This window comes from Macaca fascicularis, chromosome 6, assembly GCF_037993035.2.
Source record: "Macaca fascicularis isolate 582-1 chromosome 6, T2T-MFA8v1.1".
NCBI classification, from domain to species: Eukaryota; Metazoa; Chordata; class Mammalia; order Primates; family Cercopithecidae; genus Macaca; species Macaca fascicularis.
Genome location: NC_088380.1, coordinates 11040905 through 11185083, shown reverse-complemented (window position 1 = coordinate 11185083; position 144179 = coordinate 11040905). Strand labels below are relative to the sequence as shown.

Here is a 144179-nt window from a genome sequence, read left to right as displayed (position 1 = left end):
ACAAATCCTGTCTTCTCTTTATAGCTAGTCTATACATTTCTTGGGAGAAGGGATCTTGTCCACCTTTTTATTCTTTGTAGCACGATTTATGATGCCATGCACACAGCAGGAAATGAATGCATAGTTTTGGAAAGAATGAAGAAATACAGACCTAACACCACTCAACTCTCCATCAAGCAGAAATGTACAGGCCCAAAAAGGAGGCATAAAATCAATATATAAATTTATAAATGAATAAAAAGTTTGCAGCCAATATATTAGAAAGGAAATGCCCCTACTAGATAGTGCAAGGACTTTAGAGTAAGAGGACCTGGGTTCAAATCCTGACTCTACTACCTCTCTCTGTGATCATCAGGAAATTATTTCAATTCTTAAGCCTGAATTATTAACTTTTCAGGGTTATCATGATCCTCTGAAAGCAGGGGTCAGATCATGTCACTCCTCTGCTCCAACACCTCCCTTCAATGGCTTCCCAGTTCATGTAAAGTAAAAAGCAATGTCCTTGCAAGAACTTAGAAGGTTCCACAGGAGCTGTCCACTCCCCACCCTCCTTACCCCTCTGACTTCATCTGTTGTGTCTCTCCCTCCTGAGGACTGTGTCAGCCACATTGGGGCACAAGCCAGCACATTTTGTTCACCTCGACTTTACCCTTCTTCCTTTCTCCTGGTCAGTACCCTACTTCTGCTGGGTCACCCATCTACCAATAGACTTGGGTTGGGTGTGGCTTTCTGGTAGACCACCAGAGGTTGAGAAGGTACAATCTGGCAATGTGAGGAAGTTAATTCCACATAAGGTGGCCTTTCACCAATGCAAAAGAGAATATGGGAGGGAGCCAGGCTGATAAACCCCTGCCTTTTGTGAATATACCAAGATGCAGTTCCTCCTTGCCATCCTTCCCTAGGACTCTGACAAGCCAAAGAAGATGCAACCTGCTGTGCCTATTGGCAGCTCATGATGCTGCAGCCAACTCAATATACATCACATTGCTTTACATCTCTCTCTCTCTCTCTTTTTTTTTTTTTTTTTTTTTTACATGGAATCTTGCTCCGTCACCCAGGCTGGAGTGCAGTGGTGCGATCTCAGCTCACTGCAACCTCCACCTCCTGGGTTCAAGCAATTCTGCCTCAGTCTCCCAGCCTCAGATCTCTTATCTCTCTCCTCTTCTTTCTATATTCTCCAAGTCCAGCCTTGCACCTCCCAAATCCTTGCTTCAACCTCTTCCTCCTAGAAGAGTAGAGCTAGCATTGATCGTATCTTATTGATTTGTAATATTTCATTATTTTATGTCTTCTTCCTAGAATGTAAGTTCAATGGGGGCAGAGATTTCATCTATTTTATTCACAGCAGAATGAATAGTACCTGGAACTTAATCAATATTTATAGAATGAATAGATGAGTTTTTAGTACGATATCCAGCACTGTACCTGGCACTTAGGAATTGCCCACTAAATGGAGATTTTAACTGTTATTCTTATTATCTACAATCTTTAGGATAAGCTGTACTATGTACTATGTATTTTACACAAAAATAAGTTTTTCTAGGAACAATATTAAAGACATGTATAGTGTAATATTTTATAATAACATTTCAAGACATTTTCTGGATTTGACTTTTTTTTTTTTTTTTTTTTGCTTAATACTAATTATACTCCAATGTCCTTACCAATGGGAAATAAACAAATACATATGACCAAAAAAATAGAGGAATAAAAGGAATAGAGGATGTAGGCAAAACAGCAAAGAGGAGCAAAAAGAAGAAGCTAAGAAGGTAGAAAGATGTAGGATCTGTGAGGGAAGAACATTTCTGGATGCTGCAGCAATATATAAAACAAAGGAGTAAAGGACATAGAGAAGGAAGGGCTGTCAGAGAAAGAGGAGAGAGACAAAGACAATTAATAATTAATTACATATTTTTGCAATGTTGTCTCCAACCTTATAGCTTTGAGACTGTAATTAGAGTACTTAAAAAGCTATCTTTCCTTTCCTTGCATATATTTTTTTCCTAGCATGTTGCCAACAAGTTGTGGCAACTGCCTTGACTTCATTCCCATGGGTCATAAGAGACCTACTTTCTCAGAGATTCATATTTCAAACATTCCCTTGGAGTTTCTAACAAAAAAAAACTTTTCTCTTTATGATTATATATCTGGAAAATTCAAAAGAATCAAAGGAAAAGATACTATAATACTGAGAGAATTTAGTAAGGGAGCAATTTTTAGAATTAACAGAAAAATAAATGCTCATCATATACTGTAAACAAAAACCAGTAAGAAGATAGAAGACCACATCTGTGGTAGCAAAAATGAGAAGGAAATACTTAGGTATGAATCTTACAAAGAAGTACCCAAAACCTACATGAAGAAAACCAAAAAACACTCATGAGAGTGGCAGAAAAGTAGACTTAACAAATGGAAAGACACTCCATGTCCTTGGATAGGAAGACTTAGCATAAAAAAAAAATCAGCATTCACTAAGCTAATAAATAAATGTAATAGTAATACAAAGTTGAAATATTCCCAGATTTTTACCTGAGCCAGACAGGCTAATTATATAGAATTTATTTGGATTAACATACAAGTATAGCAGCTTAAGAAAGGAGAGGAATGGCAGGGAGAGTGGTGGAAAGACCTCTTAGATGTTAAAACATCCTACAAAGCTGCCATCATTTCAAAAGCTTTATATTAGTGCTTAAATAGGTACACATGATTCAGAATATAAAATCTAGAAACAGACTTACGTGATTGTTAAAATGTAGTATACAATAAAGTCAACATCTTAAGTCAGCAGGGAAAAGATGGACTCTTTCACAGGTGATGTTAGGATAACTGGATAGCCATATGGAAGAAAATAAAATGGAATCTTTACTCGTGCTGTATGATAGGATAAATTTCAAATGGTATGTATTTAAATGTAAAAACAAAACCAAACCATAAGGCACTAGAAGGAAATGTGGCTGAATTCCTCTTTATCCTGTGAATGAGGAAAACTTTCCTAATTATGACTTGAAATCTGAAGCATTAAGTATAACACTTGATTAATTTGATCACCAAAAAACCTTTTGTATGAAAAAGAAACAGCATAAGTGAAGTAGAAAAGGAAAATAATAAACAAAGAAAAAATACATGTATCAAAAGTCAATAAACAACATAAAAGAGATTCTAAAAAGACAAAAAAAAGGTTCACAACTTGACCAACAGTAGTCTAGAAATATGAGCAGATAGTTTATTATAAGAATTAATGTCACTGATTTTAGACAAATGAAATGGTGCTCAACCTCACTTATAATAAAGGAAATTAATATTATACTAAGATGCCACTGGATTTAAACACATCAAATATGATTGAATTTATATGTTCACAATGATACATACTGGCAAAAAAATCTTCACTGATCAACTTTGGAGGTTGCTTGAGAACCAATTCATTATTGTGAAAATCGTAAGTAAAAAGAATCAAGCACTTGTCATGCTTTTCCTAAACGGACTGTCCCTCAGTGTAGTCAAAGAGGTGGTAAGGGGAGCTTTCTTTTTATAGAGCTGTTCCAGCTAATAAATAAAGAATGATAAAATTTAAATACCTATCACCATTTTGCAGCCCCTAACGGAATTCATGCCTTAGAAAAACCCAAATTACACAATGTATGCTGCTTTAGCTTGGCTATCCCACTTCTATGCTCTTATCCAATGATACACTGCTAAAAATCTGGAAATATATAGGTGATTCATTGCAGCACTATTTGTGAGACTGCATAAAACTTGGAACAATCCAAATGTCTGTCAATCAGGTACAAGGTGAATTAACTGGGGTGCATATACAAAGTATTAGGGTAGTATGCAGCTGTTAAAGACTAAGAAAGATTTCCATTATGAAGTGATCTCCAAGATTTATGATCAAATGAGAAAAGCAAGATGGAGAATAGTAAATACAGTAGTCTAAGACAGAAGAGGGATTGAACATTTATATAGAATTTGCTTAAAATTTAAAAGAAGATAATTTTTTTTAGTGGTTGCCTTATCGAAAGAAAAGGGAATAAAATAGAAGGGACAGGAATAGAAGCCGGACTTCTTTGAATAAATCTTATCTTGTAGTTTTAACTTTAGAACATAATTAGAAAACAAAATTAATTTCTAAAAAATCAATCTCTCAAAATCAAAGTGAACTAAATGAACTTAAGTGGCATCCAGTTGATAACAAAACCACAAAGAGGAACTATTCCAAATGCCGTTAAAACACATTTCCAACTGTACATCTCCAGCGACAAATCTGTAAGGCAAAAATAACTTTGAACACATTTTAAACTGTTTTCAGTAAACATATTGCTCCCACAAGTTTTGATATTGCGACATGAAACTTATGTCTGTGTGTCTTATGGGATAATGCGAATGAGTCATTACTTTGGTGTCACCGAGAACCTAAAATTTTAGCATAGAAAAAAATACAATTGTAAGACTGATGAAGCTAAGTAAAAACTCTGTGGTCCTAACTTTGAACTGTAAGCTTCAGGACATACACCAGATAAAGTTTATCTTAAACAGCAAATAAACAAACAACCAACCAAAAAAATGTTTTGTCTCTCTCTGTTGGAAGTCCTAGAATCAATGACCAGCCCAGTAGCAATAGACATCTCTAACATCTAGGTTTTGTCTTGACATTGCATTTCCCATTAAAACAAATATGTGCTCCTTGGAGAATGAGCTCTTCCAGGCCTGGGGTAGACATGTATAAGAAGAGTCTGGAACTTCGTGTTATGCCGGAAAGGAAGGAAGCCGTTAAAGACTGCTAGGGAGCTATCAAAAAGACGCAGGAGCCAAGAGGAAACAACTAAATGTCCATCAACCAATGGATGGATAAATAAAAAGTGGTACATCCACAGAATGGAATATTAATTGGCAATGAAAAGAAATGAAATATTGATACATGCTACAATGTAGAGGACCCTTGAAAACATTTTACTAAATGAAAGCAGCCAGGCACAAAAGACCACATATTATATTATTCAATGTATATGAATTATCCAAAACAGGCTCGTCTGTGGAGCTAGAAAGTGGATTAGTGGTTGCCTAGGTCTGGGGGTGGGGTGCAGGGACGGAAGAGGTAGGTGGAGGGAAATGGGGAATGAATGCTGGTGGGTACAAGGTTTCTTTTGGGGATGACAAAAATGTTCTAAAATTAATTGAGGTGATGGCTGTATAACTCTGTGAATATACTAAAAATCACTGAATTGTGCCCTTTAAATGAGTATTTGTACTGTATGTTAATTATATATCTCAATAAAACTGTTGAAAAATATTCAGGGGCCAACCTGCCCAAAGATGGCAAATTTGATCCTGAATATGTCAAATATGTTTACATCCCTAAGTTCACAATTATACTAAAAGAAAAAAATCCTGATTATCTTTAGAGAATGTCTAGAAACAAACTCATTATTAAAATCAGTACATGCTATGATTTGAACATAGGTATCCCCCAAAATGCATACATGGGAACCTAAGACCTAGTGTGATAACAGTATTAAGAAGTTGGCCTTTGGGAGGTGATTAGATCGTGAGGGCTCTGCCCTCATGAATGGGATTAGAACCCTTATGAAAGGGCTTTGGGGAACTAGCCAGGCCTTTGGCCCTTCCGTCTCTCCTGCCACATGAAAATATAGTATCGGTCACCTCTAGCAACAAGGCTCTATCTTAGAAGCAGAAAACAGGCCCTCATCAAACATCAAAACTGCAGGTGCCTTGATCCTGGACTTCCAGCATCCAAAACGGTGAGAAATGAGTGTCTGTTCTTTATCAATCACCCAGTCTCACGTGTTTTGTTATAGCAGTCTGGAATGGGCTAAGATAGTAAGTAAACAGAAAAATCCAAGCGTTTATTGTGCCTTTCCTAAATGAACTGTCCTGGAGGGTATTAAATAGGTGACTGGTGGAAACTTTTTCTTTATGGAAATAATTCAGCTAGTGAATGAAGCGTGAAGAGTTAGGCCATCACCATTTTGCAGTCCCTTATAAATTAATGGATTTAGTCAATCAGGGATTGTTTCTCTGTGGCTCTCAGGCCAACAATGGAGTTTCTGTTTTTAAAGAGTGGTGAAATAAAACAAAAAAGAATACACAGCAGAGACCACAGGTGGTGTATTAGTTCATTCTCACACTGCTACAAGAACTGCCTGAGACTGGGTAATTCATAAAGAAAAGAGGTTTAATTGACTCACAGTTCTGCATGGCTGGGGAGGCCTCAGGAAACTTACAATCATGGTGGAAGGCAACAGGGACTCAAGGCACCCTCTTCACAAGGTGGCAGGAAGCAGAATGCTGAGAGCCCCTTATAAAACCATCAATTCTCGTGAGAGCTCACTCACTATCATGAGAAGAGCATGGGGGAACCACCCTCACTATTCAATTACCTCCGCCTGGTCTCTCCCTGAACACGTGGGCATTATGGGGATTGCAATTCCAGATGAGATTTGAGTGGGGACACAAAGCCTAACCATATCAGATGGCTTGAAAAACCAGAATATCTACCATCTGGCTCTGTACCAAAGCATCCTGCCATCTTCAGTGCTCACCCGCCAGGTCCAACCTCACAAGGAGCTGTGAGGCATCCTAATGACTTTCAGTGGAAGGACGCGCAGCCCAGCACAGAGCTACCTTGTCAGTCACCCAACACCATCACCATGGCCAGTGGTCAAAGACAAAACATAGAGATACAAAAGGACGATGTCCTCACCTCAAAAGGGACCCACAATGTGGCAGGATTCCTGCCATGGAGCTGCCATGGGATCCGACAGAAGCTGGTCTCCAGCAGAGGCCACATCCCCACCTAGCCCCGCACCCTCCACCGTGTGTCTTCCTGATCCCTCCTCCTCCTGAGAGTTCTGCCTTCATGGATCCCTCATGTCGTCTTCCCCAGCTCCAGTTCTGCTTCTGGGGAACTAAACTTAAGGCCCTGGCATCAGAGTGAGAGGGCGCAGGGGTTGGGAGATCTTTTGGTGCCCACGGCCCCTTCATAGCATGGAGGCATCTGCCAAATTCCACCAGTGCAGCAGGTTCTGATTTCACCCCTGTCTCAGGGTCTCCAGCTTGACTTCTCCCCTCCCAGAAGTCACTTCGTGGTTTTGACATCAGGGACACGGGGGCAGCCCCAGAAGTGAAGCAAGAGAACTTGCAACACTGTCAGGCAGGTTCCAGGGACATGACTCCACCCACCCTTCTCTACCAAGCAGTGGCAGCAACACAGATTCCAGAGGGACACCGACCCATCTTATTCCCAGCGGATTTCTTTCCTGCTGCACTCCTCCTTTCCTCCGCCATGCACAACTTCTCCATCTCAATGTGCACCGTGTCTGGGGATGCCTGGGGCTCATTATAGAACCTACTCAAGTCCTTGTCAGCAAGCCTCTCTGATGTGGCAGAGGGGAGAAAAAAGAAAGGAAAAGAAAGGGAAAAAATTATTACTGCTTTAAGACTCACAGAAAAAATAAATAAATAAAAACATGTTTCCCTACTAGATTTCACATGGCTAACAGTTTTAGCTCTCATTTCTCTCTTGGAGAAATGGAAAGAAAGGTGTTTTTTTTGTTTTTTGCTTTTTTCCTTATTTTGTAAGAGTCTGGAGAGAGAGGCAACGTTTTACTGGTGTTTTGTACGTTTTAGCTCTGTGTGGGTTCCTTGCTCAACTGATGGCCCAAAGAGTTATCAGTGAGGGGGAGAGTACGCAAACCACTTTGCCTTTGATCATTTGCGGCACGTCTGGGCAAAACCACACTTGCAATGTATTAATGATTTCTGCATGTTTGCAGAGCAGATGGTTTTTAAGGGTATATGTGCGCTCTTGGAGGCCTGCTCCCTGCTGAACACTGCTGCTCGGGCATCTCGGATTCCAGAGTAAAAAGACCTCACAAAACCTCTGTATCCAACCAGCTTTCCAAGGCAAAGCTTCAAGTTGTCTCTGGGGGTCAAATGTCTTCCATGTAAGAACACATTTCAGAATATTCAACCAGAACTCTATCTTAAGTAGACTTAGAATGTATTTTCCAATATAGCTGCAGTGTCGGGGAAGCAGCATTCTCTCTTCTATTTAGTACTTGTCCCACCCAGGGTTTCAACTTCCTGCAGGTCATCCTAGGGTTGACACAATTTGAGTCGTGTTTCCTATTTCTTATTTTCTATGGACACAGTTTTCATTTTTTGACCTATTTTTGATCCTATTTTCCAATCTGGCCTGTCATGTTCATTCCATTCGTGTTTGTGAAAATGTGCTGCTTGTCTAGTCTTCCTAGATGACACGCTGAAAGGTGAGCAAGTCAAATAGGAAGGCAACTGAGTGCACACCTGAATAGAACACAGGCAGGCCTGATTCTGACATGAGACTTTTCCAAAGGATGATGGTGTTACCCTGGTGGAAGATGTCTGAGTTACCAAGGAATCCATATGGGTCTGCAGCAACCTCAATTCTTGCCTCCTCAGAAGAAAGAATTTGGCCAAGTGCAGTGGCTCACACTTGTAATCCTAGCACTTTGGGAGGTCGAGGAGGGCAGATCATGAGGTCAGAAGATCGAGACTATCCTGGCCAACATGGTGAAATCCCATCTCTACTAAAAATACAAAAGTTAGCTGGACATGGTGGCACATGCCTGTAGTCCCAGGTACTTAGGAGGTTGAGGCAGGAGAATCGCTTAAATCTGGGAGGCAGAGGTTGCAGTGAGCTGAGATCGCACCACTGCACTCCAGCCTGGATGACAGAGCGAGACTCTGTCTCAAAAAAAAAAAAAGGAAACAAAGAAAAGAAAAGAAAGAAAGAATTTGACTGAGAGGCATAAGGTAGAAAAAGAAACCAAGGAAGTTTCAGAGCAGGAGTGGAAGTTTATTTAAAAAGGTTTTAGAACAGGAAAGACCGGAAAGTACCTTGGAAGAAACCCAAGCAGGTGACTTGAAGAACAAGTGCGGTGTTTAACCTTGATCCTAGGGCCTTATAGTCCGATCCCTTTCCCACAATTCTTCCCTTAGGGTGGGCTGCCCGCACATGCAGTGCCCACACCCCTTGCCCTTGGGAGGTGAGCACCCGCAGTGTGTTTAGGAAGCTGTGCACATGCCCGTCTGAGGTTTTCTTCCCTTTTCCTGTGGGGTGCCCTCGGAAGGTCATACTCTGACATTTTGTCTCTTAATGCACATGCCCAGGAGAAGTTGCTTCTCCCTGGTGTCTGCATTCAATGAATACTTTAGTGCAACAGGTGTGGGCCAGCAGGAAATGGCCTCTCCCTGGCACAGGCAACGAATTTGTCACTTTTAGAGAGGCAATGTGATCATTGCTGAACCATTACCCAACATTCCCAGTGGATGGGAGAGCCCTCTTCTGCCCTGCTCATGCCATCTGATGACCTGTAACAATGGGGGAGGTGAAAAAGAGTGACCCCACTAGATTGTAGCTTTGGGAAGGCATATGGCTTTATAAGGGAGATGGCACTGTGGCGGTTTTGAGTGATGGACGTGATTTCAACAGGTAGAAATGGGAAGGGCATGGTGGGAAATGTCTTTTGCAGAGGGAACAGCCTGTGCAAAGGTGAAAGGCAGGGAAGAATGGCCATATTCCCTGGATGAGAATCAGCCCAGTGTGAACTCAAGTCCAGAGCATGGATGGTAAGCAAGCGGGACAGTAGAAGCAGGTCCACACCAGATCAGAAGAGTCCTGAGAGGTGGGCCAGTGCTGTCACTGTTAAACATCCAGGAGCCACTACAGAGCATTCAGCCAGAGAGTGGCTGGACTAGAGGTAGTCCGTGTTTGGCTGTGAGGCCTTCCTTAACAAAGTGCCACAGACCATGTGGCTCAAACACAAATTTATTTTCTCACAGTTCTGGAGGCTGGAAGTCTAATATCGAAGCGTCACTAGGTCTTGTTTCTTCTGAGGCCTCTGTCCTCGGCCTGTAGATAGCCGTCTTCTCCCTGTGTCTTTCCATGGTCTATCCCTGTGTGTGTCTGTGTCCTAATCACCTCTTACTATTAAGGACACGGGTCAGATTGGATTAGGGCCCACCCCAAAGACCTCATTTAAATTTAACTACCTCTTTAAAGACCCTACCTGCAACTACAGTGACATTCTGAGTTACTGGGTTAGAAAGTCAGCGAATGCATTTGGAGGGACACAATTCCACCTATAACATAGTGTATGTTTTTTAAAAATGCACTTAAAGAAGATGCGGACAACAGAGAAAGAGGCAATGGCACCACGGAGTCCATTGGAGTCTGGCACGATGAGTCCAAGAAGAAGCAATAAACAACAGAGAATGAGGACTTCAGAGATTTTGTGAAGATGGATGTTTAGAACTTAGCACCTGATGGGTGCATCGGGTGTGGGAGGGAAGAACTAAAGATAACTCCATTGGAACTCCACAAGTCAGCTTGAACCTGGCACAGACTTTTGCAGAACAATAGTTTATCAATAAATAGGAAGGGAAGGATGAATGGATCCATGGGAGAGCTGACTTGGGCAGGGACTAGGTGGGAAGCATACTAGCTCTCAACAGTACTTTGGTATTGCTTGAATTTATTCAAAAAACCAAATTCAATTCAAAAAATCAAAACCAAAATAAAAAATAATAAATAATTGTGGAACTTCAAGGGGTTTGCCATTCTGGGCTAGTTTTTCATGTCACTAGACTCTCTCCCTAAACCCTAGGCATGTTTGTTGAGGACCCCATCTGAGAAATCATGCCAGAGTAGAAATTGCAGTTGTCTAAGGTGAGGTCAACTGCTAGAAAGAAAAGAAGTAGAAATTCATGGGAACCACAGCAAAACAGTTATTTATGGAGACCAATTTGATATAAAGAGGATTAACCCTGGGCTCTTCCAAGAAGATTCAGTTATTGAGGTCCATCTCACCTCCCAACAAAGCCCACTACAAGGGGCTTCGGGTTGTTAAACTGACTGAATGAGATGACTCCTACAAAGTGCTTAGCACCACACCTAGTGCAGAGAACGTGCCCAGCAAGTGTTAGCTACTGTTGTGGCACTAATAAAGTCCTGTCATGCATTACATTTTGGGGACCTCCTCGGTGAGTTACATGGAGCAGAGGGTGCAGCCATTCTTGGTCACTGCCCCACAGCTCTTCCCCGTATTACTTACCAGCAGAACCTCAGCTATGTCCAGGGACTGGAAGTCCTTGAGCTTCTGGGGTCTGAGCTCCCTGTCTAGCCCCAGGATGAATTGGGATTGGTCTCGCCAGTCATAGTCATTTTACTCCTCTTATTGGTGGCTAGTTTAAGATTGTGTGATGGTTACTGTTATGTGTCAACTTGACCGTGCCATGAGGCATCCGGATATTTGGGTAAACTTTATTTCTGGGTGTGTCTATGATGGTGTTTCCAGGTGAGATTAGCATGGAAATTGGTAGAGTGAAGCAGATTGCCCTCTCCAATGTGGATGGGCCTCATCCAATCTGTTGAAGGCCTGATTAGAACAAAAGACTGAGAAAGAGGGAATTTGCTCTCTCTGCCTGCCTGACTTTGGGCTGGGATGTCTGTCTTCTGCCTTTGGACTCATGCTAGAACTTAATATCATTAGCTCTCCTGAATCTCAGGCGTTTGCACTGCAGATCTGGGGAAATTTCGGCCTCTATAATCATGTAAGCCAATTCCTTATTTTACACACACACACACACACACACACACACACACACACACACACTCACATATATTTATATAAATATATCCATCTCCTATTGGTTTGGTTTCTTGGGAGAACCCAGACTAATACAGCTTGAAAAGAGGTCACAGTCATGGTCAAGGGCAGTGGAAGTGAGAATCTGCCAGGGAACCTCTGGGAAATTATCCCTTGCTCTTAAAAAGGGACAGAGATGTTGTCATCTACATGGCATGCCTGGAATTGTGGTAGCCATCTCTGCATCATGAGCGAAGCCAACCCTAAAAGGATAAATCAAGCCAACAAGGATCGCAGAGACAGGAGGGGGAGGAACTGAGGTTTAGAGGATTTTGTTGAACTGCTGAGTTAACCAAGCCTGGTACTGGCCGATCTCTGAACTTCTTGTTAAGGAAATAATGAATGACCTTAGCTTCTTTGTTACCTGGTCTATTACTTACATCCAAAAGCACCCTAACTGGCAAAACATTGTTTGGTTCTTGTGAAAAGTTTTGGCTCCTCATCTGGTGCACCTCTCACTGTTTTCTTCATCCAGACTTGGGGTACAGTTTTAGGGGAGTCCCTGCTCAGGGGCCTAAAAACCAGCATTCTTCCCACAAGAGCATGTTACATATCCCTGAAGCATCTTCCTCCAGGAAAAAACTTGGGCAAACAAGTAGAATTTCCTGGTGGCCAAAGCCCATGTGTTTCACACTGAATTCTTCCCAAGTTAAGCCTTCTGTTCTCTTGTAACTGCACTGCTTTTGCTTGGAGTCTTTTCAATGTTTTCAGCATCCTGGTGCTCATGTTTTCAGCATCCTGGTGTTCACGTTTCTAAACCCCAATACAGAATTCCAACTGTGGGCTCATCAGCTTTCTCCAGACTATTTTCTTTGTGCTTGCCAGGATTCTTTTCTGAGATGAGTCAGAATGTTTTTTCTACTGATAAAGAAACAAGTCAGCCTCACTGCCCCACAACCCTGGGCTGTCTGCCATTCTTCGATCCAATCTCCCCCAATGGACTTGAAATAGTAGCAATCACGACAATGCCTTACATTGCATTACATATTTCTCAATAGTTTACAAAGCATTTTCACACATGCCATCTAATTTACTCCTTGCAACAATGGATGAGATAAGTAGAGCAGACGTAATTATTCCTATTTTACAGAAGAAGAAGCACAGATAGAGAGAAGAGCTGGTTGGGCCAAGGTCAAACGGCAGATAGCTGGCCCAAGTAGAAATCAAGTTCAGAGTTAACCAGAGTTTCTCCCCATCTAATCCAATTCCACTCCACACATACTTAACCAGCCTTCCCCTTGTGCTCAGCACTTTGGGGCTTGGCTGAGACAATTGTGGAGGGTGAGGATTAATGTTCATTTCCCTGCTTAAAAGAAATAGAAGGAAGCCAAACTGACATCAAACAGCAGTGGCTGGAATCAAGGAGCCTCTCACCTTGCCTTGGTTGTGTGAATTTAATGTGATTCCGGGAATTTATATATTCTATGCTTTCTTCTATTCGGAAAAGCCACTTTGGGTTTGTTTTTCCTTGAACTGTGTGTCAGGAATGAAAAGCAGGATGCAGAGGATGTTCAGTGCCTATGAAGCTGGGCAATGCCTGTGCTTAGCACGGACAGCAGAGGCCAGCAGGGACCAGCGAGGACAGTCATGCCAGAAGGGGTGAAGGCTCACCACAGGGAAACCAGTACTTATGTGGGGAGCTGAACAAAAAACTAAAGATACTAGCTACATTTACCCAATGTTTATTGTGCTCCAGGTGTTCCAGTTAGTTACCAATGAGCAACACAATACCCCCAAATACAGTGCCTTAAAATCACAACCGGCCGGGCGCGGTGGCTCATGCCTGTAATCCAGCACTTTGAGAGGCCGAAGCGGGTGGATCACCTGAGGTCAAGAGTTCAAGACCAGCCTGGCCAACATGGTGAAACCCTGTCACTATTAAAAATACAAAAATTAGCCAGGCGTGGTAGCACAAGCCTGTAATCCTGGCTACTCAAGAGGCTGAGGCAGGAGAATTGCTTGAACCTGGGAGATGGAGGTTGCAGTGAGCTGAGATCATGCCACTGCATTCCAGCCTGGGCAACAGAGCGAGACTCTGAAAACACACATACACACACACACAACCATGTGTCAGTGTGTCATTTCTGAGCTGGCTGGGGAGGTTCTTCTGACCTAGGCCAGGCTCGGGGTTCTCAGCTTGGCTCGCTCATGTGTCTGCAGTCCACTAGCAGGATGGCTTCGCACAGGCATCCTTGTGAACCCAGAATGTGGCCAACCTCCTTCCAAGTCAGAGACCTCAACACAGCATTGCACAAGGAAAAAGGAAGGTCAAGGACAGCCCTGGCCCTGCCTGCTTCAGTGAGGCATGGAGGTAGCCAGGATTGGGGTACATAACAGAGTAAACACGTCATAGTGGAATAGTCCTTCCACTGCATGGAAGGGTGACACAAGGCCATCAAGCCCCAGAAAGAAGAAGAGGCTCTAAGCAGGTCCCTTGTTTTTCCCAGTGCTCAGAAAGACACAGATGATAGCCATGGTGAATGCTCCAGAGTCTTCCAGAGTCCTTATACTAAGCTAAAACTAGGTGAAAATTCTCACAGGCTGTGTTTTTTGTTTGTTTGTTTTGTTATTTTTTGTTTTTGTTTTTTATTTTTATTTTATTTTATTTTTTATTTATTTATTTTTTTTGAGACAGAGACTCACTCTCTCGCCCAGGCGAAAGTGCAATGGCACAATCTCTGCTCACTACAACCTCTGTCTCCTGGGTTCAAGTAATTCTCCTGCCTCAGCCTCCTCAGTAGCTGGGATTACAGACGTGTGCCACCAAGCCTGGCTAATTTTTGTATTTTTAGTGGAGATGTTTGTTTTATTTTTAACATTTTAGGTATTTACCTCATAATGGAGTAGAAGGCCTCTTTAAATGGTATTTCAAACATCAAACTAACCTGCCTGTCTCCTGGGCAATGGGGTGGGGTGGGAGTGCTGCTCTGAGCCTGGCCCCCTGAGTACTTCTGCCCATCTTCGGGACCAAGCCTCTGCCAGGGTTTCCCCCATCCACTCTGAGGCAAAAGCACTGTAGCCCAGGAACCCAGCATTTTTCCTCCCTCAGATGCTCAGTCAAAGCCGGAAGCAGGAAGTGAGAAGCCAGAAGCAGGAAGTGGGAAGTGGGAAACAGGAAGCAGCTTTTTGTGCTGCTTCAAGAGTCCTTCCTCTAAGGCCCAGGGCCTGGAGGATGGGTGAGGGCCCAGGGAACTTTCGTCTGGCCATGGCCCTTAAGATGATGGATATAAAGAACCCTTCCCTTGGGGTTCAACTGTAGAGAGTATTTCTGGAAACTGTTGATCAGGGTGTTGATTTCTGGTATTAAAGAAATAGTAATGTGGGAAAAGAAAAAATATTGGGGAGCCATTGTAGAAATGATGTTAATAAATGAAATGCTGCGATTGAATAACACTTAGGCACATTTTAAAAAGTCAACTTAACTTTGAGACAAGTTTTCTTCCATTATAGGAATTATAAATGGCTCATACCTGTCCTTTCCTTCTGGTGTTTTGGTTGGGTAGCATGGCCTAAAAAACAACTAGGCAGACATTAGCCTGTAATCAACATGGAGTGGACACCCCATGGTGACATTTTATCTAATATGATACTTGTATGCCTTCCTATCTGTAGTTGATGTGTTCTAAGAAAATTGAGTGCAAATAAAAATTTCCAAAGCTATATGGTATTTTAAATGTCCTTTAAGGTCTGTCTCTAATGTATGCATTCTAAAAGAGGAGATATTGTACTCAAGGGAGTGAAAATTTGAATGAGAGGGTGTGTGCAACAAATGGTACTCTTTTATATATCTTTTGTATATCATTTCATGTATTAGTAAAAAATATACAAACAATACATAAATAGGTACACAGTATGTCTTCAATATTAAAATTTCATTGGGAGAGTGATTAGGACAAAAATGTCTAAAAAGCCTTGCTATTGGGGAGGGAAGTAATGAGGAAAGAAATATTGAGAAATACTACTCCAAATGGACACTTTTGTGAAGCTCTTCTATTTTGAAGTGTCACCTTCTGATTAATTTTTAAAACAGAAATCTGGATTTTCACATATTGTGCTTGCTTAACGTAAGACAGATCTACAGAAAGTCCATTACTGCCAGAAGGCAATATTCATCCATCTTAGCCATGACATGGAGGCCCCCAGGAGAGTCTTCCAGCAGGAAATTTGTGCCATGCTATTATAAAATAATAAGGTGCTTATTGTCTACAGCTTGTGGAAACAGTCTCATTATTATTTTATGGCCAGATCTCTTTGGTAATAATAGTACTGATAATAACAAGACCACAATTCATCAAATCAAGACTCCACTGATTGTAAGATGCATCATTAAAATTTGACACAATGACACATTAAATTTGATACAGATGCCATAGGCGGTCAGATGCACTGAAGAAATGTTAAATTGTGGAAAAAAAATGCATCTTAGGATTGATGAATACAGAATGAATAGCTGAAAATCACAGCCTTCTCTATGTGCCAAGCAAGACCTAGTTTATCTAATCAAACACTTTAAACAGTGATGCCTATTACATGCAGCGATATCTATTATTAACTCCAGTTTACAAAGGAGGACAGCTGAGATTCAGAGAGGTTTACTAACTTGCTGAAGATTGCATAGCTCCAAAATGGTGGAGGAAGGTCTCAACTTCAAGGCCTCAGGATCCTAATGTCTCAGCCTTCTGGTGAACACAAGGTTGTGTCTTTCTCTACCCCTGTTCTGTTTCCCCTGCTACTTAGAAAATAAAATTCACCTCAGTGCTTCTAAGGTACAAGTTTCTAGAAAATGCACAAAATGAAATGCTTATAGCGTTTAAATTGATGAGGGGGAAGTTAGTTTTTTAAAAGGTTGTTACATAAATAATACTTTTGATAATGGGGCACCCTCCTGACATGGTGAAAAGTTAAGTAATCTTGAGCCAGGGAAACTTGGGTTTGATTCTTTTTTTATTCTATATATAAAAATTGTGCATCTTTATGGGATACAGAGAAATATTTCAATACATGTATACAGTGTGTAATGATCACATCAGTGTAATTAGCATATCCATTATCTCGAACATTTATCATTTCTTCATATCATGAACATTCAAAATCCTTGCTTCTACTAATTTGAAAATATACAATAAATTTTTGTTAACTATAGTCACCCTACAGCAATATAGAACACTAGAACTTATTCTATCTAGCTGTAATTTTGTATCCATTAACCAGACCCTCCCTATTTCCCTCTCCCCATTACCCTTCCCAACCTCTGATACTCACAATTCTACTCTCTACTTCCATGAACTCAAATTTTTTATTAACTCCACATATAAGTGAGAACATGTGGTACATATCTTCCTGTGCCTGACATTTCACTTAACATTATGGTCCCCAAGTTCATCCATTTACCATGAATTACAAGATTTTATTCTTTTTAAATGGCTGAATAATATTCCATTGTGTATATATACAGATTTTCTTTATCCAATTGTCTGTTGATGGACACTTAGGTTGATTCTATATCTTTGCTATTGCAAATAGTGCTGCAGTAAACATGGGGATGCAGTTAAGATACCTTTGATATGCTAATTTCCTTTAGAGTGTGTGTGTGTGTGTGTGTGTGTGTGTGTGTGTGTTTAAAGACCTGATCACTGTCACCCAGGCTGGAGTGCAGTGGCATAATATGGCTCACTGCAGCCTTGACCTCCTAGGCTAAAGCAATCCTCCCACCTCAGCCCCCCAAGTAGTTGGGACTACAGGCGCATGCCACCACACCTGCTTAATTTTTGTATTCTTTGTAGATACAGGGTTTCGCCATGTTGCCCAGGCTGATCTCGAACTCCTGAACTCAAGCAATCTGTGATTTTTTTCTTTTGGATAAACACCCAGTAGTAGGATTGCTAGATTGTATGGTAGTTCTGTTCTTGTTTTTTTGATATCCCCACACTGTTTTCTATAATGGCTATACTAATTTGCATTCCCACCAACAGTGTGTAAGAATTCCCTTTCCTCTGAATCCTCACCAGCATTTATTATTTTTTGGTTTTTTGATAACAGCTATTCTACCTGGGGAGAGATGATATGTCATTGTGGTTTTGATTTGCATTTTCCCCGTAATTAGTGATATTTAACATTTTTTCATATATTTGCTACCCATTTATATGTCGTCTTTTGAGAAATATCTATTCAGATCTTTGCCCACTTTTTAATCAGATTATTTGTTTTGTTTTTGTGTGTTGAGTTGTTTGAGTTCCTTGTAAATTCTGGATATTAGTCCTTTGTTGGATGAATAGTTTGCAAATATTTTCTCCCATTTTGCAGGATGTCATTTCACTCTTAGTGGTTTTCTTTGCTGTGCAGAAGCTTTTTAGTTTAATGTAGTCCTATTTGTTTATTTTGTTTTCGTTGCCTGTTCTTTTGAAGTCTCAGCCATAAGATCTTAACCTACATCAATGTCCTGAAACTCTGGACATTGTTTTCTTCTAGTAGTTTGGTAGTTTCAGGTCTTTCATTTAAGTTTTTAACCCATTTTGAGTTCATTTTTGTATATGACAATAGATAGGGGTCTAGTTTCATTTTTCTGCATATGGATATCCAGTTTTCCCAGCACCATTTATTGAAGAGGGTGCCCTTTCTTCAATGTATGCTCTTGGCACCTTTGTTGAAAATCAGTTGGTTGTAAAGATGTGGATTTGTTTCTGGATTTTGTTCCATTGGCCTATGTGTCTGTTTTTACACCAATACTGTGCTATTTTGGTTACTATAGTTTTATAGTATATTTTGAAGTCAGATAGTCTAATGCCTCTAGCTTTATTGTTTTTGATCAGTATTACTTTGGGTGCTTGGGGTCTTTTGTGGTTTCATACAAGTTTTAGGATTTTTTTTCTATTTCTATGAAGAATGTCATTAGTGTATTGATAAGGATTGCATTGAATCTGTAGATTGCTTTGGGTAGTATGGTCATTGTAACAATATTAATGTTTTCAATTCATGAGCATGGAGTGTATTTTCATTTGTGTGTGTCCTCTTCAATTTCTTTCATCAGTGTTTTGTAGTTTTCCTTGTAGAAGTCCTTCACATCCTTGGTTAAATTTATTAATAGGTATTTTATTTTATTTTTTGTAGCTATCATGAATAGGGTTGCTTTCTTGATTTCTCTTTCAGCTAGTTCATTACTCTCATATAAAAATGCTAATGATTTTTAATGTTGATTTTGTATCATGCAACTTTACTGAATGTATTTGTCAGTTCTGAATTTTCTGGTGCAGCCTTTTGGTTATATAAGATCATGTCATCTGCAAAAACGGACAATTTGGCTTCTTCTTTTCCAATTTGGAGGCCTTTTTTTTTTTAATTTCTCTTGCCTAACTGCTCTACTAAGGCTTCCAGTACTATATCAAATAAGAGTGGTGAAAAGAGTGGTGAAACTGGGCATCCTTGTCTTGTTCCAGTTCTTAAAGGAGGGGCTATCAGCTTTTTCCCACTCAGTGGGAAATGATGTTGCTGTGCGTTTGTTGTACATGACCTTTAGTGTGTTGAGGAACGTTCCTTTTATGCCTAAATTGTTCAGAGTTTTTAATAACAAAGGGATGTTGAATTTTATCAAATGTTCTCTCTGCATCTGTTATGATCATATGGTTTTTGTTTATTCTGTTGATGTGGTAGATCACCTTTATCGATTTACAAACGTTGAGCTATGATTGCATCCCTGGGATAAATCTCACTTGACCATGGCATATCATCTTTTGGATGTGGTGTTGGATTCAATTTGCTAGTGTTTTGTTCAGGATTTTTACATCTCTGTTTATTAAAGAGACTAGCTTATAGTTTTGAGTTTTTTGTTGTGTCCTTGTCTGGCTTTAGTATCAGAGCAATACTAGCTTTTATAGAAAGAATTATGGAGAATTCCCTGTTTTTCAGCTTTTTAGAATAGTTTGGAAATTGGTATTAATTCTTCTTTAAAAATTCGGTAGAATTCAGTAGTAAAACCATCCAGTCTTGGGGTTTTCTTTGTTGGGAGGCTTTTTGTTACCAATTCTATCTTGTTACTTGTTGTTGATCTATTCAGCTTTCTGTGTCTTCCTGGCTCAATCTTTGTAGGTTATGAGTTCAGGAATTTATCCATTTTTTCTAGGTTTTCCAGTTTGTAGATGTATAGTTGTTCATAGAAGTCCCTAGTAATTCTCTGTATTTCTGGGTATGTCTCTTTTTGTTTGAGAGCTGTAATGTCTCTTTTCTGTTTCTGATTTTCTTTATTTAGATCTTGCCTCTTTCTTCTTAGTTAGCCTGGCTAGCAGTTTATTGATTTTCTTTATCTTTTCAAGAAACCAACTTTTCATTTTGTTGAATTCTTTCTATTTTTAAAGTCCCTTTCATTTAGTTCTCCTCTGACATATATTATTTCTTTCTTTCTTTCTAATAATTTGGGGTTTGGTTGCTTCTTTTCTAGATCCTTTTGGGGCATCATTAGGTTGTTTATTTGAAATCTTTTTACTTTTTGATGCAGGCACTTATTGTTATAAACTTTCCTCTGGGCCCTGCTTTTGTTGTATCCATTAGGTTTTGGTATATTATGTTTTCATTTTCATTTGTTTCACAAAATTTTAAAATTTCCTTTTAAATTTCTTCAATGACCCAGTGGTCAATCAGAATCATGTCATTTAATTTTCATGTATTGTTCTGGTTTCCCAAGTTCACCTTGTTATTGAGCTCTAGTTTTATTCCATTGTGGTCAGGGAAAATGCTTTATATGACTTCAGATTTTACACATTTGTTGAGACTTGTTTTGTAGGCTAACATATGGTTTATTTTAGAGAATGTCTATGTGTTAAGGACACATAGACTATGTGTTGAGGAAGATTGTGTATTCTGCAGCTGTTGGATGAAATGTCTATGAATTTTTTTAGGTCCATTGGTCTATAGTGTAGATTAAGTCCAATGTTTTGTTGTTGATTTTTCTGTCTACATCAGGGGTGTCCAATATTTTGACTTCCCTGGGCCACACTAAAAGAAGAATTGTCTTGGGCCACACATAAAATTCACTAACACTAATGATTGCTGATAAGCTCAGAAAAAGAAAATGTCCATGCATAAATCTCATGTTTTAAGAAACTTTATGAATTTGTATTGGGCCACATTCAAAGCCATCCTGGGCTGGCTTCTGCCCATAGGCCACGTGTTGGACAATCTTGATCTAGATAATCTGTCCAATGCTGAAACCAGGGTGTTGAAATCCCCAACTATTATTGTATTGATTCTATCTCTTTCTTTAGCTTTAATAACATTTACTTCATAAATCTGGGTGCTCTGGTGTTGGGTGCATATATCCTTATAATTGTCATATCCTCTTCCTGAATTGATCCCTTTATCATTATATAATTACCTTCTTTGTCCTTTTTTATTATTTTTTATTTTTCTTTTGTGATAATGGTATGGTTTCATATATATATATATACACTTTAAGTTCTAGGGTACATGTGCACAATGTGATGTTTGCACATGTTTGTAGATGGTTGTAGAAGTGTGGTATTATTTCTGTGGGGCTCTGTTCTGTTCCATTGGTCTATATCTCTGTTTTGGTACCAGTATCATGCTGTTTTGGTTACTGTAGCCTTGTAGTACAGTTTGAAGTCAGGTAGCGTGATGCCTCCAGCTTTGTTCTTTTGGCTTAGGATTGTCTTGGCAATGCGGGCTCTTTTTTGGTTCCATATGAACTTTAAAGTAGTTTTTTTTCCAATTCTGTGAAGAAAGTCATTGGTAGCTTAATAGGGATGGCATTGAATCTATAAATTACCTTGGACAGTATGACCATTTTCACGATGTTGATTCTTCCTATCCATGAGCATGGAATGTTCTTCCATTTGTTTGTGTCCTCTTTTATTTCATTGAGCAGTGGTTTGTGGTTCTCCTTGAAGAGGTCCTTCACATCCCTTGTAAGTCAGATTCCTAGGTATTTTATTCTCTTTGAAGCAACTGTGAATGGGAGTTCACTCATGATTTGGCTCTCTGTTTGTTATGGGTATATAAGAATGCTTGTGATTTTTGCACATTAATTTTGTATCCCGAGACTTTGCTGAAGTTGCTTATCAGCCAAGGAGATTTTGGGCTGAGACAATGGAGTTTTCTAAATATTCAATCATGTCATCTGCAAACAGGGACAATTTGACTTTCTCTTTCCCTGATTGAATACTCTTTATTTCTTTCTTCTGCCTGATTGCCCTGGCCAGAACTTCCAACACTATGTTGAATAGGAGTGGTGAGAGAGGCCATCCCTGTCTTGTGCCAGTTTTCAAAGGGAATGCTTCCAGGTTTGCCCATTCAGTATGATATTGGCTGTGGGTGTATCATAAATAGCTCTTATTATTTTGAGATACATTCCATCAACACCGAACTTATTGAGAGTTTTTAGCATGAAGGGCTGTGGAATTTTGTCAAAGGTCTTTTCTGCATCTATTGAGATAATCGTGTGGTTTTTGTCTTTGGTTCTGTTTATATGCTGGATTATGTTTCTTGATTTGCATATGTTAAACCAGCCTTGCATCCCAGGGATGAAGCCCACTTGATCATGGTGGATAAACTTTTTGATGTGCTGCTGGATTCAGTTGGCCAGTATTTTATTGAGGATTTTTGCATCGATGTTCATCAGGGATATTGGTCTAAAATTCTCTTTTTTGTTGTTGTGTCTCTGCTAGGCTTTCATATCAGGATGATGTTTGCCTCATAAAATGAGTTAGGGAGGATTCCCTCTTTTTCTGTTGATTGGAATAGTTTCAGAAGGAATGGTACCAGCTCCTCCTTGTACCTCTGGTGGAATTCGACTGTGAATCCATCTGGTCCTGGACTCTTTTTTTTTGGTAGGCTATTAATTATTGCCTAAATTTCAGAGCCTGTTATTGGTCGATTCAGAGATTCATCTTCTTCCTGGTTTAGTCTTGGGGAGGTGTATGTGTCCAGGAATTCATCCACTTCTTCTAGATTTTCTAGTTTATTTGCGCAGAGGTGTTTATAGTATTCTCTGATGGTAGTTTGTATTTCTGTGGGGTCAGTGTTGATATCCCCTTTATCATTTTTTATTGCATCTATTTGATTCTTCTCTCTTTTCTTCTTTATTAGTCTTGCTAGCAGTCTATCACTTTTGTTGATCTTTTGAAAAAAAAAGCTCCTGGATTCATTGATTTTTTTGAATGGTTTTTTGTGTCTCTATCTCCTTCAGTTCTGCACTGATCTTAGTTATTTCTTGCCTTCTGCTAGCTTTTGAGTGTGTTTGCTCTTGCTTCTCTAGTTCTTTTAATTGCGATGTTAGGGCATCAATTTTAGATCTCTCCTGCTTTCTCTTGTGAGCATTTAGTGCTATACATTTCCGTCTACACACTGCTTTAAATGTGTCCCAGAGACTCTGGTATGTTGTGTCTTTGTTCTCATTGATTTCAAAGAACATCTTTATTTGTGCCTTCATTTTGTTATGTACTCAGTAGTCATTTAGGAGCAGGTTGTTCAGTCTCCATGTAGTTGAGCAGTTTTGAGTGAGTTTCTTAATCCTGAGTTATAGTTTGATTGCACTGTGGTCTGAGAGACAGTTTGTTGTAATTTCTGTTCTTTTACATTTGCTGAGGAGTGCTTTACTTCCAACTATGTAATGAATTTTGGAATAAGTGTGATGTGGTGCTGAGAAGAATGTATATTCTGTTGATTTGGAGTGAAGAGTTCTGTAGATGGCTATTAGGTCCACCTGTTGCAGAGCTGAGTTCAATTCCTGGATATCCTTGTTAACTTTCTGTCTCGTTGATCTGTCTAATGTTGACAGTGGGGTGTTAAAGTCTCCCACTATTATTGTGTGGGAGTCTAAGTCTCTTTGTAAGTCTCTAAGGACTTGCTTTATGAATCTGGGTGCTCCTATATTGAGTGCATGTATATTTAGGTTAGTTAGCTCTTCTTGTTGAATTGATCCCTTTACCATTATGTAATGGCCTTCATTGTCTCTTTTGATCTTTTTTGGTTTAAAGTCTGTTTTATCAGAGATTAGGATTGCAACCCCTGCCTTTTTTTGTTTTCCATTTGCTTGGTAGATCTTCCTCCATCCCTTTATTTTGAGCCTATGTGTGTCTCTGCACATGAGATGGGTCTCCTGAATACAGCACACTGATGGGTCTTGACTCTTTATCCAATTTGCCAGTCTGTGTCTTTTAATTGGAGTATTTAGCCGATTTACATTTAAGGTTAATATTGTTATGTGAGAATTTGATCTTGTCATTACAATGTTAGCTGGTTATTTTGCTCGTTAGTTGATGCATTTTCTTCCTAGCATCAATGGTCTTTACAATTTGACATGTTTTTGCAGTGGCTAGTACCAGTTGTTCCTTTCCATGTTTAGTGCTTCCTTCAGGAGCTCTTGTAGGGCAGGCCCGGTGGTGACAAAATCTCTCAGCATTTGGTTGTCTGTAAAGGATTTTATTTCTCCTTCACTTATGAAACTTAGTTTGGCTGGATATGAAATACTGGGTTGAAAATTCTTTTCTTTAAGAATGTTGAATATTGGTCCCCACTCTATTCTGGCTTGTAGAGTTTCTGCCGAGAGATCCACTGTTAGTCTGATGGGCTTCCCTTTGTGGGTAACTGACCCTTCTCTCTGGCTGCTCTTAACGTTTTTCCCTTCATTTCAACTTTGGTGAATCTGACAATTATATGTCATGGAGTTGCTCTTCTCGAGGAGTATCTCTGTGGTGTTCTCTGTATTTCCTGAATTTGAATGTTGTCCTGCCTTGCTAGGTTGGGGAAGTTCTCCTGGGTAATATCCTGTGGTGTTTTCCAACTTGGTTCCATTCTCCCCGTCACTTTCAGGTACACCAATCAGATGTAGATTTGGTCTTTTCACATAGTCCCATATTTCTTGGAGGCTTTGTTCATTTCTTTTTGCTCTTTTTTCTCTAAACTTCTCTTCTCACTTCATTTCATTCATTTGATCTTCAATCACTGATACCCTTTCTTCCAGTTTATCGAATCGGCTACTGAAGCTTGTTCATGCATCCTGTAGTTCTCATGTCATGGTTTTCAGCTCTATGAGGTCATTTAAGGACTTCTCTACGATGGTTATTCTAGTTAGCCATTTGTCTAATCTTTTTTTTTTTTTTTTTTTTTTTTTTTTTTTTTTTTTTGAGACGGAGTCTCACTCTGCCGCCCAGGCTGGAGTGCAGTGGCCAGATCTCAGCTCACTGCAAGCTCCGCCTCCCGGGTTCATGCCATTCTCCTGCCTCAGCCTCCCGAGTAGCTGGGACTACAGGCGCCCGCCACCTCGCCCGGCTAGTTTTTTGTATTTTTTAGTAGAGACGGGGTTTCACCGTGTCAGCCAGGATGGTCTCGATCTCCTGACCTCGTGATCCGCCCGTCTCGGCCTCCCAAAGTGCTGGGATTACAGGCTTGAGCCACCGCGCCCGGCCTGTCTAATCTTTTTTTAAGGTTTTTAGCTTCTTTGCAATGGGTTTGATCTTCTTTCTTTAGCTCAGAGAAGTTTGATCATCTAAAGCCTTCTTCTCTCAACTTGTCAAAGTCATTCTCCGTCCAGCTTTGTTCCATTGCTGGTGAGGAGCTGCATTCCTTTGGAATGGGAGAAGTGCTCTGATTTTTAGAATTTTCAGCTTTTCTGCTCTGTTTTTTCCCCATCTTTGTGGTTTTATCTACCTTTGGTCTTTGATGATGGTGATGTACAGATGGGTTTTTGGTGTGGATGTTCTTTCTGTTTGTTAGTTTTCCTTCTAACAGTCAGGACCCTCAGCGGCAGGTCTGTTAGAGTTTGTTGGAGGTCCACTCCAGACCCTGTTTGCCTGGGTATCAGCAGCAGGGGATGCAGAAGAGTGAATATTGCCGAACAGCAAATGTTGCTTCCTGATCATTCCTCTGGAAGCTTTGTCTCAGAGGGGTACCCAGCTGTGTGAGGTGTCAGTCTGCTCCCACTGGGGGGTGCTGCCCAGTTAGGCTACTCGGGGGTCAGGGACCCACTTGAAGAGGAAGTCTGTCCGTTCTTAGATCTCAAACTCCATGCTGGGAGAACCACTACTCTCTTTAAAACCTGTCAGACAGGGACATTTAAATCTGCAGAGGTTTCTGCTGTCTTTTGTTTGGCTATGCCCTGACCCCAGAGGTGGAGTCTACAAAGGCAGGCAGGCCTCCTTGAGCTACAGTGGGTTCCACCTAGTTCGAACTTCCTGGCCACTTTGTTTACCTACCTACTCAAGCCTCAGCAATGGTGGTGCCCCTCCCCCAGCCTCACTGCCACCTTGCAGTTAGATCTCAGACTGCTGTGCTAGCAATGAGAGGGGTCCCGTGGGCATGGGACCTTCCAAGCCAGGCACAGGATATAATCTCCTGGTGTGCTGTTTGCTAAGACCCTTGGAAAAGCACAGTATTAGGGTGGGAGCAACCCGATTTTCCAAGTGCTGTGTGTCATGGTTTCCCTTGGCTAGGAAAGGGAATTCCCTTACCCCTTGTGCTTCCCACGTGAGGCAAAACCTCACCCTGCTTTGGTTCTTGCTCAGTTGGCTGCACCCACTGTCCTGCACCCACTGTCAGACATGCCCCAGTGAGATGAACCTGGTACCTCAGTTGGAAATGCAGAAATCACCCGTCTTCTGTGTCACTCATGCTAGGAGCTGTAGTCTGGAGCTGTTCCTATTCGGCCATCTTGGAACCACTCTCCCTTCTTTGTCTTTTTTATGTTTTATGGCTTAAAATCTTTTTTGTCTGATATAAGTACAGTAGCTACTCCTGCAAACTTTTGGTTTTCATTTGCATGGAATATTTTTTTCTCATCCCTTTACTTTTGTCTATGTGTGCCTTTATGGGTGATATTTCTTTATTGTATGCTGCATACAGCTGAATCTTGTTTTTTTAAAACCCATTCAGGGAGGCAGTGGCAAGATGGTTGAACAGTAACAGCTCTGGTCTGCAGCTCCCAGCAAGACCAACGTAGAAGGCAGGTGATTTCTGTATTTCCAACTGAGGTACCCAGTTCATCTCATTGGGACTGGTAAGGCAGTGGGTGCAGACCACAGAGGGCAAGCAGAAGCATGGTGGGGTATCACCTCACCTGGGAAGTGCAAGGAGCCAGGGGACCTCCCTTCCCTAGTCAAGGGAAGCCTTGAGGGGCTGTGCCGTCTGGCCCAGATACTACATTTTTCCCATGGTTTTTGCAATCCGCAGATCAGGAGATTCCCTCATGTGCCCATACCACCAGGGCCCTCGGTTTCAAACACAAAACTGGGCAGCTATTTGGGCAGGCACAAAGCTAGCTGCAGGAGCTTTTTTTGTACCTCAGTGGTACCTGGAACCCCAGCAAGACAGAACCATTCACTCCCCTGGAAAGGGGGCTGAAGCCAGGAAGCCAAGTGGTCTCGCTCAGTGGGCCCCACTCCCACAGAGCCCAGCAAGCTAAGAACCACTGGCTTGAAATGTTCACTGCCAGCACAGCAGTCTGAAGTTGATCTGGGATGAACCAGCTTGGTGCGGGGAGGGGTATCTGCCATTACTGAAACTTCAGTAGACTGTTTTTCCCTGGCAGTGCTAAGGAGGTTGGGAGGTTTGGACTGGGTGGAATTCACCACAGCATAGCAAAGTGGCTGTGACCAGACTGCCTCTCTGGATTCCTCCTCACTGGGCATAGAATCTCTGAAAGAAAGACAGCAACCCCAGTCATGGGCTTATGGATAGAACTCCCAACTCTCTGAGACAGAGCACCTGGGGGAAGGGGGGGTTGTGGGTGCAGCTTCAGTGGACTTAAACATTCCTGCCTGATGGCTCTGAAAAAAATCACTTGATCCTGACAAGGAGGATTCTCCCAGCACAGTGCTCAAGCTCTGCTAAGGGACAGACTGCCTCCTCAAGTGGGTCCCTGACCTCCATGCCTCCTGACTGGGAGAGACCTCCCAACAGGGGTCTACAGACACCTCATACAGGAGAGCTCCAGATGGCATTAGACCAGTGCTCCTCTGGGACAAAGCTTCCAGAGGAATGAACAGGCAGCAATATTTGCTGTTCTACAGGCTCCACTGGTGATACCCAGGTGAACAGGGTCTAGAGTGGACCTCTAGCCAACTGCAGGAGATCTGCAGAAGAGGAGCCTGACTGTTAGAAGAAAAACTAACTAACAGAAAGCAACAACATCAACATCAACAGTAAGGACTCACACACAAAAACCCCATGCAAAAATCATCAGCCTCGAAAATCAAAGGTAGATAAATCTACAAAGATGAGGAAAAACCAGTGAAAAATGCCAAAAATTCTAAAAAACAGAATGCCTCTTCTCCTCCAAATGATCACAACTCCTCTCCAGCAAGGGCACAAAACTGGACAGAGAATGAGATTGACAAATTGACAGAAGTAGGCTTCAGAAGGTTGGTAATAACAAACTCCTCTGAGCTAAAGGAGCATGTTCTAACCCAATACAAGAAAGCTAAGAACCTTGAGAAAGGTCATTTAAGGTCTTCTATATGCTTGTTTATTCCAGTTAACCATTCATCTAATCTTTTTTCAAGGTTTTAACTTGTTTGCGGTGGGTTCGAACTTCCTCCTTTAGCTCGGAGAAGTTTGTTATTACTTATCATCTGAAGCCTTCTCTCATCTCGTCAAAGTCATTCTCTATCCAGCTTTGTTCCATTGCTGGCAAGGAGCTGCATTCCTTTGGAGGAGAAGAGGCACTCTGATTTTTTAAATTTTCAGCTTTTCTGCTCTGTTTTTTCTCCATCTTTGTGGTTTTATCTACCTTTGGTCTTTGATGATGGTGATGTACAGATGGGGTTTTGGTGTGGATGTCCTTTCTGTTTGTTAGTTTTCCTTCTAACAGTCAGGACCCTCAGCTGCAGGTCTGTTAGAGTTTGCTGGAGGTCCACTCCAGACCCTGTTTGCCTGGGTATCACCAGTGGAGGCTGCAGAACAGCAAACATTACAGAACGGCAAATGTTGCTGCCTGATCCTTCCTGGAAACTTCATCTCAGAGGGGCCCCCAGCTGTATGAGGTGTCAGTCTGCCCCTACTGGGAAGTGTCTCCCAGTTAGGCTACTCAGGGTTCAGGGACCCACTTGAGGAGGCAGAATGTCCATTCTCAGGTCTCAAACTTCATGCTGTGAGAATCACTACTCTCTTCAAAGCTGTCAGACAGGGACGTTTAAGTCTGCAGAAGTTTCTGCTGCCTTTTGTTCAGCTATGCCCTGCCCCCAGAGATGGAGTCTACAGAGGCAGGCAGGCCTCCTTCAGCTGCAGTGGGCTCCATCCACTTCAAGCTTCCCGGCCACTTTGTTTACTTACTCGAGCCTCAGCAATGGCATATGCCCCTCCCCCAGCCTCACTGCCGCCTTGCAGTTCGATCTCAGACTGCTGTGCTAGCAGTGAGCAAGGCTCCGTGGGTGTGGGACCCTCTGAACCAGGTGTGGGATATAATCTTCTGGTGTGCCGTTTGCTAAGACTATTGGAAAAGTGCAGTATTAGGGTGAGAGTGTCCCAGTTTTCCAAGTACCATCTGTCACAGCTTCCCTTGACTAGGAAAGGGAATTTCCAGACCCCTTGCGCTTCCCAGGTGAGGTGATGCCCTGCCCTGCTTTGATTCACACTCTGTGGGCTGCACCCGCTGTCCAACAAGCCCCAGTGAGATGAACCCAGTACCTCAGCTGGAAATGCAGAAATCACCTGTCTTCTGCATTGTTCATGCTGGGAGCTGTAGACTGGAGCTGGACAGCATGCAGGTGTGCAGTGGCCCGATTACTGGAGGGGTGGGATGCTGCTGGTGGCAGCAGCCCTGGGCAGGTGGCCCCCAGGCTCTGGAGAGCATGCACTTGGGCTCCCTCTGTTCTCACAGTAGCCTTCCTGGTGTGCTGCACTGCCTGTTGTCTGTGTGGCAACAGGACACTGCATGGGCTAGAGTGCTAAGGATCCAGCCAAACCACTGGATCCAGATGGTGTTGCGATGCTAAAGACCTCTGGGTGGACATGGGGTCAGCTCATCGGGGGCTCCATGGATGTGGAAATGCAGGGGATATTGAGCTCCAGGGCAGAATGTAGGCTGGTGGAGGCTGGACTCTCAAAATGATGCCATGGCGTAGCAGCTTGGGTCTTAGAGGGTGAGAAGGACCCAGCGTTTCCTCTCGAGGACAATGCAGTCATGCATACTCCAGGCAGCTCCCTGTACTAGTCTCAGGGCCTGTGAGGGCCAAGGGGCTCTCTCATGGCCAGTACTGCAGGAGTCTGTGGTGGGAATGTGGACTGTTGGGAATCTCTTGCTTATCTTTTCCCCACAATGGGGAGTTCCTTCTGGCTTTACACCAATCTTAAGTGGGCCGGCTGTTTTGCTTTCCCCACCTCCATGCCTCAAAGTGTCTCTGCCACTTCCCTGCTGAATTCCAGCGTATTATCCTAGATGTACTGTTTGATGTGTGGTTATCTATTTGCTGTTTTGGTCCTTCTTTGTGGAGGAGGCAAGTTCTGGGTGCCTCTATTCCTGCTCCAAGAATTTCTTATCTTCTTTGGACCCGTATGCTATTTTCATGGCAAAAGGCAGAAGAGCATTAGGTTTGATTCTATCTCTTCCACTGACCAGCTGTGAGAACGTGGGTGGAAGTTTACCTTTGTGAATCCTGGTTTCCTCCCTCAGGAGCCTCTTGCAGGTGGAGGTGTGTGAAGCTTGACCAGATTACATGTAAAGCAGCCTGCTGTTTGCTGCCCCTTTCCTATGTATTTGTTTGTTTGTTGAGTTGTCTGTTTTTGAGACTTTGGATACTACATTTACTTAAAGTGATTATACCCAGACTCATCAGCTCCTTTCCTCTTATAAGCTGGAGTTTAATGTTTATCTGGAGTTGGAAAGAAGGTGATGCCTCATAAATTCAAGCTCTGATCATCTTATAGCTTCATTAATACTTTCCTGAAGGATGAGATGATAAACCTACACTTCTGATAGGTTTACAGCTTTCTGCTTGGGGGCTAGTGTCAGGGGGGAGATGTTCTATTTTTTTTTTTAATTTATTTATTATTATTATACTTTAAGTTGTAGGGTACATGTGCATAACGTGCAGGTTTGTTACATATGTATACTTGTGCCATGTTGGTGTGCTGCACCCATCAACTCGTCATTTACATCAGGTATAACTCCCAATGCAATCCCTCCCCCCTCTCCCCTCCCCATGATAGGCCCCGGTGTGTGATGTTCCCCTTCCCGAGTCCAAGTGATCTCATTGTTCAGTTCCCACCTATGAGTGAGAACATGCGGTGTTTGGTTTTCTGTTCTTGTGATAGTTTGCTAAGAATGATGGATTCCAGCTGCATCCATGTCCCTACAAAGGACACAGACTCATCCTTTTTTATGTCTGCATAGTATTCCATGGTGTATATGTGCCACATTTTCTTAATCCAATCTGTCACTGATGGACATTTGGGTTGATTCCAAGTCTTTGCTATTGTGAATAGTGCTGCAATAAACATACGTGTGCATGTGTCTTTATAGCAGCATAATTTATAATCCTTTGGGTATATACCCAGTAATGGGATGGCTGGGTCATATGGTACATCTAGTTCTAGATCCTTGAGGAATCGCCATACTGTTTTCCATAATGGTTGAACTAGTTTACAATCCCACCAACAGTGTAAAAGTGTTCCTATTTCTCCACATCCTCTCCAGCACCTGTTGTTTCCTGACTTTTTAATGATCGCCATTCTAACTGGTGTGAGATGGTATCTCATTGTGGTTTTGATTTGCATTTCTCTGATGGCCAGTGATGATGAGCATTTTTTCATGTGTCTGTTGGCTGTATGAATGTCTTCTTTTGAGAAATGTCTGTTCATATCCTTTGCCCACTTTTTGATGGGGTTGTTTGTTTTTTTCTTGTAAATTTGTTTGAGTTCTTTGTAGGTTCTGGATATTAGCCCTTTGTCAGATGAGTAGATTGCAAAAATTTTCTCCCATTCTGTAGGTTGCCTGTTCACTCTGATGGTAGTTTCTTTTGCTGTGCAGAAGCTCTTTAGTTTAATGAGATCCCATTTGTCAATTTTGGCTTTTGCTGCCGTTGCTTTTGGTGTTTCAGACATGAAGTCTTTGCCCATGCCTATATCCTGAATGGTACTACCTAGGTTTTCCTCTAGGATTTTTATGGTATTAGGTCTAACATTTAAGTCTCTAATCCATCTTGAATTAATTTTCGTATAAGGAGTAAGGAAAGGATCCAGTTTCAGCTTTCTACTTATGGCTAGCCAATTTTCCCAGCACCATTTATTAAATAGGGAATCCTTTCCCCATTTCTTGTTTCTCTCAGGTTTGTCAAAGATCAGATGGCTGTAGATGTGTGGTATTATTTCTGAGGACTCTGTTCTGTTCCATTGGTCTATATCTCTGTTTTGGTACCAGTACCATGCTGTTTTGGTTACTGTAGCCTTGTAGTATAGTTTGAAGTCAGGTAGCGTGATGCCTCCAGTTTTGTTCTTTTGACTTAGGATTGTCTTGGAGATGCGGGCTCTTTTTTGGTTCCATATGAACTTTAAAGCAATTTTTTTCCAATTCTGTGAAGAAACTCATTGGTAGCTTGATGGGGATGGCATTGAATCTATAAATTACCTTGGGCAGTATGGCCATTTTCACGATATTGATTCTTCCTATCCATGAGCATGGTATGTTCTTCCATTTGTTTGTGTCCTCTTTTATTTCACTGAGCAGTGGTTTGTAGTTCTCCTTGAAGAGGTCCTTTACATCCCTTGTAAGTTGGATTCCTAGGTATTTGATTCTCTTTGAAGCAATTGTGAATGGAAGTTCATTCCTGATTTGGCTCTCTGTTTGTCTGTTACTGGTGTATAAGAATGCTTGTGATTTTTGCACATTAATTTTGTATCCTGAGACTTTGCTGAAGTTGCTTATCAGCTTAAGGAGATTTTGGGCTGAGACAATGGGGTTTTCTAAATATACAATCATGTCATCTGCAAACAGGGACAATTTGACTTCTTCTTTACCTAACTGAATACCCTTGATTTCTTTCTCTTGCCTGATTGCCCTAGCCAGAACTTCCAACACTATGTTGAATAGGAGTGGTGAGAGAGGGCATCCCTGTCTTGTGCCAGTTTTCAAAGGGAATTTTTCCAGTTTTTGCCCATTCGGTATGATATTGGCTGTGGGTTTGTCATAAATAGCTCTTATTATTTTGAGGTACGTTCCATCAATACCACATTTATTGAGCGTTTTTAGCATGAAGGGCTGTTGAATTTTGTCAAAAGCCTTTTCTGCATCTATTGAGATAATCATGTGGTTCTTGTCTTTGGTTCTGTTTATGTGCTGGATTATGTTTATTGATTTGCGAATGTTGAGCCAGCCTTGCATCCCAGGGATGAAGCCCACTTGATCATGGTGGATAAGCTTTTTGATGTGTTGCTGAATCCGGTTTGCCAGTATTTTATTGAGGATTTTTGCATCGATGTTCATCAGGGATATTGGTCTAAAATTCTCTTTTTTTGTTGTGTCTCTGCCAGGCTTTGGTATCAGGATGATGTTGGCCTCATAAAATGAGTTAGGGAGGATTCCCTCTTTTTCTATTGATTGGAATAGTTTCAGAAGGAATGGTACCAGCTCCTCCTTGTACCTCTGGTAGAATTCAGCTGTGAATCCATCTGGTCCTGGACTTTTTTTGGTTGGTAGGCTATTAATTGTTGCCTCAATTTCAGAGCCTGCTATTGGTCTATTCAGGGATTCAACTTCTTCCCGGTTTAGTCTTGGAAGAGTGTAAGTGTCCAGGAAATTATCCATTTCTTCTAGATTTTCCAGTTTATTTGCGTAGAGGTGTTTATAGTATTCTCTGATGGTAGTTTGTATTTCTGTGGGGTCGGTGGTGATATCCCCTTTATCATTTTTAATTGCGTCGATTTGATTCTTCTCTCTTTTCTTCTTTATTAGTCTTGCTAGTGGTCTGTCAATTTTGTTGATCTTTTCAAAAAACCAACTCCTGGATTCATTGATTTTTTGGAGGGTTTTTTGTGTCTCTATCTCCTTCAGTTCTGCTCTGATCTTAGTTATTTCTTGCCTTCTGCTAGCTTTCGAATGTGTTTGCTCTTGCTTCTCTAGTTCTTTTAATTGCGATGTTAGAGTGTCAATTTTAGATCTTTCCTGCTTTCTCTTGTGGGCATTTAGTGCTATACATTTCCCTCTACACACTGCTTTAAATGTGTCCCAGAGATTCTGGTATGTTGTATCTTTGTTCTCATTGGTTTCAAAGAACATCTTTATTTCTGCCTTCATTTCGTTATGTACCCAGTAGTCATTCAGGAGCAGGTTGTTCAGTTTCCGTGTAGTTGAGCGGTTTTGATTGAGTTTCTTAGTCCTGAGTTCTAGTTTGATTGCACTGTGGTCTGAGAGACAATTTGTTATAATTTCTGTTCTTGTACATTTGCTGAGGAGTGCTTTACTTCCAATTACGTGGTCAATTTTGGAGTAAGTACGATGTGGTGCTGAGAAGAATGTATATTCTGTTGATTTGGGGTGGAGAGTTCTATAGATGTCTATTAGGTCTGCTTGCTGCAGAGATGAGTTCAATTCCTGGATATCCTTGTTAACTTTCTGTCTCGTTGATCTGTCCAATGTTGACAGTGGAGTGTTGAAGTCTCCCATTATTATTGTATGGGAGTCTAAGTCTCTTTGTAAGTCTCTAAGGACTTGCTTTATGAATCTGGGTGCTCCTGTTTTGGGTGCGTATATGTTTAGGATAGTTAGCTCTTCCTGTTGAATTGATCCCTTTACCATTATGTAATGGCCTTCTTTGTCTCTTTTGATCTTTGATGGTTTAAAGTCTGTTTTATCAGAGACTAGTATTGCAACCCCCGCTTTTTTTTGTTCTCCATTTGCTTGGTAAATCTTCCTCCATCCCTTTATTTTGAGCCTATGTATGTCTCTGCGTGTGAGATGGGTCTCCTGAATACAGCAGACTGATGGGTCTTGACTCTTTATCCAGTTTGCCAGTCTGTGTCTTTTAATTGGAGCATTTAGTCCATTTACATTTAAGGTTAAGATTGTTATGTGTGAACTTGATCCTGCCATTATGATATTAACTGGTTATTTTGCTCGTTAGTTGATGCAGTTTCTTCCTAGCCTCGATGGTCTTTACATTTTGGCATGTTTTTGCAATGGCTGGTACCGGTTGTTCCTTTCCATGTTTAGTGCTTCCTTCAGGGTCTCTTGTAAGGCAGGCCTAGTGGTGACAAAATCTCTAAGCATTTGTTTATCTGTAAAGGATTTTATTTCTCCTTCACTTATGAAACTTAGTTTGGCTGGATATGAAATTTGGGTTTAAAATTCTTTTCTTTAAGAATGTTGAATATTGGTCCCCACTCTCTTCTGGCTTGTAGAGTTTCTGCCGAGAGATCTGCTGTTAGTCTGATGGGCTTCCCTTTGTGGGTAACCCGACCTTTCTCTCTGGCTGCCCTTAAGATTTTTTCCTTCATTTCAACTTTGGTGAATCTGGCAATTATGTGTCTTGGAGTTGCTCTTCTCGAGGAGTATCTTTGTGGCGTTCTCTGTATTTCCTGGATTTGAATGTTGGCCTGCCCTACTAGGTTGGGGAAGTTCTCCTGGATGATATCCTGAAGAGTGTTTTCCAACTTGGTTCCATTTTCCCCCTCACTTTCAGGCACCCCAATCAGACGTAGATTTGGTCTTTTTACATAATCCCATACTTCTTGCAGGCTTTGTTCATTTCTTTTTCTTCTTTTTTCTTTTGGTTTCTCTTCTCGCTTCATTTCATTCATTTGATCCTCAATTGCTGATACTCTTTCTTCCAGTTGATCGAGTCGGTTACTGAAGCTTGTGCATTTGTCCCGTATTTCTCGTGTCATGGTTTTCATCTCTTTCATTTCGTTTATGACCTTCTCTGCATTAATTACTCTAGCCATCAATTCTTCCACTTTTTTTTCAAGATTTTTAGTTTCTTTGCGCTGGGTACGTAATTCCTCCTTTAGCTCTGAGAAATTTGATGGACTGAAGCCTTCTTCTCTCATCTCGTCAAAGTCATTCTCCGTCCAGCTTTGATCCGTTGCTGGCGATGAGCTGCGCTCCTTTGCCGGGGGAGATGCGCTCTTATTTTTTGAATTTCCAGCTTTTCTGCCCTGCTTTTTCCCCATCTTTGTGGTTTTATCTGCCTCTGGTCTTTGATGATGGTGATGTACTGATGGGGTTTTGGTGTAGGTGTCCTTCCTGTTTGTTAGTTTTCCTTCTAACAGTCAGGACCCTCAGCTGTAGGTCTGTTGGAGATTGCTTGAGGTCCACTCCAGACCCTGTTTGCCTGGGTATCAGCAGCAGAGGCTGCAGAAGATAGAATATTTCTGAACAGCGAGTGTACCTGTCTGATTCTTGCTTTGGAAGCTTCCTCTCAGGGGTGTACTCCACCCTGTGAGGTGTGGGGTGTCAGACTGCCCCTAGTGGGCGATGTCTCCCAGTTAGGCTACTCAGGGGTCAGGGACCCACTTGAGCAGGGAGTCTGTCCCTTCTCGGATCTCAACCTCCGTGTTGGGAGATCCACTGCTCTCTTCAAAGCTGTCAGACAGAGTCGTTTGCATCTGCAGAGGTGTCTGCTGCGTTTGTTATTGTTTACTGTGCCCTGTCCCCAGAGGTGGAGTCTACAGAGACAGGCAGGTTTCCTTGAGCTGCTGTGAGCTCCACCCAGTTCGAGCTTCCCAGCAGCTTTGTTTACCTACTTAAGCCTCAGCAATGGCGGGCGCCCCTCCCCCAGCCTCGCTGCTGCCTTGCCGGTAGATCACAGACTGCTGTGCTAGCAATGAGGGAGGCTCCGTGGGTGTGGGACCCTCCCGGCCAGGTGTGGGATATGATCTCCTGGTGTGCCTGTTTGCTTAAAGTGCAGTATTGGGGTGAGAGTTACCCGATTTTCTAGGTGTTGTGTGTCTCAGTTCCCCTGGCTAGGAAAAGGGATTCCCTTCCCCCTTGTGCTTCCCAGGTGAGGCAATGCCTCGCCCTGCTTCAGCTCTCGCTGGTCGGGCTGCAGCAGCTGACCAGGACCAATCGTCCGGCACTCCCCAGTGAGATGAACCCAGTACCTCAGTAGAAAATGCAGAAATCACCGGTCTTCTGTGTCGCTCGCGCTGGGAGTTGGAGACTGGAGCTGCTCCTATTCGGCCATCTTGCTCCGCACCGAGATGTTCTATTTTTATCTCTTTTTTTTTTCCTTTGTTTTGATTGCTGTTCTGTAAAGGATCTTGGCTGTCCAGAGCGTATTTCACTCATTTGGCTGGGATACTTTCTGAATGGTATAGAGATAACCAATTGTAGAGTTTATATTGAAACTGAAGATTTTGCCTCCCTCAAGAATATTATAATCTTAACTTATTGTTTGAGGCTCCATTGCTTTTGAATAAATACAGAATGTATTTTCTCTTCCCCTATTCAAGTGGGCAGTGTTTTAAATGGACTGTAACAGGAGCTTTCTCTGTTTGCATTGAGAGCCATCTCAAGTCTACATCCAGAAAACCTAATAAAAATTTGAGCTGCAAACAACTCGGTGGAAGCAGAAGAATGAAAGAAGTTGTTTGATGAGGATTTTGCAGAATGATGGCACAAGGCTGTTGCTTGCAGAAGGACTTAGCAATTTCTCAGGAAAGAGGAGTTTGATCCTACCCACTCCAGTCAGTCATTTCTGAGGGTTCAGATGACCATTAATTCCTCTTGCAAAACTATCCCACACAGGTGAGGTGGCACATCCTTCTACACGGGCCTCACTTTGGGTGCATTTCTAGTAAATTTTCCTTTCCCCTAACTCAGTGTGATATAAAGCTGTTCAAAATTATTATAAACAAAACCAAAACAAAACAACTGAAAATCTCATCAGAGTAGATGTCTCCTGGAGCTTATACAGTAATATTTATCATTTTGCCAATTTCTGGACGGGAAAAAATTCTACATTTGTTAACTATACATTGTGTCATAAATCAAAAGCGGGTGTTTTCTTTATAAGATTTCTCCATTGTTTTAGTTGACTGGAGCACATATTATCAATTGAACCAGTAGATTTTGGCTAGTAGATGAGATGGTGTGTCAGTTCTGTTTCTTGTTGGTGTTTGGTATTATGGTGGTCTTTGATATGGAAAACCATTCCTTCACTTTACCCAACTTGTGATTCCTTAGTACCTACGCCAGCTGTATTGTTTACAAGAGCTGACTACTAGTGCCTCTTACCAACACTGTTTTCAGTGACATCATTTTGGTAGCCCAAAATCATTTATGAGTGGAGTGTTTACACCACAGAAATTGGCAAACTCTACAAATCAGGGCTCTCCCCCGTATCCCTGACCCCCAGAGAGCCAATTGCTAAACAATTACAGACCCCCAGCGCCCCTGGCAGTCAATTCTCAATGCCTCAAACCCTAGAAGACAAAGGACTAGTGTTGGACAGAAAGTCACCATCCAGGAAATTGATCTGGGTCTTTACCAGCAGATAAGTAAGCTGAGCATTCCTACTGTCACTGCCTCTGCCTGCCACCATGCAGCTGTAAGTAGCTCTGCCTGAGTGTGTGTATACCTGTGTGTGTATTTATGTGGAAGGCCTGTGTGTGTGCCTGTGTTTATGTGTGGATTCAGGCATGTGACTGTGTGCATGCATGTGTGCAGGTGTATGCCTCTGTGTGCCCATGTGTGTGCATGTGTGTACCTATATGTGTGCATGTATACCTACATGTGTGCATGTGTGTGTGCATGCATGCCCTGTAGCTCCTGCAAGCAATTGTCTGAAGCAGCCTCTGTCCTCTGCCACACATTTTTTCTTTCTGCCTAACACATCTTTCCCTTCCTCCTCAGCCCATCAGAACAGAGCTAGGCATTCACTAGCCTGGGCAATCAGCTGCTCAGAGCCTTGCATATAGTGGAAACCTGAGGAATGGTTCTTTCTAGAAGAACGTGAGAATCAGGGGCAACTCCTACCACATCTTTTCCCTTCTTTTGTCTGCCTCTCCTTCCTTACCTTTCAAATTCACATTTGGGAATCTTTAAAGAAAAAAAGATGCCTGGACTGGGAAGCTTGTGGGAATGAGGAAGGAGGGAGAGCCATTGCTGCCTGTTTGCCCAGCAGTGGTAGAGAGTTTGTAGACTGGCCATGGATGTCAGAGTCTGGGGGCTTCTCTAGGATCTTCTGAAGGGCCTCTCCCTTCTCACCAGTGAAAACCTAGACTGATCTCCAGGACCTGAGCCTTTGTGATAGCTCTTGGGTTTTGTCAGGCCTCTGCAGCTACTGTTGAGCCCATTAGGGGCAGCAGCCTGAGTTACCACTCAGAGTTAGAGATGAGGGCCAGAGCCCTGGCCTTCTCTCTGTGCCCTGACATGTGCTCACAGTTTGCCTGTATTGTTCTATAGTCTTTAAACATAATAGCTTCTTTAAACAAGCGCCCACTGAAGCAGGCCCCTCATATTCCCATTTCACTCTTGCAGAAACTGAGATATGAATAGGTGAAGTAACCCCAAATCTTACATCCAGCAAGTGGCAGAAGCAGAATTGGAAGCCAAAGTTCCAGGTTCTCAGCTAAATCTCTAATGTGCGACTCAAGGGCCAGAAGCAATGTTTCCGTTTATTGGCTAGTTTCTGTAATCTCTAATGTGAATGTCTCTTCAATCAGTTTTGTGTCTTAAATGTAACCACAGAAATCCAAACTTCCCAGGCTAAGCTGGGGATCTTGGTGTGGAGTCCACTCCTGCTGTGGGGCCTCTAACTCTTGCTCCACTCTATGTCCTGACTTGGTTGCAACCAGGGGATGGCTCCTTGTGCAGACTCAACAGGTTAAAGCTGGAGGAGCCATCCATCTCTGAACACAGCCCCTTGCTGTACCCGGGGGGAATCGAAAGCTGAGAGAGTAAGAGATTCATCAAGGTAGAATGCTGGATTCAGGCTCCGCCAACCCGGCCTAGGCCCATCTCCTGTTCATCCCTCCACGTGAGGGTGCAGACTAGGCTCTGCTGGCGAGTGGAGAGTGGGTGCATGGGAGCCCCTAGACGGGGACAGATCATTGCTGTTGGCCACTGGGAGGAGCTGCAGCAAGAAGCACAGAAGCATGTCTTAGAATCATTCCAGGGCATGGTGGAGCTGCAGATAGATACCCACGTAAGCGCGGGCATTGGCAAAGTGATGTGAACACTGGGGCTGGGGTCTCTCTGTCCTCCCCAAAGACCCGAGACCTCACAGAACTATGATAAGCCTAGAGGAAGACTTATTTTTATTTCATTTTTTTTCTTTTTTACCTCTAAGGTGATGCCTTGTGCAAAGCTGGTGCTCAAAATATATGATTATGGATGGATAGATCAACAAAGACACAAACAGCAACAATGCTGGTTGCTCGGCCCTTTTGCTCTCTTCATTGGCTTCTTTTTCCAGAGCGTGCATCTTCTGACAGGTCTAAAGTGATCAAATGGGACCTCCGTTCTATTCCTTTCTTCACTGTAATCACGTGTTTGGGCACGGCTGTCATTTTACTGCCTGCTAGGAAAAGGGAATATGCTTGAATTTTATACGTTTCTGAATTTCATAAATTTTTTATTTTTAGAGGTGCTCCAGGCTGACTCCACACCTCCCAGTGAATGACAGTTGTTCTAAAGGTGGACGTTCTTATTTAAGATTTTCATCAAGAAAAGTACTCTTTGTAGTGAACAAGGACACTCATGCAATTGGATTCACGGAGAAATGTTTGTTTTTCTCCCACTTGTTTAGTGTTGCTGGTGTTAGATCAAGTCTAGCCTTTACTGTTCCACTAAAAAGTGACCATTTGTGATTACATATTTACAAAACTATATTCAGAAGGATGTTTCAGATATTACATTTTTTCTAACAGTTCATTTCAGTTTTGAATAGAAGCCTTAAAATAGTTGGCCGGGCGCAGTGGCTCACACATGTAATCCCAGCACTTTGGGAAGCCGAGGTGGGCGGATCACGAGGTCAGGAGATTGAGACCATCCTGGCTAACATGGTGAAACCCCGTCTCTACTAAAAACACAAAAAAATTAGCCGGGCATAGTGGTGGGCATCTGTAGTCCCAGCTACTCAGGAGGCTGAGGCAGGAGAAGGGCGTGAACCCAGGAAGAGGAGGCTGCAGTGAACCGAGATCGCGCCACCGCACTCCAGCCTGGGTGTCAGAGTGAGACTCCATTTTAAAAATAAATAAATAAATAAATAAATAAATAAATAAATAAATAAATAATTGAAAAAGAAAGAGTTAAAAATAAATCATGGAAAATCATAAAGTGATTCATTATCTGAAATACTTTCTGAGTACAAAGCACTTTGTTTCCACTTCTTTGCTAGTACCTGCAAGTGAGCTAAAATGTGAAGGAAGGCATTTGTGATCTGATTTTGTGTCTACAAATGCTATGCCTAACCTTGAGCTGCTGCCTTTGTTGGTGTGTGAAGTGATGCAGCAAAGCAGGCGTTGGCAAACCTTCTGCAAAGGGCCAGTCCATTTATTTTACTTTGGGGGCCAAATGTGTCTGCCACGACTCCTCAACACCGCCATTGTAGCCGAAAAGCAGCCATGAATAATATGTAAAGAAATGGGCATGACTGTGTTCCAATAAAACTTTACACGAATAGGCTCCAGGTCAGACCTGCCTTGCAGGCTGCTGTTTACCAACCCTGTAGTAAACAATACCCAAATGTACTCTAGTTGAGAATAAAATGAAAATTAGTGATAATGGTACAGTACAGCTAGAACATTATTATTTCTGACACAGCAATAACGTGCCACATATATAAAATGCTTCAACATAAATATGGGCAGATTATATTAACAGGTTGTATTGGCAATCACCATCCAAGTAGTGACCCCTGACCTGTGACTTCTCCTGTCATCTACAATCATTTAAAAAGCTGTCGAACCACTGGGGTGAGAGTGGTAAGATGTGAAATCTTCCCTTTGTCACCCTAATGATGAATTTCTACCTAGTCAGTTGGAACAGTGATACCATACATTTATTTGAGTTGATAATATGGCAAAAAAAAAAAATAATCATGGGGCTGCCCATGAAAATCCTATCTGTTTAGGAGATACAGGCAATATAAATGAAAGAAAAAGCTCCTAATAATAATTACCAAACCTGAAATCAAGGTAGAGGAAGACGCTTGCCCATGAAGATGTTTTAAGTCTGAATGTCCAGAAACAAGAGTCAGCCAAGTTGAAAGGTTGAAGAAGTCTGACCAAGTCTTCTCATTCCTAATCCACTCACGGAAGCAGAGAAGTATGTTATTTCAGGCCTCGGGCTGACAGCTCCCAGGGCTTGCCCTTCCATTCTGTCCCTTACACCGCATCTTGGATATCCCAAAACTGAAACTCGACTTGGTGTGTGCCCTGCCTGCTGGCCTTTTCCTCCTTAAAGGAGAGTAACAGTGGGCAAGAGGCAGCAGCCTCCACTGGCAGCATCACAACTGACCCCAGCCAAGAAGGACACCATGACATTCATGCTCTTCTCGTGCCTTTCAGGGGAATCCATAAATCAGACCCATTCATGGCCACCTGGGAAAACACTGGGAGCTGTTTGTAATCACAGCACATGAACACAACACCATCAGTCAATGTCTTCTCCTCAACTGTGATCAAAATTAATTTAAAGAGATTTAACTTTAAAAAGGAACATTGATGCGATGTTCATAAATCAATGAGCTAAATATTAGTCCTCATAACTGTTATAAAATCAGTTAATGATCCTTTCTGCTGTAAGCACAATTCTTAATCATTAGCACCATTACACATAGCTTCTCTTGAAACGCATCACCCAATACATCACAACACACAGTACTCACTCTCTAAGCAATCACGTGAAAGAATAAGGAGATACCAGTAATTCAAAACTGAAGCAGGCTTCTGACTTCCTAGTAGGCAATAGTCCCCTAGAAACTATAGATTATGTGATGTTCAGCAGTTCTCAAGCTTTAGCATGTATTCGAAACACCAGGAGGGCTTATGAAAACACAGATTGCTGGGGCCCAGCCCAGAGTTTCAGATTTAGTAGATCTATGGTAGGGTAAGAACTTGGATCTCTTTACAACCTCTCAGTGGTGCAGATGCTACTGCTCCAGGACCACACGAAGAACCACTGTTCTAGAGAAGGGGCCTACACACTTTCTCTAGAGGGTCAAATTAATACTTCTGCTTTACAGCCCATGCCACCTCCATTGCAACTACTCAGTTCTGCTCTTGTAACACAAAAGCAGCCACAGATCATACTTAAGTGAGTGATGTGGCTGTGTTCCATTAGAACATTATTTACAAAAATAGGCGTGGACTGGACATGTCCTTTAGCCACAGTTTACTGACACCTGCGAGAGAGAATGAAGGACTATCTTCAGAAGACTTGCCACATCTCTCTGGCATGAATAACTGAAAGGGATAAAGTGTTGCAAGCCAGCCTCTCCCTACCCCAAATTTCTTCCTGAAAGATCTTGCCTGCACATAACATAAAGCATGAATGCCATGGCACCTGACTTTTATCTTTTAAAATGTGTTCCAAGGAACTGTCCAGAAACAACACATTATATTAATATCAGAAAGCTTTAGAAACTGGATCATTATTCAGCATTTCAGTCTGTTTTAGAGGAGAATACCAGAAGCCTACCTCTGTCACTTGTCACCATGTACTGTGTCGGCTTCCAATGGACTGGAGTATAAGCTCTGAGAGAGCTGAAACTTTATCTTCACTTTATAGAAAGGTGCCTGGAAAAAGGAAGGTGCTCAAAAGTATTTTGTTGAATAAAAGAAAGTATGAAATCAACAAATCCATTCCTGGCCTTTAGATTTCTAGATTTACCTTCAGAGCCTGGTAGCCAACTGTGCCTCCCTCCTCTCCATCACTACAGCCCTGGGACCGTAGGAACAGAAAAGAGACCAGGAGGGAGGCTCAGGGTCAGCGGATGTCTACCAAGACCACCACACTTGGGCTGATGATAAGGACAGACTTCCTTTGAGTCTCTCAGTTCCTGTACTTTGCTGTTTGGACCCTCAAGGACCACTCAGCTCTCCAGACACCTAAGTGAAAGTTGGAAGTGGAAACAAACACCAGGGAACTGAGATCAAACAAAGCAGAGAGCCTAGGGCTGTTGATGGAAAGAGCTGGCTCCATGAGACAGGCAGACTTTAGTATCAGAAAGGCCAGCAAGGTAGGTAGGAGTTGAGGGGGAAAGGAGATGGAAAGCAAAACTTCCTGTTTTAATGAATTTGTTAGAACAGAAGCAACCTAAGTGTCCATCGACAGATGAATAAAGAAAATGTGACATCTGTGCACAATGGAAAACTATTGGGCCAAACACTGCAAGACCCCACTTACATGAGCAAGCCAAAACAGTCAAACTCATAGAAACAGAGTAAAATGGTGGTGCCAAAGGCTGGGAGAGGGGAAGACGTATCTCTTGGTATATTTCACAGTTTGCAAGACGAATACATTCTAGAGATCTGCTACACAGAGCCGTGCCTGTAGTTAGCAATACAGTATTATTCACTTAAAGATTTGTTAACAGGGTAGATGTCTCATTAAGTGTTCTTACCACCATAATAGAGAAAAAGCCATTAGAGGCTCTGCTTTTTATGTGCAGTTTGCAAGTTAGAAAGGAGAAAAACTAGAACTGAGGTCTGAAAATCAGATTAGCAAGAGAATTTATATAAGATATAATCTGTGATGATGAACTAAATTAGTACGAGGTCATTTTGCAGCTGAAGTCTTTAACAATAGGCACAATTTATGAACACTATTCCCTACAAGGGGGAGGTTTAGGAACAGATGCAATTATCTTAAATGTGTTTTACAACTTGGAGTTACACAAGGTATGAGGTTAAGGGGTTATATTCCCAATGGGTAAAGATAGGCTCTGGGGTAAAACACTGGATAATAGGAGTGCCCTCATCTCTTGAAATCAAATTTCAGAAAAACTTGGCAGGAAGATCAGTAACTTATGATAGATAACAGAGGCTAGTCAAATGTGACAGGGCTACTTGGTTAGCTCACTAAGTCATAAAAGTTCTCTCCACTTCAGCTTACACCCAGGAAGGTCATGTACAGCATAGCACCTGAATCACAGTAGGTTCAGGCCCAAGAATGTTGCATGCTCTCTGCAGCAGGTCTGGAATGGAGATCCAGAAGAGAGGAAAGTCATAGCTGAGCATGTCAGTCAGGGTGCTCTAGAGAAACAGAACCAATAGTGTGTGTGTGTGTGTGTGTGTGTGTGTCTGTCTGTGTGTGTGTGTCTGTGTGTGTGTCTGTGTGTGTGTGTGTGTCTGTGTGTGTGTGTGTTTGTGTGTGTGTGTCTGTGTGTCTGTGTGTGTGTCTGTGTGTGTCCGTGTGTGTGTGTGTGTGTGTGTCGGTCCGTGTGTGTGTGTCTGTGTGCGTGTGTGTCTGTGTGTGTGTGTCTGTGTGTGTGTGTGTGTGTGTGAGAGAGAGAGAGAGAGAGAGAGACAAAGAGATTTATTTTAAGGAGTTGGTTCCTGAGATTGGGGCGCCTACATTCAGTCTTTTTTCTACTAAGTTCTTCACCTAATTGGACGAGGCTCACCCACACTATAGCGAGTGCTCTGCTTTACTCAAAGTTCACCAATTTCAGTGTCTATCTCATCTAAAAAAGAGCTTCACAGATACATCTAGAATAATGTTTGACCCAATACCTGTGCCCCATAGCCCATCCAAGCTGACACATGAAATGAACCATCACATTGAGTCATCCACTGGCAGCGTCCTAGGAGAGGTCGTTTATTGGTGTTTCCAGAGCTTCCCTAGTTTTCTTTCTTTCTGAGGCTGCCAGAGTCCTCTCCTTAATTCTGTGAGCCCCTCCAGTACCCTGTAAATATTCCAACAAGAACTTGTAGTTGGTTTCTCCTTCTGAAACAAAAAGAGAAGGGAAAAGAAAAGGAGAATAACAACATTCTTAAGGGACAGAGGAACAGTAAATAAGCCAAACCCAAACTAAGCCTGACCCAGCATGTTATTCCCCAATATTTGTGCTGAGGGATGTCATGTCAAGCTATACCTTTGCCACAACCTTGCCTGGAATGCTAAGTGTAGCTTTTCTTTACCCAAATGCCCTGCGGTTCTTTGTTAAGGCCATGAATAGTCATGTTGTAAGTCTCCAGTGAGCTACTGAAATTGTATGTTTTCTTTTATTTTTTCCATGGTCAAAGGCATTTTATTAATTTGTGTCAGAGAAAAGCTTGTGGATGGTGCCCCAGAGGGTCCCTCCAAACCTGAAGGATGGCTTTGGGATTTGTTCTTATCTGGATTAATAGCAATCGTATTTCCCAAGCTTGGACCTTTTCTAAAATTGAGCAAGAACAGAGCGGGCTTTTCTGCAAACATACTGAGGACTAGGATCCAACAGAAGTCATTATTTACAACCCTCTCAAGCCTGCAAAGTCACACACACACACTTCACCCTGAATGGAATAATTAATCGATTATAGGAAATCACTTGCTGAGAAGGAAGATGGTCTAAAAAGAAAATCAAGTAATTTCAGCAGGAAAAAAAAGGCTCTAAATTTTTTTAAGGAAATTAATTGCCATCTCTAGCCCTACAACAGTGAGATCCAATAAAGCTGAGATGGCAAGAGCCCAGGGGTATCTTCCAGACTCATGCCCAGGCATAGGTTTGTTAGTATAGACTCAGCAATTATTGGGGAACTTTAAGGTATGATACAAAGAATTTAGCCCATGTTCATATTTAGTCCTATTATAGAGCTGAACTCACCAATAAATTAACTTAAATCTAATAAAGTGGCCATGCTTAAAAACCCTTTCTATCATGAGGTGATCAGGTTGACATCTTCAGTGATTAGACATGTTAATAACATGTACCCTTAACATAATGTGATTAAAAAAAAAAAAAAAAAAAAGTCGCTATGGTCTTCCTTCCAAAATCCTGTAACTCCTGTTTTTAACTATGAGAAAAACACCAAACACAAATTAAGGGACAATTTACAAAACAAGATAGCTAAAAAGAATCCTTGTCTGTTTTTGTCTGGAAGCCTGGAGGAACGTACAACAGAATGTTACAAGTGGTCAACTTTACGTGCTGGTAGGATTGCTGATAAGTGGTGACTTGCTTTTTCCTTTGGACGTTAATCTGTTATTTAGATGTTCCAAAGTGTATTATTTTTGTATTTTTTAAAAAATGTATTCATAAAAATTAATTCTTTCTTGAATGTAGTCAAAACATCCACATGGCCAGTGACAGAAGATACAACATGCTCCTTTGGAGGAAAAAATAACGCAGGCCAGCAGCCTCTTCTTCGAGACCTTCTTCACTTCAAAGCCTGTGAAAACAGCCCTTCTAAAAAATGGTGTCACTAATGCTATCAAAACTCTTAAGATTGCCAAAACTACATTTAGGAGGCATATAGTACAGCACAAGGGCTGAGTGGTTCCCAGACAATGGGGGGGCTGCTGCTGTCCCTGGGGAGGACAAAACCCATGCATTCTTCCCGTCTGAAGGGGTTAGCCCTGCACCTGTGAGTGTGCCTAGAAGAGGGGAGCCGAGAGCCCACCCGCTGAGCAGGCCACTGCAGGGGTGACGCCCACTCACCTTGCAGCCCCTGCCTATTGCAGGGCTGACATCCCCACTGCCTACAGGGTGGAGGTTGTTTCCTTAGTACAAGTCCTTTTTTATTCTTCATCTTAAATTAATAAGTGTCCAAGGAATGAACTAGCACAGCAGTTTTCAAAGTGTGGTCTAGGACCCCTGGAAGTTCTCTAGATGCATTCAGGGTGTTTAGGAGGTCAAAACTGTTTATGATAATACTAAAATGTTCTTTGCTGTTTTTCACTCTCATTCTTTCTCCAGTCTATAGTGGGGTTTTTCAGGGCCTACACAAATGGCTATGGCAACAGACCGCAGAAGCAAAGGCTGCCTTCTGTCAGCCAGTCTTAAGGTGGCACTTCCAGACCTTCCATTGCCTTTCTACACACAGCCTGCCTGCAAGTCAGCCTGGAAGAATTGGGATTTAGAAACCGTGGGCCACCGTCCCTCTTGTCTTCTCTAGTCCTCCCTGTGAAGGCCCACCTCCTGCTGCCTGTCAGCTGGAAGGCTGCCGTCCACACTCCCTATCCATGAGACCTGCCCATTGTCTTCCACAAACAAGTGGGAATCTCTGATTGTTCTAGAACATTCACCATGTTCTGCTTTGTAATATATGTCTACTTTGCTGTTTCTCTAAAATCTCTAACAACAAGTTATGTGCTTTTAGATCTGTGTTTAGTTCTTTAAAGTTTACAAAGCATTCTCAACAGGCCATCACACGTACTTCTTATATGCCTTCCAGAGGGGTGCACTATTGTGCCTGTCTTAAGGGAAGGGTGCTGAGACTCTGAGAGGGTGCAGTTTTCCCAAAGTAACACATGCAATGTGTGGTCAGGCTAGGGCTCAAACCTAGGTCTCCAGACCTAGAAGCTCTGTCATTTATAGATTGTACTTCCTCAACTGATCCCACATGAAAAGTCTGAGCAGAGCCTCATGGTCCTGGTAGAGGTGACCCCCCTCACCACACTTCTGATATTTGTTGTCTCACTTAATATGACATTCTCACACCTGAAGAGCCTTTTGAAAGGTTTTTATGCATTTTTAAGAGTAACAGAGTAAATCAATGTCCTAGTACCACCAAATTCTGTATCGTTTCTTTTTTTTTTTTTTTTTTAAAGGTAAAAAAATGTTGTTCTTCAATTTCAAATTTCAAGCTCCTTTGAGATTATTTTATCTTGCTGAAAGCCTCTTTATTCTTGATGTTTGTCATGTTTATCTTTTAGACTTAGAGCAGTTTATATACCTTTCTAAAAAAATGTTATACAAGAAGATAAATGCTAAGACATAATATTGAATAACTATTTGAATCCTCAAGTAAGATAGGTGTTGTGGCCTCCAATATGGAAATGTAATTACAGAATGTGTAAGTAGCTTGCACAGGTCAAATAATGACTCAATGCAAGAGCTAGACATAAAATTATCCTTACCACTCCCCATTTCTCTGCTAAAACACATTTTTTTAAATAAATAACTTACGAAGCATTTGAAATTGCCTAGAAAGTCAATATTCATGGTTGTATTACTGTCATCTTTTTTTGCAGTTTCTATTTTCTAACTTTTAAATAAAGATAAGAGGAATATTTTGCCAAGGTTCAGACTGGTTTTTTTTTTTTTCTTCAAATACTGTTAACTAAAGTATAACCTCATATGTGACTAAAATTGATCTCCATGCTCTTTATTAGCTGTTGAATTACTTTTGAAAAATGCCTGAAAGTGTCACTGAGTGATAAGTTGAGGCCCAATGAAATCCCAAAGATCCCTCACTTGTGTGTGTGTGTATGCACGCACACGTGTGTATATGTGTGTGTAAAATATATTCTATCATTTTTATTTGATTTTAAGATATGAATATCCTCTTCAAGTATTTTATGTTTATGTGTGTATGCAAATAAATTATATTAAAATTAATTCAAAGCCTACACTACATAGTATAATAAGAAATATCCTGGATATTACAAAGCAAAGTCAAGAATGACTGATGCTCTTCCCTTATGAGCAAAATTAACAATGGAGGAGAAATCAGAGAAATCCTGGGTCATTGTCTTCGTCCATTTTATGCTACTACAACAGAATACTGGTGACTGCATAATTTATAAAAAACAAATATTTATTTATCACAGTTCTGGAGGCTGGGAAGTCCAAAGTCAAGGGTCCCGCATCTGGTGAAGGCCTTCTTGGTGTGTCATCCCATGGCGGAGGGTGGAAGGGCAAGAGAACACATGAAAGAAGAGGAAGGAGGGCTTAATTCATCCTCTTATCAGGAGCCCACTCCTGTGATAACAGCATAAATCCATTCATGAGAACAGAGCCCTCACGAGCCAGTCACTTATGAAACGCCCCGCTTCTCAACACCATTGCATTGGGGATTAAGTTTCGAACACAGGAATTCTGGGGGACACATTCAAGCCATGGAAGTAGTAAATAAGAATCCAAAATTCTCATCTATCAGACAACAGCACAAGAAGACAGGAAATAGAAACCAGCCTGGAATAAGAAAGCAATATTCATCGAAGTGATTGTTATGTGGGATTATTTTAACACACACTGGGACTATTCTTGTATTTCATGAATGCTGATAAAAAGGAACTCCCTTTGCAGTAATAACAGTACATTCTCTAGTATATTATAGCTTACAAAACACTTTTAAATGTACAACGGATAAGATAGCAAGAGCTGGTTCTCTTGGGTCTCACCACACTAGCTAACAATCCTTGCACCAAGCTTAGAAAATCCAGCTACAGATCCAGTTTCTCCACTAAAAGAGGGCAGAGAACTCCCTGTGTCTCAGGATCCTGTGGGGGGTAAATGGGGTGACACGGAGCTGTCCAAACATAATCAGATTTAGTCAAAGTCCTTCATTCTCACAACCTTCCTGGGAGAGGCATTAGCGTTCACATCTCTGACTTGCAGATAAGGAAACTGAGGCTCAGAAAGTTTTAGTGATGTAGCCACAGACTAAAAATACACACCTGGAGAAGAGAATCTGCATTTTCAGTTTCTTCAAATCCTTTTTCTAGTGCTTTCAGCATTCGCAGTAAGTGAATTCACCACCATTTGGGATTAGAAAACAGCCTATTTACAGGCGGATCATCTGAGCTCAAGAGTTCAAGACCAGCCTGGGTAATATGGCAAAAACCCATCTCTACCAGAAATACAAAAAATTAACTGGGCATGGTGGCACGGGCCTGTAGTTCCAGCTACTTGGGAGGCTGAGATGAGACATCACTTGAGCCTGGGAGGCAAAGATTGCAGTGAACCGAGATCATACCACTGCACTCCAGCCTGGGTGACAGAGTGAGACCCCGTCTAAAAAAGAGAGAGAGAGAGTGAGAGAGAGAGAGAGAGAGAGAGAGAGAGAGAGAGAGAGAACAGCCTATTGAGAGAAGAAAAGAAAATGTTCCCAAAACTCTATTTAGAAGTCAGTCCACAGCTGGAGGGAATGGAACTAGGGCTTAGAAAATCCAGCTTTGGGTCCCAGGTCACACTCACCAGAGTTGCATCCCACATAAGTCCAACAATCCTTCTCTTTTCCATTTTGTTTGTTTGTTTTTGTTTTCCTTGGTGCATGGGTTAACCTGCCTTACTCCTATTGTTACTGTGAGATTCAAATAAGATTATTCATTCAACAATTCTCATCCTATCTACCGAGTATGTACATCTACACAGAACATCTACATAGTACATCTACACCACCAGTGGGTGATGACTGACATTTATTCTCAGCATCTAGGACTGGAGGGGCTGGACACTCCCATGCATGCATGCACACACGTGTGCACACACATATGCACAAAGCATTTACAAGATAAAGCAAATGTCAGAAAAGATTAGTGGCCATGTGCCATCTACATGCTACATATATTTTTCATTCTCTGTTTAGTCATCATTGGCTACTCTTCATTTAGGTAGCAGTTGTGAGAAATTAAATGTATCTATGTTCTAGAATTACATGGAGAAAATATCTGTTGAATGCTTCTTCTGTTCCCACGATGGTTTTAGGTGCTGGGAATACCTAGTGGGCAAGATGGATTAGGTTTCTCCCCTCATGGAGCTGACATTCTAGTCAGTGGAGAAAAACAATAAGCCAGCAGACAGATAAATGAGGAATTTCAGATGAGGATGGAGTGCTATAAAGACAGGAAGACAGAGAGGTATGAGTTGAGTGCCCAGATTCTTCACATCTGATGGTCAAAGCAGGCCCCTTGAAAAGCTGATTCCAGAATGAGAAGGAGTTAACCACGCGAGGATCTGGAAGAGACGGTTCTCGGCAGTGGTGTTGTGGGACTTTCTCCTTAGCCTAGCTAAAAACAGGGTCCTTGTCACATAACCATGAAAGATTAGGCTCCTAGACACTTGGAAGGGTGAGGAAAATGGAGTTTATTAGGCAAAAAGGAAAAAAGGGAAACAGGGACTCTCAGCAAGAGTCGTGCTAGCCGGTTTCCCATCTCACAGATTGAATCCCAGGTTCCACCCGGGAACAGAAGACATCAGGCTCCTCTCCTCTGCAAAGGGTATAAATTTCTGTGACTCTACCCCATTCTTCCGGTGTGCAGGTAGTCAGAGTTTCTCTGGGGACCCCTTTATGCTTGGCTGTCTCAGTGGGAGTGGCTAATGCAAAGGCCCAAGGGGAAGAATTGGCTTGTCCTGCTAGAGGAACTTCAGAAAGGCCAGTGTGGCCAGAGGAGCCAAGAGGGATGAGCTCACAGTTGGGTAGGACCCCTGTCATGCAGGGTCTGGTAGGCCATGTGTGCTAGGGGTTGTATTTGGCTGCCCATGAAGACACCAACCACAAGGACTTCATTTAATAGAAATTTGTTTCCCACACAACAAAAGAGTCTAGAGGAGGAGTCCACAGCTCTGAAGAGCCTTCATGGACCCTCAGATTCCCACATGCCTTTGACCTTTCTGCTCTGTTACCTTTAGCATGTGATTTTCATGCCTTTGATGGCCTCACAGTTACAATATGATTGTTCTACCTTTGGCTCTCTGTCTGAATTCAAGGTGGTACAAACGATGAAGTCATCAGAAGGAAGGGGTGTCCCCATATTAAGAATGCAAATTTCCTCCAAAACCCCTCAGCAGATTTCCATGGTCAGAACGGTGTCACTTGGCCACCCCTAGCTACAAGGGAAGCTGAAAAATAAGTGTCTTTTTTTTTTTGTCTGTGAAGTTCACTACCTTCTTAACAGTATTTCCTTCATTAGAAATGCTGTTGAGTAGACAGATTATTCCACACTGTAATGAGTAGCTTGGATTGTATTCTAGAGAAGAAGCTATTTGCTGGTAGGTGGGAGAATCAGGAGTTCTTTGAACACGTGAAATTAACTTGACTGTCACACTGTCAGGAGCAGACTGTACCTGAATCACATAGCACCCAAATATAATACGTTAGTGGCAGTGAATCTGTATGGGTCTGCAGCAACCTCAATTCTTGCCTCTGCAGAAGAATTCAACTGAGGGGTATAAAGCAGAAAGAGAGACTGAAGCAAGCTTTGAAGAAGAAGTGAACGTTTATTAAAAAGCTTTATATCTGGAACAAAAGGAAAGTACACTTGGAAGACGGCCAAGCAGGTAACTTTAGAGATCAGGTGCATGGTTTGACCTTTGACTTAGGGTTTTATACGTTGGCATACTTCTGGGGTCTTGCATCCCTTGTCCCGATTCTTCCCTTGGGGTGGGCTGACCACATGCGTAGTGACTTGCCAGCGCTTGGAAAGTGAGCAAAGGCCGTGTGTTTATTGGAGGTGTACACACGCTCACTTGAGGAAATCTTCCCTTACCAGCCCAATGTTCCTAGAAGGTCATATACCAGTTAAACTCTGCCATTTTGCCTCTTGATGTGTGGCAAAGAGATCTTATCAGGAAGCTGTTGATCACCACTTTCAGGTTTTTTCTGTCTACTGGGCGACTGCCTTTCCCTGGCGCTGACTGCAACCAATTATTATTTTAGAGAAATGGTGTAACAACTTCTTGACCATCACCTGATGGTCACACAACATTTGTAGCGGTGTGGGTTGTGGGGAAGAGTCCTCTCCTGCCCTGCTCAGGCCGACTAGCTACCTACTGTAACACCACCAGAGTTTCCCAATCAGTACAACCCTGGAGAACAGGTCACAGCCAAAGATACACAACCTGTCAGACCTCAGGGCAGTCCAGGGGCCACCAGGGCCCCTCTGGAGCTCTGCTCCTTCCTGCGAAGGCTTCCCCACCCCCACCCCCCAGGGTTCCTTATCATTAGCATTTGAGTTTAAGATGCTGTCGCTCATAACATGCAACTTTGTTTTAGGTGCCACTAAGGGTAAAAACACTACCAATTCAAGGATACCACCATGTGCTCTTTCAACTTACAATTTTCATTTTATACTTCCAAGAAATGGTTCTTGAGGCTTAAAACGTAAGGCATGAGTTTTTAATTATATAGCACCTTTGCACATACATAAAAAGGAAACTACTCATGAAATTAATCGGTTAGGTACCCTTAAACGTTTAAGAATGTGAGTGACGCGGTATCTCTTTAAAGAGGACCCCAGTATTAACTTCAGGATTCTCTTCCAAACTGCTGGCACCCACTTGCAAGTTTGGATGTGAATACAAGACAATGAGAAGCATGTCATGACTGCAGCCTGGCCAACAATTATCCTATTAGTGGTGTTGAAATGTGTGTATGGAGTGGAGAATGCAAGACCAGTGTATGCTATGTGCATTTCCACGTGTGCCCTGATGCACAAAGAGTTGCGCAGCACTGAGTTAGACAACAAATAGAGAAGCCAAGGTGGTAGTGGTGAGTCTGGTGTTTAGTTGAGGGACAGAAAGAGAGAAATGAGGTTACAGTTTTGGCACCGGTAAGCATCTGCAGGTGGTGATGGTGGTGAGTCTGGAGCTCAGTGCAGGGGCAGAAATAAATGGGGTTGCAGACTTGTCACCCGTAAGCATCTATCTGCATGATAGTTGTCCACACGGGGCTCCATGTGACTATCTATGGGAAGTCTGGATACAGAAGAAGGCCAAGTAAGCCGTGGGATACTCAAATGTTTATAAATCTAGAAGAGGGCGAACCGCCAAGCTGACAGAGTGAGCAGCCAGGGTGGCCAGAGAACTGGAGGGTAAGGCAGTGATGTGGCACCTCTGGACGAGCAAAAGAGGAGGGCGATGGCCAGCTACATCAAGTGCCACTAAGAGCTCAAGTAGAATGAAAGTGGAAAATGACAGTTGGATCTGGCAGCACAGAAGTTGTAAGTGACTTCCACAAAAGGACCTCCCATGGTTGAGGACAGCGCTGCAGAGCTTGATGAAAACCAGACAAACTGGACTGGAGGGAGTGACAAGAGATGAGCTCCACCTCCTTGAACAGTTTTGTTGTCAAAGGGAAAAGTACAGTCAAGAGAGGGGTTGTGTTTCCTTCGCTAGAGAGATTAATCCTGTCTGAATGCGAATCCAGCAAGGGCAGCGTGGAAGTTAACAGCAGTTGCAAAGCACTGGGGCAGGCGGGAACAACACGATCCAAGACACAAGAGCCAGGCATCAGCCACGGCAACAGGAAGATGATGGTGAAAACCAAAAGTGTCTGAGACTGGTCTCAACTTAGGAAGTTTGTTTTGCCAAGGTTGAGGATGTGCAGTGACACACCCTCAGGAGGTTCTGATGACATGTGCCCAGGGTGGCCAGGTAACAGCTTGGTTTTATACATTTGAGGGAGACATGAGACATCAATCAATACATAAGATGTAGGTTGCCTCTTTAGGAGGTAAAATGTGAAGTGGGGACACCCGGGTCATAGGTACATTTAAAGGTTTTCTGATAGGCAATTGGTTGAGAGTTATCTAAACACCTGGACTCAATAGAGGGGAATGTCCGGATTGCATTACGGAGTTCTGGAGACCAAGGTGTTATCATGCAGATGAAGCCGGGAATACACTGCAAATGTTTCTTATCAGACCTAAAGAGTCGTCTATTATAGGGTCTCCGTGCGAATATTTGTGAGGCCATGTTTGACTTCCACTTCGCAGCAAGGGCTGAACTAGTTTTTCACGACAACTTAGAAGGCCACCAGCGGAGTTGAGGGTCCATCCGTTGGCTGCGGCGCTTAGAATTTTATTTTTGGTCCATACCGGGGGAGGGCAGCGCTGGCCCTCACTCGGAAAGCAGGCTCTCCCCTCGCATCCTCTTTTAACAAATTCCTGCTCTCTCGACCCCCGTCGCTGCCATCTGGGCTCGCCTTTCCGCGCTTCATTAGGTCCTGCCGCGGCGGGGGCTGAGGGCCTCAGGGGACGGTTGCCTCCCCGCCGGGACGCCCTGGCCCTAGCCCGCATGTTGGGCGCCGTCACCCCGCCATCGCCGCATAGCCAGGAGACTGGCTGAGCGCGTTCGCTGCAGGAGGCATCCTCAGCTAGATCCTGCTTAACTTCCCGCAGCCAGCCGAGGACCCCGCCTCCCTCTGCTTCTTTCTCCCTCTCACTCTCCCACCCCTCTCTCCCTTCCCTCCCCCGCCCCCCCCGCCCCCCCCGCCCCCCCCCGCCTCCCCCGCCCCCCCCGCCCCCCCCGCCCCCCCCGCCCCCCCCGCCCCCCCCCGCCTCCCCCGCCTCCCCCGCCTCCCCCGCCTCCGCCCTCGGCCACAGCGACCGACGTGGCACGGCCGGCTGCGCAAGCTCCGTATACGTAACTCGCGGCCCGGCGGGGCGGGCGGGCCGCGGTGACGTCAGTGCGCACGTCGTGGGTGGGCTTGGCTGCGCCACGTCGGCGCGCGGCGGCCGCGCCCCCTTAACGGCAGTGGCACTCGCTCGGTTCAGGCGGCTCCGGCGCCCCACGCGCGCGCACGTCGCTTTCCCGCCCACTCGCTTCCCGGAGCTCACACCCGCGCTCACTCGCGCACTCCCGCCTGGCCCGAGAACCGCGCCGCCGCTTCGGCCCCGCGGAAGCCCCGCCGCGCCATGTCTTCGCCTCCCGAAGGGAAACTAGAGACTAAAGCTGGACACCCGCCCGCCGGTACTGACTCGTTTCCCCTTTCTCTCCACGCGCGGGTGCCGGGGGCGGGCTCGAACCCGGGGGCGCCGGGCGGGGGCTCCGCGGGGAGGGCCCCGGCGGGCGCTGAGACTTGGTCCGGGCCCTGATGTCCGCCCGAGGGGCGCGGGCCGCGGAGAGCTCGGGCGCCCAGGCCCGGGACGAGCCCGCCTGAGCTTCGGCCCGGCTTGCCGGCGGCGGAGACGCGTTTCTTCCTAAGGCGCGCGGGCCGCCGCGTACCTGTGCGATTGCGCGCGGGCTCCGGTGCCTTGGGCGAACCCAGTTGCACAACTTGTAACAACGTTTTGGCGGATAATATTTACTTAGAAGGTACAAGTACAGATGTCTAGAAAGAAAATAACAGAAACAATGAAAAGTCAGTGGTGTTAATATCATGGTAATGATTAATTAGAGGCTGCCAGCGTTTCATACCGATTCAAGAACCAAGGAGCGGAAATAATTTTTATCATTAATCACTCAATATGACTTTCACCGCCAGTTTCTTCCACATCCAGATTTTTTTTTTCCCCAAAGGTGCTTTTTCTCTTTTTGAGCAAATCCTAAACTTCTGAGCCGAGGAAGTTAACGCCAGGAAAGAGCGGTCTGTCTTAGAACCTAGGGATCTAAGCAGCCTTCATGCTCCTGCGACCACCTCTTCTCTCTGGGCACGGTTCCTGTTTGCACTTTGGACTCTCTCCAGACGGGTCTGTTTCCGTTTCTACTCTCCTTTCCAGTGGCATTCGGCCCATATGGAGGGACACTGGTGAGAAGATCAAAGGCCTTGGGTCTCAGAAGCCAAGTCACCTCAATGTGTGGATGCGTGGGGTTCTTTTAGGGTCTTAATAGCACACCTTAGTGTCATAAACTCAGTCTTCTAGGAACAGAAGTCTTTGAGAAACATGGCTTCTTTTGGTGGCACATTTGTGCCATTTTCTTGTTACAATAAAGATTCCTGGCCGGGCGCGGTGGCTCACTCCTGTAATCCCAGCACTTTGGGAGGCCAAGGAGGGTGGATCACTTGAGGTCAGGAGTTCAAGACTAGCCTGGCTAACGTGGTGAAAGCCCGTCTCTACTAAAAGTACAAAAATTAGCTGGGCGTGGTGGCGGGCGCCTGTAATCCCAGCTATTCAGGAGGCCGAGGCGGGAGAATGACTTGAACCAGGGAGGCAGAGGTTGTAGTGAGCCAAGATTGAGCCAAAGCACTCCAGCCTTGGCGACAACGCCAGCGAGACTCCATCTCAAAAAAAAAAAAAAAAAAATTACCATTATCCTTCTCTGCTGTCCTCTACTGTAGGGCGGGAATTCCTTGCCCCAGCACAACGAATAGGAGCAGTTCTTTAAATATGTTGCAGTCCAGAGTAGGCAATATTTTTCGGTGGTGATGGAAGCTCTCTACGACAAAACTAACTGGCACTAGAAAAGAAAAATGTCTAACTGATGCCAGAGAACTTAAGAGGCATGGGGTTTTAGAAAATCATTCCACTGGGTGGAAAATGGGCTTTGGGGGAATTTGTGTTGCATTGGTTTTAAGGAAAAAAGAAAAAAAAGTACCTCAAAGGGAGATTTTTTTTTTTAATGGGATTTCCTTTAAGGATAACTGACTTCTATTCTACCACAGCGGGTCCCTGTCCTCCATGGGGAGGAGCGCCTTGATTTCCACCTGGGGCAGGGCTGCCTCCAGGAACTGCGCTGGCCCTCCGCTCTCCAGGACCTGGATTACATTAAAGCATATCTATTGGAATGATACAGAACCAAAGTACAGTAATTAAATTGCATACAGGGATATACCCATATGGAGGATTTGTTTTGTTTTTTGTTTTGTTTTATTACTTTTTTTTTGAAACAGAGTCTCACTCTGTCACCTAGGCTGGAGTGCAGTGGCATGATCTTGGCTCACTTCTACCTCCGCCTCCTGGGTTCAAGAGATTCTCCTGTGTCAGCCTCCCGAGTAGCTGGCATTACAGGCACCTGCCACCACGCCTGGCTAATTTTTGTATTTTTAGTAGAGACCGGGTTTTGCCATGTTGGCCAGGCTGGTCTCGAACTCCTGACCTCAGGTGATCCACCCGCCTCAGCCTTCCAAAGTGCCCATATGGAGATTTTTAAGGTCAGAGGTATAAACTGTACATGCTCACTCCCTGGGAAAAATTTCTTTCTGGACTCTGGTTTTCTTTTGATTACAGAGTAAACAGCTAGGCTTTGTGAATTACAGAGTAAGTAGCTTATTTATCCCTCAGGAGGGAAGAGGCAGCTTATTTGTGCTAGTGTAGCAGTGAGCTTGGGTTCTGAGTTTGAGGACATCACTTCACGCTTCACTGGGAGTCAGTTTTTCTCCTTTATGAAATGCGAGGTTTGGGCCTCGGGGCAAGTCGCAAGGAGGGGCTGCGTTTGCTGCCATGACTCTCCTGGCCCTCTTCAGCGTCAGGGTACCAGCACTGTTCATCCCACAGGTAAACTCCTCTAGTGACTTCAGGGCAGCTCCTTTAGACTTATGGGGTGAGCTCTTGGCTTGTGGCTGTCACTGTCTGTCATCTGTCTCCAAGACGATAGTTAAGAGGAGGGGCCTGACGGCAGCACCCCTCAAATGCCAGCAGCACCCCTCAAATGCACTTTCCCAGGTGTTACAGAGGACTGTGTGTGTTTTTTGGCAGGAAGCTCCGGTGTTCTTGTTTAGTCTGGCATTGCCAGACAGTAGGTAGCTCTGAAGGGTAGATAGTTAAAAAAAAAAAAAAAAAAAGGCGGTCCACTGCAATAAAGGATAATCATCAAGGATTGCCAAGAGCACAGTTCATAAACCAAAATCACTGCCTTAAAAATGTTGAGAATGCTTTCATTAAGTGCTTAAATTGAATAACAGACTTGTGCCTCAGTGCTCAATCAGAAATAATAAAATTCTCTTACAGTGACTATCTTAATGTTCTTTTGTGTCTTCTCTTTATTGCTGTCTGGCCCATATCTCCTCCTGTACATTCCTGCAATCCCCTTGTTTTCCTTCATGCTCTAACCTTTGCCTGTCGTCTTCTTGCTTCCGGGGTTGAGTCTTCTCCATCTCTTTATTCCCTGGGGCAGCACAAAATACTTAATAAGCGCTCCTGAGTTTCCCCAGGGCCTCTTCTCACCCCTCACTGCCCCCATAGCATACCCGGCCCACAAGTTCCTTGGCTCTGAGCGCTCTCTACTGTGCACAGGCATGCAGGTGGTCCTCTCAGCCGGTTCAGGCAGCAGACTAGTGGAAACACTAATGAAGTGTGTTCAGTGTCACAATGTGCTGACACACTTCTAAGCACTTGGCACGTTTAACTCATGAAATCAGCAGTCATCTTACTGTTGAGATACCGAGCACAGTGCCATTTAAAAACGTGACCCAGAGCCGAGTGCGGTGGCTCACGCCTGTAATCCCAGCACTTTGGGAGACGCGGGTGGGGAGAGCACCTGAGGTCAGGAGTTCAAGACTAGCCTGGCCAACATGGTGAAACCCCGTCTCTACCAAAAATACAAAATTAGGTGTGGTGATGGGTGCCTGTAATCCCAGCTACTCCGGAGACTGAGGCAGGAGAATCTCTTGAACCTGGGAGACAGAGGTTGTGGTGAGCCAGGATCACGCCACTGGACTCCAGCCTGGGCGAGAAGAGCGAAAACTTAGTCTGAAAAAAAAAAAACCTTACCCAACTGTTTGGACTATCTGTTGCCAACTCGCCTGAGCTAGTGACCTAGTGGGAGCAGCTAGAAAGGCTGTTGCCTTTTGGAACTTCAGCAACCCGTCGGACGACTCTATCACTGGCCAGGTGCCTCCTCCCAAGGTGGGAGACGAATGAGGCAGTTTGTAAAGGCTTCTGAAGAGTGTTAGAGAAAGGTGCCGTGCAAATACAGGTATTGTTATTTACAAGTGATGGATGGCACTGCATCACGTCCTGGCAAATGTGCTGTCGTCTGCAGTCCTCTGTAAAAGTAATCCAGCCGTAATGATTTGAGACCTCGCCACTGCTCCTGACTACAAAATCTTTGCAGAGAAATGGGGTGAGACTGCTTGTTTGATGAGTTATTGCAAATGCAGATTAGCAAAGTTAGAATTAGCGAGATTCTGTTTCATCTAACAGCAGTCATAGCATTCCATAGCAGAAAGGGGCACCTAATTATAAGCCTTGCTGTTACTCATTTCTGCCAGTCTTTGTGAGTCTGTGGCAGTGAGATGGGTAAAATTTCTTTGTTAAATACATTTTGCTGGCCCCGTTCCCCTCCATTTCCCAGTGGAGCCAAAACCATGTGTCAGTAGAGTTCTCATAAATCTGCTACATGATAGCTTTGAATGTTACTAATCTTACATATGGTTTTCTGTGAAAAGCAGACTCTACATCCCCTCTCAAAGTGAATTAAGTGGAAATATAAGCACAGTTGTATTTGTTTCAAGTAAAATGGAAAATAGACCATGTTACTTTTTTTAGTAACTTCAAAGTAACTTAGTTCTTATACTAATTGATCCTTCAGACATGAGTTAAGGATGCCTTTCAAAACTCGAGTGTAATTCCCCCTGAATTTTCTCCCTGAATTATCTCCCTGCAGAAAGACTTTCAGATTATCGATTGCTAGAAACGGAAGACTAATTTGTCTTCTATTAGCCCTGCGGTCACAGATTTGCTAAGCATAGTCCCAGTGTCAACCAGTCAGGACCATAGATTGAAGGGTCCAGATAAGAGGTCTGCTCTTGTTCCCAACATGCCAAGGAAAACAAGACCCCTTAGTTAGCACGGTTTTTTTTAAGAAGATTTCTGTCAAGACAGCCCCTGGCATTTCGCCACTTCCCTAGCCCTTTTTTTTTTTTTTTTTTTTTTTTCTCCTCCAGACAGGGTCTCACTCAGTCTTGAGTGCAGTGGCATGACCTTGGCTCACTGTCACCTTGGCCGCCTGGGCTCAAGAGATCTCACCTCAGTGTGGTGAGTAGCTGGGACTACAGGTGTGCACCATCATACCCAGCTAATTTGTGTACTTTATGTAGACACAAGGTTTTACTATGTTGCCCAGTCAGGTCTCAAACTCCTGGGCTCAAGCAATGTGCCTACCTTGGCCTCCCAAAGTGTTGGGACTCCAGGCATGAGCCACCACGCCCAACCTTGGCTAGCCATTTTTGGTTATCTGTGCCTTCTCATGTCTTTGGTGAGTGTCCTTTTCATTTCGGCCAGTGCCCTGTGCATTCTTACTTGGTTATGTGACTGCTTTCCCCTTCCCAGCTTCAGAAATCTTTTTTGTTTCTATAGAGAATATTCACTTTTGTATAAAGTACTAGATTAGGTATAGAAAATGGTACTTCGTCTTGTAACAAACAACCTAAATTCTCAGTGGCCGAACTAATCCAAGTTTATTTCTGTCCTGGGGGGCGGTCTTCTTAACAAAGAACAATTCAGAGGCCCAGACACCCCCTGCTGCATAACACTAGCTTTTCAATGTGTGGCTGCTGCAGAGGGGATGAGTGTAGGTCACCGTGCTGGGGTCTGTATGGTGTGGCCCACAAGTGGTGTGTGTCATCACATCAGTTTCCTATGGCTGCTGTACCAAATCACAATACACTTAGTGGTTTTAAATAACACAGTTTTATTATGTTACAGTTCTAGAGGTGAGACGTCCCAGATGGGTCTCACTGGGCTAAAATCAAGGTATCCACAGGGTGACTGGTTCCTTCTGGATGCTCAGGGGAGAATCCATTTTCTTGCCTTTTCCAGCTTCTAGAGGCCGCCTGCTTTCCTTGGTTCATGGCCCCTTCCTCCACAAGCCAAGGAAAGCTTCTTCAAAGGCAGCAATGACCAGTCACATCCTCACATTGCACACTCGGATCCCTGATTTTTCTGCCTCCCTCTTTCACATTTAGAGACCCTTGAGATTACATGGGCCCATCTGGGTAATCCAGAATAATCTCTTCACCTTCACAGTCTGTGATTCTAAGCACAGAATAGCAGTTTCCCTTCTTTCTTCCTCAGCTTAAGGTCAGCTGATTAGCAACTGTAATTCCATCTACAACCTTCATTTCCCCTGGCCATGTAGCCCAGCACACTTACAGGTTCCAGAGTAGGGGAACATGATGACATGATGCTGCCCACCAAAGTCACTTTTCCCCATATGGTTGGGCAGGACCCAGTTTGATGCCCCCAATCCAACTACGGGGAAGCCGGGAGTGGGACTGGCGAACACCTGACTAGTCCTTGCCTCAACCAACTCCCAATGCCAGCTTTTCCAAAGCACCTCCAGGCAGCAGATCCTACTTTCCCCTAAACTTTCTGAAATCATCCTCCCTATACTCAAGGATATACATGTAGCTGCTCCATGTACCTCCCAGCTTGAAAGGGGCCCAGTCAGCTGTCCGGCAGGGTGCCCATCCTGGCCCAGTCAGTACTGAATTTGTCCTTTGGGTCAAAAACCATGTCATGGATGGAACACACACTGCTGTGGAAGATAGAGTCAGGCATTACTACTTCAGAGTCAAAGCTCCATGGCCCAGGGGGGTCCCACTATGTCTCTGAACTTCATTCTTTAACGGGGTTGCTCCATGTAATTTAAGAGCCTTCTCACCTTCACAGTCTATGATTCTGAGCACAGAATAAATAGCAGTATGAAGCCAACAAGAGTGCAAATTCAGGAATGTATCTGGGGCTCCGGCTCATTTTTTACCACAAACCATTACTTCTAGCTTATATGTGCACACGTGAAAGCTCCTGTAAGGGCTCCACTTGGTCTGGGGGCAAGGTTCTCATTGGGGTCTTCAATAACTTGTATCTGTTACTGGGCCAGACTGTCAGCACTCACTCTCTGCGTACATTCTTAGCGCCTCTCACCTCTTTATCCTCTCCACTTTTTAGGGTTCCCACCTTCAGGTGCATGGGCTTCCATAAACGTGAGTCTCCACTTGCCAGTGATTTTCCTCTCTCCTGGTGGCATCATTCTTCTTAACTAAGATAAGCCATAGTCTCTTGCTCTGTTCACATTGGGAAGTTCTACCCACCTAATCTCACCAACCCCTTTGCTTACCTGCCAATACATTGCTCTACCTAAAATCCTGTGGTTTAATCATAACCTGCAGCAGTGGTGGTTTTCTGTTTTGTTTTGTTCTTTCCACAGGAACAGTCCTCAGAACCTTTCATCTCTTCTTTTAGGTAGAAGAGCTTCCCTTTGAATAATATTTCAATAACTCTTCTCAGGAAAGAACAAAGGTAGCATATACTTGCGCGTCATGCTCCAGTACCTGCAGTGAATGCTTTTGGGACATTTGTGTGAATTAACAGCCCTTCCTAGTCCCCTGCTGTAAACCGCTCCCTGGTTCATGGGACTCTTCCGGTATTTCCCCTTTCTTCTTCCCGCAGTAGCATTTTCTAGTGTGCTATTGAGCACTAGCAGATAGCAAGCCACCAGTGACTCCGTCTTACAGCCAGGCATCCTGACACCTGAGGATGGATGCTTGGCCCAGGATCCCATGTAGTCATTTGCTTCCCTGGTGTTTGCTTACCTCCCGGATGTGACCATGGGTAAAGCTTCCTCCACCCCCCTTCCCATTTGGGCGGGCAGCTGCTCTGTAGAGAGCTTTTCATTTCAAACTCACCTTCCCTTATCTAGGTAGGGTAATAACCTGGCCCTATCTGTAGGCCGTTCCTTTGAGTTACTCTCAGAAGCCATGGTGCCCTGTTGCCTGGAAGGAGTCTGAGCAAGGAAAGGCTTACCTATGATTAAGGGTGGAACCCAGTCTGCTGCTTGCCAGCTGTGCGATTTGGGGCCACTAGCTTCCGCTTCTCCCTGCCTCAGGATCTACTCCGTGGGGCTGCTGTACAGTGGAAAGATGCGTGGACTCCACGTGGTTAGAGCAGTGCTTGGCACAGAGTGGTGATGAAGAGAAGTTGGATCTGTAATTCTCCAGAAGCTTCCTCACTTAGGTGCTGATGTAGTGACAGAGGTCCTGGTGGTGATCAGCACCACGGTGGGCAGGTGCTTTACAGGGCATGGCCTTCATTCCCCAGCAACCCATAGGGCAGTGCTCTTTAAGGAACTGCTGTGAAGAGAGGGTGAAGAACTGGAAAAGCACCAACGATTTGAGGACCCTAGAGGCCTCTCTAAGTACTAAATGTTAAATTAAAAACCCGTTTAATAAGACTAGCTAACAGTCGAGCACATCCTGTGTGCCAGACCCTGTTGGAGGCATTTCATGTGTGCTAACTCATGTAATCCTCAGTTGGCCCTGAGAGAGGGGAACATTGTCACCCTTTCTTCATAGGTGGAAGACCCTGAGGCACAGAGAGCTTCAGCAACTTGCCCACACACAGCCACACACACACACAAGCACATACGTAGGCACACATGTGCACAGGCACATGCACACACAGGCAGAACTGGGATTTGAACCCAAGATTCTGGCTCCAGCATCTGTGTTCTTAGCCGCTGCACAGCATTTCTGCTAAGAGGAAGCTTATTCTTTACATTCAAAGCTCTCATTTGAATAACAACCACCACAACAAAAATCTAAGGTTTTTCTGTTTCTCCTAAAAATACTTATTTGCAAATCATTCTGCAAAGATTTCTGCAAAAGTAATTCTGCTTTTGTAGTTTTACAAATGAAGAGTTCTAGAGACAGTGATGCAACAATCATAATAAATATGTGCTGTCATATTTTTTGGCAGTACTGCAAGTTAAAATGAACCTGTCTCAGCTTTGAGTTATTATGATTATTGCCACTTTTTATTGCTACATTAATCACCAAACATACTGAGAGGGATTAATGAAGTTAATTGTTTTTAGAAACTAAATTAAATGCAAGTGCTAATGCTGGGTGACTGAGCCCTGACATTGTGTACTTATTTCAGTGGAGGAGTGGACAGGCTGCTCTGCAGGAGCTGCGGAAGACTTGATCATTTCAAATGTCACCTTGACATTCATCATTAGTTTTCTTTGTAGTTAGTTGCACAGCTCTTTTTATTTTTACTTTATGAACACATCTGTGAGTTATAGTTTAAAAGTTTTACGTGTGCCAAGTTGAAAAGATTCAGAGATCATTTTTAAATGGGCATCTGTATTATTGGTTCATCCTGCCTTAACAAAATACCACAGACTGGGTGGCTTAAACCACAGACATTTATTTCTCCCAGCTTGGGAGGCCGAAGTCCACGATCAAGGTGTCGGCAGCCCTGCTTTCTCCTGAGGCCTCTCTCCTGGTCTTGCAGACGGCACTTTCTTGCTGTTTCCTCACAGGCCATTTCTTTGTGTGTGCACATCCCCGGTGTCTCTTTCTCTTATAAAGACACCATTTCTATTATATTAGAGCCCTACCTCAATTCCTTATTTTAACTTGATTATCTTTTAAAGACCCTCTGTCCAAATACAATTGCAATTTAAGGGTATGTCAGGACTTCAACCTATGAATTTTGGGGGTATACTATTCAGCCCATAATAGTATCTTTCATCAATTTCTGATGAGTATGGGAAAGAGGTGGGATAGAGCGGGGAGGAAAATTAATTTTTAAAGAGCATTTAGTGGGACAGTTCTTCTAAGCTCTTCCTTGGGCCCAAAACATTCATAACTCTGAGATCCTATGCTTCAAGAGAGTGGAAAATGACCTTAAGGTGTAGATAATTGTATTTTCAGTCTCCATTTCTGATTGGGAGGCCAACTATGTAGGCTGGGAAATCTTAGATTAAAAAGCTGCCTGCAAATGGTAGTTCTCTTCTGTTTTGTCTTTGGCTTTTTGCTTTTTTTAAAAAAATTTGACCTTGAAGTGAAAGGAATTCCTAGAAACCCAAAACGAAGAAAGAACTGAAATTCAGACCTTTAGCATGAGAGGTGGGCCCACAGGAGGCAGGGAATAGCCAAGGCTGGATGCTCAGAGGCCACACCCCTGGGGAAAGGGTGGAAGAGGGAAACCTGCCCAGTGGCCCTGGGAGGGCCAGGAAGCCGGGCTGTGTCAGCCTGGGCTCTACATGGGGACAGAAGTCTCCTTGAGAATTTGTAAACAAAGGTTTGCGTTTACATGAGTTCTGTTCATATTTGCACTGTTTGGCAATTTGTCTTCTGAGAAATCTGCCTTGAAAAGGATTTTCAGACACCCATACTCCTGACTTGATAAAAACACATGTAGCATCTCCCCAGAGGGTTGCTGTCATCACAGGCCCCATAAGATCCTTACTGGTAAAGCCCAGTGAAGACAGATTCCTCCTCCACAGTCTCCCAGGACAAGAGCAAGAATCCACAGACAAAAACAGACAGCAGAATTAGACTCCAGAGGACTTTAGAAAATCAAATAATTGGATATATAACTAAAATGATTATATAAAGGAATTGAACGCACAAGAAAAGAATAAGACCCCATCAAATACAGACCTAGTGAATTTGAGACAAAAGCTCTAGATTTTTTAAAAATGATTAAAAATAGGCCGGGCGCGGTGGCTCACGCCTGTAATCCCAGCGCTTTGGGAGGCCGAGGCGGGCGGATCACAAGGTCAGGAGATCGAGACCACGGTGAAACCCCGTCTCTACTAAAAATACAAAAAATTAGCCGGGCGCAGTTGTGGGCGCCTGTAGTCCCAGCTACTCGGGAGGCTGAGGCAGGAGAATGGTGTGAACCCGGGAGGCGGAGCTTGCAGTGAGCCGAGATCGCGCCACTGCACTCTAGCCTGGGCGACAGAGCGAGACTCCGTCTCAAAAAAAAAAAAAAAAAATGATTAAAAATACAATGATTAAAAATCAATTGATGCGATATAGAGCATATTTTTGAGAGAATTACTGAACAGGATTCTGTTTCCTTCTGCCCTAAGTAGAATCTCCTCTCTGTTGATAAGAGGTGCAGGCAGCGGGGAGATGTTAGTTCTAAACCCAAGCCAGCAGAGGAATGGTTTAAACACAGTTCTTCATTTTCCTTGCTCTCTTTTGCCCTTTTCTAACAGCCAGCTGCTGGGGCAGTGCTGGTCCTGGGAGCAAATGTCACCATCTCCCTCCAGTCAGGGGCTGACAGAGTCTTCCAGGGAAATGGAAGACCAGTAAACCTGAAGCATGTAAGCCCCAGGCTGCCTCTCCCATTCTCCTTCCCGTTCATCAGCGGCATAAAGAAACTTGGCCTGGACTTTTGTGACTCAGCAGGGTCCACCCCAATTTAAAATGCCAGAGGACATGGTGTGGCAAGTTGACTGTATCATGATGTTAGCCATCTTGTGGCGGAGACTTGAAGGGTAAAGCTCTCAGTAAGGCCTGCACCCAGAGCCTCGGGGGCCAGTGACTGCAAGGAAAACAGCCCTGCTTTCTAGCCAGCACCCCACTCTCCCGAACACCTCTCTTTCAACAGTCTGAGGAGGTTTATCTCCTTTCTGCAGATGAAGCAGGGAATCTTTGAGAATCAGACTCTAGTCTGAGACCACATAGCTAAGGGCATGGAGGAACGTGCTGACCCCAAAACACATGCTGGTGGCTACCATGTGAGGCTGGCTTTTTGGATATAGGGGCAGCCAGCTTTTCCAAATTCCGTTCCATGGAACACTGTGGTCTTGATGGAGGATAACTGGTATTATACCAAAAAAAAAAAAAAAAAAAGTTGTGTGGTCAGATAGGCTGGGGAGAGCCGGCATGCTCTATGCCTGCCGTAAGTCTTCCTCATGCAGGGTAGCACACTAAGGGCCAAGAAGGTCTCCCTTGGGGAAACCTATTTAATTTTGTTCAACCTAGCATTTCCCACTCTTATTAGATCCTAGGTCACCCTACCCCTTACAACACAGTATTAACATATTAGCCATAAAGGAATTGCAAATCAAACCACAATAAGAGACCACATCACACCCATTAGGATGGCTATAATTAAAAAGACACACAATAGCAAGTGTTGGGAACATGTGGAGAATTGGAACCCACACACTGGTGGGAATGTGAAATAGTGTGGAGGCTTTGGAAGACAGCTTGGTGGTTTTCAGAAGGATAAATTCAGAGTTACCATGTGGCCTGGCAGTTCCATTTCTCGGTATATACTCAAGGAAATGAAAACATATGTCCATACAAAAACTTGTGTATAAGTTCTTCATAGCTGCATTGTTCATAATAGCCAAAAAAGTAGAAACAACACAAATGTCTAATTGACAAGTGGAGAGATACAATGTGATATATCCATGCAATAGAATATTATTTGACAAGAAGAGGAATGAGATACTTACATGTGCTATAACATGGAGGAACCTTGAAAATACGCTAAGTGCACGGAGCTAGTCACCAAAGGCCACATATTTTATAATTCCACTTATATCAAATGTCCAGAATAAGCACGTTCAGGTGACTGGCGGCCTGGAGTTGGGAGGGGTGGAATGGAGGGTGACTGTTCATGGGTGTGGGGTTTCTGTTTGGGGTGATGAAAATCTCCTAAAACTGATTATGGCAATGGTTGTACAATTCTGAATGCACTCAAAGCCATTGAATTACACCATTTAAATGAGTGAATTGTATTCTACATGACTTACGTATCAATAAAGCTGTTTTTTGAAACTAAGCTAACATTGGCCAGCAGTAGGCTTTCACAGCACAGTTTGGGTAAAGCTGCAGGAGAAGTTTTGTTGCCAATTGCCTGGGCTCTGTGAAGGCACAGTAGCTGTCCGATGTCACCCATCACCATATCACCCCATCAAAAACATCTTCGATATTTGAGAAGGTAAATTTCAGAGGGGAGGGTTGAGGTGAGCCCTTGTGTTGAGGCTGTGGAGAACTGAAATCAGCAGCCATGCTCTTTGTGTAGTTTGTGCCCTGGTTACATGGCTGCTCTTACAAAATACTTGAAAGGTGACCAAATAGAAAAGCAAGAGCCTTGGAAAGTTTCTGAGCAGATCTATAGTAAGAGATTATGCTGAGTGCTGTATCATTTTGAATTTACCCCGACAGCCTTGACCTTCCCTAGTTAATCATTGTCATTGCCAGATTCTCCAGACTAACTTGTGGCCATTGAGCAACCAAAACCTTTCCAACTGGTCCCCCTGATCCACAGGCAGCCCCATTTCCACATTAATCCCACTCTGTCTGTTTTCATTTCAGTGAAAGCTGGTGGAATGCGAATTGTGCAGAAACACCCACATACTGGAGACACCAAAGAAGAGAAAGACAAGGATGACCAGGAATGGGAAAGCCCCAGGTGGGACGATGCTGGTGACTTGAGCATGTTTCCCAAAAACCGTATTCAGTTAAACGTTAACATTTGTTCTCTGTTCTATGATTCTGATAACTCCTGGGCTATGTGGGGCCCTGTTCTGTGTATTTTTCCCTTCCTAATCAGGGAGGAGGGGGCTTTGTTCTCAGGGGAGAAATAGAGCCCCTAGAGGTCCTCTTCCCTGACCAGTTCCCACGAGCCCACCCTGTTCCCACCCCACATCCAGGGCTGGTGCCCCGTCTGTCTGCACAGTTAGAGACCTACCTCCACCTGTCCAGGTGCCTGGGTGTAGCCAGTGTGCCTTCCTTCCCAGAAGCCAGGGCAGGCCAAGCCAAGCAGGAGCAACTGCCTGTGGCCCCTTCGTTTTCTGATGGTGGACACAGCTGCCCGCCACCCTCTCCCCAAGGCTAGACCACCAGAGTGGACAAAGCAGGCAAATTCTTGCACCTGTGAGTCTTTTGTACTCCAGGTTTCTGTTGTCATTCTAGAGAAACAAATACTAACAATTTCTGGGCAGTAGTTTGCAACTTAGGCTTCCATACTGAAATCACATGGAGACCCTTGAGAATTGCCACACTGGTTGAACCTCAGGGGTGGACCTGTCTGTCTGTGGAGCCGGGGCAAAAACTTCTGATTTAAGAATGGTTAAAGCATTTCCTCCCTCAGATCATCAGCCAGATCTAGAATTACAAGGCCATGCCCTTATGAGGACTGGGTGTCCTTATATGATACCTCTGCTCCCAACCCTCCTGGGGCCTGCACAGGGGTCTCCTTGCAGACCCCTCCTCCCACACTCAACACCTATTTTCCGTAAAGGTTCAGATTTCCAGTTGGGTTCAGGGAGCTTGAAAGGAATCCATTTCCCTCGACTTTGCAATACGCAAACAGGCACCACTAACACACCTCTGCAGGAACTCGTCCACATAGAAGAAAACACTAGAGCTCTCTACTTATAGCTTGTCTCCAGATGATGTCTCGGCCAGAAGAGGAGAGGGTGTGGAAAGGGAAAGAGGCTGTGGAAAGAAGCTAACCTTGATTCCTGCGGATTAGGTGCATGCTTTTATTTCATTTCATTCCAGCAATCCTGAATAGTAGGTGGTATTCTCCCCAGTTTGTGCATGAGGAAAAAGAACCCCAAAGAGGATATCAGCTTGCCCGTATCATGCATCTTGCTAGGTAATGGAGCAGGAATTTCAACCCAGTTCTCATGCAGTGTTCAGTGGGCTGGGCTTCCAAATGGGTACTTGCCAAGAGCAGGCACCCACATGAGGAAGTGGTACATGTTCTTGGTAACCCTGCCTGTCTGCTTCTAAGTAGCCTTCCCCATTGAGTATTGTCTATAAAACCTCAAGACAGTATGAGTTATGGAGCGGCCATGTGAGGGAAGGACAGCATTTTGGGTGACGTTTCTGAGTGATTATTAGTGATTATTGTCCATTTTAAATCATGAGATTAGCAGTGTAAAGATTCAGTCCCAGTTCTGGTTTTAAAAGAAGGCAGTTTAAAGAAAGTGCTAGAATTTTCCGGGCATGGTGGCTCACGCCAGTAATCCCAGCACTTTGGAAGGCCGAGGTGGGTGGATCACTTGAGGTCAGGGGTGCGAGACCAGCCTGGCCAACATGGGGAAACCCTGTCTCTACTAAAATAAAAATCAGTCAGGTGTGGTGGCATGTGCCTGTAATCTCAGCTACTCGGGAGGCAGGAGAATCACCTGAACCCGGGAGGCGGAGGTTACAGTGAGCCAAGATCGTGCTACTGCACTCCAGCCGTGGCAACAGAACGAAACTCCCATCTCACAAAAAAAAAAAAAAAGAAAACACTAGAATTATTTTTCTCATTGACTGTGTTCACAAAGCTGTGTTTGGAACATAACAGCGTTAGCAACTCTCCTATAAGTTCCCAGTTGTATATCTGAAAGTCTTACAGCCCAGCTTATTTTGGAATGGAGAAATTTGGGGGTTTAGGAGGATAATACTGCTTTTAGGAGAATAAAACCTTGCACATACCACATAGCACCCCCAGTGGGGTCTGAGGCAGCATATTGTAATCTGTATGTGATGTTCAAACCGAATTAGATAATTTTTTTAAATTTAGGGACTCATGTCACTTCAGGTTAAGTTTTGCCTCAGTATAACTTTTAGGAAACCTTCCATTTTCCGAGCATTCTTGAGTTTGGGAATTGAGGCTAAGAGTGTGTAAGCTTGTAGTAATTTCCCTCTAAGAAACCTGGGGTGTCGTTGCCCTTCTTCAGAACCACCTGTTTCCCTAAGGAAGAAAGAGGGCAAGAGATAACGCCTTGCCTGGAAGAAAGAGTCCTGGAAAGTTAATGAAACACATGCTTTTCTTGGTGAGTTTAAGTGGAATAAGGTCCCAACAGCTAGTTCCCTGCCTAACACAGTGTCAATACAATGAGAGGTAGGAATTTATTAGCAAGTTTAGAAATAAGGACAGAACAGCCCACTCGTTTTCTTTGTATTGATTTTTTTCATGAGTTGAAATGTAGCTTTTCTAGAAGATGAGCAATTTAAATAAATAAGCCAGAGGATGAACGGTTGAAGAAGAAAGATGGAGCACCCCAGCACTGTAGATTGTAGCATCTTATTTACCTTAAAGATTTGTTCTCTATCTCTAGAGAACCAGATATTTTGAAGCAGGCCCACTGCAGGGTATGGTTTGCAAAGCACATCAGCAAGGCTTTTGTTGATATTGTTCCCTGCAGCCAAATTGCTAGGATACATTCCTGATGAGTGTGTTAGCACTTGTCCTCTTGACTTTGGCTTGGCTGTTTACTGCTGTGGGTTAAACAACTTGACACAGCATTTACAGAATGGGGTAAGCCTGTGTATACTCTTCAGCTATTGATGTAAGGTGCCAAAATAGCCCTTTCTAACACACTCCACCAGGCCTGGTACTCTGTGTAATAGTTTACTTTTACCACCGTGCACTCGCACTCCCCATTTCTCTGGTGGGCTGATTGAATAATCATAATTAATAATCATCATCACTCATTCTTACAGAGTGCAATGAGCTTGGCCCTGTTCTAACTGCTGTGTTCATATTAATTCATTTGGTCTGTGCTACTACTCACTTTGTCATCATCCCTATCTCACAGCCGGTTATTATTGGCCATTACTCCCATTCTGAATTACTACTCTCTCTTCAACAGCTCTGAGAGTGAAGTGACTTTTCCAAGGGCACATGGTAAGTGGCAGTGCCAGCATTCCAGCGCTGGTGGCAGTTTCCGGATTCCCTACGCTCCTCCACAAGGCTTTGCTTACCCATTGAGCTCTTGTTTTGGCTGGGCACTTGCTAAGTGCTTCACGTTGGATTTAATGCTCATTGCACCCATAAGTTGGTATTACTGTGCCCATTATAGAGATGAAGAAAGCAAGGCTTAGGGAGGTTTCCAACCTAATGATATGTAATCAGTCATTGGCCTGGCCAGGGTTTAGCCTTGAGTCTGTCTTGATTTGGAAGCCCTTGCCGCTGATATGTCACATAAGTCCCTGGATCCACAGAGACTACAATCCTGATCTCTGTGTAAATGAAACTTATTGATTCTGGGGTTGCCCATAACCTTGTCTATGCTCCTGAAACCCATAATCCTACCCTTTTCATGCCTCACCATCAGTAGATGCTCTAATTATCACTTTACAGTAAGGTTTCAGGGGACTGGACTGGGTTTACTTTAGGTATGGAAAAGCCTACTTAATTGCAGAATGTATAAAACACTTAATTATCCTCTTGGAAATGTCTTATGGCATATGTGACTTTCCTATCCACATTACGCTGATCCTAAAGTTTTGTATTCTTTAATTTTGATCCCAGTGTTGTTCAGATATGAAAATGAGTACCTAACACCAAATGCCAGTTTCCTCCTTAGCCATAGATGTACATTTGCAACACTTCCTTTTCCTTGCCAGACATTTAAGACTAGTTTTAAATTTACTGACTCATCTCTGGTGGCTTCCTTCCCCATTAATTGGAAAATCAAGTACTGATTACAGAGAAAAGGGACAAATGAAAAATGAAAGATGTTATTGTGTTGACAGGAAAAAAAGCCCTGCAACTTTTACTAGTAGTTATTTTTCTTGCAATTGTTTATGCAACTCTTATTCCCTTGAATCTTGTAGTTTTCCACAGACTTAAACATAATTTCTTATGCTTCCAAGTTGTTTTGAGAAGCTGTGTTAAAAAAAAAAATAGAGCCAAAATGTGAAAATGCTGCCAAAGAATTTCCATCAACCTGAGTTCTAGTTACTGGTGGCTCTTCATGTCCAGGAAGAGTAATAGCCTTCATTATTATTAGCTAATACTTCCCTGTGTGGCTGCTTGGTTCCATCTCAGAGCTGACCCAATTAAGGAAAGTGGTGGTTTTCAAGCCTTTTGTCAAGTGTCATAGATGAAGTAGCCAGTTTCATTATGTAAAGGAGAGACCGCAGACATAGAATGGACTTCAGGAGTCAGGGTTCACTACAGAAAACAGTTGAATGTCAAACAGTTACTGACATTCTGCCATAAACTGGGCTTGGTACAAGATATTAAGAAGGAATGGGTAACAGAAGGGGTAAACCAGAAAAGAACAGGTTTGGTCACTGACAAATGGTGGATAGGAAAGGAGTGGAAGGAAGGGAGAAACTGGAATGGGGAATAAGGAACAGTTCTTCCCTGAGCTTGGCTTTTTGCATAGTTCTGACCTAGAACCACGGCACTGTTTCACATACCTGACGAGTAAGCCAACAATGCACATCAACCAAGAGGTGGGAGGGACCCAAAATGGCACACAAGCACTGACGGATTGAAGGGAGTGGGAAATGCAATTGCTTGATGTAACCAAATTGAGGGGAGTGGGGAGTTATTAAGTAACTTTGGAAAACAACATTTTTAAGTGGTTACTATAAGGCCAAAGACAATAAAGAACTATGCATAAATGGTGTATTTCAGTTAGTAAACAGGCCTCTTAAAGGGCATGGTTTAGCAATTCTGAAATTGCCTTATGTGAATACTAGGATTCAGCAAACAAAGAGCGAAGTTCCTCACTGTCAGAGAAAGAGGTTACAAATAGGAAAGGGAGAAGATCGAAATGAACTTGGTGCTGTTGGATGGGAACTGGAAGTATCTGTATGAACATATGGTTTGGATAGATGGACGGATGGATGGATGGTAGATACAAACATACCTATACAGATATACAGAAATGAATATGGATAAGAGGGTTAGTGTCATACCTGTATTTCCTAGCTTTGTTCACTGAGAGGGCCTGAAGAACTGACACCCATGCAGCCATAAGCATCCCTGGGGCCCAGATCGTGGTGTCTAAACACCATTCCCCAGTCAGAGGAACCAGGGTTCCTTGGAGAAGTAGTTGATTCCAGGCCACGACAGGAAAAATACTAGATGAGCCTGGAATACACTGTAGTGCCAGAACATAAGGAAGTTCTCCAGAAAGGTTTGGGGCAGGGCAGAATGTTACAGAAGCCCAGCTGAAGGATCTCCTTATATGGCCTTAGCTGGAATAATTTGCAACAAAGTCATAGTATTGGGTTTTTGTTTGTTGTTTTTTTTTTTTTTTTTTTGAGATGGAGTTTCACTCTTGTTGCCCATGCTGGAGTGCAGTGATGTGATCTCAGCTCACTGCAACCTCTGCCTTCCAGTTTCAAGCGATTCTGCTGCCTTAGCCTCTGAGTATTTGGGATTACAGGCACCCGCCATCACGTCCAGCTAATTTTTTTTGTATTTTTAGTAGAGATGGGGTTTCACCATGTTGGCTAGGCTGGTCTCGAACTCCTGACCTTGTGATCCACCTGCCTCAGCCTGCCAAAGTGCTGGGATTACAGGCATGAGCCACCGGGCCTGGCCGATAGTGTTAGATTTTAACCGATACGGTAAAATAAATATCCATGAGTCCATACTGATATAAATAATTAAATTAATAAGCCAGGAGAACAGATAGCTATTTTTTGTAGAAGAACTCCAGTTACTTAATGTGTAAGAAAGGAGGTAACTAGAATATCACCAGGAGGCGAACAGCATAGTAATTGTTGTAGACAAGATCCACTGATGGATGTCAGAATTAATGGGTAAAAGTTTGAGGAAAAACCCGGTATTTATGTAGTCAACAGGATATTTGCATAGTCTCAAAGTATCTTCCCCAATATATTTGTTAATTACAAAACAAAATGATAAGAGTGTCTTTACCGTGGAAGCCATGAGAAGCACATTGTGTACAGTATGAAAATGGAAACAAGGCAGAGCACCACCTTCAGCCTCAACTGGGAAAATGCAGGTTGATTGTCACAAAAAATACTATAAAAAGCCTTTGCTGCTCTACCTGTGTCTGTGAGTGACCGTGAAGGTGCAACGTGTGTTTGATTTTGGGGTTACAAATAAATTTTAGCAAGTAGGCAAGTTTACAAAAATGGAATACATAAATAGTAATGATGGACTGAACTTATTGTCTCGCCCTTTATAGAACAGCTTTGCCAACCCTCATTTTAACTTAGTCTGCCTTCAAAAACTAGTCTACTACTTTATAAACAACTTAAGAAACTTACAACAGTATACTTCTAATTACCACTCTACCCACTTTGTGTTTTATCATATACTTCTACCAGTACTATAAAAAATAATGTGCTGGTGATTACTTGACTCCTGGCCTTCCAAGAAAAAAATGTTAAAAGCCCCAATTTGTAGCATTTGTTATTTTTATAGTGTGAATACTCCTACCACAGCCACCCCTCCCCCCCCACCAACCTGCTTTTTTTTGAGATAGGGTCTCATCTTGCCACTCAGGCTGGATTGCAATGGCATGATCCTGGCTCACTGTAGTCTCAACTTCCTGGGCTCAAACGGTCCTCCCATCTCTGCCTTCCAAGTAGCTAGGACTAGAGGTGTGCACCACCACACTCAGCTAATTTTTAAATTTTTTTTGTAGAGACCAGGTCTCACCACATTGTCCAGGCTGGTCTCAAATTCTCAAGCTCAAGCAATCCTCCTACCTCAGCCTCTCAAAGTGCTGGGATTACAGGCATGAACCACTGCACCCAGCTACAGCCAATTTTAAACTAACAACATGACATCACTAAACATAGACTTGTGAAGGCATGTATGTGAACAGTCAGCTCTACATGCCAGTGTCAGTCAGCTCCAACACACCACTGACTACAACTTCCACTTATATTGTTATTGTTTTTAATAGTAGCCTTTTAAAGATGTTTAAAGAAAGATAGATATGAAATATCTTTTAAAGATTCATTATGTGCATCTAATGTTCATTCTGTCTGGTGTCCTTTCTTTCTTCCCACCAGGTTTCTATCTGTTTTATTCTCTTTCTGAAAATATTTGTGATAGTAAATGTCTGCTGGAGATGAATTCTTCCAGGTTTTGTCTTTCCAAAAATGTCTTCGTTTTGCTTTTACTTTTGAAAGATGTTTTCACGGCCGGGTAAGGTGGCATTCCATTTTTTCTGGCTTCCATTGTGTACAGTGAGAAGTCAGCCGTAATTCTTGTCATTTTTCTCTGTACGTATTGTTTCTGTTTACCTATGGTTACTTTCAAGATTTTCTCTTTATTTCTGTTTTTCAACAGTGTGTTTGTGATGCACCAAGTTTGGTTGTCTTTGTATGTATCTTACTTTCACTGAGTATTTTTGATCTATGATTTGGGGTCATCAGCTTGGAAAAATTGTTGGCCATTGTCTTTTCAAAAATTTCTTTGCTTCATTTTTCTCTTCTTTTTTTGAGACTCCAGCTATACCCGTATTAAACCATTTGATATGTTCACAGGCCTCAGATGCTCTGTTTTTCTCCCCTTTGCCACTGACTCCTTTTTCCTCTTTTATTTCAGTGTAGATGGTTTCTTTTGAACCTGACTCTTTTCTCTTGTGCCCAGTGTGGTGATAAGTCCAGTGAAAGAATTCTTCATCTCTGATATCCTGTTTTTCATTTCCACTTCCATTTGGCTTTTAAAAATACATAGCTTCCATTTCCATGCTGAAATTTTCTGTCTTTTCACACGTATTTGTCACAGTTATTTTAAATCTTCATCTGATGGGTCTGACATCCAGGCTTGGTCCTTTGTTCTGTTAACTGTTCCTTTACAATGGGTCACATCACTTCTTTGAGGGTCTTTTAATTTTGAACTAAAGTAAAACCTGGTGTGTGAAAGAATGACAGAGACAGAAATAACACTAGAAGCTGAAGTAAATAATATTTACATCAGTCCAGAAAACAGCATGCTTTTCTGTTCAAACCCATTCGTGTGTGTGTGTGTGAATTTAGTATTTATCGTTGAACCGGGTCTGGGCTGTGTTTCTGCTTTAGTTAGACTGAAGACTTCACAAACATCAAATTAATTGAAGGTAGGATTATAACCTTCCCACTTGTAGTGGCTTAGGATATGAGTGCCTCGAAGGTGTGTCTATTTTCCTGCCCTGCCGTTGGACTTCAGCAGGCTCTGTGTGTATGCTGAGCCTTGTGGGTAAGAGCCTTTCAATTCCCCCATCCCTTTCCAACCAAGGTGGGCCTCTGCTTAGTCCTGGGTGAGGCCTAGAGTGCCAGTGGGAATCATAGTATTTGCCTCATGTGATTATAATTCACTGGTCAATTAGACAACATGTAAAAACACCTCAACCATCTCAGTCACATATTAAGTGATAGCTGTTATTACATCTGTGGGAATTTTTAAAACTTTTTATTTTGAAATAACTTCAGACATACAGAAAAGTTGCCAAAAAAAAAGTACTAAAAAAATCCCATCTACCCCTTACCATATTCCCCATATGGTAGAATTTCCTCCCATTTCTTACCTTCACATATGCCTAAATCTACATCTGTCTGTTTATACGAACTTTCTTCTGAAGAGCCCTTTTACTCTGGAATACTTTAGTGTATGTTTACTAAAAGCAAGTACTGTATAATTATCAAAATCAGGAAACTAACATTGAAACAGTAGTGTTGCCTAATCTACAGACTCTTCAGACTTGGCCCGTTTTCCCACTACTGCCACAAATTTCAGCCCAGGATAATACCTTCATTCAGTGATATCTCTTTAGTCGCCTTTAATCTAGAACAGTTGTCCAGCTTTTTAAAATCTTTCATGACCTTAACATGTTTGAAGAGCATAGGTCATTTATTTGTAGGATGTTCCTCAGTTCAGTTTTTCTGATGTACCTCCACGATTGAATTCATGTCCTGCTTTAAGGGCAGGGACCGCACGAAGCGAGGTCTTGTCCTCCACTCCCCATCTCATGGCCAGTGGTGCTAGCTTTGATCATTAGGTTAAGATGGCATCTGCCAAGTTTCTCCTCTATCAGTTTACTATTTTACCCTTTGTAACTCATACGTATCTCACGGGGGAATACTTTGCAACTCTATTGGTATCGTGTTTCTCATCAAACTTTCACCTGCTACTTTGAGCACTCACTGATGATGCTTGCCTGAAACAGTGACTACTGTAGAGATACTGTATTTATTTCCCAGGACTGCCTTAACAAAATGCCACAACCTGGGTGGCTTCAAATAACACATTTGTCATCTCAGTTCTGGAGTCCAGAAGGCTGAAAGCAAGGTGTTGGCAGGTTGGTGGCTTCTGAGAGCTGTGGGAAGCATGTGTTCCATGCTGCTCCATTGCTGGTGGTTTCCAGCAATCTCTGGCATCCCCTGGCTTGTAGATGCGTCACTCCAGTCCTGTGCCTTTACATGGTTTCTCCCTTTGTCTCTTTACATCGTCTTTCCTCTTTGCATGTCTCTGTGTCCAAATTTCCCCTTTTCATAAGGACGCTGGTCATACTGGATTAGGATCCATCCTGATGACTTCATTTTAACTGGATTAATAAAGATCCCATTTCCAAATAAGCTCACATTCTGAAGTGCTGAGAGTTAGGATTTCAACATGCCTTTTTTGGAAGACGCAAGTCAACCCGTAGCAGATGCCAAATGGTGATCTATGGCAATTTTTAATGGTTCTCATTATTATCATTGTTAAGATAATAAACAGAAAATTTTAAACTTCAGTGTAAAGATGGCCCAGCCATGTGCCAGCTTAAATCTCAGGCCTGTATGCCTGGGAATTTTTATCTTTGAGCCATGATTTGCATGTTTGAACTTTAAGCCGTTTGGTGAACCAATTTCGACATCACCCTTAAGTTCCAATGTCACCTTTTGTATCCAGGCTAGTTGTCAGCTGCCTTTTAAAAGGGGCGTGTCCCTGTTCTCTATGATGTGTGTGGAGATTTCAGCAGACCAGGGATGCTGAGCACCAGCCAGCTGTCAGCTCCAGTGTGTGTGTGTTTGTTTGTTTGTTTGTTTGTTTGTTTGTGTTGAGACAGAGTCTCGCTCTGTTACCCAAGCTGGAGTGCAGTGGCGTGATCTCAGCTCACTGCAACCTCCACTTCCCAGTTTCAAGTGATTCTCCTGCCTCAGCCTCCCGAGTAGCTGGGATTACAGGCTACATGCCATGCCTGGGTAATTATTGTACTTTTAGTAGAGGTGGGGTTTCACCGTGTTGGCCAGGCTGGTCTCAAACTCCTGACCTCAGCTGATTGCCTGCCTCCGCCTCCCAAAGTGTTGGGATTACAGGCATGGGCCACCGTACCGGGCTCAGCTCCAATATTGTGAGAGCCCCGTGCTGGCAGGCAGGGCCCACCACTTGCCAGCAGCAGCTGACCCAGGAGCTGGAGTGCCGTGGGCCACACAGCCCTGCCCTGGCCAAAGGCAGAGCCGCAACATGGCCTGGGCCCTGAGTGACATGGAATGTCTGTTTGAGGGGTAACTGCTTGTCACTGCTTATGGACTGAGATGCCTCTTCCAGGGAGAAGCTGTATGGAAGGCACAGCAGGAGCTCCAGAATAAAAAGCAGTCCTGATTTCATGGCAGCATAAAATAGTAACAAATAGCGCATCTGCCCTGGGAAGGAGAATCAGGAAGACTCCCGTTGCTGTTGGGCAACTCTTCCTGTTGGGTTTGTCAGACTGAGACTCAGAGACCAAGGCTGTAGGCAAAATGGGGCATTGCTGAAGTGTCACAGATTATGTGCCAGCAGGGGAGTGGTAAAAGTAAGCGTTTTGCCTGTGGCAACTTGGGCAGCAGAAAGTTGACAGAACAAGCACAAGCCCTCAAACCCCCTGACGGCAGCCGAGTCTGCTGGCAGCATCCGCTGTGTGTGAAGCCCCATGCAGGATGACATCTGTGCGAGCGACGCTGCCCAGGGAGAGCTGGCACCTGGCAGCCTCTCCAGAGGCTGCAGGCTGTCCAATGGCAGCATCGAGATTGCCATTAGGACAAACCCACTCTCATCTCCACCCAGGTTAGAGTGGGCAGAACTTCCGGGCAGGCTGGCTGCCTCTCCGCCGAGAAGCAGCACATTTGTTTTCCTAGGGCTCCCATAACAAAGTTCCACAAACTGGGTGGTTTGAAAACAGAAATGTAGCGTCTCACAGTTGTGGAGGCCAGAAGCTTGAGATCAAGGTGTCGGCAGGACCACACTCCCTTTGCAGGCGCTGGGGAAGGTCTGTCGCAGGTTCTCCCAGCTTCTGGTAGTGCTTGGCTGGTGGCAGCCTCACTCTGCTGCCTTTGCCTGACTTCTCCCTGTGTGCCTGTGTGTGACCAAACTTCCCCTTTTTATAAAGACACCCGCCCCATTGGATTAGGGGCCTGCCCTTCTCCAGTATGACCTCTTCTTAACTAATTACATCTACAACAACCTTGTCTAGATAAGGTCATGCCCTTAAGTACTGAAGCCTAGGATCTCAACCTATGTTTCTTGGGGAAACATAAATTCAACCCACAACAAGCAAGCAGCACCTTGTGACACTAGGCATCAGCTGGCAGTTCCCGGCTCTGTGGGCATCCCAACAGCAAAGACAGCACGGTAATTTGTTGACTGTGATGCTTACACGGTAAATGATTCTCTCTTCCCCTGTGCCAGTGTTTACTGTTGCCCAGGCTGAGCACTGCAGCAGCCCGCTTTCCTGACCAGGGGCATGCTGTGTACGGTGGTGTAGCCCCAAATTTGATCACACACTCCATCAATTAAGAAAAATGTTTTCTGGCCAGGCGCGGTAGCTCACGCCTGTAATCCCAGTACTTTGGGAGGCCGAGGCGGGCGGATCACGAGGTCAGGAGATCAAGACCATCCTGGCGAACACGGTGAAACCCCGTCTCTACTAAAAATACAAAAAATTAGCTGGGCGTGGTGGTGGGCGCCTGTAGTCCCAGCTTCTAGGGAGGCTGAGGCAGGAGAATGGCATGAACCCAGGAGGCGGCGGAGCTTGCAGTGAGCCGAGATCGCGCCGCTGCACTCCAGCCTGGGCGACAGAGCGAGACTCCGTCTCAAAAAAAAAAAAAAAATTTTCTGCATGCATCCCCAATATATGTATATTCATTTTAAAAGTATACATGTGCACTACACTGCCATTAGATAAGTTATGAAACATACACAAAATGGATGGTAAGATATTTGATAAAGATGAAATAAGCAATATTTTAAATGTCTTGCTATTTCTAATGACTATCATTAGCTAATCTCAAGGTCCAGATACCCTGGAGATGGGATTTCTCGTTAATAATTCAGGATGTAAATCTAAATTTCGAATGGGCTTCCAGGCAATTTTAGGTTTTGTGGGGGAGAGCTGCTGCTTGTCAGATGTGATTGGGTCGTTGACATTTGTAACATGGAGACCAATGACAACAGGTAGGAGCGCTTCTCTTTGCTTATGTTCACTTGTGCTTGTATTGCGATTAACTTTAGCCTCCAGAGGTTATTTTTTCAGGAATTTTGTTTAAGCCACTTGTCCATTTTGTAAAAGTCAGCTTAAATTCACTCTAAATTCAACATCTGAGCACAGTTTGAGGCACTTGGGATATATTCAGGATGATACTAGAGAATTGAACTCATTACCCCGTTAACCAGATGGAGTCATGGATATGTTGCAAGACACTGAAAGCAAGTGAAGGGCATGGAGGCCTGTGGGTGGCGGCCCCGCTGCTTCCCCGGGAGCTCTCAGGACCAGGAGGCTGGTGAGGGACAGTCTGCCTGGGGGCCACATAGTAAATAGTGGCAAAGCTTAATTCATTTTGTTTCTTTAGATAAAAAATAAATGTGAATAGAATATATCTTCATGTTTAGCTCATTTTCCCAGCTAAATAATTGCCTTCTTAAGCACAAGGGACTGCCTTAATCATAGATTAATTCATCATGGCCCAATACCACTTTTGCTGTTGTATATAATAGAAATTAAACATTTCTCCCAACACCTGTGGATATGTGTATTTTAGCATGATCAGTAGAAATTACACTGTGAGCATTTTAAGGAGTTTTGCCCAGAATCGCCCTATGAACACAGAGTAATAGCACTGTCAGGATTCCCAGTGAATGTAGCCTGATTCCTCCTCTCCTGGAGGTGGACGCCAGAGAAAGGCTTGAGGCTGGCAGGCAGTGAATCAAAGCCTCGCCACGGAGAGATGGAGCATATGGGTACCCATATGTCATGAGATCCTGGCTGAACTCCTTAGATTTGGGAATGAGAAAGAAAGTGCGGGCGGCCAGGCTTTCCTCCGGGGCCAGTGGCTGCTGGTAATAGGCTGTGAGACAGTGTTTGTACAACATCTGGCTACATAACGGATGTGGAAACCAGGTGTGATTTATGAGCTTCCGAATGGCCCCTTCCTGCTGTCTCTCCTTCCACAGGTCCCAGCCTCCTTCTAAGATTGTCATACTCCCATCTACACCGGCAGGGCTCTTTTGATCTGATGGAGGAGGGAAGAAAGGAAATGGGGCTATCAGTTCTCCCTTCCAGGCTCTGCTCTGTGCGTCTGCACTGCAGTCAGCCTGTTGGAACGGACGGCTCTTTTGTTTTTATGGTGTGACTCAAAAGGTTGCACTATTTATCAGGAGTGTTTTCTTATTACATAAACATATGAACTGAATTTAAATCAACTCTCCAGTGCTTGGATTTTATAGAATGAAATATGTAATAATAACCACATCAAAGTAAGAGCCCTTATTGAGTTTATTACATTAAAATGACTAGGCCTGAAGTTTTTAAATCCTTTTTATCTAAATAAGCCGTGTTGACTTCAATTGTCTCAGAAGGCATAGCACTCAGAAAACACTTGGTGAATCACTAATAATCATCTTGGACTTTGATTCTCTAAAGATAATATAGTCAATTAACTTTATTACTTCTTATTTTCCAGTTGGTGAAAAAAAGTGAATGCAGTAGTAGCCATGTTGGGGAAGAAAATTCTTTATCCTCACATGTTCTGTTGGGCCTTCCCTTCTCTCTAGGCAGGATGTTTACTTTGATTTTTGTGCACATCCCCTAAGGCAGGACTGTAGTCATTACTGTAGAATTAATATGGGCTGGAGTATCAAGGGTGGTGTTCTACTCAAGGGATTCTCATAGAATCAGCAGCTTTAGAGTTGGACATAACCTGAGGATCACTTAATCCAGGTGCTCCTAAGTGGGGGCCTTGAGAGGTGAGATGTCAGATTTTGCTAAAGATCCAGAAGGATCTAGATACCAAAAGTGAAACATATATCGGGTAGCAATCCACAAAGTGTTTTGTGTTAAAAATTAGCCCTTGTCCTCTTCTGGGCATATATCGAAAGCAGCAGGGTCACCAAGAGATATTTGTACACCCGTGCTCATAGCAGCACTGTTCACAGTAGCCAAGAGGTGGAAACGACTCAACGTGCCCATCAACAGATGAATGGAGAAACAAAATGTAGGGTACACACACGCACACACACAGGAATATTATTCAACCTTAAAAAAGGGGGAAATCCTGTCATATGCCACATCATGGGGGAACCTGGAGGTCATTATGCCAAGTGAAAGAAACCAGCTACCAAAGGAAAAATACTGCATGATTCTATGTATGTGCGGTATCCAAAGTAGTCAGACTCATAGATACAGAAAGTTAGAATGGTGCTTACCAGGGACTTGGGGAAGGGGGAATGTGGATTAGTGTTTAATGTGTACAAAGTAGCAGATTTGCAAGATGAAAAAGTTCTGGAGATCTGTTTCACAGCAATGTAAATATACTTAACACTACTAAGCTGTACACTGAAAATGGTGAAGATGGTAAGTTTTGTGATATATGTTTTTTAACCATAATAAAAATATTTTTAAAACAAAAAACAAGGCCCTTGCTGCTGTGGTAAGCAGTTTGGTGGAGCCTCAGAAAGCTGAACAGCATTTCCATGTGACCTGGCAGTTCCCTTCCTAGGTATACACTCAAGAGAACTGGAAACAGGTGCTCAAACAGGAACTTGTACGTGAGTGTACCTGGCAGTTCCCTTCCTAGGTATATACTCAAGAGAACTGAAAACAAGTGCCCAAACAGAAGCTTGTACATGAATGTTCATCCCATCATTATTCACAATAGCCAAAAAAATTGAAACAGCCCAAATGTTCATCATCCGATGAGTGGAGAAACAAAACATGGTATATTCATACAAAGAATGGAGTGGTTGATTAATGGTATGGTCACGGAGGAACTTTGAAAACATTGTGCTACTTAAAAGAAACCAGACACCAGGCCACATATTCAACAAGGCCATTTATATGAAATATCCAGGATAAGCAAATGCATAGACACAGGCAGCAGATGACTGGTTGCCAGGGGCTGAGGAGAAAAAGGGGAATGGTGAGTGGCTGCTTAATGCGTATCGATTGCTTTTGAGGATGATCAAAGTTCTGGAATTAGATGGTGGTGGTGGTTGCATAACATAGCGAATGTATTAAAAGCCACTAAATTGTACAGTTTAAGGTGGTTAAAATGGATTTTATGTTCTGTGAATGTTACCTCAATAAAAAGGAAGTCCTTATGCCTGACAACTGGGAACCATGGCTAGGTTCAGCCCGCACATTGTCATTGCTGAGAAAGTGGAAGCTCACTGTGGTGACAGGACTTTCTGGAGGGCCATGACTGAACTCCTCAGGGACGTCAGGCACCTTCAGGGTTGGGGAGAGAGGCATCTCATGCAGCCAGGCTGCAGGCCCAGGCAGCAAGGACACATTGACTCTTCGAAGAAGTCTCAGGATGGGATTGACCACAGGAGAGGTGGGTCCCTGGGACTCTTCCAGGGCCACCTCTCTGCCCTCCTCCTGGAGCAGCTGCCTCCACAGGCTGGCAGAGGGTTGGCCGTAGCGGATCCATGCTTCATACCCAGACAAGTGGCATTGAGAGGGAGAAACAGGCATCTCCTCTTTCATCTCTTTTTAGGAGGAAGTAAAGCTTTGCCAGAAGCCCCCTAGCAAACTCATTGGCCAGAATCGGGTGATCTGACTATCCCTAAGTCAGACATTGCTACAGTTGCCTTAGATGTGCGGTTTGCAGTGCCATGGAGGTTGGGAAGTCAGGCACAAAGACCAGCACCACAGGCAGTGTGGCCGGGCAGAAGCCAGGCTCAGGAGGTCTTCTGGAGTAGTGGGGATGAGGAGGTGGCCCAGGTCTGTACAGAAAAGGAATGAAGTGCAGGGAGCACCGCTGAGCCAAATGTTAGGACCTGGAGCCTGGGCATTGAGGTTCAGGAACCCTCGCACAGGGCTTGGGATCTGAAGTCAATGTGGCTGGTAGCAAGAGATCAGAATCCAGGTCCAGGTTCTGAGGTACAACTGGCACCAGCCAAAGCTATGGAGAGATTCCTCCCTTCCCCCGCAGGACTCTTCATAGAGAAAAGATTCCCCCCGACCAGGGCTCTCAGTAGAGAGAGATTCCTCCGACCAGGGCTCTCAGTAGAGAGAGATTCCCCCCGACCCGGGCTCTCAGTAGAGAGAGATTCCCCCCGACCAGGGCTCTCAGTAGAGAGAGATTCCCCCCGACCAGGGCTCTCAGTAGAGAGAGATTCCCCCCGACCAGGGCTCTCAGTAGAGAGAGATTCCTCCGACCCGGGCTCTCAGTAGAGAGAGATTCCCCCCGACCAGGGCTCTCAGTAGAGAGAGATTCCCCCCGACCAGGGCTCTCAGTACAGAGAGATTCCCCCCGACCAGGGCTCTCAGTACAGAGAGATTCCCCCCGACCAGGGCTCTCAGTACAGAGAGATTCCCCCCGACCAGGGCTCTCAGTACAGAGAGATTACTCCACACCAGGGCTCTCAGTGCCCCAGTCTTGTAGTAGACTTGTATAGGACAGGGTTTCGTGTCCTCATAATTTTTTCAGCAGGAGCCCTTGGCTGTTTTCCCTGGCACACACATCTGAGCACCTACTCACTGCACATGGGCATTTGCTTATTCCCCTGATGTCCGTAAGTACCTTGTCTGTGCCGGGTACTCTCTGCACAGTGGGGACACATTAGTGAGCAAAACAAAATCCCTCTTCTCACAGGGCAGGCGTGCCACTGGGAACAACAGATGATAAGCACGTGGACAGCTGAAGATGAGCTGTGGCAAGTAGACTTAGCAATGCTGCAAAGAAAGCACAGAAGGCAAGGGGCAGTGAGGGGTCTTTATCTCCTGAGAACACCGCCCGTGAGGACAGCCTGATTGAATTTTTGTAACCACCGTTAATCGTAGCCAAGGCCCTCTGCAGAATGCATGTGGAAAAAGGAAATGAAGACAGATGCTAGGGTAGCTGCCCCAGGACACAGCTGTGCAATCAGTGTCCTTGTGGGCCCACAAATGCATGCAGAAGCTCGCCAGGCAGGCTCTGGCAGCACCCGGATGTCCGAGCACGTCTGCTCCATTGTTAACTTGGGGTCGCCGTAAAGATGAATTTTCTGCTAAGGGGAACCAGAGTAGCATCTCTGTTGGACATGGCTTCAGGATGTATGGGCAAGCCTGAGGCTAAGGATCCTGCAAACTAGGCACGATCAAGAGTGTTTGGTGTGCTAGTCAGAATGTGCTTGGCTGTAGTTGCCCTGGCATTCTAGGTAGGACAACCGAAGAAAGAACACTGGAGAATAGGGGATGTCTTTGGTATTCCAAGAATTTGGCAAAACCTCTAACTAGATCACTTTGAATTTATGTAAGTCAGGAATAAAGATTATAAATGACGTCTGTTGAGCATTCCTTTGTTGCAGTTTCAGAGTGATAATGAAATTTAGGGCAATTTTGGCCAATCTAAATTAAGAGAAGTAATTGCTGTTTACTTTTTGGGGGAACATCGTGGGAGGTAGGAAATGAAGGGGAGGGAAGCTAAGATGATGGAGTAGAAATATACATGTTCTGATATGGGAGCCTATTTTCAAAGATGGAGGTTGGGTATAAAGTTTGTTTGATTATAAGAACATGAATTCATTGCATTTATCTAACATTCCTACCTACAGAACAGCAGAGCATGACCTCTGTAGCTAAGGTTAACTTTCAACTATCCTTCAGTGGGAAGTGGACATGAGGGAATTGTTTTGACATTTTTGAAACCTACACTCTTTGTGGGAAAAGTGTGGTTGATACCCTGCAATATTAAATAAGTTCTGTGGGTTGAGAAAAAAACTAGGACAATTAACAACATGGATGTTGTCAGTTAACATGCTGTTTAATTAACATGAGAAAGTTGATACCCTTTGAACCTAAAAAATCACATAGACTTTCGATAGGTGGAAATACGGCGAGTCTGTACTGATTGGGGGAACAGCATCAATGTTCATTTTGAAAAAAGCACAATAAATGATGTCACTGATGCTGGGAATGGTGCTGGCTGGCCCTCTCCCCCTACCTTTTCCTCTCCGCATCTCTCCCCCCAGTTCACTCACACTTTGACACAAGGGTGCCACATGGGGGTATCTCTCCAGACCTTCTTCATGGGTTAGCCCCACAGCCCAGCCCCCTGCCCAGTGCTGTGGTCACGATCAAAAGTTGTGTCTAAGGCAAGACATGTTTTTCATAGTGTGTGATTAATTTGAACCCAGGAGTTTGGTGATTATATCTGTTTACTTGAACTTACTGGAAGGTCAGGTTTTCTCAAGAACAATAACAAATCACTAATATCATCAATTAGTAGCACTGCTTTAATTTCTTAAACTCAGAATTGACTTGTCCATACATCTGTTTATATTTAATTTCCCTGAAGCTCTGAAAATAGGGCAAAATAACATAGTCTTGGTCCATCAGAGGTATTCTTCACTGTCTTTTTGGCCTATCCCTTGGGCTCAGTCTAAATCTTTCCCCCAGCATTTTAAGTAACTCCACACTTAAGGATTCTAAAAAGTAGCAGTGATAGCAGAAAACCTAATACAGACTAAAAATGAATGGGAAGTTCATATAAGTCAATAATAAACACATCAAATTCCCAATGGATTAAAAAGAAGATTAACGAATAATTATCAAAAGAATAAATATTTGTAAACAAATATTAGTAAATAAATACAAAAAATAAAATTTCACTTTCTGATGTCCAGAAAAAAAAGTAAGTTACGACTGCCTTCATGTTCTTTTCTTTGCCTATTAATCATAGACAGTCAGCCTTCTGTATCTGTGGGTTCCCCATCGAAGGGTTCAACCCACCGTAGAGTCAACCAACTGTGAACTGAAAACATTCAGGAAAAAAAATATGGATTATTGCATCTGTACTGAACATGTACAGACTTTTTTTTCTTGTCATCTTCCCTAAACAATACAGGGTAACAGCTTTTTACATAGCATTTACATCTTATTAGGAATTGTAACTAACTGGAGATTATTTAAAGTATATGGGAGGATGTGTGGAGGTTATACACAAATACTACACTATTTTATATCAGGGACATGAGCATCTGTAGGATTGTGGTCTCCACAGGAGTGCTGGAGCCGCTCTCGCATGGATGCCAAGGGATGACTGCATAGATTGGATATCTCAATTTATACTCCCAGAAACATAGCAGATTGCCTACAAACAGCACACCATTTTCATCCCTCAAACTCTGCTCCCCTTTCCATCCTGTTACTAGGCTCTCCTAACTTGGATACAGAGTTGTCCAAGCCAGAACCAGGGAATCAACATGTACTTCTCCCACTCCCCAGTCCGCCACATCCAAACCCTCAGAATGAAGTCAGGCCCTTTAGTATCAGGAGCAAGGCAGCAGGCCCCATCCCCACCACCCTGTCACGGCCGACTGTCAGGGCTCCCTGCCTGGCACTCAGAACCAGCCAATCTAAACATCAGGTCTCAGCTCAGAAGTCAGCCCCAGGAACGCTTTCCTGACAGCCCTGCCTTCATCAGGGTGTGCTGACCCCTGTGTGTTCCCACAGGCACCTGGGACTTCCCCTCTCATGACACTGTGGTTCCGCTGTGGGTAGTTCTCAGACTACAGGCTCCCCTGGGACAGTGGCCAGGTACTGTTGCCTGCTGTGTGCCAGCCACCCATTCTGACACATGGGCACATTGAGAGACCGTTCCCACGAACATCTCATGTTTCTGCACAGTCCAGGTCCTCTGAGCAAAGACATTTACAGCCAAGTTAATAATGTTTGTATAAGGAGACATTTTAGGACAATACAGCTTACAGAAGTCTCCTTTCCGCTCCCCTGAAACAGCTGCTTACATTCCAGGATCAAGCTAAGTCTCTGTCTCTCCCTCTCGATAGTGGAGAGGGAAGGTCACCAGCAGCCCTGTACAAGGTCAGTGTTCCCTAATTCTGGGGTTTCTCTTCTGTGATGATTCCACTACATGTCTAGGTAACACTTGGCCCTCACCGTGTCACATCACTGTGGGGATTGGCACTTAGCAAACTAGTGCCAAGATGTTCTTGCTGCTCTCTCTGACTCGGAGGTCTTGCACCTTCTGTTATGAACACCCATACACACGTGCACACACACACACACACCCTTCCACACACATGCACACACAGTGGCAGGCTGACGTGTTAGCTGACAAGTGGGATAAAACCTCAGGCCCTTCACAGTTTTGGGTATAACGAGGGTAAGCTTGGAGGGTGATGTGACTTGCCCATTGTCCGTCAGCTAAGCCAAAGTGGCAGGGGCTGAAGAGCAGTCAGAACCCAGCCACCTGCGCCAGGGCCAGCATCTTCACCGTCACATGTCTGCCTCCGCTGTGTGACCAAGGAGCCTCCCAGATTTTAATGTGCTTGCAGATCACCTGAGAATCTGGTCAGAATGCAGATTCTGCCTCAGCAGGGCTAGGGTGGGCCTGAGACTGTTTCTCCTGAGCTCCTGGAGTTCACGGTGCTGCTTGTTCCCCACCACGCTGTGAGCAGCGCTCATCTGAGACATGCGCACCATCCCAGTCTCTGCAATGCAAGTGAAGCCTACACATTTCAGAAATGTGTGAACACTGTGTTAAAGGAGGAAAATGGTTCATGAACAGTTATATTCTTTCACTGTGGGTGATAATGATAATTTCCCAATTGGCCACCATATTTATAAGGACTCCAGAGTATAAATGACAACTGTCCAACAGGCAGAATGGAAGGTTTTTTTCTCCATGGGACTTGAATCTATTTTGAAAGCATCTGTGATGTGTCCTGTTGAGTTTATGATTATGTCTCATCTTAATCAGGCCTTGGAGAATGAGAAGTTTAGAAGATTGTCCCTGGTATGACTTAAGCAATTCAGCAACATTCAGGAAGTCTAATAGCCAAATAACAGCAAATACAGCTACCTTTAGACCAGGTGCTTTACATACTTAGTCTTATTTAGTCTTCACATCCTACAAGGTAAGTGGTGGGACTCTCTTTTATGGTCAAGGACATCTACTGAGAAAGACTAATGACATGCCTAAGGCCATTACCAAAGTAACTGACAAATAAGATGTGAATCCAAATGTGTCTGACTCCAAAGACTTCCAGTCTCCTGCCCACCGTTTCTGCTCTGTTAACTAGTCATCTTTCCCCAAAGAGTTGTGGGGAAATTATTGAGAAGAAAGCCTAAAATCCTACTTCAAATGTTTAAGCTGAGAGTCATCTTTTCAGCACTAGGATTGTGTTATTAGGTACTGATTTGCATCAAGCTCATTTAAGACAGAGGAGTTTCAGTGATTTTCCTTTTACCCCAATTGTCAACTGAAGCTTTGGGGCTTTACAAGACACCCCGGTAGTGTTGGAGCAGCTCTGCAGTGGCACCGGCTTCTGCGGAGGCTCCCTGTCTCCACCGGAACGTCAGCTGCTGCCCTGGTGAGTCTTCAGATCTTGCAGGCAGGAGCCTCAGAACCAGGAACACAATTGAACTCTCAGAAATCCCTGGCCCAGCGTGCAGGAGCCCACGCACCTCAGGACTAGAGATAGCCCAAGCTCAGGACCCGATATAACTATGTCAGAGGCTAGCGATTGGAGACTTTCAAGGCACTGCAAAGAAAGGAAATTAGACTGGAAAAGTACAAATAAGAGGAAGCTGGAGCCAGAGTAAAAACCAATGACTCACCTCTACCAAATTAGTGATGACTATAAGTGGAAAAAAAATAAGCCTGAAATGGGAAGGGTGGTGCCAAATTGGCCCAAAACAAACACAGCTGAAGAATGGAAGGTTTGTTTTCACTTTGCCAGGGATTCCAAATGTGATCAGAGATAGAAACAAATGCAGCCGTTTCCCGGCCTTAGTGAGGCCAAGCCCATGGGGTGTTGGGTCAGAGGGGAGCCTGAAGGGGAGAGAGGTGAGCAAGAAGCTCAGGTCGGCACGCAGCTGCAGAACCACCGCCTTCTCCTCCTAGGGGGAGGAGGGAGCTACACCCTCTTGCGGCTTTCAGGTTTTTGAGAGCTTGACTCTGTCCAGATGGCTGCGTACCCCGGTGAGAGGCCCGGGGCAGCACCAGCACTCTGCCCTCCAAGTCACTGGAGCCCTCATCCCTTAGGGACACAGAAACAGAAAGGAGGAATGTTTCCTCTGCAGCTTTAGTTTGACCCCACCCAGGCTGAGCCTTTGGTCTGTTAGTTCATTTACTGGTTATAACTTTTTGAAAATCCTGGACCACATTTATGACTCCTAAATCAAGCAATTTAGGTACACAGAGTCTGCAAGAGCCAGCCTCCCCTGGTCTATCTCGAAATGTGTGTGAAGCATTTAGTCTAGGAAAGCCCTAAGCTGATGGGCCCTGGGGTGCTGGCCCATTGCTCCTGGGTGGCCCCTGGTAAATCATGAACCTTTGGTGCCTGTTTCCTCATCTGTAGCACAAGATTTGTGCATGTGTCTGTTTCTCTTATGGGATTTTTATGGAGAAAAGAAAATGAGGGGAAAATAGGAATACCTGTAAGCTTTGAAAAGAACTAAAAGCACAGCACGAGTTAATAGCAGTCCCATATTCATGGGGTTCCTGTTATAGAGGTGGAACCTTGCTAGACTCTGAAGAAAATAAGAAAGTATAAGTCAGTCCTCAAGAACCTTCCAGAGATTGATTAATCCTCACCGAGGCCATCTGCATTCCTTTGGTGGCAGAGTAGTTCCTGGGTAGGTATTTATAAATCATTTCAGGCTTAAACAGGATTAGAGGTGCTGTGCTTTTAAATCATTTTAATTTAGAGTTTTTACCGGAAATTATCCTATAACATTTTGAGGGTAGCACAAGGAAATAGATTGCCTTTGCTGTATGGTGCCTTGAAGACATCCCACAGGTTTACTTTTTTGCTGTATGTTTTTTTCTGCACCCAAACGATGCACCATTTGTATTTTGGCATTTACTTCAATAATCTTCCAAGTAGACACCTGGCAAGTATACTTGGATAGCAAACAGTCCTCTAAGATGCAGAGCAAGATGTGCGAGTCTCCTTCTGTATCCTTAGGAGTTCTGTCAACGCAGAAGGTGTCACGACTCAGCATTGTAATGAAGATGAAGATTATGGCATATAATAACACGTAGGACTGACTCAGACCGGAGATCTTTAATGAGGTAGGAGCTTGGTTTCACACGTTCTTTTGCTTTAGTATCTGGCCTGGAGCCTGTGATAGAATCTCTCCTCAGAAAGGGCTACGTGTTAATTAGTGGCTGTAGCATACTGCCTTTTTCTTTACTTAAAATGCTCAAGAACTGTTTTGTTTCTTGCCTGGGTCTTCTTAATGATTGTTTCTGTATGTTCCTCCATTCCTTCTCTGCTATTTCTTCCCCCGATATCCCAATGAAATGAGCTTCACAAGAGTAGTTTTGCTCGGATGACCCAAAGGAGCTAAGTACTATTTCCAAAGTTTTGCAGCCACTGAATTGTTCTTACAAGGCATCATGCTGCAAAACAAGGACTGGCCTAGAAAACCTGAGCTGACCACTGCACTGATAGCCAGCTGAGCGGCCCTGTGCACATCAAATTATATTTACAGGATAGACTATGTGTAGGGAGTTGAATTAATTGCCATGGCTTTTACCATTCTTATCTTCTAATTTTTTTTGACCTGATGGGCTATTATTACAGTATCTTCCGTCTCTATCAGTGTGAGTTTGTTATTGTAAGTGCTGTTTTACAGGGACTGAACATTTAGCTTTTCTTTTTTAATTGCTTACTCTTTTAGAGGAGACGGTGATGGCAAGAGGGAGGAGACATGGCAAAATACATAAGGCATATCTGTCTATATTTCTTTGGCATTGACATTTCATCAAGGGACATGACTCTGAAAGATGGCTGTCCCTTCTAATGGCTGGACTTTGCGGCTGCAGTGGCCAGAAGCATAAAGACGTGTAAAGAGGATTTTTCGGTACATCGAACACTGAATGTCTTGCTATGCAGCTTCTGTGATTGATATTCGGTTCTGTGGGCTCCTTCCTTTCTAAGTGCAGTCTGTAAAGGATGGTGGGGAATAGTAATTTCAAGAAAGATTTGGCATGAGTATCAGTCGTTGGGTGGTGGGTGTGAGAAGGGCGTTGCTGTTGGTGGGTAAAATGTCGTCACTTAGATGTTGTCATTTTCCCCCATATAGTTTTCATTAAGGTGACATTCTTGTGGCATCTGGGTCCGGGCAGGGTATAGCAGCCAGCATCTGACCATCTGCAGTCGTGAATATATATATATGTGTGTGTATATATATATATATATATATGGCGAGAGAGAGAGAGTGTTTATTAAGTATTAACTTACACAATCACAGGGTCCCACAGTAGGCTGTCTGCAAGCTTCAGGAGCAAGAAGAGCCAGGTCCGAGTCTCAAAACTGAAGAACTTGGAGTTCGATGTTCAAGGGCAGGAAGCGTCCAGCATGGGAGAAAGACGTAGGCCAGGAGGTGAGGCCAGTCTCTCGCTTCATGTTTTTCTGCCTGCTTCATATTTGCTGATGGCTGATTAGATGGTGCCCACCAGATGAAGGGTGGATCTGCCTTCTCCAGCCCACTGACTCAAATGTTAATCTCCTTTGACAACACCCTCACAGATGCACCCAGGATCAATATTGCATCCTGCAATCCAATCAAGTCGACACTCATTATTAACCACCACAAGTCCATCCCTTGTCAGCTTGAACCCATACACATTTCCTGAGATCATACATCTTCAAATAAATACAGTAATAAGGTCATAGTTACACCCAACATAATACAGCTATCCTTTGTACAACCAGAAATGCACCGATCCCTAACCCAAATACTATTACATAAGGTTAACAATACTTAAATGCTGATGAGGTCAATAAATCTTATGTCTCATGATAAAGGAAAAGGAAATAAAATAAAGATATTTTCTTCATACAAGCATATACATGCACAAATATGTTTTTAGCAAAAGAAGGAGGAAATACTCATGACAATTACAGTCCTCATTTCTGGAGCCGGTCACATGGTCGTAGCTGGTGTTGATGACTACCTTCTTCTACCCAGTCTGTATTCCCCTTGCCTTCAGCAAGCACCTCAGCAGGTCATGGTTTTTACCCTGGTGGAGTGACCCAAACCTTCATTCTTGAGGGGTCTGAGCCATTTGTAGTCCTGCCTGGGCTGTTGTAGTTTCCCATCGACCTTAATCACAGGGCTTGGTAAGACTAAGAGATGCCCTAATAGATCTCCTGTATTCCATGCGTACTCTTCCTTACCTCCGTTGTGGAGTAGTAGACTGATTTCATCTAGAGAGTCTAGGTCAATCAGCCCAGCCAACACTGAAACTCTCTTCTTAGCCTGTTGACTTAAGGTAAGAAGAGCCTAAAGTGTCCAGGCGGCAATCTTAACTCCAGTTGAATGAAATCATGGTTGTGTCTCCTGGTAGCAGCGTTCCTCCCTTTGGAACTAAGACCTCTAGGCTAGCAGAACGTAATGTTGTGGAAACAAGAAGCAAAAATTTTGCCAGTGGATCATTAGGGGTGATGGTGAATGGTGCCATTCCCACTTCCACCCCTTAATTACTGGACCCGTGAATCCTGGCTATGGGAGAAACAGTATCATATATTGGAGGCTGATTGAGAGCATACACAGCCTTCTGGAGAACTTTGCCCCAGCCCTACAAAGTATTGTCACCTAGTTGGTGTTGTAATTGTGACTTCAAAAGGCCATGGTGCCCACCCAATTAAGGGTGGGTCTGCCTTCTCCAGCCCACTGACTCAAATGTTAATCTCTTTTGACAACACCCTCACAGACAGACACACCAGGATCAGTATTGCATCCTTCAATCCAATCAAGTTGACACTCAGTACTAACCGTCACAGTTAGTATAGGGGCCTACCCACAAATATCTAGACTTCAAAAGAGTGTACTTTGCATGATAGATGTGTTCCTGAAAAGTTTATTGTAAAGCACAATTTCTCTTAGTTGCATTTTATCTTCTTACCAACAGTTTCAGGGCTTATCCAGCTTCATTCTGCCCACTCTTTCTTCACCAATGGAGCTCAGTTTCTGTGTCCCCTGTCACGTTCTCATCACCTTGAAAATGGGAAATAATTGGCAGGCAACCCTAGGACACCACACTTCTAAAATTGACCACAGCTATCAGCTAAAGGAAGCAATGCCAGTATGAGGTGGGCCCACACTGAGTGAGATGGACATTAATGAAAGCAGCCCTGGGTTGATACTCACATCCTCTGTTGGAGACATTAACAGCAGTGTTTATCTCTGCTAAATCTGGGCATGGTGTATCATTGAGAGGTTTCCTGTCAGGTCCAATTTGGGATCATCAAATTAATTGTTACACGTGACAAGCTGACATGCAAAGAAAGCGATAAATACCTCAGTGCCTTGTTGGAATTCCATGGTGAGTTCCTAGGGCCGGGGGCATGAACGATAAATGAGGCTGATGGCCTCCCTGCCTACAGCAGCCTGTCCATTCTCTCTGTGGCATCGGAAAACTCACCCCTGTTTTCCTTGAGACCTTAGTTAACTCACTCACTTCCTAACAATTATGTTAATTCTTCTTAGCATTTTTCTTTTCCTTCCGAGAGGTGCTATGTACCTAGAAATGACCCAGCAGCTTCTTCAAAAGTACCTTGCTGGGTCCTCAGGAACTGCTTGGTAACTGACCCACAAGACATTGCCAGTGTGCCTGCGTTTCTCAAGCTCAGAAGATTTTGCTGTAGGAACCCACTGGCAGCTCAGGCTTCTACTCCATGTCCTCAAGGGTGGAATGGTGCAAAGTGTGGCCAGGAGCAGTTTAGACCCGGAGTGAGTGGCACCTGGAGGTGGGTGGGGCATCAGCCTGATGGTTGGGAAGTTGCTCCTGTTGCTGTCCTGGGCCCTGTAATCTGGCTGCCATTCCTATTACTTCACAAATACTCCCTAGTGCAGGTACAGCAGCATCCTCCCAAGGACCAAACCCAAGGGACATCAGGCTACTGTGTCTTTAACCTCTCCAACATTTTACGTTTGGGGCCTCCTCCTCTCCTCCAAAAACAGGAACTCAGCAACTGTCCACATAACTCCCTGCACTTTGGGCACAAGCAAATTTAAGTCACATTCGTGGCACAACTCTGGAAGACACGGAGACCTTTATGGCCTGCATATCTGTATATTCATATGTATTAATCCATTTTTGCACTATAGCAGTGTAAATACCTGGGAAATACCTGAGACTGGGTAATTTATAAGAAAAGAGGTTGAATTGGCTCATGGTTCTGCAGGCTGAACAGGAAACATGGCGGCTTGTGCTTCTGTGGAGACCTCAGGGAGCTTCCAATCATGGCAGAAGGCAAAGGGGGAGCAGGCGTCTCACATGGTGCGAGCAGGAGCAAGGAGAGCAAGAGGGGAAGTATTGCATACATTTAAACAACAAGGTCTCACGAGAGCTTACTCACAACCACGAGAACAGTACCAGGGGGATGGTGCTAAACCGTTCATGAGAAATCCACCCCCATGATCCAGTCGCCTCCCAGCAGGCCCAACCTCCAACCTTAGGGATTACGATTCGACGTGAGATTTGGTGGGGACACAGATCCCCATATCGCTGTGTATCTGAATATCTGTGCTTCCTCACTTTTCAAATCCTTTTGAATTTTTTTCTTTTTATTTTTCCTGACTTTGTTTTTATTTGTATTACCTGTTTTCTTGCCGGAAGAAGTATGAAGTACAAATATCGAAATATTACTTTAAATTGTAATTTTTTTAAGATTTAATAACAAGGTCTCCTGATAGGTCTGATCACTGCCATCACTTTAGAGTAGTGATGAATGTCAACAGTATTTCTTGGTATCTGCAACAACAGGAATGTGATATAAAACTATTAATATCTGTGATTTCTGTTGATGAAAAAGTTACAGGCACTGCTGATACTGCTGAGTTCACTCTGAGAAGGCATGCTAAATATCAGCCAGATGTCAGTGGAGATAAAGATGGAGGGTTGGTTGGTTGGTTGGTTGGTCTTTCCCCAGCCTAGTTCATGGGTGTTCTGAATTTTATTTCTTGATCCATTAAATTAAGAATCTTTACCTTATACCTCCTAGATCTGTGTTATGTCAAAACATATATGTCTACTCCAATTTTTAATTACATCAGACAACTTTCCAAAGGTGTGGATCTCAGTGTGACTCTCACGGTTCTACACCCCATATGCCCTTTCCATGTGGAAAGAACCCGCAGCCTAGTTTAAGTGATTCCATTGCAAGCCTGCGTTGCTGAGAGTCCTAATTACCTTTCTCATTGTCAAATATTAAGAGGAAATACATGGGCAGCCTGATAGGATCTTGACTGCTCCCTGATGTGCAGTTCTCAGACCTCTCTGCCTTCTTCTGTTCACCGTCCATTAGAGAACTTGCATGTTCCCACCTTTGTCATCACCCAAATGAGGAATAAACGCAGCAGCACTTGCCCAGCCCTGCTTCCCCACCAGAGCACACCAGGCGTGCCTGCTGGCTAGAGGGATGACTCCTTCCTGGTCCAGCTTCACCTCAGCCTCTGGTGGATGGAGTGCACAGGGCTTGGGGCAGGAGACTTGGGTTTGAGTCCCAGCTTTGGGACCTGCTGCCTGTGTGATTGTGGAAAACACTTCAACTCTCAGCGCCTGGTCTCTTAGCTGGAAAATGGGGGGTAAAACAGTAACCCCTCTCAGATGAAAAGATGCCAGCCTTGAGCAAGATAAAGCACGTTATGAATGGCTGTTGGTGGTGGTTCTCTGTTACACTCTTCTGCCTCCCTCATTCCCTGTTCCTCCTGGGCTTGAAAGTCAGTCATTGTGATCTCCTCCTCTGCTGCCCAGCCCAGTCCTGCTGTCATGCCTAGAACATAACTCCCACGAGGAAATGCTCCGACTGCCGCAGATCCTAGGCTTGGTTTGCCACAGAACCTCTTACTGGTCACCTTGTCTCAGTCTTGCCCCAGTCCAGTTGACCTTCCATTCCGACGTTAGGTTGTCTTGCCTGGGATTCCAGTTTCCCCAGCCCGTAGCCTTTACTCCCTAGGAATCAATTATGGAGCCTTTGGCTTGGGAAGGTTGCCTGCAGAGTTCACCCTGAGAAGGCATGCTAAATACCAGTCAGATGTCAACGGAGATGAAGATGTAAGGCAAATTGGTTGGCTAGTTGGTCGGCTGGTTGACTGGTTTTCCCTCAGCCTGGTTCATGGGTGCTTGTGTCATATGGAGGCCTGCACTAATGAGTAGATGCCTTGGAGTCCACCTCAGGCTTCTGCCTCCCCCACTTCAATAGGAGCCCCACCTAGATCCATTTGATATCTTGAGGTTCATTCAGATTTGATGTTTTAAAACAGGATCTACTGCTATGGAAGAAGTTGATAACCACTGAAAGAGTTCAACATCGTCATTCTGCAATTGAATAACAGTAGCCCTGAGAAGCTAAGGGCATTCCCGCCAACTTCAAGGCTAATCAGAACTCTCTCCCCTGTGCCATGTTGTTCTTATGGGCTCCTGCCCTTTGTAACCTGTCACTTAAGACCCTGCCCAGTCTCCCCCACCCCATCCAGCCCTCCTCATAGACATCACTGCCTACCTTTTCCATGAATCAGGACCTCAGAGGCCAAAATCTACTCAGCAGAATACACTCAGTCCTCAGTCCTCCTCCACACCTCTGCTGCCCTTCCTATGTGGAGGGGTCTCCCAATCCCCCCATACCCTGAATTGCACCAGTCCTTCCAGGCCCCACTGAAGTGGCTTTTTCAAAGCCTTCCGTTATGACCCCAGCCCACAGGAGCTTCTCCCATCTGAATTCTTTCTGCACATGCTGTGTGTGTCACTGCGTTCGTTTGCTAGTGTTGCCTTAACAAAGTGCCACAGACTGGGTGGATGAAGCAGCATAAGTTTGCTGTCTCCAGTTCTGGAGGTGGGAAGTCCAAGACCAAGGTGTCAGCAGGGTTGGTTCCTTCTGAGGCCTCTTTCGTTGGCTTGTAGATGGCCGTCTTCTCCCTGTGTCCTCAAATGGTCTTCCCTCTGGGCCTGTCTGTGTCCTGCTCTCCCCTTATAGGGACACCAGTCATACTGGGTGAGGGTCCACCCTAATGACCTCATTTTAACTTAATCACCTCTTTAAAGGCCCTGTCCCCAAGAAGAGTCATACTCAGAGATTCTGGGAGTTAGGACTTCAACGTATGAATATGTTGCTGGGAAGGACAGGGGTGAAACTCAGCCAGAACAGCCTCTCACTTGGCACATAGTGGTTGCTTGCCTCAAGTCTTTCCTGCCCTGCCTGGTCCTGTTTTTAAGGAAGGATTGTGTAGTATATTACTTTGTACCCACGCAGTGCTTGCAAATGCTAGACACACGTCATTTTTCATTGAAAAACTAACTTACTCTTGAGTCCCAAACTTGGGTTTAATGAAGTCAGTGAATCAGCAATTCTTGAGGCTCTATTCAGAGCTCTGTGTGAGAAAGAGTAAACAGACGTCCCACCCAGAGTGAGGTGGCTGAGGTCTCATCAGGAAGATGGGGATAGACAGTTGGAGGGCGGGGTGGTGAGAAGCACCGACTCCAGGAAATAGAGGAAGTGCTGTCAGAGTTCGGAGGATTTTTAATGCCAATAGAGTAAGAGAGCGTAGAAGTCATCACTCTCACAGAGCATAAACGCTGGAGGAGGCAGGTGCGCGTGTGTCCTCAGAGGACCAGTGTGGGGGCAGTCATAAGGAGAATCCTTCCTCAGACCAGGGTCATGAGAGACCACCTTTGTCTCTAGTTCCACCCTGTCCGAGGCTGGCCTTCATAGAGGGTGAATGCAGACATGGATCGCTTGGCATCAGGGCAAAGTTCGAATGAAATTCTGATGAAGGTAAAAGCTCCAGGCCACCCCAGGTGGGTAGATTTCAGCCGCAACTGGGAGCCACGCACTACTCTTGGCCCTGCTGATCCCAGGGTCTGCTCATACCGACCTTCCCCTTGCTGTGTACAGAAGAGCAAAACCCTTTTCTCTCCCTTCATTTCAAAACATGGAAGTGTGGACCCCCTGGCCAGATTTATTTCATGTTGACAACTTCAGATGTTTAAAGAGTTCAAGTCTTAGATTCACTGATATTTAATTAAAGACCTCAGTTGTTATTTATTAGCTACACTGCCTTTTCTCTTGGTCCCTTCTGTCCTCACACAATACGCTCCGAGGTAAATTCATTTCAGCCACAGTTTCTCACACCGTGCCTCCGCGGACAACCTCTGAGCCCTCACCACTTTCCCGGCTCAGCTTGGTGGTGTAACTGGGCAGCTTGATGCAGAAGCCCAAGATCCCTCAGTTGCCCCAAACAATTCCATTTGCCCCTCCCTTTTGTACCTGCTTCTCACTGACTCCACAGTGTCCCTTAACACCCGGTGATTGGGACTCAGGCACAGGTGCAGGGCTGAAGGACGCTCCCAGCCTGCTTGCTCTGTCACCCACAGAAGCCAGGGCACGTTCTGCCATCAGGGAACCTTCTCCGGCCACCTTCCCAGGCGCTGTGCTTCCCACCAGCCCCTCCATCGGTGTGGACCCCCATCCCTTCCTCTGCACCCTCCAGAGCACACCCATCATCCCACCACCCTTCGAGGCTCGATGCCAGAGGCCTCCTGACCTCACTCAGGGCGCTCTGTGGCCCTAAGCCCCATGAAAGGCTTCTGTCGCCCCCTCATGGTTCTATCTGTGTTGGGGCCTCGCTCAGAGCGCTCTGTGGGCCCTAAGCCCCATGAAAGGCTTCTGTGGCCCCCTCATTTTTCTATCTGTGTTGGGGCTGTGGACACATTTCCCAGGAGGCCTCTCAGTGCAGTGGGGTGAACACGGAGAACAGGAGCTAAACCTGCCTCTGCCAGGGCCGTTCTGTGTTTTGGGTCCGATAACTGCGACTCCCTGAGTCTCAGCTTCTCATGTTGGAGATGGGCCTGTGATACCCGTTTACAGGACTTTTCAGGGGATTTGGTGCGATTGAGGCTGTGAAGGCTTCCGTATGGCCCCTTGCCAAGAGCAGGCCCTCAGAAGGGCCCTAGCCACCTCTCCCTGAGGCTTTGGGGCTGGATTGTTTTGGAGCCCAGGGAAGGGGAGGGGTCATTTGCTGAGGAAGTGATTTTTCCCTGATTTGTTTCTGAAGGTGGAGGTGAGGGAAACTCCCAGGCAGCCTCTTTATGTGGGCACTGCTCCCTCATCACAGAGCCTGGCAGTCAGCCTTGAGCAGCGCCAGCATCACCTGAGGCTGGTCACACACAGATCGCTGGGCCCCTGTGTTTGAGGAAGGCTTATGTCATGTATAGAAATGTGCGTTCTGACCAGTCCCAGGTGAATCCATGCCGATGCCCTGGGTCCCAGGACTCCACTCGGAACCATTGCCCTAAAGAATACAAGAGGGGCTACAGCGCTCACCACTCTTCCCTTTGGGGGTATACCCTGGGACATGTTACAGGTGGGTGTCAGCCTCTGGTCCGTTGCCCACATTTTAATGCCCTCGTGGAGGGTGGGAACCCTGCTGTGCAGCAGAGTTCCAGGCCTGCTCCTTGGCTTCCTGTTGTGTGGTCGGAGGCAAGCAACCTCTAGGATTCTCTCCTGGAAATTCATTATGCACCTTAGCTTGTGACCTGGCCTGGAGACCATGCCTCGGAGAAAGCCACACAGCCCTGTTTAACCATTTGCCAAACCCATCTGACCAGGAGGCAACACTCTGGGCAGTGTGGTGGGATGTTTTGAACACACCCGAGCAATGAGGTTGGATTTGAAAATCCCTTCCAAGCTCTGCCCAGTGGTGGGATTGATGTACTGGGCTCCCTTACCTATCTCGTTCCTCTGGGAGTGTCCTGCGTTTGGGTCTGGCACACCACACCACGCAGTAGTCACACTGTGTGAGCGCCACAGCTGCAGCATCACATAGTCAGACTTTTATTCATCTTTCCCCAGTAACTCGCCTGGGTTTTTATAGGAATGCATGTACACGTCCTGAATAGCAAACCTAAAAACATTTATAACGCGTACCTCATACGGTAGAACTTCAGCTATTTGTGTTAATTATAGTGAATGGTAGTCAGATGTGCTTTTTAAAAATCCAGGTTATTAAATATTTATAAAGAAATGTGGTGGTGTTACTTTCATGATCAAGCCATAGCATACACTTGTCTATTCCAGAGGTGCCAAGTGAGTTCCTCGTAGAGGAGATGTGACTGAAAGCACAAGGGAGGATTACTTCTAATGAACGTATCAATTATTTGTAGATTTAGGGTCTTTTGGTTTTAATATTCTTTCTACTATCTTGTTTACGTTGCCTATAACCTTTGACCCAATGAACATGAACTTCAAATTAGTGAAATCCAACGAAATAAGGTTTTACTCTGTCAGAAAAATCACTCACCTGACAACAGGCGCAGCTGTGCTCCTGTGCTCTCGCACCCTAGTTAGAGGTGCTGAGAACGTTTCGCAGCGTCCAGAGCCTTATCTGCTGACCCCAAACCCATTCCTATATGGGCCTGCAGCATAGGAGTCCACCTGCACAACCGCACAAGGACTCTCCCCCATTGCTTACGATGACAGAGAAAAGTGAAAGCGTGGAAACTGTTGTCATTAATGACATGGACATGGTTTCAGAGGCGCCGTGCTTCTCACACTGTATGCTATAGCCCGCTGGTGGGTCGTGAAGTCGGTTTAGTGGATGGAGATCAGCAGGGCTGGGACCATGCAGAAAATATTAGTGCATCCCAGGATACAAGGGGCAGAATTGTTTGTTTAGGGAGATGTGTGTGTGTGTGTCTGATATGTGTGTGTCTGATACGTGTGTATGCGTATGCATGTGTGCGTGTCTGTGTGTGTCTGCATGTTTATGTGTGTCTGTGTGTGCATATGTGTCTGTGTATGTGTGTATCTGTGTGTATATGTGTGTGTCTATGTGTCTGTCTCTGTGTATGTGTGTATCTCTGTATGTGTGCGTGTGCACTTGTGCCCACTGCGTCACACTGTAAAATGATCCAGGTTTTTATTGCTGGTGATGCTGAAACTGTAGGAAAGCCATTTGATAGAAAATCTTTTAAGCAATTACAGAGTAGAGAAGAATTAATAATTTGGTTTTAAAAGTTTTGTCCTCAAAGTGATCATTTGAGTTTATATTCTCCCAAGTTATTTCTCTGCTCTGACAGCATATGCCCCTTATAATCTGCCTGTTGGTATATATGCCTGGAGTTGTAACAATGCTCAAGTTCGTATTGCCCATGGAATTCCTTTGTACTTAATATTAAAGGATGATTCAACTCTTCAGTGTAGCATCTAACTCTTAAGAATTTCAAGCCTAAATAAGAATAGAGCCACTTGGAGGTAGTGACAGCATGGGGTGAGGCACCAAATTAAGGTGATTCATGGAGAATTTAATCTAAAAGAGAACTGGATGATGAGCAGAGCCAGTGCTCATCCAGTACCACCTATCCATCACACCACCCTTGCACCACAGCACCTGTGCGTCATGTGATTTCTACGCCACACCATCTGTGTGCCATACCACCCACACACCACACCACCCATGCATCACACCACACCACCCATGCATCACACCACACCACCCATGCATCACACCACACCACCCATGCATCACACCACACCACCCATGCATCACACCACACCACCCATGCATCACACCACACCACCCATGCATCACACCACACCACCCATGCATCACACCACCTGTGCACCACACTGCTCACAAATCACACCACCCATGCATCACAACCATGCATCACACCACCTGTGCATCACACCACCTGTGCACCACTGTCCGTGCACTGATTGCAAATCACACCACCCATGCATCACAGCACCCGTGCATCACACCACCTGCACATCACACTGCCTGTTCACCACATAGTTTATGTACCATGTCACCCATGTATCACACCACCAGCTTTCCTGTCCTCAGCTGAGTGCTGGGGCCGCATTGTTAAGGGATTTTCAATATGAGTCTTTAAATTACTCAAGTTTGTGCTGCTGTTGAGAAAAGGCAGAATCCACCCTTGGGCAGTTCTCCCATTCCCAAGCCCACCCATGTGTCTGCCTCTCAACACTTGCTCAGCTGACTAAGCTACACCTTTCAGATATCAGCTGAAATCTTGCTGGCCCCCCAAACCAGTGTAAACCCCTGCCCTATGCTCCTCTAGCACCTTGGCCTTCCCCTTCATAGCACTTGGCTTAAATGTAAATGCCCAGCTGATTTTTCATTATTCATTTGACATTGAGCCCCAGCCTCCTCAGACATTGCAAACTGACCGACTGACTTGGGGACAGACCCATGGCTTCCCTTTAAAGCCAGTCCCCTCTGACTTCTCCGTGTGGGTTTTTAACTTAGCCTGCCATCCTTCCCTCTTATAGTTGTGGGAATTCAGATCAAGAAAGGAGGAAGCACGTGACCAGGTTACCTAATTACGGGAGGACACAGGAGGTTCGTGTTGTTCATGAAGGTGGACCTGAAGCATGCCTTGTGCATCAGGTTTTTCTGGGCTTTTCTGGAATGCTAAGCCCTTTTCTCCAAGGCAATGCTCCCACCTACAGCATAGGATCAGGTGCACACATCTGTTGGCCTCTTCATTAGGTACAATTTAATGTGTTAAATTCGGATACTGTTTTTAGGTTAGTACAAGCATGTCCTTATCAAATCCCATCATCATTTTTGTCTCATAAACAAGAGACAAGAAATTCTTCCAGGTAAAATGTTTCTCAGTTACCTCGTCACTGATTAGGAAAGTGAGTTTATCTTAACAAGTCTGTCTCTGATTTTCTGACAAACCAGGTAACATTTGAATAAATTCTCAAGATTGTGCCCAAGCCATATAAGGCGTTAATGCATTTGAGGTTTGGATTTGAAAGCATCAGCTGCAGTTAGGAGTCCAGGCTTTGGTGTCACACTTGTGAGTTTGGTTCCTAGCTTCTCCTCTTACTCACTGTGTAACCTTAGGCAAGTTATTCAACCTCTCTGTGCAGGTGTCCTTATCTGTAAACGGTGATTATTAATAATACTTACCTAAGCTGACTGTTGTGAAGATTACATGAGTTAATGTGTCTCCAGTATATAGAATAGTTCTGGGCCCAGAGTCAGAAAGAAATACTAGCTATTATTAGTAGTATGTTCATTAGTACTTGATGTGTCTCCGTCATTTTATAGTCAAGCACCTGGAACTAAAAGTAATCCTAACACCCTGTAAGTGGATGGCTCTGGTTAATACAGAATATGTGGGCAAAATGTGTTTATGAAGACACTTCTGCCTGTTTTTGTTGTGTGCTGCTCTCCATGTTGTGCTGTTGGATGCAAATGCTGATGTGAGCTGAGCTCTCTGCAGTCCAGAGGGTTGAGGTGACTGTGGCTTCTTTCTCATCTACCTGAAATGATGCATGTTCGAGACATGCTTTGTTTCTCGGGCTCTTACATGATTCAGGGCCATAAATCCCCAAAGGAATGTCACTTTTGTACGGCTCATGGAACTAATGTCTCACCAAGCACGCTTGGTCCAGCACACCCACCTAACCAAGGATTTCATAATTTCTGGAATTTCCCAACACATAGATATATCAAATCATAAAAAAAGAAAATCAGCACTCAAAGGTGTGACAGCACCTTACGTTTAAATCTGCTTCTCTCCCCGTGAAAGATGACACTGAGTAGGAAAAGAAAACTGCAGGAGGACAGAGAGCCTCTTAGACCAAAGCTGAGTTCTCCTTTCTCCATGAAAAATGCCCGTTGTCTAACAGGTTTTGCCCAGATAGTACATACCGTGGGGACATGCTGTGTGGAACTGCTTCTGTTTCATCACAAATGACAAGGCAACTGAAAGGCTGGGGCCAAAGGTACAGCCTTGTCCTCACACAGCAGTGGAGAGAGCCCAGGCTTCCGCCACACAGACTTTCCTTCCAGTGACCAAATAGCACATGGCCCAGTGGTGGAGAAAAAGAGGATGGAGAAATGGATTCCCTAGCCCGGGGCCTCCGCTAGATCACTGTGGCCCCTCTTTAGCCTCTGAGGTAAAACTCTTTCCAAAATGTGTAAGCCATCTTTACCTCTACATAAAATATGGAACACAATTTAAACTCTGCCTTTAATACTTGTCTCACAGCCCTCTGTAGTGTGGGCCACAGTGGGTTGATGCTAATGGAAGTTCTGCCCAAAAGGCTTCCTTATTCAAACACACTCAGGAAATGGGTGAAATGAAGTTAATCTGGTTTCCTTAAGATGGCTCAGAGCCCCAGTACACTAAGGGGCATTTTAGTCTCTCAGAGGAGGATGCAGGAAGTAGTGCTTCCAGAATTTAGTTGACCACAGGTTACTCAAATTGCATTGCAGGACGAGAGCCAGGCAGAATGTATTTTGGGCCACAATTCTGAGGTTGTGCATCTGACAGGTGTAGGAAGACCAGAGCTTGCCAGAGAATTTGAGGACCCAGGTGCTTATCCTGGCTCCACTTCCTCCCATTTCCATGACCACAGGGACTGTCTGCCTCTAAGCTGCTTCCTCACCTGTATGAAAAGGAGATCAGTGATGCTTGTGGGCTCCTGGCCCTATACACTGCACAGGAAAGACTGAGGGACCACAGGCAGTGGGCTCTGAAATCAGCGAAAGGCCGCACAAACAGAAGACAGGTGTTGGTGCTCAGTTCTGTTGACCCAGAAAAGGCCAAGATACAATTTGGGGGAAATTCCCTGATTGCATGTGTTCTGTTCTGCTTTGCCAAGGGTTTCACTTAATTGGATGAATTCAATTTTACTCTATACAGATAAGTGTAGAGAGCTGACCGTGGCATCTCCATGTAATCCAGGAGTAATCTTTTTACCTCCTGACAGTTTTACTGTCTTATCTGTTTCTAATCCATTTCCCTTTCTTGGCAGCAGACTGGGTGACAGCACAGAGACGCATAGGAAGTGGTGAGCGAAAAGTGCCCATGTCTCCAGGGCAAGCGAATACACATTCCAGAGCCCTCGGAAAACTGCAGAGGGCTTCATGTTTTCACACTGAAACCCATGGTGGCAAAAGTTGAACTGATGTGAGGCTCTTTATGGTCCCTAAATCCTACTTAGTGTAATATTCATACATTTTGCTGTAGAAAAATGAATGGATTTGAATATGGGGTGCTGCCCAAGTCCCTCTAGAGCTGTTCACTATATATGATTTTTATGACATGTTACCTTTATAAAACTTAAAAAATCCCCAATTCTGAAATCTATGTAGCCCCAAGGGCTCCAGGTAGAAGAGATCGGGGACTATGAAGGAAACTAGGGTACAAAGGCACCTGTGGAGATGAAGGTCACCAGGCTGGCCTGGTATTTGACAGGCAGGACCTCCTGTTCCCAGGTTCAGGCAAGAGGTTGCCCAGCCCTCGGGATGCTGCTCTCGGTCACAGCGTGGTGCTGTGAATTCTCCCCATCCTCACCACTGCTGCATTTGTTGTGAAGCTACAGAGACAAGCCAGTGCCTGGCCCCCGCCAGGCTGGAGAGGCAGTGAAGGCACATCCCCCCATCGAGGCCCTGTGCTCTCCTCTACGGGGGTCCCTGGGTGGGCAACCAGCCAGGGGAGGCTCCCTGTGCCCCCCACACCCAGGCTGCTGTGTACAGAAGCAATTGGCATGCACCCCAGGACACTAGCTACCGCCAAAGCCAGTAGTATTTTATGAGCCTTAAAAAATCTTGTTATACCAGTCTGTTATGAATTATTGAATTAACACTGCATATTTATAGCAACTTCTTAATAGTTTAATAATTTATTCATCCCTTATGGATCCTTTGGTATATTTCTTTTAATTGTTAGAGAAAAGAGTTTTTTTAGAGCTAACTTCACTGGACTACTTCCTCAGTGGTGCTTCCGGAATACTAAAATAGAGCTCTACACAGTTGTTCCAAACCTTAAAGCACTTAAAGCACGCAGCAAACAGACCTGCCCACACGGGAGTGGGTGACAGCCCCCTGCCTCTGCACAGGGCTGCAGCTACTCTGTAGAAGCCCACAGCCAGCCAGGCCCAGCTCTCAGCCCCAAGGCTAGCACGCTAGCGTTTCACAGCCTACGCTTGGATCGCGTGTCTTCTGAGACAGTTTAGGGACCGTATTGTTTGCATCATCCATATTGTTTCTAAAGGGAAAAACATCTTTCTGTGTCCCAACAAGTAAGCTCCCTATCTTGGGAGCACCCTTGCTTTGTAAGGTGTGTCCTGCTGCCCAGAGTGAGTCATTCCTCACAGAGCCTGCAGCTGGCTCCTGCTCCCAGGTGCTTGGTGATAAGGGGAAATCAACAGAAACTGGCTGTTTGCCAACACTCACTTGCCGATGACTAAACCCAGAAATTGTGGGGTAGCCTTAGGTAAGGAGACAAAAGTTGAAAGCTTAAGACCCAGATCCTTCAGGCATTTGAGACTCTGGCTGAGGAGGCAAGGCATGCCAGATGGTCTCTGCTCAGGGTAAGGGTGCACATCTGTCTGCATGTTACTGTCCCTTTTGCATGGGTATTTTTGGTCATGAGTGGCATCGCACTTTATTAAAAAGACATCTTTTCTTTACAAGATGAGCTACCTTTGATCCTTAGTCTTTCTCTGGTTTAGGCAAGAGTCCTGCCAAGGCATCCAGCTGTTGTTGGCAGCTGCCAGGAGTTGCCGTAAAGAAGGTAGATGGGCTTTTTCCCGTTAAATTTGTTAATTCAGGCTCGTGAATGTGTCTTTGATTACACCCCATTCCTCTTTTCTGTACTGCCTCTAGCTTACTGTTTTTGTCATTTAAGCTTCAACTCATGGTTCTATCACCATTCTCAAGTTTGACTTGAAAAGATCTGAAGTACCTGTTAGCCTGAGCTCCCTCTAAAGAGGGAGAAAAGCTAATCTTCCAGGTCAGTCTGGCAAAAGCTGGAGGAAGAGCCCGTTTGCCTGGGGACTCCAGATATCACCCCATAGCCAGCAGATCCAGCGCAGCCAGATTGTCAGGTCACAAAAATAAATCCACTATCTCTAATCGCTCTTTTGCAAGCCTTTGAGGCAAGCAGGGCATGAGAGTTACTTATTCCTAAGAAATGAGCAACAAACAGTCCCAGCTAAGCACCCTGGTTCATTCACTGCCTGGCCACGACCACAAACTTGGGCTAAGCTGAGGGTCACTGACCGGTGATGTCATTTGGTGCTCAGAGCATTTGTCGAGTATGTGTGTGCACCAGACCATGTGCCAGGCGCTGGGCACACAACAAATTCCACCATGGTCCTTGACCTTGAAGGGGAGTCATGCGTGCAGAAGCTTAAAGCCGTGTTGTGATAAGTGGGAAGTTCTTGTGGAAACACAGCTGGGAAAGTATAAGTCCTGCCCTTGGAGGGGCAGGAAAGTGATGGAAAGAGAACATGAGCCAGCCTTGAAATTGCTGTTTATCAGCTGGCTCAAGTATCAAGGTGGAACCAAACACAGGCAATCCGAGCATTTCTTCCATGAAAAATGAAACTTAAGAGCCCCAGAAAAGTTCAGGATCATACCAGAATTCCGTGTCTCAGCTTGGAGTGACTATGCAGCATATTTAGTCTGACATGCTTTGACAGTGAGAGAAAGCACTACTAGTAATGACACCAGGACAGATGCCTGAACCCAGACTGTCCTGGGGAATCAGGGATATAACCACCATCCTAGGGATAACTTGAGGCCTAATTTGCTGCCCTGAATGAAGTTCATTCTCCCTCTACTGGTCAGAGAGGAGATGGCAGGGGATTGGTTGCACCGCCCCACCCCACCTTTTTATTTATTTATTTATTTTAAGAAAATGATAGAAGACAAATACAATGTCATCTGACATTGCAATCATTATTGGAAACTACAGTGCACAGTGTGTTTGTACTTATATCCTTGAAAACCATTTTAGGGCTCACTGTCAGCCCTGTTACTGAACCATAAAGATGCTGGGTTTAAAAATATTCAAATTGGTTCCTTATTGAGGCAAATGCTGAGGAAAAGCAGCAGATTGCATCTTGAGCTTGAAAAGAACTCCTCTTTGACTTGCATTCTCTGTGATACAGCTGACTTCTTTTAAATCAGTGTTCTGAGTGAGTGCTCCCGTTCCATCTTCACCTGCCTTTATTAAACAAGCAACACAGAGGCAGATGACTTCTCTGGTGCTTTATGCATGTATCTCACTTTAAACACTGCATTTTTTGTTTCCTTGGGAAATAAACCCTCATAGCCAACAGTTGCTTCAGGTCTTGACCAAGTACCCACATGCCCCAGCCAGATGCCATGGTTAGCCTCCTGGGTGTTCACCTCTATGTGGGCTTCTTCCCTCTGGTTTCTAAGGTGACAGCTTGTTCATCAGATGCATGGAACAGCACAGACACAGGCATTTCACACCCGGCTACTCAGAGCAGGGGCCACATGGCCCAGCTTTTCTGGGAAAGGTCTGGTTTCACACATTCTCTCTTGTGCTGGTCAGCCAGTGTGTTCTGGTTTGAGATAACAAAATGTAAAACCGTAGGGCCATCTTACCTATAGCACGTGACCCAGAGAAACAAGGGCCCTGGATTAGTTTGCAAAGCAGTTCAAGTCAGCCTTGAGTCCTGTAATGCTGCAGAGAGCCCAGCACCCTCATACCCCAGCAGGGCTGGCCCCATCTGGGTGGTCGCTCCTAGGTCTCCAGCACCTAGCACTGGGTGGTTGCTCAGTGAATATTTTACCTGATAGAAGCGCCCAGGCACAGTGGTGGTGAGCACAGATCCATGCATGCTGACTGCCATGCCCCACACATCCACGCAGCCCCTGGGGCTCCACAGTGCCAGTGAGAGCTCCCCCCAGAACCTGTGCCTCAACTGGAAACGTCCTTCCCTTCTTCCATCCCTAATAAGACTCACCTTCCTACAGGTCCCAGCAGGTGTGAAAAGGAGAACAAAGAGCCTCCAGTTCCTCCTTTGGCCCCAACCTTAGTTTGCATTCTAATTCATTAACATTTGCAGGGCTGTCCTTAGAGATGGTGGTGGCAGTTCTCCTGAAATGCGCTTGTGTTGTTCTTGCACTTTCTGTCACTTCTCTAGTGGGTCTCAGAAGTCAGATGGGTGGACTTACCTGCCCAGCCATGTGGAGGAAGGAAGGCTGCCATGTAGGTGTCTACTCATGCATACCACCTCAAAGTGAGGATTATACACTACGAATCAGTTCCCCTCTGACGTCTTAGTGGAAAGTTTCCATTGAGCCCTAATGCTCCCTAGAAGCATGTCACATCCTGCCCGTGGAGGGGCCCACCCAGAGCTCCATTCTGGTTACCCTTTTCCTGCTGGAGGCCATGCCCTCCAGGTGCATCTCAGCTCGGAGAGGAGTTCTCCAGGTCGCAGCTTGCTCTGTCCATCATCCAGCATCTGCCGCCTCACTTTGTAAATAACAAGGCATATAGATGTCTTCACTGGTGAGATTTGCTGGTGGTAAAGCATGTTATCTGGCTGCCCCATGGAAAGCAAAGGAAGCTGCCTCAAGGTAGAGGACCCCCCCACTAGGGAACCTTTGGGAGAAGCAGGTGGGAGTGAGAGCTGTGGGCCTGGGGCCTAGTGCAGCACACACTGGACATTCCCCTTACTTCTTGCCCCTGCCCTTTCATTCCTCTCTGGAAAGGCTCATTCGCCAAGTTCACAGAGATTCTGTGGTTCCCTATCTGTCCTCAGGAACAGCTGTGGGGGAGTTCTCATCCCTGATGAGGATCAGTCTTGTGGAAGTCCTTCCTGTCGATAAGGACATACTTAGTTTTCATGTGGTTGCCACGTAGACTGGCCACATCAAAACAGAGACAGCCCACGTTTCCAGAAACCCATGGTGACCTGCTTTTGCATTAGCTTCTGGGAAACCTCACAGGTGTGGCCTGATGGCCTCTTGCTATTTAGGGAGCCCTCTGGGACCAATCTTCACCTCAGTCCCTAACCCAGCGTCCTATACAGCTTGTGAACACCAAATGCCTGTTAGTGGAGAGGAGGAAGAAGGTGACAGTGATAAGAAGCAGAGACAAGCTCTTATGTCCCTCTAGCAACTGGACTGGCAGGAAAAGTAGGAAATGCTCTAGAGATTGTGCAAATGCTTCCTTATTTTCAGGCATGCTTGATACTTATAAACACCATAGACAGACAGACAGGTAAGTAGGTAGGTAGGTAGGTAGGTAGATGTGAACAAATGTGAACCTGGAAGGGCCAGTCTTCCAATATAGATCCTTAGTGGCTCACTGGGTCCAGATTTTAAATACAGCCAAGTGGCCATTTGCTGACTAGGAGTCATATAGGTACTCTGAATTTCCCCCAAAACCTGCACTTTTTTATCTTTGGGACTTTTAGAGCTCACCTGAACCAAACAACCAGGGCTCAGCTGTATCAGCCAATCAGAACTAAGCAAACTTCTCTTTTTTTTTTTTTTTTTTTTTTTTTTTTTTGAGACAAAGTCTCCCTCTGTCACCCAGGCTGGAGTGCAGTAGCACAATCTCGGCTCACTGCAAGCTCCGCCTCCCAGGTTCACACCATTCTCCTGCCTCAGCCTCCCAAGTAGCTGGGACTACAGGCACCCGCCACCACGCCTGGCTAATTTTTAGTATTTTTTGTAGAGACGGGTTTCACCGTGTTAGCCAGGATGGTCTCGATCTCCTGAGCTCCTGATCCGCCCGCCTCGGCCTCCCAAAGTGCTGGGATTACAGGTGTGAGCCACCACGCCTGGCCCCATTTTTTAAATTTGAATTAACAGACTTGATTGATTGGGAACCTGGGTAGGAACTTTTGCTCTAAAACCCAAGCCTTCCTTTGTTCTTTGGAACATAACTTCATTTTATATTGGAGGCTGTGTCTCCCTGGTTTGCAAACTGTTCACTGGCATAAAGTCTCTTTCCTCCAAACTCCTTTTTCAGAGAACTTTTGTTGACAGATAGATGATTGACTGATAGATAGAATGACATCTACATATGTATATATATATAGTATGTATGTGAATAAATGAATGAAACCACTAATCAATAAACCACAATAAACCTTAGGGCCCTGAATATTAATTTACCCGGGAGAGACCCAGTCACTAGAGATCAGGGCATCATGAATAGTCAATATCAGGGAGTCAGTGAAGACTCTAATTAGTGGCTCACAGTGCATTTTCTCGAAACCCGAACTTTAGGGGACTTTGATGCTGGTCTATACCACAGCCTGCCCTACTGTGCTCCCATGCTATTCTAATACTCTGCAGTGTTTGCTATAAACGTGGGTGAAGGTAGGGCTGTTGGGTTGAATGTAAGTTGTCCTAACTCACTAGCTGGTTTTGAAAAGTAAACAGAATTCGTTGTGGGTTTAGTTTTCTGCCTATTTGACCCTGCTCTCTCTCTCTTTTTTTTTTTTTTTTTTTTTTTTTTTTTTTTTTTTGCTAAGTCTGGAAAAGGCCCAAGTCTTGGTATGGTCTTAGGAGGCCTTATAGAGCTAGCATTTCCAATCAGGTGGCAGCTGAATTTGCAGATCCAGAGACCACTGAGGCCACTTACTGTGTCAGCCTGGCTGGCTGGCGAGTAGCTGTGCTCTCAGCTCACCAACTCCCTCCCTTGCTGTGTGTGGGAAAGGTGGATTAAGGACATAATTCCTGGTGAATCCAGCCACAGAGGAATCAGAAAGCCCTCCTCCATCATGCAGTGTCCCTGACTTGAGCCCACACTCTGCGTGGTTCTCCCAGGCCATGCTTTGACTCTTGCAGGATGCATAGCTCCGTGACTAAGAGATGCCTGGCTGGAAAGTATCCTCATTACAAGTTAACTCTGGCATCTCTCTAATTCTGTTGCTGGTTCTGCATGAAAACGTCCTAGTGACAGCTGATCCCATTGAAGGTCAGCCGCCTGTGCTTCCAGTGATGGAAGTAGACTCAGACCAGATGAGTTTTCTGGTATTGGATTAGTGTGTGCTGCTTTCTAATAGGAATTCCATTGACAGTTGTCTCGTTGGATTTTTTCTACCTGCATGATCATTTTCCCTTTTAGAACCATCATAGTTTTATCCTATTTAAAATACATACTTTGTACTTTGAACCATGGACACCCACCTCCCCAAAATTATACCATTTATCATATGACCCTTGAGCCTAAAGATTGCATTTCAAAATATAGACAATTAATAGAGTGATTTTTAAAGCACCTGTCTAATCAGCATTAAGCAGTCACCAGCACCTTCCCATAATTGAAATTCCCAAGAATGACTCTAACACATGGACGTGTTCGGAATCAAAGATGGAACCGTTTTTAGGGTAAATGTTACTTCCTGAAATCAAGCAACATGTAAAGTTTTTAATACATAGATGATCATTATACAGACTAATCATCGTACCAATTGTCCTCAGCCCTGCTGGACAGCTGCGCGTCTCTCCGTTGTAACGAGCTAACCATGTAATAAAGCACGGTGAGCAGGCACTTCCTAGGGCGGTGCCAGGAGCCTTTCTGAATCCTGCAAAGGACTGTGTCCAACGCCTGATCTAGCGTTTTTAGAGGTGGCCCACCTACAGCCAAGGTCTCCCAATGGTGTAGCTTTGGAGCTACACCTAGGCGGGCTTCCCCCCAGTATCTTCCACGTTGCCATGTAGTTAAACATGCACACTTTTTTTAAAATTTGCCCCTTGCCTTTAACGATAACTTACATTCTTCCTAAAAGTTATCTTCTCTGGAACATTTCATTAAGTAAAGGAAGCAGCCATTTTTGCTGCTTTATAGTGTTTGAATTGTTCAGGAGTGGAGGTGGGAGTGGAGGTGAACAGGGATTCCCACTCTTTGGTGCTGGGGGAACCTTTTCTCATAGTAATGTCCTCAAACCCTGCCCCATGGCACCGTGCAATGCTTAGAACAAAGGAGTGAGGAAACTCAAGGTGGGCACACTGGCATTCTTCAAAGAAGCCCTGAGAAACTCTGAAATTCCCCAGACTTGAAACAAATGAGAGAGAGAGAAAGGAAGTGTTATGCTTTAGAGGACAAAAAGCAATGACTAGACTGTCTTCACATAGGAAACTAATTCATTACTTATCGCCACTAAACATGAGCTTGTCAGTGGATGTCTATTCCAAACACAGTGAATACACTATTTTATGTAAACTCCCTATTCTACAAAGTAGGAATCATTCCCATCTTACAGATGGACACTGAGGCTTTGAGAGGCTGCTCATCTGAACTGAGATTTGACCCCAGAACCATCTGTTTTCTAAGCCCAAGCCCTCAAACGTGCCATGACACTGCTTTTGTCTGTGGTTCTGAATCGCCTCTGACTCCTGTAGAGATGGCAGCAGAATGTCTGGGATTTCTACACCAGGCTGAGGCCTCCCCCCAACCCCCTACTCCCTCCCTCACTGTCAGGAAGCGGTGCCTGGGCCGTGCCCCTCAGATGTGGTCGCTTCTGTATGTGTGATAAATTTTGAAAGTCTCAGTGGTGCAGGACCATCAGTACGTATTAAATCCATAAGATGTAAGAAGGGTAATTAACACTTCCTGTCATTATTTCCCCTTCTTTGCATCCGGGGAAAGAGGTAGAATAAGGAAGAGCAGGAGGAGGGAGGGAGGAGCCACACGCCAGACGCTGAAGTGGTCTGGGATGGGTAGAGTGCTGGGCCCACAGGAGCTTTCTGGAGCTGTGTCTAGAGGGAAAATGAAGGTCCCCGCCTATTTAAACTAGACGCCCAGTCTGTGGCTTTCACACTGCATGCAGAGTGTGGAACACGTCATCTACTGATGAGCCCTGTTCACCCGACACATCAGAACTTGGGGTTTTAGCCTTTCCTAACTAAAAAAAAATCTCTGTGAAGTTTTGACATCTGGATCAACAATTAGCCAACCATCTGTGGGTGGAATGCTACCTGGAGAGAAATATTTCAGAACCCCCAAATGACAGCATCCTTCCCACACAGACCCAGACCTGGCCCAGACCCAGAAGAACAGGTTGGGGTGAGGTTTTGTCCTGAAATCACAGTGTCCTGGAAACAGTAGGTCTGAGGAAGGGGCAGATTGCTGTCGCAGCCTCTTCACTGAGGGATTTGAAGACACTGATTCCAGTCATATGAAACTACCACCTCACTGCAAAGAAGGTGCTGTTAGACCAGTGCGAACTCAAGTATTCTCCCCTAGAAGAGCACCTCTGGCTGTGCCCTTTTGAAACATTTTATAAATTTCATATACCAAATTTAGAAGGAATTAGGTTCCAGGTTATTTTCTCTCGGGTTTAGAATTGTGTTTGCAGCGCTGGAGTTGAGTTCTATATACCTTTGGTCGGACTCATGTGACAATTAGCCACTCCTGGGGAGAAGGGGCACCTCGTGTCCAGGTGCCAGCAGCCCTTGCCCGCAGTGCCTGGCCAGGTTCCATTTCTCCTCGCTGTGGCCGAGCTGGCCGGAGCCTTCACGGGCTGAGAGGACCAGCAGTGCCATCTTGTGGGAATGTTGTCAGTGCTGAAGCCAGGCTGAAGGAGGGAGACGGCTTCACCTGTCACACTCTGAAGAAGGACGTTGCCCAGAAATGCCTGGGTGCAGTCGAGTGAGACGTTTCCCTCTGCTCACCAGCCATGCTAATTATTATTTTGCTGTCCAGAAAATTAATAGCCCAAATAAATTAAGACCAAGCCAAGAAGGTATTTCAAGAACTAAAAATGCAGGAATGGATTTGTTTTCCATCGACTTACTAGGAAATGTTTAAAAAGTCACCCCAGGTGGGACTATATTTTCCATAAACTCTGGAAGCGCAAAGCTACAGATTCCAAGCAGAGTCAAAACAAGAGTTTTGGAATTTATTTCTAGGCTGCCCTGCAGGCTCCGTGCTTTCCTGAGGAGAGTGGACGAAGAGACTGCTTTTCCCAGTCAATGAGCGCCTGTGCTGGGCCGCAACCTAAGTCACCCCTTCATCAGTGCATGAGAAGGGCCCCCGGCCCCAGTCACTTTGTGCGGGCAGAAGCTGATCGAGGGTGCCCCGTCCTCCCACTGCAGTGCTCTAGCGTCGTGTCCTCTCTGTTACACACGTGCTAAGCGCACACTGTGACTACCTTTCATCAGCACACAGACACGTGCTGAGCACACACTGTGACTACCTTTCATCAGCACACAGTGGGCGAGGCCCAGGGGCCTTTTCTTCTGCACTGACAGAGGGTTTGATTCGAGGTGCAGCCCAGTTCTCAAGGTCATTACCCTGGAAGAGCAGTCTCTTTGCCTTCCCTCCTCAGGAAAGCACGGAGCCCACCAGGCAGCCCAGAAGCAAATTCTGAAACTCTCTTTCGACCCTGTTTAGAATCTGTTGCTTTCTGCTGTGTGTGTGTGTGTGTGTGTGTGTGTGTGTGTGTGTGTGTGTGTGTCTGTGTGTGTACACATGTATACAGTCACCTAAGGAGGTAGGGTCTGTTGCTGTCCAGTTTTATGGACAAGGAAACTAAGCCTCAGAAAAGCCAAACACCAGCTCACCAGCTTGTCCCTGGCAGAGTCAGGATTTTAACCCAGATCATCCAACACCAGAGCCCACACTCATGGTGTCCATTTGCCACTGTCCCTCCTTTCTGTGGTTCTGAATCGTCTCTGGACCTGTCGGCTGCCTCTGGATCTGTTGGATGGTTTGAAGCCTCCCCTGCATTTTGTTCCCGAGACTGAGGAACAGAGTCATCTGAGATGGTAGAGATCTCAGCAACCCAACCGAAGAGCACAGCCCTTGTGCTTTCTCCCGGGCTCTGCCCCCAGGACCCCAAGCAAGATTCCAGCCTCTCTGAAGCACCATTTCTTCCTCCATAAAATGGAACATCGCCTGCCGAAGGAACTCAGATGAGCGAATGATTTATGTGGAAGTGCTTTGTGTGATAGTTAAATGCTAGAGACATAAGTGATCATTTTTCAGGAAAAAAAAAAATCCACTATCAAGTCAGAAAGTAAATCTTTAGGTAGATTTGAATGTATTGTACTGTCTGGTTGAATAAAGGACTCTCAGGTTACATTTAGATTGCTTACCTTAAAACTCTGCGTCTCTAAATCATATACAGAAGACAAGCTAAAACTTGAGGCAGCTAAGCCCTTTAAAATGAGGGGACTGGGCTTGGGGCCAAGATTACATGCCCTGTACGGCCCTCGTTCCAAGTCTGGTTCCCAGCACTTATCACTGTGCAACCCTCAGGCAAATGACCGGCCCTTTCTGATTTACCCTTCTAATCTGTGAAATGGACAGCTCCTGCCTCACAGGACCAAGAGAGTTAGATACAGCACTTCTAAGGGGAGCACCTAACTCAGCAGCTGGTCCATAGTACATAGTGGTGATTGGTAAACAGTAACTTTTATCACCTGAGACCATTTCTGTCCTTTAGGGAAAATAGAGCCCCAGTGGCTTATTAAAGGCCATGTGTCCCTGCCTTGTGTGTACACACTTCCCACTGATAGAGTACATTTACATGAAGAGGAGACAGCATTTGCAGAGGATAACTTGAGTAGACTTCCATAAACGCCGGTCAAAACTAACATGAAAATGATTCTGTTACATACAACTCTACAGTAATGCCTTTGCTGCCATTTTTATTACTTTCAGCGGGATCAGAGACTTGACCAGATTCCCAGTTTCACTACTACTCCGCGCACAGGGGTCTGTGTGTGTGTGTGTGTGTGTGTGTGTGTGTGTGTGTGTGTGTGCATGTTTCTCCCCATCCCAGAATGCAACTGCGTGGTAACTAAGCTGACCCGAATCCCTACCAGGATGCTTGGGAAGGAAGAGGCTGACCAGTCAGATGCACATCGGACCCCTTGCTGTTGCACAGAATCCTATTTTGGGGTAAAGAAGGGCACTGCATTTTTCCAAGAGTGCAGAAGCTCCCCCAGGGTTAAAGGAAGAAGGGTAAGGACCCCACAAAACTAGCTATGGTGAGCCAGGCTGGAGCAGGGCAGCAGATACAAATTACTTTGTCCACAGGTTGCCTATCAGTAGCAATCCTGTTTGAAGATTATTAACAGTCGGTCCTTTTGGGACACCTGGATTCATTTTCTGGCTGACCTGCTCTCTGTAGCCCAGGAGAAAGTATTATTGCAATATCGGTGTCCTGTGGGGACTGAGTAGGTACATGTGGGGTGTCACATACAGTTCTAGGCAAAACTCTAGAAACCACACTGGAATGCAGTTGGGAGAATAGCTGAGAGAGTGAAGGAATTTGAAATCATGCCTTTGAGTCTGGGAAAGGGATGTTCTGGGGGTTTGTGGTAACCTTCTTCAAATATCAAAGGGCTGTCCTTTGGAAGAGTCGTTAGACTTGAGATGGGCGCTGGACTAAGTGCAAGAAGACAGAATCCGGGCCCCTGGGAGACATCCAGGAGGCCCCCACTGAAGGCCCTCAAGCTCTTGACTGCAAAAGGATGAAGGTGTAGATTGCAGCAGCCGTCTGTCTGGTAGGGAACCTCCTGTCCAGCCCTAACTCACAGAGCGCGTCGCTTTACCCCTCTCAGAACTGGCGCAGAAACCACGCTGTCAGAGCCCCGCGATGGCGAGGGAGGGTGTAAAGCCTTAGAACACAAACGAACGTTAAGTCTTCTCAATTTTTATATGAGTTACGTGTTGGGATGGCAGTAATTTGAATATATTGAGTTAAATAGTTGCTGTATGGGAGTTTAGGGAAGTTTTAAAACTATGAATTTGGGTTTCTCTGCCCTTTCCACATTCGTTTAAAGATGAGACCATCAAACTCAGTGTTGATGAGATCTGCATTCCGCAGGGTTACTCCCTCACTGAGCGTCTCTGGCACTTCATCCTGCCGGTCTGCAGTCTCCACAGAGTGCCAATACGGTGTAAATCTTCTTCATTAAGAAAATTTAGAAAATAAGAAATAGTGAACTTTTGTTAAGGACAAAGGGTCCTTTTCAGAGTTTGATGTGGTCCTTACCAGATGGACAAGAGAGACCCACGTGCACGCACAGCAGGTGGCTGCTTAGTCTAGGTGTGAAAAAGCTGCAGTTTCTGCTAGTGTATAGGAAGTGTTATCTGGATTCTAATCCTGGCTAATTCTGCCTGGCTTGCAGTTCCTTTACATTTAAATAAGTGTGATTTTTTAAAGTCTGGAAAGGCCTGAGGATACGGGGCAGGCAGGGTTGATAGTTTTCACTCTCTCTGTTTCCTGAGAGAAAATAATGTTGCATCTTCAAAACAGCATCTGTCAGAATGATTTTCATCAGATCAAATAAATCCTCAAAGCAGCTATCATACTTTATAGACTTGAGAAATGCAGGTTATACTTTGCATGGAAGCCTAATGGCATTTAAAATAGGCGTGTTTTGCCTGTACAGCCTTACACCCAGACTCTTGACCAGGGTTTCTCGCTTGTGAGATTTTGTTCAAGCTACCATATCTCAAAGAGTTTAGTAACTGTTTTGACTATATGAACATCATAAATAATTATTTGCCAATTTAAGTTACTGTTAATTATAGTTGGAAAAAAGGATTGGGCTGTGAAGCCTTTGGGCCAAACTTGATGGAAACCTTCAGCAGCATACGCTGCGTCACGAGGCGAGTGACGTGAAGATACATATCGCTGCTAGACATCTTGGAAGAGGCCTGCCTTTTGCCATCTTTTCATGGGCAGCTGCCATATGTCCTTACAGCCAATTATGGCCTTTTCAGTTTTAGAGGAGAGAAGACTTTTGGGGGAGGACTTTTGGTTCATAAAGACTTTTAATGATTAATGATCAATACAGATTGATACTTATTATTCTGCGGCAGGGAAGCTTATTCTTAAAAATTAGTTGCTAAATCTAAACCACAGTACGATACCTCTTCACACCCATTAGAATAGAGCCTTTATCCAAAAAATCAAAATAAAACAGAAAACAACAAGTGTTGGCAGGGATATGGGGAAATAGGAACCCGTGTCCGTTGCTGGTGGGAATCTAAAATGGAACAGCCGCTGTGGAAAACAGGGTGGTGATTCCTCAAAAAGTTAAACACAGAATTACCATATAACCCAGCAATTCCACTTCTGAGTTACACACAAAATAATTGAAAGTAGAAACTCGAGCACATATTTATACACCCACGTCCATAGCTGCACCATTCGCAGCAGTCCAGGTGTCCATCAGCAGACAAATGGATAAGCAGAATGTGGTCTGTCCGTACAGCGGAATGTTATTCAGCCTCAAAACGGAATTCCCACACATGCTGCCACATAAATGAACCCTGACAATACTATACTAGATGGAATAGGCCAGACACAAAAAGACAAGTACTGTATGATTCCACTTAACCTGAGATCCCTAAGATAGTTAAACGCATGGAGATGGCCAAGGGCTGGGAGGAGGAGAGAATGGGGAGCTAGTGTTTAACGGGGACAAACTTTCTGTTGGGAATGATGAAAAAGTTCTGGAAATAGATAAAGGTGATGATAGCATAATATTATGAATATACTTAATGCCACTGAGCTGCATAGTTAAAAATGGCTAAAATGGTAATATTGTTTGTAATTAGTTGCTGAGCTGGCTGGGGTTTCCAAACGAAGTTAGAAGGGAGGGAGAGCTTGGACTGTCTTTAGCGATAACGTTTGCCTGGAGCAGACCAGAGCTAAAGGAGACCCCTCAGTCTGGTGTCCTGTCACTTCCCACCGAGTCGCCTCTTGGGGCTCGATAAGACTTTCTCACGAAACACAATTCTTGAATATTGTGTAAAAAGTGCAGTCTTTTTTTTTTTTTTTTTTTTTTGTTGTTGTTGTTGTTGAGACAGAGTCTCGCTTTGTCGCCCAGACTGGAGTGCAGTGGCCGGATCTCAGCTCACTGCAAGCTCCGCCTCCCGGGTTCACGCCATTCTCTTGCCTCAGCCTCCCGAGTAGCTGGGACTACAGACGCCCGCCACCTCGCCCGGCTAGGTTTTTTGTATTTTTTAGTAGAGACGGGGTTTCACCGTGTTAGCCAGGATGGTCTCGATCTCCTGACCTTGTGATCCGCCCGTCTCGGCCTCCCAAAGTGCTGGGATTACAGGCTTGAGCCACCGCGCAGTGCAGTCTTAAAGCAAGGGCCTCACCTGCGGAAGTGCTGGATACACAGGGTTCTTTCTTTCAGTGCCTTATTTCTTACCGGCACCAAACAGATGGGGGCGCTGAAGAACAGCAGTGCAGGATGAAGTCTCAGGTCTTCATGTTGCTCTTCCCCAAGTTAATTGGGTGGAATGCACAGTTATGGTTGTGCCCCAAAAGACTGCTCTGACCTAAGCTCTGACCTAAGCCACTGAGTGACTTTCCCTGTTCCTGCTCCTCAGCTCGGAGTCAGCCCTCAAGGTGTGCACGAGGGCAAGTTCATGGCCTTTCCGTCCTGAGTCCCTTTGACTGCAGCGCCAGACCCTCAGTCTTGCCATCACTCAGCCAAGTTGCCAGCACCACATCCAGCAGAATGACTGGCCACTTTGTATAGGATGTAGCACAAAGCACACCAACCCCTGGCTCATCGCCGCACCCGGCGGGCCTCACCTCACCCCCCACCACCCGATGGCTGGCAGAGGCACATTTCTGATGCTGAGCCTAGCATGATTTTCACTGACATGCCCTGTCTTTATGAGCAGAATCCAGCAAGCCACTAAAGCTCAGCAGATTCAGTCATGGCTCACCACAAAGGATCTATCCCCATAAAATTTGGGGTTTTGCAAGGACAGCGCCATCTGTGAATGCCTCCCGTGGACTCTTAGAATCTGCAACCTGCAACCACGGCCCTGGACGCTCCTGGAATGAGCTGGGACTGTGGGGGAAGGGTCATTCTTACTCCTGGGGGTCTCCTTTAGCCCCCAGAGTCTCCATGGACATTCAGCAGTTGTGATGGGACAGTGTCCTTGAGCAGCTCATGTGGGAGTGAGGTGCTAAATGTGGGTTTAGGAAAGGAAACAGCGTGAACTGGGAGTCAGAGGCTGGGTTCTAGGCCTCGGCTTCCCTGTGTGTTTTCCAGCACTCAGGCTAGGGCAGAGTGGTCATGATCTCGTATCATCACTGTTCATACACATTTCCCCTGGGACATACTCGAGGCCTGGAACCCCACCCTTGTCGTGATCAATGCAGGAGACGCCCAGAGGACATCATCTCTGAGGAGCACCGAGGGCAGGGAGGAAGGGTGGGACTGTGGCAGGTCCCTGGGTTTCAGACATCCGTCATCAGTGCACACAGGGGACCAGTGCTGGAAACAGACTCCTGATAGCCAGGTCCCCAGAGAGCCTCACGTGGTAGCTACTACATAGTGGGACTGGGCTCAACCAAGGAGCCTGTCAGGAAGACCCAACATGGAGGCCTCTCCAGGCTGGCACCCTGCTGCTGGACAGCACCTCTGCGTCCAGAGTTCCATCCACCTCTGCAAAGGGTGGCCTACTCACAGCGTAGACCACCCTCATTGCTGGGATCTCCTTTAGCCCCCAGAGTCTCCATGGCCATTCAGCAGTTGTGATGGGACAGTAATTCTGTGCGTGTGTCAGTCTTTATAAATACACACATACAGTAATACAGAATTACAAGTGATTTTAACTTTTTTTGCTTGTCTGCTTTTCAATAATGAATATGTACAGGCAGACCTCAGAGATATTGCAGGGTCTGCTCCAGACCACCATAATAAAGCTAATATTGCAATAAAGTGAGTCCCACAAACTTTTTGGTTTCACAGTGCACATAAAAGTTTTGTTTACACTCCATTGTAGCCTATTAAGTGTACAGTAGCATTACGTCTAGCATTACATCTAAAAAACAATGTGCATACCTTAATTTAAAATTAAAAAACAATTAAAAATTCTGTATGCTGATGATCATCTGAGCCTTCAGTGAGGCTCAGTCTTTTTGCTGGTGGAGGGTCTTGCCTCAGTGTTGATGGCCGCTGACTGATTGGGCTGGTGGTTACTAAAGGTTGAAGTGGCTGTGGCAGTTTCTTAAAATAAGACAACAGGCCGGGTGTGGTGGTTCACGCCTGCAATCCTAGCACTTTGGGAGGTCGAGGCGGGTAGATCACTTGAGGCCAGGAGTTCAAGACCAGCCTGGCAAACATGGTGAAACCCCGTCTCTACTAAAAATATAAAAATTAGCCAGCCATGGTGGTGTGCGCCTGTAATCCCAGCTACTCTGGAGGCTGAGGCATGAGAATCTTTTGAACCTGTGAGGTGGAGGTTGCAGTGAGCAGACATCGCACCACGGTATTCCAGCCTGGGCAACAGAGTAAGACTCTCTCCCTCTCTCAAAAAAAAAAGACAACAATGAAGTTTGTGAGATAGATCAACTCTTCCTTTCAGGAAAGATTTCTCTGCAGCATACGATGCTGTTTGATGGTATTTTACCCATGGTAGAACTTCTTTCCAAAATGGAGTCAGTCATCTCAAACCCTGCCACTGCTTTATCAATTAAATTTATGTAATATTCTGTATCCTTTTTTGTTATTTCAACAGTGTTTACAGCATCTTCACCAGGTGTAGATTCCAGCTCAAGAAACCACTTTCTTTGCTCATCCATGAGAAGCAACTCCTCATCCTTGAGGAGTTTAATCACTAGATTGCAGCCATTCAGTTCCATCTTCAGGTCCACTTCTAATCCTCGTTCTCTTGCTGTTTTCACCACATCTGCAGTTACTTCCTCCAGTGAAGTCCTGAACCCCTTCAAAGTCACCCATGAGGGTTGGAATCAGCTTCTTCCAAACTCCTGTTAATATTGATATTTTGACCTCCTCCCATGAATCATGAGTGTTCTTAGTGGCATCTAAATTCTTTCCAGAAGGTTTTCAATTTACTTTGCCCAAATCCACCAGTGGAATTACTTATTTCTTTAATAAGACTTGAAAGTTGAAATTACTTCTTGATCCATGGGTTGCAGAATGAATGTTGTCTTAACAGATATGAAAACAACATTAATCTCCTCTCCTTGTATACGTGGTCTTGGGTGGCCAGGAGCATTATAAATCAGCAGTAATACTTCGAAAGGAATCTTTTTTTTGAGCAGTAGGTCTCAACAGTGGGCTTAAAATAAGCAGTAAACCTTGATGTAAACTGATGTGCCGCCATCCAGGCTCTGTCATCCCATGTATAGAGCACACACACAGTAGATTTTACATAATTCCCAAGGGCCCTAGGATGTTTGGAATGGTAAATGAGCATTGGCTTCAAATTAAAGTCATCAGCTGCATTAGTTCCTAATAAGAGTCGGCTGTCCTTGGAAGCTTTGAAACCAGTCATTGACCTCCCCTCTCTAGCTATGAAAGTCCTAGAGTACATCTTTTTCCAATAAAAGGCTGTTTTGTCAACATTGGAAATCTGTTGTTTAGTGTAGCCACTTTCATCAATGATCTTAGCTAAATCTTCTAGAGAACTTGCTGCAACTTCTTCATCAGCAGTTGCTGCTTCACCTTGCACTTTTGTCTTCTAGAGATGGCTTCTTTCCTTAAACTTCATGAACCAATCTCTGCTAGTTTCCAGCTTTTCTTCTGCAGCTTCCTCACCTCTCTTAGCCTTCATAGAACTGAAGGGAGTTAGGGCCTCGCTCTAGATTAGACTTTGGCTTAAGGGAATGTTGTGGCTTGTCTTCTATCCAGACCACTCGAACTTTCTCCATATCTACAATAATGCTCTTTTACTTCCTTGTCACTCACCCCAGTGCTCACTGGAGTAGCATTTTTAATTTTCTCCAAGAACTCTTCCTTTGCATTCACAACTTGGCTATTTGGTAGAAGAGACCAGCCTGTCTGAGCTTCCGACTTGTCTTCCTCACTAAGCTTGGTCACTTCTAGCTTTTGATTGAAAGTGACAGACATGCGACTCTTCCTTTCACCTGAACACTTCTAGGCCATTGTAGACAATTGTAGAGTTGCTAGTTGTCCTAATTTCAATATTGCTATGTCTCAGGGAGTAGGAAGGCCTGAAGAGAAGGAGAGAGACAGGGAATGGCTGGTCAGTAGAACTGTCAAAACACATGCGACAAGTGTTGATTAAGTTTACCATCTTATAAGGGCACAGTTCGTGGTGCCCCAAAACAATTACAATAGTAACATCAAAGATCAATGACCGCAGAGCACCATAACAGACATAATAGTAATGAAGATGGACGCCCATAGACCTGCTTATGCAGAGTTGCCACAAACCTTCAATTCCTAAAGAAACACATTACCTGTGAACTGCAATAAGCCGATGCCATAAAACAAGGTACTTGTGTGTGTGTGTGTGTGTGTGTATGTGTGTGTGTGTGTGTGTGTAGAGGGGAGGGTGTTTACCTATATATGTACATAATTACTCAAGCTTCCTCAGCCACCTTTTAGGGCTCAGTTTGATGGGGAAGCTAATTCCCTTTATTATGCATGTATTCTTACTAGATTGACTCTCTATGGATGACATTTTTATCAAGTTTCTGGAGTGGGGTGATCTCCTGTATTTCCGCCTTTCAGAGCCTTGACAGATTAAAAAGCAAGTAAGACATGGAGACAGTGAAAGCCACTGTGCACTCCTGCTGTGGAAAGACGGCTGTGCCTTGTTGAAGATGATAGTATATGATTTGCTACCAGAGTGGGGCCATCCCTGCTTAAGGCTGTTCATAGATGTTTAAAAGAACATTCCAAAGGACTTTAAGAAACTTTGCACTGCTATTTCTGTATTCCTTTCCAAATCTTTTATAAAATGTTAGAATTCAGACCACAGTTCCCAAGCTTTGGATGCCAACTCCTTGGCCTGAATCCCTGGAAGCCCTCCCCTGTTAGTGGCATCAGGCACCACAGCAGGGTATGCTTTAAGAATCAAAATGAATTCAGTTATACCACGTGGTGGGGCTTAAACTGGAGCTGAGCTTACTCATCTCTGGCCGGCTATTAATCCTATAGCTAAATCATATACGTAAAGGAAGGGGAAGAAAATCCAACCTTGGTAACCATACAACTAACACTAAATAAAACCAAGGTCATGTATGGGGTATCTCTGTGCTGCTTCGTAAAACTTGAAATTTCTGAATCTCGCTAAGTAACAGAAATTACTTGGGGGAATTTCAGGTGCTTTTGGTAAACTCTTTGGGGAAGTAAACAGTCAGTGAACTTTCTGAATGCTGGGACTTTTGCCTGTAGCAAAACAAAACTAAGACAAGTTAAAAAGACCACCAGCAGCAGAGGAGAAGTAGAGCTGTGAAGAGACAGGCTGGGGAGCTCAAGGGATAAATTCTACCCCCTCTGCCCAGCAGGGCTGGCCTTAAGCAAAACTGAGCCAAGAGGGAGATGCTTCTTCTCCACCCACCTCCATGAGTGTTCCAGATCGATCGTGCTGTCCCAGCTGGGCTGACCTTGTATTCACCTCCTGCTCTTGGGTGCCTGTACCTCTTGGTGGAGGCATTTTGGAAGTGCACACACCTTATCCACTACCTTAAACTGTGTCCTGATGTTTTTAAATTTTGGCACATGTAGCCATCAAAAATAAATGTACAGAAGAGTATATAATTACATGGAGAGATGCTTACCATAGTCTTAGTTCAGAAGGCAGATTACAAAACAGTGTGACTATTTTTGTAAGAAAAAAGTTAAGAAGACGACAAGCACGTACATCTATGCATAGAAGGAAAGCCTGGAAGGATAGCGCCGTGTTAACAGCCGTGTTTCCAGGTGGTGGACCTGCTGGTGATTTGAGCCTGTTTGGGCTTCTCTGTTTTTTCACACTGGGCTGTATTGCTTTGGTACTGTATCCGTTCCCTCAATACTCCACAGTGTGGTGAGCTCAGTGTGAGTTAACATGTCAAGAGGTGACAAGTTTCCCAAGGACCTTATGTTTGTAATGCTCGGAGATTGATGGGAGATGGGAAGTTTGTGTTGGCTCTGGAATCTGCCCTGTGAGGATGCTGGAAGGGGAAGCCCAGGGTTGAGGAGGCAGTGAGAAAGTCTCCAAGTCCACGCCATGTAAAACTACTTCTCCCCTGCTTTAGCGAAGCGCCTGTTTCATGATCTCATTAAATCAAAAGAATTGGGCTTGCCCACAGTTAAAAGTGTTGATTTAACCAAAAAACAAAAATAGGCTAGGCACGGGGGCTCATGCCTGTAATCCCAGCACATTGGGAGGCCAAGGTGGAAGGTTGGCTTGAGACCAGGAGTTCAAGACTAGTTTGGGCAACATAGCAAGACCCTGCCTCCGCAAAGATAAAACAATTAGCCGGGTGTGATGATGCACGCCTGTTGTCCCAGCTACTCGGGAGACTGAGGCAAGAGGATCACTTGAGTCTAGGAGTGGAGGCTGCTGTGAGCTATGATCGTGGCTCTGCATTTCAGCCTGGGTGACAGAGACCCTGCCTCTAAAAACACTACAAATAGAAAGTGCTTGTAGGCAATTCACTTGCAGTTGGCTGCAGTCTCTCTCTGGTACTCGGGGCTGAACTAGCCTCAGGAGAAGGAGGCTCCCGAGCCCCGTAGTGTGGTCATTACAACAAATAATGCAGAGGAAGAGGTTCGCTCCCCATTCCGCCTCCACGCCCTCCAGCCTGGCTCTGCCACTGTGTCCCCTTTTTTGGACTGTTTTGTTAAATCTGCCTTTTCCCTTCTTGTTTTCCAGTCCACCTAAACCCACTGTGTTCATCTCTGGGGTCATTGCCCGGGTAAGTCTGGGAGTGTCTGCAGTGGGTTTGAGGCCTTTGCATGGCAGCATGGAGTCTCCTGGTTCCTTCTGGTTTTATTAAACTCTACCTGGAATAACCCAGCACCACTGCTCATCTCAATTGTGGCCATGGCTCTCTTGGTTGCCACATTTCCCCAGAGGGTGCTTCTGCAGACCCCAGGCCAGACTCACAGTTTGGGTCACATCCTTTACCTTTCCAGAGCCGCCCTTTGGTGAGACCCAACATTGTGACTTAAGCGCAGGCCTCCCACCAGTAAACCATCAGCGAACCCCTGCCAGCAAACCCCCACAGTATTGCCGTCCACAGGGCTGCTGTTCTCAGGACATTCACTTTCTTATCAGAGGATGCCTGAAGAAAGTGCCAGCGTTGGGGATAGCCCACTATTGGTGGAGCTGTGACCACAGCCAGCCAACCTGCCAGCCAGAGAAGTGTGGCTCCAGCCTGCTCGTGTGGGCCCCACTCTGGCCACACCCACAGTTGGCACGAAGCCCATTGATCCCTCTGGAAAATAGCGGGTCCCTCATGAGACTGGGCAGGCCGAACCTGGCTCTGTCTCGTAGGCGCCCTATGCATTTCCTTCCCGGCCAGCGCCCCAGGCCTAGCTCACAGGTGTGGTGGCACATCTGAACTTAAGATCCTGGATTTGGTTCTGTCCTGCCCCCAATGTAAATAGTCACAAATACAAATGTAGCAGAAGAAAGCCCCAGGCATCTAAGTCAGTTCTGTGGGAGTCGCGTGTTCCTGTGTCTCACGGCATGGGGCAGAGCCAGTGAGCATTCTTGCTGTCCTGCCAGCGTGTGGGCCTCAGTGCCACCTGCCATTCCCCGGTTCTGATGGCCTGGGCCCCCCACCACCCAGAGGGGACAGGCTTCCACCCTCCTTTACCCATTCACAGTCCATGCCCGCCCTGCACGGACACTGGTGGGCGCCGGCCTGGGGCTTCCTCACACATGAATCCCATGCTTCCTGCAGAGATGCTGTTGGGCGCTGGCCTGGTGCTTCCTCACATACAAACCGCATGCTTCCCGCAGGGACGCTGGTGGGCATTGACCTGGCTCTTCCTCACATACAAACCCACTGCTTCCTGCAGAGATGCTGTTGGGTGCTGGCCTGGGGACTGCCTCACCCATGAACCCCATGCATCCCGCAGGGACGCGGGTGGGCATTGACCTGGCTCTTCCTCACATACAAACCCACTGCTTCCTGCAGAGATGCTGTTGGGTGCTGGCCTGGGGACTGCCTCACCCATGAACCCCATGCATCCTGCAGAAACGCTGGTGGGCACTGGCCTGGGGCTTCCTCATCCATGAACCCCATGCTTCTTGTTGATCAACCTGAGCTTTCTGTGTATCCTGACAGGGTGACAAAGATTTCCCCCCGGCGGCCGCGCAGGTGGCTCACCAGAAGCCGCATGCCTCCATGGACAAGCATCCTTCCCCAAGAACCCAGCACATCCAGCAGCCACGCAAGTGAGCCTGGACCCCACCAGCCTCCCCCGCGGCCCTGGCTCTTCTGTACTTGGTATTTCCCTGACAGAGAAAACCAGCACTTTCTCCCAAATCCTGCTCTGCTGGGAAATCTAAGGCAAAACCAAGTGCTCTGTCCTTTGCCTTACATTTCCATATTAAAAACTAGAAACCGCTCCAGCCCAAACCTTGTTTATGGGGAGTCCGGTTGGATGTCGTTTGAGGATGATTGCGCCCCTAGAGGTGCCATTAGCAGAATTTGCCAAGATCTGAGAAAAACTTTTAGCTTTAGTTCTATTTCAGCAGTCGCCTGACATCCTTGTCTGTGGTCTTAAAAACAAGAAGGCGCACATTTGAAAGGATGAGATTAAGGTTAGGGGAAAAGCTCAGCCATTGCATGCTTTTTAGTATTGGGACAGTAAAATCTTAACACCTGCGGGAAAGTAAGAACTAAGGGAATGAGTTTGGGCGGCCCCTCAGAAAGACCATTAGAGGCAGGGAAGAGCAACGCCAAATTTCCCTCCCTTGTGAGATGGGGGATCCTGTGCAGGCTGAGGAGGCACCCATGAGAAAAGCCAAAAAAGCAGAGCGAGACTCCGTCTCAAAAAAAAAAAAAAAAAAAAAGCATGCATCTTAGAAATAGCTCCTCAATTCCAAGAGTCAACATTAGAAATAGCTCCTCAATTCCAAGAGTCAACATGCCAAAAAATGAGGCTGGAGGCAGGTAGCTCCGAGGGAGGACTGCTGGTATGAGATCTCGGCATGGCAAGCCCAGCATCACCTCAGCCCAGACAGGCTCCACCAGGAGATCAAGCAAAGCTGGCCTTAAGGAATCACCTCCTGAGCCACTTCAGAGTCTGGAAGTGACCACGGACCAGGGTGGAGGAATAGACTTCTACTTCATTCTGGGACACTTGAGCCAGGGAGTTGAAAGCTTGGAAAGAGCAGATAAGAAACCTGCCCCTTGTCTCCCTAGGGACGTGAGACACCACATTCCATTTGTGCTAGAAAAACCTGTCCACTGATGGGTCTAACCATTCCAAATGCTTTCCACCCCGTGTGCACAGCTGCCTGGGTCCGTCGTCACTTGGGTGCGTCACGTTGTCCTCCGATTTTTAGATGAATTTCCTGTCTAGAGATGTCCTAGTCTGCTCACTGGCTGGTGGCAGTAGAGTACCCTGCATCTCCGAAAAGCCAGAGGGTTCGCCTAGTCAGACGAAACTCCAGAACGGTGCTTGCGGAGGGCCTGACTGTCCTGCTCACCCACAGCCGATCTGCTGCAGGCCAGCAACCATGCCGTGAGCACCTGCCAACCACCAGCCTTTCTGGTACTGTTCTGTTCACATCTGCCTGCTGGTGAGGGCAGAGGCAGACCTGGTCAGACCCAGCGCCCATCCTCCCTGAGGGAGCACAGCACAGCCTCACACTTGAAAGGCAGTGTTTGGTTTCCCATCTAATCAACTTAAGGGAAGCCGGCGTGTACCCTTCAAGACCCTGTCGCCACCTGTTTCCTCATCAGTTTGGTATAAACTGAGGGTGGCTTTTGGAGACCCAAACTTGGTCAGCAGCGCTACCATGGAACACCCCAGCAAGCACCTCCCAGCCTGCCTTTTGGAGTAGCACCCAGGAGGGGATGCTGCGCTCCAGCAACACCAGGTCAGGCCCGTGCAGACCCCTGCCCCTGCCGCTGCAGAAATCCAGAAGCATGCTGAATGCTTCTCAGTCTTCAGCCGGAGGGAGGGCTGTGATTTCCAGAGGTGTGCTTTTTATGTACTTTTAGCTAGATCTGGCATGCATCTGTGGCCTTTAGATCATTAAATCCAAACTGTTTGCCTAAGTGAGTGTATCAGTTGTTAACTTCAAGAATATTGATGATTTATAATAAAGCTCCTGCATTTCTCTCCAGCTTTGTTTTTTCTTGTAGATCAGAGATTCCCTTTTATATTTTACCGGGGTTGCCAGATGGTTTCAATAGAAGTACAAATACCCATACATGTGTACATGATGGGCGTTTTCAAAACTTATTTTCCAGATACAAAAGTCGAACTCTTGGACACCTGGTGACTCGAGTCTAATTATCTACTTAAAATGTCATAACATGGAAAAGCTTAATACCATTGATTAAAGCATATTACTTGGGCCCAGCAGCTGGCCTGTGCCAGGAAGGCCCTTTGGGAACAGATGTAAGAGAGAATGATTAATAGTAAGCCCAGGGGTGACGGTGAGCAGCTTTTGATGTACAAGACGTTTGCCTTAATCAGAAGGTCTCCTGTAACCCTTGTGAGAAAATAATCACAACTATTAGACTGGCGATCCAGAATCAAATCGGAATTTGAGTGGGAGGGGCCTGAGGTTTTCTCACCCAGGGCTGTATTTGTCAGAGAGCACCAGAGGGAGCACCAGGGGCCGCATTCACAGCCCCAGCTTGGGTGTAGCTGGAGTCTACACCTCCAACAACCCTGGCCTTGTCGGGTGTTGCCTCTGAAGCTGCTGCTTGTATTCCTGCCTCCTGTCTCCCATGCTAAGCTGAGGAAAGGAACGAGGGGCATACTCATTTTCTGTCACTGGGCAGAGTCCATTCTCAGTAAATATATGGTGGTTGCCAGAAATGCCAAGCATCCAACAAGCATGGAACAGAACCACCCCCAGGGCTCTCCACATCATTCCTGAACATCATTATCCAGTGTCAGTTTTCTATTGCTGCCTTAACAAAGTCACAAATTAAGCCACAAACTGTGTGGCTTAAAACAACGGGAGTGTGTTCTGTCACAGTTCTGGAGAGGTTTGAAATCAGTGTGTTGGCCAGGCCACACTCCCTCCGCAGGCCCAGTGGGACTTTCTGGCCTCTCCCAGCTCCTGGCGGCTCCTGACGGCTGTGGCCATCCTTGGCGTCCCTTGGCTTGTGGGCAGCATCACTCCGGTCTCTGACTCCGCCGTCACATGGCCATTCCCTGTCTGTGTGTCTGTCTCCAAATCTCCCTTGTTTTCTGAGGACACCAGTCATTAGATGAATGCCCACCCTATTCCAGTATGACCTCATCTTCCCTGATTACATCTGCAGAGACTCTGTTTCCAATTAAGGTCACATTCAGAGGCACTGGGATTTAGGACTTCAACATATCTTTTGGGGGAACGTCATTCACCCAAGAACATCACCTATGTGCCGAAAAGCCAGAAACCTCACTCCCAGCTCACACCATTTGAAGAACAGTTCACTTAGTGCATTGCTTTTCTGCAAAAACTTTGCTGGGAGAACCTTTACCTGCTGCAGGTTTCCTGATACAGCATCTCTGGCCATGCAGCATCCCAAGCCTGGCTGCAGGAAGAACAGAGAAAAGACTGGAAGCAGAGACATAAAGGGACAGGACCCTCGGCTGCAGAGGCTGCCTGTCCCTGGGTCCAGTGGCTGTGGGATCACTTGTTGTCAGATGTGTCCTCAGCCCAGAGAGTCACAGTGTTGCCACTGTGCTCCATGGATGGTGGTTATACTATTTCACAGGAGGAAAGACTGAAGCTCAGGGTCCAGTGTCAAAGCCACTGTTAGTAGATGGCCAATAAGCACATCAAAAGATGCTCAATGTCTTTAGTCACCAGGGAGATGCAGATCAAAGCCACAATGAAATACCACTTCACCAAGATGGCTAGAACCAGAAAGTCAATGACACAAGGGTACTGACAGGAATGCAGAGAAATTGGAACTCGTACAATGCTGTTGGGAGTGCAAAATGTGCAGCCACTTGGGAAAACAGTCCCATGTGAAAAAACAGTGAGAAAAACAGTTCCTCAAGTGAGAAAACAGTTCCCCATACAATTAAACACAGAGTTATATGACCCAGCAATCCACTCCTAGGTATATGCACCCAAGAAAAATGAAACGACATGTCCATGCAAAAACGTGTAAACATGATTATAGCAGCAGCATTCATAATAGCCGAAAGGAAGAAACAACACAAATGTCCATCCAGTGAAGAATGAATGAACAAAATGTATAGCCACATAGTGGAGTACTACTCAGCCATGAAAAGGAATGAAGGACTGATAACACACAACAACATGGATAAACTTTGAAAACATCATGCTAACTGAAAGAAGCCAGTCACCAAAGATCGTATGTGTGATGTCATTCATATGAAATGTCCAGAACAGAGAAATCTATAGAGACAGTGCTTGCTTAGGGCTGGTATGGGGCAGGGGGAGTAGGAAAGTGATGGCCAAAGGGTACAGAGTCTCTTCTTGAGGTGATGAAAATATTCTAAAATCAACCATGTGAATACTTGCACATACCCATGAATATGCTTTTTAAAAGCCATTGAACTGGACACTTTAGGCTAGCCCATGGAGAGGGCAGCTTGCGGTTCTGAGGGAGGCAAGAAAGACTGGCAGTCAGAAACTCAGGGGAGCCAGTCAGCAGGACAGCAAGGAGCCATGTGAGGAAAGTCGAAGAAATGAGAAGACCTGGAAGGGTCAGTGTGGATGCCGAGACCCCAGAGACTACGAAACTGATACTGAAATCCTCAGGGAAGCAGCACATCCCAGGGGTGATTAGATGATAGCAGTCAGGACCAGGAAAGGGTGAGCTTAAACAGAAGGCACAAAACACGGAGAAAGGAGACCTGTGAGGAGGACAAGTGCTGACCTAAAAATCCCCACAGGGAGCAAGAAACTCTGCTTAGCTGCTGCCCCTGGATTAGGGACACAGTGTGGGGGACAAGCTGTCCTTTGCTGCGCAGAGCTGGGGAAGACAGGGTCATGAGCACATATGTGCCTTAATGGCCAGGTGGTGAATGGCAGGCTTGAGGAAGGGCGAGGGGGGATGGCACTGCACCGGGGCAAGCACAGGCTCTAGAGTCACCGCTGTGCAGGCTCAAACCTCAGCCCTGCCGGAGCAAGAGGCTCCATCAGCGTCTCTGGACCCCACCTACCCAATTGCAACTCTGCACTCACGGAGCTTTGTGAGCATGAAAAGAAGTCATACACGCTAACCTCATGGTTAATACAGATGCTCAGTAAATGAGAGGCATTACTGGGATCACGAGGACAGGGTTCCCAGCATAGACAAAGGGTGCTAGAGGGGTACAGAGGTTTGCAGTTGGCAAGAAGATTCCAGAAAGGGATGGTTGGATCAATGCCACTCAAGATTGTGTTCAGGAACAATGAGGAGATGGAGAGGTGGCCAGGGGCCCAGGTGAGTGTTGGCGGAGCAGGGATGGGCAGAAGGGTGCTGGGCCCTAAGGACCCTGCAGGGGCCACCTGTCACCCAGAGGTCAGCAGCGCATGCGTGCCTCTGGTTCCTGCATGCCATCCACCGCAGTCTTTGTTTGGTCTCAGGTGGCCCCAGCACAAAGCGCAGCTCTTTGAATGTTTTCACTGAGAAGTTCCTTCATAGTGTTTTTAAGTGTCACTGGAATGATCCAAGACTGGAGGGGTTACCAGGAGGAGCACATCATTTTCCAGTGCCCCTGACTCATTCATCTGCTGCCCCATGGACCACAAGTCCTGAGCTCTCCCCTGCGACCACCCGAGAAGCAAGCAGCCCCTCCCCACACCTGCAATGTGTCCCTGGGACACCCCTGTTGCCCCGCCCTGACCCAGAGGCCAGGTCCCTGGGGCCGCCCGCTCTCTCAGCAGGCCCCTCCTAGAGGGAGAGGATCCCTGGGACATTTCCTTTCTGGGTCCAGACAGGAAGGAGAACTGGGACCCTATTCAAATGTGTCCTGGAGTTCTGACATTTTGACACCATTTCAAAGAACCTCCTCAGCTCCAGTTCAAACTAAACCAGCCCCTGATGGAGCCAGTGCCTGGACCGCAAAACCCAGAAGCTCAGGCGGGGCTCAGGTTCAGGTGCCTCCTGCCACTTACTAGGTTTGGGCACCAGGTGACCCCCCGTGTGTGTATCAGGAAGCTACAGGGTGTGATGTGCCCATGGCATGGACAGGAACCTGGCTAAGGAGACCGTGGAATGACCACCAGCCAAGTGGAGGGTGCAGGCCTGGATGAGGGCCACGCAGGCAGCCTGAGAAAGGGCAGGGATTGGGGGTGAGAGAGCAGAGCCATGGGGAGATATGGCCAGACCCAGCGGGTTTGTAATTCGTTGGTTATTGTTAAAGCATCTGCCACTGCCTCGGCAGCCCGTGCTATTCTGCAGTTCTGCAGCTTTTCTTATCTTCACAGCTGCTGTGCTGGTTAAATACTTCTTTTTACAAATCCAAAAGTAAACTTCTCTTTCCCTAAGACTTGGCATCTTGCTGGCCTCTGCAGTATAAAAACAAAAACAAAACAAAACAAAAAAACAGGCATTTTGCAACCCTCCCAGGAGGCGCCTGCAGCCATATGCGCCTGAAGAACGGGGAGGGAGGGAGGGAGTGGGTGGTGGTGGCGAACCATGAGGCTTTGCGAACTTGAGACATCCTCATCACAGTTGTATTCACCAGGTCCTCCAGAGAAATAGAACCAGTGGGGGTGTGTGTGTGTGTGCGCACGTGTTTATCCATGTGTACACACACATGCACACATATAGGAAGAGACTTATTTTAAGGAATTGGCTCATGAGATTATGGAGCCTAGCAAATCCCATATCTTCAGGGATGGCAGGAAGCTGGAGGCCCAGGAAGAGCTGGTGCTGTTGTTCAAGTCCGAAAGCTGTCTGCTGGCAGAAGTCCTTCTTGCTCAGGGAAGGTTGTTCTTCTGTTCATTCAGGCCTTCAACTAATTGGATGCGGCCCACCCACATAATGGAGTACAGTCCGCTTGACTCAGAAGGTCTACTGATTTAAATGTTAGTCTCATCCCAAAATGCCTTTACAGAACCATCTAAGATAATGTTCAACCACATCTCTGGGTGACATGACCCAGCTGAGTTGACACATAAAATTAGCTAATGTAAGTATTCATTGTGGCTGATTTTTCTCTTGTAGCAGGATGAGCTGCAGATAAAACCTCTCAGACACCAAGTTGTAGAAGGAAGAAGGGCTTTATTCAGCTGGGAGCCTTGGCAAGCTACTGCCTTAAAATCCGAGCTCCCCGAGTGCACAAATTCTGTCCCTTTTAAGGACTCACAACACTGAAGATTTCATATGAAAGGGTTGTGATTGATTGAGCAATCTAGGGGACACATGACAGGGGTTTCATGCACTGATAGAACAGGGCAGGGAGTTTCACAACATTCTTCTATACAATGTCTGGAATTTATGAATAACATCAGTTTCTAAGTTATGAGTTGATTTTTAACTACTGGGTTTAGGCCAGGCAGACCCAGGCCTGGTTTTGGGCCTGGCACCGGGCTGCTGTCTTTGGTTTTACTTCCTTGCTTTTTATTAAAACAGGTACTGAGTATAAAACAATATGAAACAATGTGAGAGGGTCTTTTTCTTTCCTCACTCTGGGTCGTTAAAGCATCTTGGATGTGTTTTTACTTCGACCTATCTGCAAATCTTTACAACCTTCTGTCTAGCATTTGCCTTGCTCTTCTAAACAGACTTTCTAAAATTCAATTAAGGGCATTCATGACAAGAGAAAATTATTTTCCCTCATCCTCCCCTTTAATCCTAACTATTTTCATAAATCCAACTGCCATGCTTTCAAAAAAATCTAATTTGTCAACTGGAAAAGCCCCAGTGTGGTCTGCTATAATGAACTAATATAATCTGGAGGATTTGGAACTCTACCCAGAGGCCTGGAACGAGCTTTTGATTACATTTCGACATCACCATTCTGCACTGCCGAGGGTCACTTAAAAGAAAGACTCCAACATTTTGTAGCATAAGGACTCAGTTTCCTGTGCAAGTCGCCAGAAACCCACTTGTGTTATTCTTTAAATAGGGATGTATTGAGAACATGGAATGTGCTTAGAGAGCTAATAATGATCTTCATTATTTCTAGGGCAATGATTGTCACCTGGGGGTGATGTTGCCCCCCAGGGAACATTTGACAGTGTCTGGAGGTTGCTAGTGGGTGGAGGCCAGAGATGCCACTAAAAATCTATCATAATGCAATTAAACAATCAAAAGCAAATTTCCCTCAACCTGGAATCCTGAAAAAAAAAAAATACATGTGTTTCAGTAATGACAGCACGTTTCGTGGAAGCAACTGAAGTAGCTCAAGCTTGTTTGTGTTTTCCAGTTCCTGGAGCAGAAAATAGTAAATTGCTGTGATGCAGATTTGCTCCTGGACGCAGTGGAAAATTTTAGATAAAGCAAATCTTTGCCTTCAGGGAGAGTGTTCAGTTGCTCTCCAGCTTTATGGTGGTTTTCTCAGTCACTGATACAAAAAAGAGCCAAGATCAATGCCCTCAGTGGCTTCCCAGCACACCCACCTAGGGCAGAAAGGACAGTCACACTGGCTTTTGGCTCAGCTATTTAAATATTCTCAAAAACAGGTCTAGAAATCTCTTTGCAAACAATGGCAGCTGCTTTCCAAAATGAACCATGTGTGCCTCAGGCTGATTAACCTCCCAGTTATCAGTGGGCATGGCAAAGGGATGAATAGCTGAGAGGAAAATGTGTGTGTCTGCGGAACAGCAGCATGAAAAGAAACCAGTGTAGGTAAAGATCTTCAGGGCAGGGACTTTGGCCTTGTCCTGTGTCCCTGTCTGCTAGCAGAATTCCTACCAATCGCAGCCCCTCAACAAATCCCTGTTTCTATCACAGGAGTGAAGGCTAGATGTGAGCTCTGGGGGAATGTGGTCGTTTCTTACCATACCTGGCACTTACCCAAACCTCCAAACTAACTGGACGATAGACCAGGAATGCTGGCACCCACCATTTCCGTCAGACTCTGAAAATGTTCAATTAGTTGGTTCCGCTTTTAGCTGCAACATGTGCAACTAGATTGCGTCACGCATATATAAAAGACAAATTTCAGAGCACCGTCCAAAATCAAACTTTTCAAAAGATGCAAGTTTCATCACAAATTCCCTGCCTTCTATAGCAATGACGCCTCCATCCTCACCCAATGGGAGCAGTGGCCAATGCAAGAACCCACATCCTGAGACTTGCCCCATCACAGATAAGGCTGTGCCTAAGAAGACAGACTGGAGTACAAAGCATCTCTAAACAAAAACAACCACAGCCGTAATTAATACATGCATAAAAACAATACCTAAGAAACGGTGTTTGGGGTAATTATGAATCATTTCCATCTTGCATACTAAGGAAATCATCCCAAATTACTTTGTAATGTCACATCACATACATTTAACAGCCCTAACATGATGCTGAGGACTTCATATATGTAATGTTTAATTTCACAGCTAAAGGATTTTCCCTGCCTTAATACTGTTTTTTTTTCAGTCTAATAATTATTCGGCCATCCTCATAGATGCTCTTAGTATATCAAAAGGATCCCAAAGAAAGTTATCCTAGGAAACAAAACCAAACCAAAAGATTATTACTTTTCAGGTGCAACACTATTGCAGTGTCCAAGAAAGAGCATTAGATCACTAAACCAGCATTTTCTTCAAGGACAATTAAGTAACCTGAATACAATAAGACAATGACAAATGGGCATTTATTAATTAATGCTTTGTTTAACCCATATAAATTTAGTCAGAGTTATACTATTTCTTTCATTAATCACAAAAGTGTTGAAGTAGACGGATTTCCCACTGAAGGAGATTCTGGTCCTAAATCACCATCATCATGATCCCCATCACCATCATCACCACCATCATCACCAGCACCATGATCACCATCATTATCATTACTATTACTATTACCATAATTACCATCATCATCATCCCCACCATCATCACTATCACCATTACCATAATTACCATCACCATCATCACCATTATCATCATCACTATCATCACCATCACCACCTTCATCATCACTATCACCATCATCACCAGTACCATGATCACCATCATTACCATCATTGTCATTACTATTACCATAATTACCATCATCATCACCCTCATCATCATCACCATTATCCCCACCATCATCACCATCACTATTATCATAATTACCATTACCATCATCATTACCATTATCATCATCATCACCATCACCACCTTCATCATCACTATCACCATCATCACCAGCACCATGATCACCATCATTACCATCATTGTCATTACTATTACCATAATTACCATCATCACCATCACCATCATCCCCACCATCATCACCATTACCATAATTACCATCACCATCATCATTACCATTATCATCACTATCATCACCATCACCACCTTCATCATCACTATCACCATCATTACCACCATTGCTGTTATCACCATCATTACCACCACCATCATTTGTCATCACTACCACCACCATCATGATCATCATTATCATCCTCCTCCTCACATTTATTGAACACTTACTATGTGCTAGATGCTCATAACAATCCTACTGGTAGACATTTTTATCATTGCTGTTTTACAGATAAGGAAACTGAGTCTTAGTGCGGTAAAATAATGTACTTCAATCACATAGCTAGTAGGTGGCAAAGCTAAGATCAATATGACAGCTATGATTTCTACCACAAACTTCTAAAGAGCAGGAAGCTCCACTGTCATTTTCACACATTTTTAATTGATTGAACCAATCAGTCCATCATTCAGGTAAAAGTAGGACCCCAAGAGTTAGAGGAACAGCTAGATCCTCCAATTGTCAACCATTTAGGTCAATAATTGGGGCCTCACAGGTGTCTAGGTCCAGCTCCCAGGATGGTAACACTGTAAGTCTGAAACCTATTAATCTTGAAGAGATGTCATCATTGTCAATGATAACAATGACAATGACAGTGGGCCATATCATGAAAAGGAGGAAATCTTTAAAGATCAGACTTAAGTCCTGCTTTCACTATACAGAAATCCAACTCTATGCTCTAGACCCTGTCTCTCTCAGTACCAAATAGGACCCCCTATGCATACATTGCAGGGCTGGTCTTCAGGGGTCCTAGAATAGGGAACTGTAAGAGAAAGTCCTATGGGGCGAGCAGGTCTAGAATGGTGTAGAGCTCCAAAAATCAGAAAAAAGGATAGGGCCGCCTCCCTCTTGCCCCACAGGAGACATTTCAGGGAAGAAAACACAATTAAGAAACTGACTTTCTTGGCTTTGCTGTCAAGTTGCTTCCCAGTGTCCATTCTTCCCTCTGTCTTTGGACTGGAGCCCCGTTATATACATGCCAGCAATTGGCCCAGTTCTACTGCTCCATTTTCCAACCTAGCAGGTAAGTGCGGCTCATGACTGAATTCTAATCAATAGGTTATGTAAGACGATGGTATCTTAAAAGGAGTTGACTCATCCAGAAGATTTGCCTGTTTTTCCCCCTCACTTCTTCCTCCTGCCTGGAAAACAGGTGTGATGGCTTGTCCTCTAGCAGCTACTTTGGATCATGAGGCAATGAGGTAATGCCAGCTCCTTCCAAGGATGACTGAACAGAAGGAGCCTGGGTCCCTGATGACAGTGGCACCACCATGATCACCCCAGTCTGCCTCTCTGGACTTTGCTTATGGGGACACAAACCCTTAAGTATTTAAGCCACTATTTTCTTGGTTGTAACAGAAAAGTTCAGAGTACAGATTTTGAGGCTGAACACCCTGGGTTATATCTCAGCACCTTCACTCACTAGCATCAAGACCTTGGATAGGTTACTTGACCTCTCTGTATCTGTTTCCCAGTCTGTAAAACAAGCATGAAATGGTATCTATGTTACAGCGTTGTTACGTGACTGGCAATCAGAGGACCTAGCTGTTCCTCTAACTCTTGGGGTCCTACTATGGTAGGCACTTTTATAAGTATAGGCCATGATCATGATGATGACAGTGACAGTGACAATGATGATTACTGGATTTTCTGTGATATGCAGGTAAACCTGACCTGGTACATATGCTCACAATGGCCGAGCCAGAATGGGTTTTCCCTTGAACAAAGGAAGAGACACTACTCTTCAATACCTTTCAGTAGCTTCCCTGTGAAGCTGCGAGCTCAGAAGAGCAGAGGCCAACCAGACGTAATGGCTCACACCTGTAATCCTAGCACTTTGGGAGGCCAAGGTGGGAGGATCAGTTGAGCCCAGACATTCAAGACCAACCTGGGAAACATGATGAAACCCCATCTCCACAAAAAATACAAAAACTAGCCAGGCATGGTAGCACACACCCATAGTCTCAGCTAGTTGGGTGGCTGAGATGGGAGGATCGCTTGAGCCTGGGAGGTTGAGGCTACAGTGAGCCAAGATCCCCAACACTGCACTCCAGCCTGAGTGACAGAGCCAGACCCTGTCTCCAAAAAAATAGAGCAGAGCCCACTTTCAAGACAGAGCACACTGGAGCAACAGAAAATAACCCACTTAGCCAATTATTGGTTCAATTGTGCTAAGTCAGCATTCAAGTTGTGGACAATAGAAAGGATCTCCAAGGATGTGTGGGGAAAAGGAGGGAAGAAAACATACAGAGACTAAAGGTCAAGGTTGAGGCCCCAGAGGGAGCATGGGTGCCCAGCAGGGGAGTTGGTGAAGTTGTCCCCTTGGGTGGGGCCTGTTGTGACTGACTCATCCTTCACCGAAGGTTAAAATCTTCGTTGGGTAAGCTCTGCATCACTGGCTGTGGAAGCCAGGCTCCTGATTGCCTTTGAGGTTCTGCCATTTTCTATGTGTCTGTTCTCACGGCATGACCCTGTGATACAATTAGACCCAGTATCAAGTATGTCTACATGGATGTCAGTGGGCCTCTTGGGATTTGTACCAGTGCAGCCCAGAGCCAGGTACATAGGAAAAAATGTGGCCTTGCCCACAGAGAGGTCTGGCCATTTCCCTCAGCTCTAGGAGGTGACTGATGGCATACCTGATAGGAATGTCTTTGTTGGTGGCAAAGGCTGGCCACATGGAACCTTAGCATAGAGTCAGCCACATCTGACAGTCTCAGGATAAGAGCTGGCCATGCAGGAAAGACCAACCATGGTGACTTTGAGTTACACAATATATAGGTGGCCTTAGTGCCTGATTTCAATTATGTATGTGATCAATCAATCATTTGTTCATGCTTGTGTAGTGAGGCCCCAATAAAAATTCTGCACACTGAAGCTCTGGCAAGCTTCCTTGGTTGACAATACTCCATGCATTTGCCACGCATCATTGGCAGGAGGGCGACGCATCCTTAGGACAGTGGAAGTTTCACATTTCAGAGCCTCCCTGACTGCCCCATGCTTCTCTGCCTTTGGCTCATTTCTGTTGGTGCCCTTGCCCTGTATTCAATGAC

General features: G+C 44.9%; 1 protein-coding gene and 1 long non-coding RNA gene across 4 annotated transcripts; one reads left to right on the top strand and one right to left on the bottom strand.

Moving 5' to 3' along the window:
- Nucleotides 1-45392: 45392 nt before the first annotated feature.
- On the bottom strand, nt 45393-56187 carry LOC135971235 (uncharacterized). Its single transcript, XR_010587300.2, has 3 exons — nt 56005-56187; nt 49346-49498; nt 45393-45537 (listed from the first exon to the last, which is right to left on the bottom strand). It is a non-coding gene; the product is annotated as an uncharacterized lncRNA (long non-coding RNA).
- Nucleotides 55973-132878, top strand: DAP (death associated protein). 3 transcript variants are annotated; one of them, XM_045393548.3, is made up of 5 exons: nt 55973-56209; nt 69249-69345; nt 119651-119789; nt 129444-129486; nt 130867-132878. In XM_045393548.3, the coding sequence occupies exons 1-4, from the start codon at nt 56155-56157 to the stop codon at nt 129450-129452; spliced, it is 300 nt and encodes a 99-aa protein (XP_045249483.1). In that variant the 5' UTR covers nt 55973-56154; the 3' UTR covers nt 129453-129486; nt 130867-132878. The 3 variants fall into 3 exon arrangements, with proteins under 3 accessions (XP_045249483.1, XP_015306636.1, XP_045249482.2); XM_015451150.3 differs by lacking the exon at nt 119651-119789; XM_045393547.2 differs by lacking the exons at nt 119651-119789; nt 129444-129486.
- The last annotated feature ends 11301 nt before the right edge of the window (nt 132879-144179 follow it).

Excerpts from the sequence above, each read along its gene's own strand:
- DAP (XM_045393547.2), top strand. The coding sequence starts at position 56,155 with ATGTCTTCGCCTCCCGAAGGGAAACTAGAGACTAAAGCTGGACACCCG. Across the intron at positions 56,210-69,248 it reads AGCTGGACACCCGCCCGCCG|TGAAAGCTGGTGGAATGCGA; the intron begins GTACTGACTCGT and ends TTTTCATTTCAG. Across the intron at positions 69,346-130,866 it reads CAGGAATGGGAAAGCCCCAG|GGTGACAAAGATTTCCCCCC; the intron begins GTGGGACGATGC and ends GTATCCTGACAG.